At 44.2% G+C, this 144,179-nt stretch overlaps 1 protein-coding gene and 1 pseudogene across 4 annotated transcripts; one reads left to right on the top strand and one right to left on the bottom strand.

The window, feature by feature from the left end:
* Nucleotides 1–34,217: 34,217 nt before the first annotated feature.
* On the bottom strand, nucleotides 34,218–129,082 carry TBX15 (T-box transcription factor 15). Of its 4 annotated transcripts, XM_054711442.1 has the most exons (9): nucleotides 128,797–128,812; nucleotides 106,787–106,907; nucleotides 77,119–77,332; nucleotides 72,667–72,768; nucleotides 70,822–70,993; nucleotides 69,549–69,716; nucleotides 61,403–61,467; nucleotides 47,684–47,781; nucleotides 34,218–36,604 (listed from the first exon to the last, which is right to left on the bottom strand). In XM_054711442.1, the coding sequence occupies exons 2-9, from the start codon at nucleotides 106,815–106,817 to the stop codon at nucleotides 35,820–35,822; spliced, it is 1,635 nt and encodes a 544-aa protein (XP_054567417.1). In that variant the 5' UTR covers nucleotides 106,818–106,907; nucleotides 128,797–128,812; the 3' UTR covers nucleotides 34,218–35,819. The 4 variants fall into 4 exon arrangements, with proteins under 4 accessions (XP_054567417.1, XP_008145466.1, XP_054567419.1 ...); XM_008147244.3 differs by lacking the exon at nucleotides 106,787–106,907 and having other exon boundaries at nucleotides 128,797–129,082; XM_054711444.1 differs by lacking the exons at nucleotides 106,787–106,907; nucleotides 128,797–128,812 and adding an exon at nucleotides 124,731–124,749.
* Nucleotides 52,008–52,259, top strand: LOC129148002 (ATP synthase subunit f, mitochondrial-like; annotated as a pseudogene).
* Nucleotides 129,083–144,179: the final 15,097 nt, after the last annotated feature.

The following is a 144,179-nucleotide window of genomic DNA, read 5'->3' as shown; positions in this document are numbered from 1 at the left end:
TTGATGGATAAATACACTAATGAAAGAGGTAAATTCATAACCAAGCAAATGGTCGTACTCAAAGACTTGAATAATAGACGTGCTTTTATTTTATAACTAGAGGCCCAGTGCACGAAATTCATGCATGGAGTGGGGGGGTCCCTCAGCCTGGCCTGTGCCCTCTCGCAATCTGGGACATCCCTCTTGCAATCTGGGACTGCTCACCCCTAACTGCTCGCCTGCCTGCCTGCTCACCCCTAACCTCTCACCTGCCTGCCTGCCTGTTCGGTTCACGTCATAGCAACTGGTTGTTCTAGTCATTCTGCCATACCGGTTGCGTAGGCTTTTATATATATATATAAATGAAGTAATGTATATAAGGTGTTTGGGGGGGAAGTAGTATATATTAAAATGTTTTATCCACCTAATGCAAATTCAGGAAGCACTAAGGGGCAGCAGCTAATGAGATGCCGCTGAAATATTGCCATAGGTGTCCTTTACTTATCTAACCCTCTGAGTATTACTTGAAGTTTCTCCCCACCCTGACCCTGCACAGTGCTTGGCCATATCCACAACTGGGGTTAACTAAATTGGCCAACAGTACGATATATTGAAGTGAATAAAACAGCCATCAGGCAGGACAACAGTTAATGCAGCCAACACTCAGTGATTTGTGTCACCAGTGTAGGGTGTGTTAGGAATGGGTGAGGCTGAGGTGGGGAGCTCAGCTGAATAAAATCCACATATGCTAGGGATCCATTAACTTGTCTCTAAGTTACTTCTCCCAACAAACCTATACAAGAGTTGTTGGTAAGGAGCCAGATGGGCTGATGGAAGTTCCACACCCACTTCTTCCCAAATTCAGGTCTCTGGCTGAGGTGCTAATTAATGAGCAGTAAAAAGGCCAGAAGGTAATGAGGAGGAGGGGGAAAGAGAGCCTGGATTATCCATGACCTGTATAATCAGTCCCTGAAGATATGGTTTAACTAGATTTTCAGAATATCCTTCCACCCTAGAGAAATTCAGAAGAGATGGTAAAGTACCAGAACTTGAGACATGGCCTCATTAAGAGTTGTGCAAACATTGACACAACTTCATAAAAGGTGATTGGCAGGGGACTGAGGATGGGTATTGAGTGCATGTTAATGGGAGCTCTCTGGCTGTGGACCTTCTTATAGTTCATTCAGTCACAAAAACTAATATGACATATTTAGGCAAAGGTTTCTGGGAACTATGTCCCTTCACCACTCCCATGGCTTAATTATATGGTCTTCCTCTTGAGAGAAGCAAAGTACAGCATTCAAAGTGGTAAAGTCAGGTCTCAAAGGAGACAAAGGCATTTGTAGGATGTGCAGATTTCCATGATGTAAATACTGGATTTCAAACTACCAGTGTGATGTCACTGACGGCAGAGTTGGGACAAGGTAGGCAGAATCAATAGTCACAAACTAGTATGAGCTAGCATAAGTCACTGAAGTTGACCTGGGGCTAGAAGTCGACTTTGTCTGTGATGTAGTGCTATGTGCAGTCTCTGGGGTGTCCTGGGATGAGTCTGAGGCCACCATTGCCCAGCCCCTTCACAGTGCCGTGATTTGCAGCAGCTCCCTTTGGATCAGGACTGGAGGCAATACCACCACTAGGGTGTTTGGATATTTTTTGGCTCACATTCATCTTGGAAACAGTGGCACCAAGACTCAGGTTCCAACACCTTGACCAGAAACCTGGACAGTAGGTCACAGCAGAGGAAAGTCTTTGGACTTGGCCCAGTAAAGTACAGTTGATCCTTGAGCCACACAGGCTTGAACTGTGCAGGTCCACTTATACACAAATTTTTTTTAAATAAATACTTTAAAAAAGAAATGTGTTTTCTCTTATGATTTTCTTAACATTTTCTTTTCTCCAGCTTATTTCATTGAAGGGTACAGTATGTATTACATATAAAATACCAAATATATTTTAGTCAACTGATTATATTATCAATAAGGCTGACTGTCTGATCAATAGTAAGCTATTACTAGTTAAGTTCTTGGGAGAGTTGACAGTTATACACAAATTTTCAACTATGTGGGGGGTCAGTGCTCCTAACCCCTTCGTAGTTCAAGGGTCAACTGTCCTTCACAGCAGGAGTTCAATGACAAGGGATGCTGTGAGGAAATCAAGACAGCCTGACCCAGGGCATTGAAACATGTCTACATGTTATGCCGGTGGACCCACTTTAAGAAAAGCCAAGATATGGAACTCAAAATTCACTTAAAGATAAACCAGGACTTAATGAATCTTTTTACAAATCTTTCTCTAGAAAACTATTAAGAATAGGGTTCTTGTTAACTAAGGAGATAAAAGACCTATACTCAGAAAACTACAGGACACTGAAAAAAGAGATAGAGGAAGACATAAACAGATGGAAAAACATACCGTGTTCATGAATTGGTAGAATCAACATCATTAAAATGTCTATACTACCCAAAGCAATCTATAGATTCAATGCACTCCCCATTAAAATACCAATGGCATTTTCACACACCTAGAACGAACTCTCCAAAAAATTCATCTGGAATGAAAAAAGACCCCGAATAGCTGCAGCAATCCTGAGAAAGAAGAACAAAGTAGGAGGGATCTCAGTACCAGATATCAAGCTGTATTACAAAGCCACTGTTCTCAAAACTTCCTGGTACTGGCACAAGAACAGACATATAGACCAATGGAATAGATAAGAGAACCCAGAAATCGACCCAAACCAATATGCTCAATATTTGACAAAGGAGGCAAGAGCATACAATGGAGTCAAGACAGTCTCTTCAATAAATGGTGATGGGAAAATTGGACAGATACATGCAAAAAAATGAAACTAGACCACCGATTTACCCCATACACAAAAATAAAAACTCAAATGGATAAAGGACTTAAACGTAGACAGGAAACCGTAAAAATCTTAGAGGAATCCAAAGGCAGCAAAATCTCTGACATATGCCGAAGCAATTTTTTCACTGATACAGCTCCTAGGGCAATGGAAACTAAAGAGAAAAACAAATGGGACTACATCAAAATAAAAAGCTTCTGTACAGAAAAAGAAGCCATCAACAAAACAACAAGAAAGCCCACTGCATGGGAGAACATACTTGCCAATGTTATCACCGATAAGGGTTTAATCTCCAACATTTACAGGGAACTCATACAACTTAACAAAAGGAAGATAACAACCCAATCAAAAAATGGGCAAGAGACCTAAATAGATATTTTTTGAAAGAAAACATAAGGAAGACCAAGAGACATATGAAAACATGCTCGAAGTCACTAATCCCCTGAGATGTGCAAATCAAAATGATAATGCGGTACCAACTCATACCTGTCAGAATGACTATCATCAACAAATCAACAAACAATTGCTGGCAAGGATGTGAAGAAAAAGGAACCCTCATGCACTGCTGGTGGGAATGCAGACTGATGCAGCCACTGTGGAAAACAGTATGGAGTTTCCTCAAAAAATTAAAAATGGAACTCCCATTTGACCCAGTGATCCCACTTCTAGGAATATATCCCAAGAAACTAGAAGCACCAATCAGAAAGGATATATACACCCCTATGTTCATAGCAGCACAATTTACCATAGCTAAGATTTGGAAACAGCCTAAGTGTCCATCAGCAGATGAGTGGATTAAAAAACTATGGCACATCTACACAATGGAACACTACACTGTGGTAAAAAAGAAGGAATTCTTACCATTTTCAACAGCATGGATAGAACTGGAGAGCATTATGCTAAGCGAAATAAGCCAGTCAGAGAAAGATAAATATCACATGATCTCACTCATTTGTGGAATATAATGAACAACATAAACTGATGGAAAAAAAATAGATCCAGAGACAGAGAAGCATCGATCAGACTGTCAGACCTCAGAGGGAAGGTAGAGGAGGGTGGGGGTAAGGGGGAAAGATCAACCAAATGACTTGTATGCATGCATATAACCCTAACCAATGGACACAGACACCAGAGGGTAAGGGCATGAATGGGGGAGGGGACAATGGGGGGAGGATAAGGACACATATGTAATACCTTAATCAATACAGGAAAAAAATTAAAGAATAGGGTTATTGGATGCGTCCCATTCTCTGCTACTGTTAAAAATATGCTTGATTCACAAAAACTATATCCATGAACCTTTCATTGAATCTATCTACCTTTTGCATAAAAATCAATGTCACTATATTTAAGTGAATTTAAATTAAATGATTTTGGTTAATGTTCTGTTTGAATAATATTTTGATCTGGGGCTCACTAGTTTTTATAACTATAAGGGTCAGTTTTAGTTCAAACTGATTCATTAGGAGTGTTTTTACTTCTTTGGTGTGCATGTATGTGTTTGAGTGTTTTTATTCTCATTATTATTATTGTAGGAGAGGCTTCAGTGCAGTTCAAAGTTCAGAAAGAGATTCATAGGTAGTTTCTGGTGCAGTTTGGTAGGTCAGCCAGGGGTTCCTGATCTAGTTCATGCCCATGTATTTGTGCATGTTGTGTACATGGATGTGTGAATATCAGGTCTGTGCATGTGCACAGATAAGCATATCTTGATTTTTATCTAAGTTCATTTTATTCTGTCACTAAGCACTGTGCTTGATTGTTGAAAGCGACCTCTGGGTGCACAGGAAAGTGTTAAAGCTTCATAGAGAGAAAAACAGTTCCCTGTGGCTGAGGAGGAAGGCCACCAGGGATGAATGCCTCCTGGATGGCTGCCTCCTGGGACAGCACTCACCCCACAGACCGGTGCCCAGGCAGTGTCCCATTAACTGCTGCTATGCCCCCAACTCTGACCTCTGCCTGGGCCCCCATTTCTGCCTAGAAGAGGGAAGACAGGACAATAACCTCTATCAAATGTATCCATTCAGTAGATAGTTGAATATTTTATGAGCCATACTCTATTCTGGGCTCTAAAATCTAACAGTAGACAAGACAGACACATTTCCTGCTGTCATAGAGCTCACAAGTGTTCCTCATTGAGACACAGGCCTCTTGAATTACAATAATTTTCAGCAATGGGGCAAGTGAGGCTACATATATTTGAAAGACAAGGTTTGATAATATTTGGGATATACAATTTAAATCTTGCCTCTCTTTTGTCTGAAGTCCATTAAAGGCCACCTTACCTAGTATTCACTATTAAGTGAAATGCATTCAAAATGAAGGGATCCTGAAATGCAGGTGATCCTTGGGAGGGTGTAGGTCTATGTCCCTTTCATGTCAAATATTATAACTTGCCTTCAAGTGTAAGTATGTTTTAAAATTTGTTAATATGCTGAATAGATAGCATAGTGGATTTGGAGAGAAAAGTGACTTTCACTGTATTACAAACCTATTCCTCATTTCATTATTCAAAAATGAGCCTTTACTCTGAATCAGGCTCTTGTGTCTCAGACTTTATTATAAATGTTTTCACATTCATTACCTGAAATAGTCCATAAAATTATCCTGTGATGTAGACACAGCAATTATTAAATTATTTTGTGCCTGCCTGTCATAGTCCTGAGTATCAAGGGTTAAAGAGTTCAAAATGCTCTTCTCAATATTGCATAGCTAAGAAGTAGTGCAGGCAACTACTAGGCATGGATTAAGAACACAGATTCTGAAGTTCTAATACTTGGGATCAAAACAGGCCTCTGCTGTGTAACCTCAGGCATGTAGCAACATCTCTGTGTCTTAGTTTCCTCACTGAGAAGTGGAGAAAATAATAATTCCTAGTTCATAAGGCTGTTGTGAGAATTAAACCAAGTAGTGCAAATTAAACACTTGTAACAGTGTCTACAGCTAGGGAAATGCTTGCTAAGCATTTACCATTTCACCAAACTTAGACTTATGGTGCCAATACCTCTACCTGCTGCTTCTGTCCACACCTCCTGTCTGATTGGGTTTTGCTCAGGGTTTTTACTCCCTCAGATCAGAAGCATTTATATCTCAAACCCTCAAATTCCCCTGGAAACTCTGACTAGTCTAATCAAAACCATTATGGCAAAAGCCAGTTACCATGAACCAATACAGTCTACTAGTTTTCCACTTTCCATAAGAAAAAAAGTTATATTTTTCAAATCCATCCATCTTCCCTCATGGAAATTAAACCTGGAATTCTGATGAGCATGATATTCTTGACATTGAGGCACTAATTATTTTCTTTAGATAGCAGAGGTTAAAATTTTGTCTCTAAGAACTGATGCATGCTTTAGTATCCATACAGGCAAGGATCCCTTGAGAAATTTTTAAAAGAAGGTTTAGTTTACTTTAGTTCAGTTGCAGAGAGCTTCTGTGATTTTCGTTTTCACACACTGACCCCTCAGCCAGTCGTCATTCAGTCAGCACGCATTTCCTGAGCGCTTACTTTACGCTGAGCGCAGTGATAAACAGTGCAGATTCAACGATAAGTGAGAAGTGGTTCCTGACATCGTGCCCAAAGGGAAATTGGAGGGGCAGCTGCCCTCTAACTAGGTATCCACATGTTCCTGCAAGTTACCTTGTTTGAAGAAATCTGATTTGGAAATTTGAAAATTGCATGCTGAGCTCACTTCCTTTGGTGCCTGAAGTAAGTTAACTGTGCCAAGAAACTAATCAACCTTCTAGGTGCAGTGACCTCCATGGCAAACGCAAGAAAATATTGGACCAATTCTACCTATAATGTCACAGAACTGGGGGAAACCCTGAAGCCTCATGTCAGAATGGAGAGATGCTTTGGCCAGGTGGGGAACCCCATGACTTTGGCAGAATGTCTTGCAGTAGGATTCCTGGGCCCAAGATCCATTCTTTTGGCAAAATAGCAACTTCCTGCTTTAAAGTAAATAGGCTTAAAGGGCTTAAGGAAATGGTTCTGAGCGATGCTTGGCTAGCCAAAAGTTCTTACAAAATAACATCTCGATAAGTTAAGTGTGAAACAATCAGAAACAGATGGATTGTTTCCCACAGAATACCCAGGATTTAACAATTACAAAAAAAAAAAAAAAAAGTTTTAAAAATGGAAACCGTGTTTGGCAATTGTCCAAGTAAGAACCCTTGAAGGAGGATTTGGGAAGTCCTGCCAAACACCTTCCTCTGTCAGGGCCTTCATTTTCTAGCCCACTACAACTGTGGAGCCTAAATGAAGTTAAGTTGGTATGCTTCTGCAGCCTTCTCCCAACATGAACCATGAAAAATGCAGTCAAATGCCCTTTTGTTGTGTGCCATTTTCCGGTGTGCCCCACGGACCAATGGTTTTACAAGATTAAAGTCCCCATGCCCTTGCCCATACCATCCCCTCTGCCAAGGAGGCCCTTCACTGCCAAATGAAATTCCTCATGTCTCTCAAGGCCCACCTTCAGTGCTTTGGAGACATTTTCTTTGACTATCTTTCAACCAGGTCTATCACACAGGCTGACAACTACACTTGTATTGAGTGGCTCCCGAGAGTTGTCACCGAAGAGAAATCCTAGTTGTCCACAAACCAAAGAAAAAGCAGAGGCCAGTGAGCACCTCTGAGAACTAAGTCTGTACTCCAGTACTCCCCACTGCACAACTCCAGGGGACATTGTTAATTAACATTGTATTCTATGACAGTGGCACCTTCTATAGCAAAATAAAATGTGCAGGATGCCTCCTGGGCAAAAAGGCAGCCCTGCTGTACTAGTTCATAGCGCAGCCTCCTCACACTTAGCCATGTGCATTGATGGCCATGCTACCTACAGACAGTAGAGACAGGACCACACATTGTGGTCTGAAGTGGAGAAAAAAGTAGGACCCAGTTTCCATAGGAGAAACCAAGATATGGAATGGTCTATACACATTGGTCCAGATGTGATGTAGCTCAGTGTTTCCCAAAGTATATTCTGTGGGATGTTTGAGGTGTTACACAAAAATAACATTCTCTGGTGATAGAGCATCAGCCCTCGGACTGAAGGGTCCCAGGTTCGATTCCAGTTGAGGGCATGTACCTCAGTTGCAGGCTTGATCCCAGCACCTCAGTTGCAGGCTTGATTGGTTGCGAGAAGGCAACCAATTTGATGTGTCTCTCTAACATTGATATTTCTCTCTGTCTCTCCCCCTCCCTTCCATTCTCTCTAAAAATCAATGGGAAAATATTCTCCAGTGAGGATTAACAACAACAATATATATATAAAAACCCCAGTGGCCCTAACGCCGTAACGATCAAAGATGGGTCACTAGTAGGCTGCTTGCGCAGCGAGGTGCACGTGGGTGGGCAGGGCTGCAAGCACGGCAGGATGGCAGGCAGATGGGCAGGGTGCGCGCTGGTGGGCAGGGCCACGCAATTTCACACACTGTGCCTCTAGTGTATATGTATGTGTGTGTGTGTATGTATGTATATATACATATACATATACATATACATATATATTGTTAAGCATCATATGGCTCTCTTTTTTTAAACAAGTATAATTGACATACCATATCCTACTGTATTGGTATCAGGTGTAAATCATAGTGATTCATTATTTATATACATTACAAAATGATCACCATTGGCACCTCACAAAGTCATTAAAATATTACTGACTATATTCCCTATGCTGTACATTATATCACCGTGATTTATTTAATTATAACTGGAAGTTTGTACCTCTTAATCCCTTTTACCTATTTCACCTGCTCCTCAACCTCTCCTCCCTCTGGTAGCTACCAGTTTGTTTCCTGTATCTATGGGTCATCTCTGTTTTATTTATTTGTTTTGTTTTTCAGATTCCATATATAAGTGAAATCATATGATATTAGTCTTTATCTGACTTACTTAATTTAGTTTAATACCCTCTAGGTCTATCCATGTTGTCATAAATGGCAAGATTTCATTCTTTTTTTATATAACTCTGTAATATTCCATCTTTGTGTAATATATCACATCTTTTTATTCATTCATCTATCAATGGACACTTTGATTGCTTCCATATCTTGGCTATTGTAAATAGTGCTGCAGTGAGCATAGGGTGCACATACCTCTTTGAATTAGTGTTTTCATTTCCTTTAGATAAATACCCAGAAGTGGAATTGTTGGATCAGATGGTAGTTCCATTTTTAATTTTTTTTTGAGGAATCCCCATATTGCTTTCCATAATGGTAGTACCAATTTACATTCCTACCCAAGGGTGTACAAGGGTTCCCTTTTCTTCATATACCCACCAATACCTTCTTTTTCTTTGATAACAGGTATGAGGTGATATTTCATTGCAGTTTTGATTTGCATTTCCCTGATGATTAGTGATATTGAGCATCTTTTCATGTGCCTCTTGGCCATTCTTTATGTCTTCTTTGAAAAAAAAAGTCTATTAATTTTGTCTGCCGGTTTTTTTAATAGAGTTGTTTGTATTTTTATGTTAACTTGTGTAAGTTCTTTATAAATGTTGAATATTAACCTCTTATCAGATGTATAATTTGCAAATGTCTTCTCCCACTCAGTAGATTGCCTTTTCATTTTTTTTGATGGTTTCCTTTGCTGTGCAAAAACTTTTTATTTTGATGTAATCACATTTGTTTATTTTTGCTTTTGTTGTCCTTGCCTGGGGAGATGTATCCCCCAGAAATATTACTTAGGATGATGTAAAAAAATTTGCTGCCCATGTTTTCTTCTAGGATTTTTATCATTTCTAGTCATATATTTTAATCTCTTTTGAGTTTATTTTTTAATATGTGTTAGAAAGTGCTCCAGTTTTATGTTTTGCATGCTCTGTCCAGTTTTCCCAACACTATTTATTAAAGACACTGTCTTTTCCTTATATTCTTGCCTCTTTTCTCAGATATTAATTGGCCATATACACTGAGTGGCCAGATTATTATGATCTCTGAACGCATAATAATCTGACCACTCTGTGTGTGTGTGCGTGTGTGTGTGTCTTTGTGTGTTTGTGTGTGTGTGTGTGTGTGTGTGTGTGTGTATTAGAGGCCCAGTGCATGAATTCGTGCATGGGTGGGGTCCGGCCAGCCTGGCCAGGGGAAGGGGACATGGGGGACATGGGCAGTTGGCCAGCCTGCCTGCTGGCCGAACTTCTGGTTGAGGGGACAATTTGCATATTAGCCTTTTATTATATCAATTTGCATATTAGCCTTTTATTATGCATTCAGAGATAATAATCTGGCCACTCAGTGTATGTTAGAGATTACTTCTGGCCTCCTTACTCTATTCCATTGATCAGTTTTTGTGCCAGGACCATACTGCTTTGGTTACTGTAGCTTTGTAGTACAGTTTGAAATCAGGAAGTATGATACCTCCAGCTTTGTTCTTTTTTCATAAGATAGCTTTGGCTATTCAGGGTCTTTTGTGCTTCCATACAAATTTTAGGATTTTTGTTGTTGTTGTTCTTGTTCTATGAAAAATGTCATTGGTATTTTATGGGGATAGTATTGAAACTGTATATTGCTTCAGGTATTATGGACATTTTAATAATTATTATTCCAATCCATGAGCATGGTATAGCTATCCATTTAGTTATGTTGTCTTAAATTTCTCAGTGTCCTATCGTTTTCAAAGTACAAGACTTTCACCTCATTTTGGCTTTTAGAGAAACATATAAAACAAGAAAAAAAATATGTTTTCCTGCCTTTTTACAATATCCTACCCCAATTTCACTGCCTCACTTCGATCCCATAATAGTTACTCTGCATCAGTTATCCTTAATGTGAGGTCCATGTATGGGTTACAGGAGGTTTGTGAGTGCCCTGAAATTGTGTGCAAAATTGTATTCATGTATGTATTATCAGGAGAGGCTTGTCAGATTTGGGGAGGAGTTCAAGATTCCAAAGCAAGGCAAATTCTTTACAAAGCCCCTCTTCAATACCCTGGTACAATGCAGTTAGGGGAGGGGGCTTCTTATATGCCCAGGTAAATAAGCATGCAGAAACAAACTCAAGAACATAAATGTCTATCTTAATATTACCATACCTTGGTCTGTAACAAGGTGAGTGATGTTCCTAATTTGGCCCAGAGTCCTTTTCCAGGCAGGATGTGAAATTTCTACTTTGAAAGGCCTGTTTTGGCATTTAACTTCATGATGAAAATTCTGGTTTCCAAGGCCCTCACCTCACCCTCTGCCATTCCACCATCAGGCTGACTGGCAAGGGCATGGATGGCAAATCTATTGAGGAGGCTCCAGATGCCTTCAGGCATCTCAGAAATGGACTTCATTGTACAGGAAAAGGATCCAAGAAAAAATGAGGGAGTTCAAAAGATCAGGATGCATTTTCATTGATCTTGGACTTGTAAGGGCTACACCATCAATCACAGTCATTTAAAAATTCGTATTAATGGCCCAGAGTGCTGGGGCTCCCATATGGTTTGTCTTTGTAACATTTGGTTTGGGCATCTCTTTGGAATCAGCATGAAAATCTGTCAGTGTCAGACTCAGACCCATGTTTGCTATCTCACTCCTGGGCATCGGTGTAAGGGAGAAATGGAAGAATGTGTCCTTAAATATATGCTTCTGGACGATGAATATCTGGGAAGGAACCAGAAGACTGAGAATCCTTTGTCTCTGGGAGAAAGCAGAGAGCTGAAGCGAGGTTCAGCCAAGCCAAGGTCCTAGAACATAGTGAGGAAGCAGCATGTCTGGAAAGGAATTTTGCCTCATCCCATCTATCCCAGATGTGCTGGTGGTACCAGGGGCAGGGCTAGACCTGATGCTCCCTGGTAGAGGAGCAGTGGATATTTGAGGAGCTTGTGTTTAGGACAAAGATCTGCTATCTAGTGAGGAGCTTGCTGAGGTAAAACATATTCAGGACTGGAAATTAGAAGACTTGGGTTCTAACTCTGGCTCTCATTAACCACTACAGTGGCCATTAGCAGAAATACTACTCAACCATACGATGAAATACTGCCATTTGCAACAGTGTGGGTGATTCTTGAGAATATCATGCTAAATAAGCAAAATAAGTCAGGTGAAAAACAACAAGAACCATATGATTTCACTCATGTGTGGGATATAAAACAGAAAGCAACAAATGATCAAACAAGACAAACAAAAACTCATAGAAACAGATAACAGTATGGTGGTTACCAGAGGGAAGGGGAATGGAGGAGATAGAAGAAAGAAAGTAAAGGAGGTCAAATATTTGGTGGTGGCAGGAGACTTGACTTTGGATGGCAAGCACACAATGTAATATGCAGATGATGTATTATAGAATTGGACACTTAAAACATTTTATTAACCAGTGTCACCCCAATAAATAAAATAAAATAATTTATAAAATTTTACTTAAAAAGGAATGCTTTAAAAAAAATGCTAACCCACTCTGAGACTCAGTTTCCCTATCTCTGCAATGGAAATATAGGCTCCTACACTTCCAAATGCACAAGATAGCTGTGAAGATCATATAGGTAGTTGTGAAAGTGCTTTTAAAATTACAAATAATTGCCTGGCTGGTGTAGCTCAGTTGGTTGGACATCATCCAGTGCACCAAAAGGTTGCTGGTTCCATTCCCAGCCAAGGCACATGCCCAGATTGTGGGTTTGATCCCCAGAAGGGGGCATGGAGGAGGCAGCCAATCAATTTTTGCTCTAACATCAATGTTTCTTTCTCCCTCTCCCGCCTCTCTAAAAATAAATAAAAATACAAATAATAAGCCTTTATTACAGGCAGCTGCTTTATCTTGTCTTTTGTCTATAGCAATGATTGAAAGAAACAGAAAAATCATTGTGAATGCTGGAGGGTCTGGGATCCCTCAGCCTCTAGCACAGGAAGAGACAGTGGACTCCTGCAAAATCCTCCCTGCTAAACTCCTGCCCCTAGAATGTCCCTTTCAATCCAGTCTTTCCACTGGGTTATTCATTTAAAAGAGTCATTTTAAAAAATAATAATAATAATTTAATAATGTCACTGACTCTGTGCTTAAAAACTTTCCAAAAGAATATATTTCAATGATGAATTGATGAATGGCCCAGAACTTGCCAGCTTCTGTTCCATGGAGAGAGGAGGTAGGAATGGTCTTCTGCTAGACTCCCTCTGGTTGAGGCCCCAGGATTGGAGTCAAGCAAAATAAACAGAAGATCTTAGTTGATGAAAGATTTGAAAAATTATCTGATGTGGGAGGAGGAAATGGGCACTATGCTACCTGAAATATGTGCAGCCATTTAGAGGAAACCCAGGCCATGTAAGCCAACTGTGAACCAGGCCCAATCGGCTGGGCAAAGAGCAGCAACTTCTGTGAGACCAGGTTCCAATGGCCCATCAGTGAGACGAGACCCAGAGGAAGCCTGAATTAGAAACACTTGCTGTTTCTCATTAGACCTAAGAAAGTTATTTATTTTGTGTTTCCTAGACTGTTTTATTTGGCAGATCCTGGGTGAAATGGCATCCTCTTTTCCCAGGGTCCTTGAAGCTGCTTGTTTGTTTTTGCAATTGGCCATTTTACAAGGAATGGTCACAGGCACTCACATGGAGGGCTGATGTCACTTGTGACCACATTATTTCACTGAAATACAGGGCTTGGATAGGGTCAGCTGAGCGGCAAAAGGCCAGGTCCAAGGAGGGCAATGCATTTCCCACCTTCATTACTGATGGCTACTGTTTTGCAGCTCTGCCAGGCTGCCTTCCAAAGTCCTCCTCCCTCACTGTACATTGAGAATCTCTAAGCCCACTGAATTTGCTATTGATGCTTCCTACATCCTTGTCAAGAGTCTCCATCAATTCTACCTCCTCCCTAAAAATCCCAATGCACCAGAGCCATGCCATTCAGACTGTTCTGGGAGAAGCTAAGCCTAGAACCTGACCAGATGTCCCCAGTTGACCTAAGACAGTTCTAGTTTATACTTGTGCTGATGTAATAGTGCCACTTTTTCTCTCAAAATTGACCTGGCTTGAATGACAAGTCATAAAGACACTTCATTACAAAGTCTGTTTTCTAAAGAAGTTCTTTTGAATGATTGTAGCAAAAGATGCCCAGAGTAATAAGTTGCCTTAGGCAGTAAGTTTGCATTTCCCACACATCTTTTCATAGTCACAGTTTATGTTAGCAAATTAAGGGCTCTGAGAAGTTCCTGAATAAAGCTGTCTGTTTAACTTTGTTTAACCCAATGCCCCCAATCATTAAACCACAGCTCTGAATTTTACTAAACACCTATTAACAGTTTATTGGAAAATGCTTCTCTGAAGTGTTAGAAATGCAGTGTGAGAGTCCTCTCAGATACCTAATTTCAATGAGCTCCCTCGGGGAGAAACTGAACTGAAAATCAGACAATGTGATCTGACACAGTCTAAAAATAAGGTAAGAGATTTGAAATCAGGACAGATCTAAACAAAGTTGAGCCTTCTGTACACAGTCCTGCCTAATTTTCTCTCATGGTCAGCCACAGGACAGATTTTTAGCCCCTCATGAGAAACTTAATGAGATTGGTGCCACTAATGTAGTCCAACCTGAAATTCTTCAGGGGAATTATGAGGTATCGTTGCTTCTTCCCCCAGTCTCGCCTCTTCTACTGCACAGAAATCAGCCACAAAGAGGCCAAGTGATCAGACACAAAGGGAGCTCACACTTCTTCCAGAGGCCTCCCTCTGTGGGGTCATAGCAGCCTCCTCTCTGATTCACAGGGTAGATGTATAAATGACTAGATCTTGCCTACCCACCTTGTAATTGTTGCCATGGAAACAAACCCCTGAGGGTACATCTAACAAATCTGGTGTCTTAAAGAGCTAAAGCCTTATCCCATTGTGCATTGACCAGCACCTAAGGGACCGCTAAGCCAGAATAAGAGAAAGTGGGATTAGGAAACAATTTGGTTCTGTGGAAGGATGCTGGGAAAGAATCTTTGGATGGGCTGATTAATTCATTCACTACTTATTCATTAATCACTTAATTAAAATTTACTATGGTTTGGACACTGCGGCCCTCAAGCTTATGGAGACCAGGAAGAACAATTCCAGTTCTTTAGATACTCACGGACTAATTGGGACAATAACATGTAAATGAATGATGATTATATGATGACTATATGTGAGTTATAGAGACCTCAGAGAATGAAGCAAGCAATTGACATTTTTGAGCAACATCCTAAAGAAGTAGCTGTTCTTCATATGAACAACGTAGACAGGGGCATTCCAGGCCAATTGCATGATATCCACAAGAGTAAACAAGTGTAAAACAGTATGGTGTTAGCACAAAGAACAAATGGGGAAGTGGTGAGAGATGAGGCTAGTGCTAGATTGCCCAAACGCAGAGGGATGGACAACTGAGGCCCTCGCCATTTAATAACTAAGATTCATGACTATTTTCCTACAGGCTGTCACCAGCTTTTATGCCACAAAATGATAGAGTAGCTCTTATTAACCATGTCAAAAGCTCAAAGTGGAAGGTCAAACCCAAACAGGAGAGGACAATGCTGATGGATTTCCCGCCCAATTTAAGAGGATCCGTATGCTCACTGAAAACTAACCGCACCAAAGAACAGAATAGTGTGCATATACTGTATATCCTGCACTGCCTAGAAGGAGGCTCATGTGGGTTTTTCCTGACAAATGGATGCCTGATCCAACCCATGATGCTCCCAGCCACAGGAGAAATTATACCGATGTTTTGCCTACCTTAAAATGTCATAATTATACTACATCCAGAGACCCTTAATGAGGCTGCTTGAATCTAAAGCCCCAAACCATGGTGCTACCGGTCTGCAGAGGGAGTGTGAGTTTCTGCCAGGCCCAAAAGAGAATTTGCCCCATATTTTAAGAAAGCAGCACTGCCCTCAAGAAAGCAAGCTGCCTCAAAAACTGAGCCCAGAACTAACTAAGCAGGTGGGGCTCTATAGAGCTCAGTGGGGAAGGGAGCCAGATCTGTGCTTTTCCATGAGCTTAAACTTGGAGCAGAAGCCCCTGGATGTCTTTAGGAGAAACCTAGACATCCAGCACCAGAAACACTGGAGCTGGTAAGGAACTGCTACAGACACATCTTGCCCTCTATCCCATGCTTTCTCATAAACATTATCGAATCCCTTTGGCTCAGAAGTCTCTATTTTGTTTGACATGTGTGGTGGCTTCTCCCAAAGATAGCCAAAGGTAATTTCTGTGACATTCCCCAGATTTCCATAGCTCATAGGAAATTTTGTGTACATTATCTCTCTGAAAAATTAACTTCTTGATTTATTCTCCTCAAAAATTTTCTACAGTCTTAATTTGATTACCCCTGTATTGACAATTCTGTTAGCAGGGCTGGCTTCATTGGTCCCACACTTGGCTTAATTAGTTCTCTGCTGTGCATCTTGAAATTCTCAATAAATTTTTCTGATCCTCAGCTTCCTCTTCTGCAACATAGTAGTACTGCCTGCCACAGTAGAGTTGATGTGATAATTATGTAAAGTAATATATGTAGCAGTGTCTGGCACATAGTAGACACTGAATAGGTGTTTCTCCTCTTTTGGCTCTTCTCTCTTTCCCCTAACTCGCCTAATTTGTAAGATATAAGAATGAAAACTGAGAATTTTAAATTATCTGCCAGGTGTGTTATTCTGGGTCCTCTGAAAAGCAGAACTCAACTCAGATTAAATGCGCAAAGATTTTATTAAGGGAAATGCCTGCGTGGGTAAAAGGGAGGGAGCCAGAAAAAAAAAAAAAAAAAGATGGACGAGCCATCAGACCAAGTGGTCCTCAGATCAGGAGCAAGTCTGACTCTGAGTGAAAGGGAGAGTGAGAGAAAATGGGATGAAAGTGTCCTAGAGTCCTGTGCTATCTAAGGAAGAAGCACAGGCAAGCCCTCCAGCCAGTTAGCTGTCAACTGAGTCCCACATTTCCCAGGAATGGTCTCATATCATAGTCATGCTCAGTTAGTAGCTAGAGCAGCCCATGGGAAGCATGGCCTAGGTGCAAACAAGGCTGTGGATTTCAGGGCAAAGCATGTAAGCCCTTGGCCAATTATTCTCTTCGTATTTGGAAAGCTCTGAGATTCATTTTCATGACCACCACATCGAACTTCACTTTGCGTTGGTGCCAAAGCCAGATCCTCTCTTGACTCTTACCTGCAAGGAATTCAGTTAGTCCAACATCTTCCTGGAATGTGAAGGAACTTGTTCTTGAGCCATTGTTTTGTCAAAGAGCATTCAGCTTTCTGTTGGAATTGGCAGTTCTGCCTGGCCCTGGCCCTGAGGGTCTGTCTGCTAAAGATGTCCTGTCTCTCAAGGAAGTAAATCATTGCCATAGAATGCTTCTCTCACTGCTGAACTCAGGTCTCGGGTTTGGAGCCTCAGAGAGGAGACTCATTCAGTCATGAAGATATGACTCCATACATTACGGTCATTCTGGGGAAATTGTTTCAAGGTTAAGTATCTTTTGGCTGTAATGGTACATGAATTTTTTTCTTTATTGATTAAGGTATCCTATCTTCTAAAAGAGTAATATGCAAATTGACCATCACTCCAACACACAACATGGCTGTCCCCATGTGGTCAAAGATGGCTTCCCCCATGTGGACACAAGATGGCCACCACAAGATGGCCAGCAGGGGAGGGAAGTTGGGAGGGACCAGGCCTGCAGGGGAGGGCAGTTAGGGTCAAACAGGCTGGCAAGGGAGCAGTTAGGCATCAATCAGGCTGGCAGGGGAATGGTTAGGGGGTGATCAGGCTGGCAGGCAGAAGCGGTTAGGGGCAATCAGGAAGGCAGGCAGGCGAGCAGTTGGGAGCCAGCAGTCCTGGATTGTGAGAGGGCTGTCCGACTGCCCGTTTAGGCCCGATCTCAGCATGAGCTAAACGGGCAGTCGGACATCTCTCAAGGGGTCCCAGATTGGAGAGAGTGCAGGCTGGGCTGAGGTACACACACACCCCCATGCACGAATTTCGTGCACCAGGTCTCTAGTTACATATGTGTCCTTACCCCCCCTGTTGACCCCCCATCCTCCCCCACTCATGCCCTCACCCCCCCCCCACTCCGGTGTCTGTGTCCATTGGTTAGGCTTATATGCATGCATACAAGTCATTTGGTTGATCTCTTCCCCTTACCCCCACCCTCCCCTACCTTCCCTCTGAGGTTTGACAGTCTGATCAATGCTTCTCTGTCTCTGGATCTGTTTTTGTTCATCAGTTTATGTTGTTCATTATAGTCCACAAATGAGTGAGATCATGTGATATTTATCTTTCTCTGACTGGCTTATTTCGCTTAGCATAATGCTCTCCAGTTCTATCCATGCTGTTACAAATGGTAAGAATTCCTTCTTTTTTACCACAGCGTAGTATTCCATTGTGTAGATGTGCCATAGTTTTTTAATCCACTCATCTGTTGGTGGACACTAAGGCTGTTTCCAAATCTTAGCTATGGTAAATTATGCTGCTATGAACATAGAGGTGCATATATCCTTTCTGATTGGTGTTTCTAGTTTCTTGGGATATATTCCTAGAAGTGGGATCAGTGGGTCAAATGGGAGTTCCATTTTTAGTTTATTGAGGAAACTTCATACTGTTTTCCACAGTGGCTGCATCAGTCTGCATTCCCACCAGCAGTGCTGCACAAGGGTTCCTTTTTCTCCACATCCTCGCCACTTGTCATTTGTTGATTTGTTGATGATAGCCATTCTGACAGGTGTGAGTTGGTACCGCATTGTCATTTTGATTTGCATCTCTTGGATGATTAGTGACTTTGAGCATGTTTTCATATGTCTCTTGGCCTTCCTTATGTCCTCTTTCGAAAAGTATCTATTTAGGTCCGTTGCCCATTTTTTGATTGGGTTGTTTATCTTCCTTTTTTTAAGTTGCATGAGTTCCCTGTAAATGTTTGAGATTAAACCCTTATCAGTGATAACATTGGCAAATACGTTCTCCCATGCAGTGGGCTTTCTAGTTGTTTTGTACATGAAATATTTTTTAAAGAAATGGAGGGAAAATAGAAAGAAAGAAGGAGATGGGAGTGAGGGAGGAGGAAAGCAATTTCTTACTTACAAAGAAAGTTCACATACACTCAATGTTGACCCATTACTCTGAGACAGTGGTCGGCAAACTGCGGCTCTTGAGCCACATGCGGCTCTTTGGCCCCTTGAGTGTTCTAACGCCACTTCTTCAAAATAGACTCGCCCAGGCCGAAAACCGACTTTTGCGCGTGAGCCACGAAGTTTCAATCGCACTGTACGTGCATGCCCGCACGTGGTATTTTGTGGAAGAGCCACACTCAAGGGGCCAGAGAGCCGCATGTGACTCGTGAGCCGTGGTTTGCCGACCACTGCTCTGAGAAGTATGTGAAGATAGGTTGGGTGACCTTATTATTCCCATTCTAAATATGTGGGAACTGAGATTCAGAAAGGTTAACTCTTGCCCAGATTTCCATAGCTCAGGAAAGGCAGAGCTGGAACTCCAGCCCATGCCTCTGCCTACCTCCAGTAAGACTGGCTCTACATAACACCAATAAAATTCTTCAAATGAATCATAGAAAATGTTAGTCATTTCAGCAAATTGTTATTCTGGCAGTTCAGTACCCTCCCCCAGATTTCTTAGGGCTCTAGAGCCCAGGATATATGATCACTACCACCACCCATGGGAAGAAGGGAAGATCACAAAACGACACAGTCAGACTTAATCAAGAGCAAGCAGATGGTGGGCTAAGGAAAAAAGGAAGGAAGGAGAGAATTGAGGTCTAGTTCTAATTAGCATGAATCCAAATAAAGGATGTTTCCAAAGTAATTCAGTTTTACTTTACTGTTTTCACCTAAGTGGAGTTTTAGTAGGAATCCTTAAAAGATTTGCCTAAGGAACAGAAATTATTTGTATGTTTCTCATTCACTCAAATGGCCCTAACTCAGATGGTCCTAAAAGTTAGTTTTTAATGCCAGGGCCTTAATCTTAGTTTGCATTTTTAGTACATACTAAGAAAGATGGTCTAAACCAATTAGCGGAGGGAAAATACAAGAATATGGGGAATTTGCTATTAACTCACGAATAAAAAATGAAAACCATTTGCCCATTTATAAACATTGATTTATTTGCCTAAAAAGGAACATGCATAATAAGTTAGGCTTATTCACTAAAAACATATAAAGTGAGGTAAGATTTAGTTGAGTTGAAAATTGTAGGATAAAACCAAATTTCTTTTAAAAATATGATCTTATTAATTCTTAATATGTAATTCAAAGCAGCTTTCTTATATCCTACCTAGTTCCTCTTTACCACCACCCCCACAACTTCACACATGCACACCCTGCTCAGTTCATGTAAATTGAAGAAATTTTACTGTGTTTGCATGGTAAATTTGTAGAAACATGTTTCCATCCAAGATGCCAAATGAGAAAGTGGAGGCCCATGGCAAAAATATTAAATAGGCAGAGTGTCTTTTTTCCCCCACCTCATAAAATTATAGAACCAAAGCTTCTACCCAATTTGGGAGTTCTTTCAAAGATACTCCTTCTGTCTCCACGGGAACTCTCCAGGGACAAAGAGCTCTTAGAAGCAATGCCAGCATCATGGCTTTATGGAATAACTTCAACTTTTAGAAAATAATTTCCTTTACTTCAAGTTCAAATCAGCGCTTCAACTATTTGAAGATATTTATCTGGGCATCCATTTGTCTTTTTCTTTCCAAGTTTTACGTAAACAATTCTGCAAACTCACATCTATAAAGAGGTTGGTCCCATCTCTTTGAAACATGTAACTTGTCATTATTCTTTAAGTATAATACATAGATCCAAACTGTGTCACCCTGAATCTATCTTTCCCATTTTTAAGATGGTGGTGGTGGTGGGGTGGGGCGGAGGGGGGTGTGTGTGTTAATAGTAGTATCTACCTCACAGGTGTGTGTTGAATATTAAAAGAAATAATCCAGGCTGTGAGTGCTCACCAGTATCTGTGTTCTGTTCATCCTCTCGGACACACAGTACATGTTCCTGTCTTCATTGAAGTCAGCGGAGGCTGAGTTCTGGGCAATGAAAGATGGGCAGAAGTGATACGTGCCACTTTCAGATCTATTCTCTTCCCACAATAGTGTTCTTGTATGACATTTCTTCTCTTTTTTCACCTGTCTACTGAAATGGGGATAATTACAGAGACCTAGAGGAAGAGGGAATCAAAAGACAGAACTGAGTCTGTATGACTGCATCTCCTTATCCCTCTCCCCTGACCCACACGTAGCCAAGAATAAAATTTTATATATTAAGTCACTGAGATTTTAAAGTTATTTCAGCCATTAGCCTAATACTGCTATGTATGTTAAACTAATTCATTTGTGTAAAAACACAGTGCCAGGTATAGAGAAAGTACTTGATAAATATTAGCACCTTTTCCACTAACAGCACCTCTATCACTACAACTACTGTAATTACTCCTACTGCAGACATAGTCTGACTGGAGTCCAATTTGTTATCTCACTTTATCTCACTTCAGCTTGAAATTAAATCCACCATTTTGGGAGTCACAATATACTTAAATTAAAATTTCATTCAACAACTCCAAACAGAAAGAGAAAATCGGATCTTTTTTTACATGTGCTTCTTTCAATATAATTCTCCTTTTTGTACTTTCAAGAACTGAACATTCTAAAATTAAAACGTAAATAAGCACCTCTGGTGAGTTTGCTGGTTTCCATCATTGGCCCGTTTTTAAGATTAGCAATATATTTTTGGATCTTGATTCCTCCTTCAGTGTATTATTTACTCTCTAAGCTTTGATATGAATTTGTCTGACATGCAATCTATTTTCATCCTAATTGTTGATAAGGATAAGGCCAAGTAGAGAATCCTGTGTCATAGCCCAGGGCCAGGGGGCTCCCTTGAGAATTGAGAGTGGTCTACTTATGGACAGTATTTGAGTTATATAAGCCTGGACTTTGTTGCATTCAACCCAACTTTCACAATCTCATCAACAAAATACCTTGAAATCTTTGTCAAATGTCACACCAGTGGTGTGGTTAGCTAATCCAAAGTGTTCTCCTAATTAATTAGTTCAGTGATACAGACAAAAAGTTAAAATGGGATTTGATTAGAATAACTTTTTTCTTAACAATCCTGGGCTGACACCTTGTAATCACTGTTGGCTGTTCTAAACCATCTGTTGCTTTTTCTAAACCATTTGCTGTCTTTCTCTCAAACCATCTGCTTATTAATATATTCCAGAATGTTGCCAGGGTTTGACACCAAGTCTCATATTTAAACTCTCTTCCTTTCAACTCCTCTTTCAAAATAATGACATCTTCCCTTCTTCACTTTTTCTAGGACCTTTCTCAATATTTGTGATTTCTTAATCATTACCAAGGATAGTGTCCTCAACTCCTCTATAAATTCTTCTGGTACTCAGGGTCTGATTCATCTAGATCTAAAGAACTGAACTTATTGAAGTCTGAAGTTCTCTCCTCGAGTCACAGAAAGCACTTGCAGCTACCAAATACTGTAACCATGACTACAAATAATCCCAGAGATAGGTCAGGAAACCTAATCTTATTTATGGAGCACTTCCAGGCTGGGAAACCTGCGTGTCCACTCAGCTATGTGCTGAGGGTCTGCTATGTGCCAGGCGTTTAACACACATAACTCATTTAATCCTAACCATGAAAACTGAGGTTCAGGGAAGAAAGTTGACCAAGGTTACACAACTAGAGTCAGGCTGAGTCATGACTCAAACCTAAGTCTGTCCAAGTCCAAAATCCAGGTATTGCCTGCCCATTGAGCCATACCTACCTTGTTATTAGGACTCTCATTCTGTCTTCTCACCTACATTGGCCTTCAATTCTTTTTTAATTATATCTGCTCTACACTTTACAGTAGTAAGACACTTCTCCTTGGTGAAGAAAATGGGAACTGAGGTACTTTCCTTCCTCTCATGTCTGTTGATATTAACAAATCTTTTTAAAATTTTTCCCGAGAGATACCCAAAGCCCAGACTTTTATGTAAAATCTCACAATTTTTAAATACTGGTAAATTATATTTTAAATCTTTAATACTTTACTAACAACATACCAGCAGTTTGAAACCCCTGGCCTAAAATCTAAAATCTGAATCCCCACTCTTCTTGTCACAGAAAGTACTTGTAGTTACCACATGCTGTAACCATGACTACAGATAATCCCAGAGATAGGTCAGGAAACTTTATCTTATTTATGGAGCACCTCCAGGCTGGGAAACCTGCGTGTCCACTCAGCTATGTGCTAGAGTCACCCTTTTTTTGTCACAGATATTAATTTACCACAAGACTGCTCTTGTCAGGTCCCCAGAATCTCCAGGTCAAATTCCTGGCCCATCCCAAGATTCCAGGCACTCACCGGTGATCTTATTTATGGTGTCACTTACTAATGGTGCTGAGATTAAGAACCTGGTGAAACAGATGCCAGGCAAGCTGTTGCTAAAATTGTCTGTGTGGTTAGAAGCGGAAAGCCCACCCCTGCCCTCCGCATCTGTGGAAGTGAGGCAGAGGTTATTGGAGCCAGCACCCACTGTGTCACGGTCAGGTCTGCTGAAGCCCACAAGATGATCCATTTGGGGATAGCAGGGCTGGTGGCAGCTGTTGAGTAAGCTTTGCTCATTTGAGCATTATAAGGGAGCTGAAGGATCTTTGATAAGTTGCTAAGAGCCAAGTCTATCTTTGGAAACCAACATAATTTTCCAACAGATTTAACCCATAAAGGCTAGAGCTAGAGTAAGCTAAGATTTAACGCCTACAAATGCTCAAAATGTATATTTAAAATTTTTATTTCAACATCACTTGGCTTGGCATAATAGATAGATAGATAGATAGATAGATAGATAGATAGAACCTAAATGTTTATTTGTAGAAAACTGGATAAAAAGTATAGCACATCTATGAAACAGATATAGCCAGCTATGGTATAAATGGAATTACTTTTTAAAAGCTGTCTATAGAATAAAATGTATTTATTATCACTTTTTGGTTAAAAACTTGTAAAGGAAATAAATAGAAGGAAATAAAATTCTATGTGAATGTATGTGTAAATGTAAGTAGATATTATAGGTATGTGGGGTTAAAAAGCTAGAAAAAGAATCTGGAAAGACACATACCAAACAACAATAGTATGCCAGGAAAAAATTTTATTTTTATTGAATATGTTTTGTTACAACAAGTAAGAAGTCATTTTATAAATTTAAAAAAGTGAATGTGTAAAATATTTAATCCCTATCAGATAAAGTTAACTCATAATTAATTTAGCATCTATTGTGAGTCCAATACTGTGCTATATCCCATCAAGAAAATAAAAGAAAAACTCCTCCTATCTTTGAGTATTATAATCCACATATGTATATACGTATAGATATATGTATAGAGAGATATATACATACTAGAGGCCCAGTGCATAGATTTGTGCACCGGTAGGGTCCCTCGGCCTGGCCTGCGGGGATAGGGCCAAAATCGGCTCTCTGACATCCCCCAAGGGGTCCTGGATTGCGAGAGGGCAGTTCTTGGGTGACGCACCCCAGAATTGGGCTCCCTCCTTTCTGGTTCTGGGTGCATCACCCGAGAACTGCAGCTGCCAAGTCACTGCAGCTTAGAAGCTCCTGCATTGAGCATCTTCCCCTGGTGGTCAGTGCACATCATAGCTACTGGTAGGGCAGTCGAACAGTTGGATGGTCACTTAGGCTTTTATATATAGAGATATACAGGGTAGGGAAAAAGTAGGATTACAGTTTTGAGGACACAAAACAGATTTTTTGTATTTTTTTTTAATATATTTTATTGATTTTTTACAGAGAGGAAGGGAGAGGGATAGAGAGTTAGAAACATCGATGAGAGAGAAACATCGATCAGCTGCCTCCTGCACACTCCCCACTGGGTATGTGCCCGCAACCAAGGTACATGCCCTTGACTGGAATCGAACCTGGGACCCTTGAATCCGCAGGCTGACGCTCTATCCACTGAGCCAAACCAGTCAGGGCTTTTTGTATTTATTAATTATTGTATTATTTTCCATATGAACAACTGTAAACCTACTTTTGCCCCATCCTGTATTTATGCTCGCATAGTAGATATATATACTTTTTCATATCGTTTAACTCAAGTGATCCACTCCTTCCCCTTTCATAAGTAAGAAAGCTATAATTATTCCTATTTTATAGATGAAGGAAACTGAGGTTCAAAGAAGATGAATGACATCAAAGGAAAGGACTGGGTTCTGGTTCTAATCTTGGGATCTTCACTATCAAATGCTTTGAGGGTAAATGTCTTCTTTGGGTTTCATATTTGCTGAAGTGTCACGGCTGTGAAGAAGAAAGAATATTTCAACACAGCCTAATTAAGAAGCATTCAGAAGTGCTTAGGCAAAGATGAGATACCCAACTATCCAGTTTGACTTTCTACACAAGTAATATTTGTTAGGTAATTGCTGATCTTGCTTTGCACTTATTTCTTTAAGCAGAATCTATTCCAAAGATTGACCAAAGATCATGGACACAACCCAGCTATTTTTCATAGAGCATCAGAGGAGACAGAGACACTAGAAATCATCTCTTTGATATCTGTATTTTAAGGACAGGAAACTGTAGTCCAGAAAGGCCTGAAGACTGTATTGTAATATAGCCATCTGGAACTTGGCAGGGCTGAAACTTGAATCTACTATCATTTTGGCCCATGTGTGGTATGCTCATTCTCATGAAAGATCCAGAGAGACATCTAACATTCCTAGGTAACCCTGTTTACCAGGCAGGTGTTTCCACTAATTGCAATCTGACCTAGGCAAGATTCTACTGGTTCAGAGTTCCTCAGATCAGCTTTAATGGAACAGGCAGTCGTGCCATTCATGTCTTTTTTGAAACAGCTTTTGCTAACTTGTTATTTTATATCAGGAAGACAGGTGGACAAACACCATCACAACTAGCATTTATCAAGTGCCTATTAAACAGCCCTTATTGAGTGGGACTTTTGATGACATACTCTTTTAACAATCTAGGAGGTGGATTATGATCTCCATTTTACAGCTAATAAACGATAGAATCAAAGGCTCAAATCCAAGCCTTTTATAAACATATCTAGGGCTTCCTGTGTGGTGCCTTCCATAGTGAATGTAGCAGGAAAACCACTGGATATGGCCCAAAGACTGTAGCTTCTTTAGAAGCAAAACATACTAATAAAATATCTGTTTCCACAGGAGAGTCTATGGAAATCAAATAAGAGTGAATTTCACTCTGTCATCTCCTGACCTATAAAAGTGAGTTAGAAGACCAGATTCTTGGAGAGTCACTGCCTCCAGGCTCTGCAAAAGTCTCTGCTCATTTCTCTTGTTCCTGATTTCTGGATCTTGTCTTCAGGCCAGCTTCCTGCTCTCTGCTGATCACAGCAACACTCCATTCTGTGCTTGGGCACTCTGTGAATCTGTGGTCCCTTGGAATAGACAATAGGTCTTAGGCTTAAATATCCTCCTCTGAGTTTCTGGAGGTGGGCATTCAGGAGAGCTGAAACCAAAATAGATGCTCCTCATTTGAGTCAAAGGGTTACTCTACCATTCTCTGATCTCCTTCTTAATGTCTCCTATTTCTGATCATGTCTACTGTTAGATGTGGTGAGAGAATAAGGATGGTCTTGTGTTCAACAGCAGGTCCCATTGGAGCTTGTGTTCCTGTGGTACAACTCTTTGCAAAGCAACATTTTCCCTGAGAAAATGAGCTAGAATGAATACATCCCTACTACTGATTCTTTTTTCATTATTTCTCTAAACAGAAAGCACTATGTCATTGAAAGTATAAAATGCACCTAAAAAAATATTCTTCAGTAAAACCCAGTAGAAATCAAGGTGTGACATCCCCAAGAACCGCCAAGTCACAAAAGAGCTAGTCATGCTGGAGGCCAAGTTAAATAACTCATAATTTTTGATCTCTGGGTTTGCTAGCACTCTTGAGTGTGGGCTTATGAAATGCCTGAACAGGCAAGACGGCCCCTGTTGAATCTTGCTTGACTTGGCCCTGGCCTGGGTAACCCTTCTGCAATTTGGCTTTCCCTACACATCTCACACCTTCCCACAGTGACCTTTTCACTCTGTGCTTGGCTTTTCTGTGGTGGGTTAAGTGCCTGCACACATTCTCATCATCAGGTTCCTGGTGTGACGATGACGTGGTCATGCATGGTTTTGCTCTCCAGATATGCAAGAGGGTTGGAGTTCTGCTTGGGTTCCTGTAATTCTTTCTGGAATAATTATGGATAAAAATGATATGGCAAGATGACGTATGCCCTCCATGTCTCCATGACACTGCCTCTTGGATCTCCTTGAGCTAGCCAGTACATATTTAAAAAAATAAAACTGAGCTTACACATATCTAATGGCACCTAGTCCCTTGTACTCTTAAACATTAGACCATGTACTGTTATTTCCTAACATTCCAGAGCCATGTCCTCTTATAGGAAGTTTCCCAGAATTCCAGTCATACTGCATTGTGTGGCAGTGGAGTTTTGCATTTTCCTGGAGCATTACTACAGACCAGCCTGTTCTTCAGCTTATCCTGTGTCTGTGTTAAGCAGACTTGCTTTTTACCATCATTATCTCCAGGAAGTCTTCCTTAAATTCTGGATTTACCCAACTACTTCTTTTCTTTACTCCCATAGCATCCATGTTTATTTGTATCATAGAATTTCCTCACTACAATAATCGTTTTTGTTTCTGCTGTCTCCATAGTAGACTGTGGGGTCCTAAATGATATGGACCATCTTTTATTTATCTACATATTACCAACACCTAGTACTCTGTCCTGCACAAAATATATGTTCAGTACATGTTCATGAGTCATTGTTGAAGGTTTGGTTGAATGAGTTTGGGGTAATATTATTTCCAGGCCTGTGGATTAATTCTATTCCAGAAACTCTTTTTGTTGCCAGTATTACTTTGTCATGAGATATTAAGTATGGCTTGTGTTGACACTCAAGTAGAAGAACACACAACTAGATGAAGTTGTCACCACAGAAAGACTAAGTAGTTTAACACTCAAAGGGTAATTACCAGCTCTGTGGAGGGCCACATGGAGTGGGATGACTGATATCCCCCTTGCTTTCACCTTGTAACAGACAAGAAATTTAGCAGCTACTTTGGATTGGCCTTTGGTTTGGTCTGTAGCTCAATATTATCTAATTGATCTTAAGTCCTCCCAAAAGGCTTTGCTGAACTTCATGGACAATATCAAACCATCTGATATGGCATATGGACCCCTCACCCTCTGTATCAATTTTCCAGCCATACCCGCAATACACAAGCATGTTCTATCTTAGATACAGATTGGGTGTCCCAGAGATAATCTTGGCTAATTTCAACACTGTCAGTTAGCTTGAGGATATCTCTGCTCAGTTACATAATAAAGGGTGTGTGTCCCTGGGTGATGAGGAGTCTTGCATCATGGTGGTTTAAGTAGAAAATGAAGTCTTTCCCATTCTGGATCTTCTGGCTTTTTCACTGATTATTTTACTGAGGCCTCAGTCTTCTCTGACTGAGGAAGGCTTTCCCTGGCCCAAGAAAATGAGCCCATGTTAGGGTGATGCTTAGAGAGTTTTAATGAAAAGATGTATATAAGCCCACATTGCAAAGACGCAAAACCAGCACTTAGGAAAAAGACTATTATTAATGAAGCATGAAACTCTCCTCCGACTCTGGAAATGGGACCTGGAACCTGTGGTAGTTTGCCTAAGTGTTTCTGGAAACCATTTCTAGATGAAAGGATTGATGAACTAGTTTCCATTCTTCCTCTGCTACCTGAATAGAGAGGTGTACCGTACGTACTATGTGTTGAAGATAGTGGATCTGGGAAGGAAACTGGTTCCCAGAGTCACTGCTTTGAGAAGAGCCACCTAACCAGGAAGCCATATTGGACTGCGAGATGGGTGAGAAATAAACATTAATATGTTAATATTTGGGAGTTAATCTATTATATCATCTAAAGACAACTTAGGAAAGCTTTACCTTTGCATGAGTAGAGGAAGGTGTGCAGTGTGGAAATATGGGGAGAACTCCAAGAATCCTCTTCATGGAGTCAAGAAAATTCTCCTAGATTGGGGAATTGCTGGAAGGTTGACTTGGCAATTCTCTGGCAGTTCGCTTTGTCTGTTTCAGCTTTACTGGGTGAAAACACTAAAAAAGACTCAAAACCTCTTTGCTTTTCTATGCCTCTGCAGGACCTGCAATAAAGTCTAATAGAGGCAGAAAGTGTGAGAAGGAAGCATCTGAAGTGGGAAAGGCCATTAGACTGGCCCATAAAAGATGAGTGCTCTGCGCAGTAAAATGAGCTAAGAAGGAAAGCATGATGAGTGTTTTCTCAGCCTTAAGTAGCAAGGTCCCCTTTCACCATCCCACATGGCACTGCATGCCTGCCTGGGGAAAGCAAAGGGCTGTATGCAGAGCTCTCATAGAGGGTTCCAGTCGACCTATCCCTGAGGCCCTAGCCGGGGGAGGGGTATGTGTGGCAGTGTTGCAGGGGATGTAGCATGACTCCGCCATCACCTCCCAGCCCCCACTGGTCCTTCCCAGGGTAAATGTCCCCAGTGAGATACAGTGGAATCCTGAATTGCTTAAATTACAAAGTTAGGACTCTCACATAGGAAAAACAGAATCCAGAGTCATGGTATCAGGAACAGCAGGGAGAACATTTGACTGAAGAAATTTGAGATTTGACTTAAGAGAGTGAACATGCTCTCCCCCAACCCCACCGCCATATTTTATTGTCCCATATGGAGAATACTTTTCTTAAATATGCTGCTTCCGACCCTTGCACCCTCCTTTCTCCTCAGTTTATGCAGTTTTGATGAATTCTTCAAAGGAAAACTCAAGTTCAACCTTCTCTATGAAAACTTCTCTATTGTAGTCCCTATAAATCTCCCTTTTTGAAGAACATAGTGGTGGAAAGGCCTGGGTTGGAGCCCTGTTTGTCACTTGCAAGCTCTATGATTTTGTGCACATTACTAACTTCCATGAGTTTCAGTTTCCCCATTGTTAACGTAAAAAACCATTAAAACCTGTAAAGAATTTTTGTGAGTTTATTTGAGCCAAACTGTCGACATATGCTGGGAAGCAGAACCTCAATGAATTGAGATAATGCTCCGGAGAATGGCAGGTTACATCTGTATTTATACATTGCAATCAAAGGAAAGGGATGTAGGTGAGTTACATGAAATCCATTGGTGATAGACTAGAGAGGCGTGGGAAAGCAAAGTAGGGAAATCCCTGGGATTGGATAAAAAGTAAAATGATAGACACATACTTAGGTGGGTACAGGAACATTTAACATAATGAATGAATTTGTGGTATCTGTCCTTGCACCCAGCACATTAGGTTGTGCCCAAAGGGGTCCAGAAAAAGGGAAGTTAAAGTTACCTAGACATTTCAAAGGGTATGTTATTATATATGCAAAAAGACAGATAGGCTCAGTTAAGGTAAAGGTTGACCTTGTCAGTGAAGATACCGGCCTAGGATGTGACTACCCACCATAACTGCTTTTAGTTAAAGTTTAATTTCAGATCATCCTTTGTGGTTACTTTAGGTCTCTGAGTTTGCAAGACTGCCATGCAGGCCTTCCCTGAGTTTGTCAGGTTAGCATGTGGCCCCTTTCGTCCATACCATCTATAAAATAGGGATTGAAATACAATTTCTACAAGGTAGTTGCAAGGATTATAGGATAACTTTGCATAATGTGTAACATGTAATAAACACTCAATAAAAATTTGTTCCTTTCTAAAACTGTGCCTCATATACAGACATGCTTCAGAGATATTGCAGATTTGGTTCCAGACCACTACTATAAAGTCAGTATCGCAATAAAGTGAGTCATATGATTTTTGAGGGGTTTCCCTGTGTGTATAAAAGTCATGTCTATACTATACTGTAGTCCATTAGCTGTGCAATAGCATTTTGTCTAAAAAATAATATACATAACTTAATTAAAAATACTTTTTTGCTAAAAAAGCTAAACATCACCTGGGCCTCCAGCAAGTCATAATTTTTTGCTGGTGGTGGGTCTTGCCTCCATATTGATGAAAACTCAACATCTGCAAATGCAGTAGAGCAGAGTACTGTAAGAGGAGATATGCCTGCATGGCCATTAGCAGCAATTTAATCCTTTTATTCACTCTTTCATATGCTTACATCTTTACTCCTCTTAACCAGGCTGACAACTTCTTCAAGGTAGAAATTTTTTACATCCCCATACAACATAGAATAATCCTGAGAATATTATAGAATACCAAGTTGTACTTAATATTTTTCTTATTATTTGTCGCTCATTAGTAATTTGATTGTTACTAATTGGTTTTCTGAGCATCAGTTTTAACCTTTTAATGAAGTCAGAAGGAATGACTCTCATCCTTCTGCCAAGGGAGTCATGAAAATAGGACTTTATTGGGGCCATGAAGAAGATAGACTGAGATCTGAGGCATCTCTAAATGGCCCCAGTCCCAGAAGGTCAGCAGCAGGGCTTTTGTAAATAAGTGTCAGTGCCCCAAAGCCCTTGGGAGGACAGAAATGCCCAGCCCCATCTGACGCAAAGCTAGCAGAACCCATCTTCCCATGAGGTCATGCCACTCTCAGCATAAGTTGGAGTATGCAGATTTTAAGGTAATGTCTGCATTGGTAGAAAACCCTGTCTAAATAAGCCTTTATCCTTACTCCCCAATCAGTCTCTCTCATCCTACTATTTTTAAATTCCTCAAAATTATTTTTGCAATCTAAAAGTATACTATTCATTTGTTTGCTAGAGACAGGAATTCCCCCTTATCTAGAAGGATACCTTACAAGATCCCCAGTGGATGCCTGAAGCAGGGGATGGTACTAAACCCTGTATATACTTTGACTTACAGTGAAGTTATGTCCAGATGAAATCAGATCTCCAACTGACAGTCATAAGCAGATAAGCTTGGTGAACATGTATCTTTGAGGTGCGTTTCCTTGGGAAGACCTCTCTCCTTTAGTTTATTAAATGCGAATTGGTACAGCAGAGCCTCTGAAATCCTCAGAGTGCTCAATAATGACCAAGACATTTGGCACCAACCAAACAGCTCTTCCCTTCAGTCTCGGCCCTCGATTTTCTCACAAATGACCAAGTATTACATAAAAGAGGATATTAGTCTACAGGCTGAAAGAAGTTTCTGAATGTCTCCTTTTCTTAAATTACTAGGTTTGAATTGAGAAGCTGTCATTTATCCTCCAAAACTTATTTCACTGACTTTTAAAATATTATTTCATTCCTAGCCTGTCATTCCTTCTATAAAAATTCTGAGCATCCTTCAAAGCTGAATCAAGTTCTTCCCAGTGTCACCTTTTTACACTGAGCATCTTCTCTGAGTTTGCAGGGAGCATCTTCTGTCTTTTGTCTCACATGTGCCTAGCTGCGTGAAAAGTGAACCCTTTCAGGAAAGAAACCAAGAAACCTTTTTTTATTCTACATTATGTGTAAGGATGCTGACAAGCTAGTATCTAAAGTAAGTTCACATTAATCTGTCAAAGAATACAGCATGACGAACAATAAATCCTTGTAAATTTAGTCCCGTTAATTTGGAGTGAATACAACCATTTTGCACTATCCTTGACAAGTGGGATTGGTTGATAAATTCAGCAATAAGAATAAATATGTATTGAGATTCTGTAAGAGGTCAGGAGCTGTCCTGGGCATTGAGGAACAAGACAGCTTTCCTCAAGAAACAGGAGCGAGGGAGGAGCAGCTTAAGTATAGAGGAATATCTTTCTATAGGCCTTTGTATATAATAGCATCTAGTAGCACTTTGTATGTAACCAATGTACCAATTACAATGAATTTTCACGATTGCATTGAAGAGAATTGGGTAGAGCATTTTCTTGAGTATTTATCCAGTTTTTGTTAAAAATAAATATTTTTATCCTCAGTTACAGATAGAAACATATGTCATGATTCAGATGTAACTGATTTGTATTGTTGTAATTCATCCAAATTACAGAAATTGTCTGTACCTAATACTCTTAAATAACTACTGAAATTTTTCTTACTATTAAATGAAAATCTGGAGATTTCTAGGTCAAGTTTGCTACTTGGCACATTATGATTATCTATTACCAAAATCCTCAAACACAGACCAGTGAACAGTATTTGGTGTGCTGCCACTAAGTCAGAAATAACCGTAAGCTTCATGGGCAGTTGTTCTAGATCTACCATTATGAAGCTGGGGGTTGACCCAAAGATTTCCAAATAGAAGAGTCTTTTTAAGTTTTGAGACATGTCATGCCCAGAGAGCCTACAAACCATGAGGCCCTCAGTCTGCCACTGTACCTGCTGTTCTGGCAATGGTCTGGTGGCTAATGGAATTAACCAGCATGCCACTCTTTGGAGCTATTTATAAAACCAAAGCGATGATTAACTAAGGTTTTTGCTGCCCCAATCCAAGCTTCATTTCTAGTTAATGTGTGTGACGGCCAGCAACCTGCCACCGCCCCCCAATCAAGCCCTGGTGAAATGGTCAGTGGGTTCCTAGTGTAACTGTCCACCAGGGAACAGTCGGGACAGGAGATTTCAGGTCCTGGCTCTGCTGCTTCCCATCCCCGTTTAAATACAGGCATGTCACAACCTTTATCATCCTGGTCTCCCATTTACAAAACAGTACTTCCTGCCTTTCCACATCTCTGGCTCTTGCAGAGTTCAAATGAGATATGGGAAAGTACTTACAAGTGGAAGAGCCCTAGGCACATTATTAGCGTCTTAGAAGTCATCATTTGGTGCATGACCACTCAAAATCATCCCTCCCATGTGGTGGTACATTCAAAGGAGAACATATATATTTACAATTAAACATTCCAAGTAAATCCAGCCACAGAGGCAGTCTTCGTTCAACCCCTTAGGCTATGTCTTCCTTCCTAATTGTTCCTCACAGGACTGCTGAAGCTCCAGGGGAATGACTTAGTGTTAATTGCACAGACCTTACAGTCAAAATTCTACCAGCTCAACCACTTACCACCTGAGGGCCTTGGTCAAGTACTTAAAACCTTTTAAAGCTTATTTCCAGGTATATAAAATGATGCTAAAAATAACAGCTACCTCGCAGAATTGTGGAAGGATTCCGTGTGATATTCATGTAATGTCTAGCACATGACTATGATGAGGGAGGCTCTTAGACTCATGAAGGCTTCTAGGGCTAATCTGAAAGTGCACGTCCCACTGAAATCAGACCTGGTTTCAGTTCTACCTCCCTCTCTGACAGACTCTCTGATTCGGTCGGGATAATTTGCTCAGTTTCTCTGGAGCTCACCTACTAACATAAAATGAGGGCAGTAATATTTTCCTCTTGGGATCTGAATAAAGGTCATGTAAAGTAGTGGAGATGAGAGTGCCGTGTTCATTGTAAAGCGCAGGGCATGTGCATAGGCTGCTGTTCACATTTTCCATAGAAACAAACACACAGAGAACAATGGCAAAGAGTTTATTTAGCGGCTTTCTGTGCTTGGCACTTAGAAACAAGAGTTCCGTGCATAAGGGCAAATTTTTATACACCTTTTCTTCATACATATTTTACATACCTTTTATTGCCCCCTTTTTTAATATTCATAATATTGAATTCCCCACTAGGCACATAAATACACTTATCTACAACACCTCAAAACCAAAAATCTTAATAATATCTGTATTATTTTACTTGGTATTATTTGCATTTCCACACCATTTAAAAAGTTTAGCTTGCACCAAACTCCACTTGTTTTTCTTATCATTAAAGGATTTGAAGGGGAAGGGAAAGATGAAGGCAAAAACCCAAAACATCAAAATGCAATGAACTATTTGATAAAAATGGAGATCTAAGGGCAGGTGGAAGGATGTAGACGGCCCATCTGCAATTCCCTGGGACATGACAGGATCTCTCCTGCCAGGTATCTGGATCTGACTTGCGAAGGCCAGGCCTCTTTTGTTGCTTCTGCGCTTGGTTTCATCTGCCAGGGTTATAACACTCTTCCATCTTCACACTTCCCCTACGTCCCTTCCCACGCCAGGCTACATGCTCCAGAACCCACACTTCCCACATGGTGCACCCTCTTCTGGATCACAATGGTCAGAGCTGTGGGATCAAGACTCATTCCTTGCACGGTCCCTCTCACCACTGCCCTTGACCAGGCACAGAGTCCCAGAGACACTCACTCCTCAACACCAGGATTCCTTCTATAACCTGCAGGGGGCCGGGGAAAACAAACCAAAACCAATTCCTTGGTGAATTGAAACTCTCATCACTGCTCACACTTCCTCTGTCAGTCTTGCTCTCAGCCTCTCTCTTGCCCTCTATTCTTTCTCTTTCTCTCTCTCTCCATCTTTTCACGGCACCACTGGGAACGTCACACTGAGTGAAGACAACCAAAGTTTAAAAACAATTTTCTTCAAGAAGCCAAGTCCAGCTGTAGTTCTGATGTTTTCCCACCTTCATCGATGGGAAGGGGTTCCAGGATACACGGTTCATTCCAGAAACAGGGACAGCTGCAGGGGAGAAAGGTGGGCAGTACTGCCAGCCGGGTCCATCTAGTGTTGTACACAGACAATTCTTGGCGAAAATACCCATTGCGGGCCTCCCTCCACAGAGTTCGCCCAGTTCTGAGTCTGTGTGCCATGTATATGTATGTGTGTATGAGTCTGTGTGAACATATGTGTGTATGAATGTATGTATGTATGTATGTATGGGTCATTCTGTATGTGTGTGTGGCTAACTTCATGGCTGCTAAACACTAGCATCTCCCTTAACATTATTATAAAATGATTATTCAGTTTCTTCAAAGAACACTCTGGAGTAGACAATGCTTTATAAAACTAAGCTTTGGGAAGGCAGGAGCATGGCCACTGGGTTGAAGATGATTCCATCACGAGTATACTTCAGTGGCTTCAATGTCTCTTGTCCTTGGGCATATGCTTTCCTCCTCCAGAAAAAAAATATATATGCAGTTCCTGTGTTTCAAGGGCCGTGGGCTCCCAAAGAGGAGGAGGTGCCCATGGTGGAGACTCTGGGGCCTTGGCTGGTGTTTGGACTGGCCTTTAAACCATGTGTACGGACATCTGGGAGGAGGAGCCTGGGACCGCCCCATACTGCCGGCCGTCACAGGTGTTAGCCCCCTGCTGGTTGTTGGGTGAAGGGCTGATCATGTGCATGCTGTGCTCCATCCCCGTGGGCAGGTACTGCCTCTCTCCGAAGGCCCCATTGGAAGGCGAAGAACAGAGTAAAGTGCTTTGCGAGGCGCTCAGTTTCTCTGGGCTGGCAGCCAGCCTAGGGGAAGCGGGGAAGTTGTATCCGTACAGATTGTAAGGGTTGTGGAGAGAGAAGGCATTGTAGGAGCTCTGCTGCATGTGGCCGCCCCCGAACATGTGTGGCGAGGAGGAAGTGGAGGCTGCATTGCCTGCCTGCATGACATACTGAAACTGGGAAGTGGGGAAGGACCCCAGCTGGCCACCATAGGCTTCCATCTTGCTGTTGCTAGGCAACGAGGGAGGAGTTGGTATTCCTGAGATCAGGGATGGAGTCCTCTGAGGCATGAAGGTTTCAGAGGGCTGAGTGGCTGCAGCAGCGCCACTCTGCAGCCTGTTGTAGCCACTGTCACTCAGCCCTGGGTAGCTCTGCAAGGCAGCCATGTTGCTTCGGGCACAGGGCGGGTAATCAGAGAGGTTCAGATTGCACAGCTGGCTCTCTCGGCAGCCCACGTTGAAAGTGTTGGGGGCCAGATGAAAAGTTGGAGGAGAACAGGATGGAGATAAAATATGAGAAGAAGCTGAAGGGGATGGTGTGCCAGTGCTGGAGGTGGTCGGGGAAGTGCCTGTGCTGCCCCCTGAAAAATAAAACATGAATTCCATTAAGATAGAGGCCTTTTAAGTTGAGTCTGTCTAGGCCAGATGCAAGCCATGCAAGAAGTGCCCTCAAATGTCCAAGATGGGCTGATTTTTACAGAACCATTTTCTCTTAGCTCAGCAGACTTGTGGTAAGTGATTCCACCTGTGTGTGTGTGTGTGTGTGTGTGTGTGTGTGTGTGTGTGTGTGTCCTCTCCAAGAGACAGAAAAGAATACCAAACTCTTGTTTCTCTGTGAAGTAAGTCTTGCTCTTTAGAAAAATAATGACTTCTAATATTTACTTTGCCATTTCTTACCATCAACCTCACTTTCCAGTAAGACCTCTGGTAATCAGCACTGAAATCAACTAGCTCAACTTTTCCTATTCTCAGTGGAAATGCATTATATATGTATTTTAATCAGGCACTGTTGCTTGCTTCACCATATTTAATCTTCCAGCTAAAATTATAGGGTACCAAATCTCAGGATCTTAATCTCAGAGGAAATGGAGTACTTGGGGTAAGGTGGGCCAAGTCAAGGTTGAGGCCTGGGAGGGCTGAGCATAGTGGCCCAGGTAGTGGGAACTGAGGTATGGGGTTGCAGTTCTGTCATATGAAATACGTTATGAGCACAATTGCAAGAGCTAGATTAAGCATAAAGCAAAGCTCACCAAAACGAAATCTCCTTTTATAAAAGCCTGCCCAGTTTCAGAGCCTGGAACAAATACTGCAAATGCCATCTTTGGGTTTGGGATATTTACCAGGACAAGAGCCAATCAGGTAATAAAGTCTAGAGATCTCTGTTCTACTCTCAGCTTCACAGCTTGGTTACACTCCCCGCTCCCCTCCGCGCCCCCTCCCCCCCATCTGACCCTAGGCATATCACTTTCCCCTCTAGGTTTCAATTTCCTTACCTAGAAGATGATAACTTGAGTTAGATCAGTGGTTCTCAAGGTAGGAGGAGCTTTAAAAATTTCTTAAGTTCCAGAATCCCACCTCAAACCAACTAAATGAGAATTTCTGAGCATGGGACCTCCATATCCATATGGTCTTAAAGCTCCTCAGTTGATTCTGATGGGCAGCCCCAGTTGAGAACCAATGATACAAACCAAATTCCTTATTTCAAAGTACCCGAATAGTGATTGCTAAACTTGAGTATGCTTGAGAATCATGGAGGGCTTGAAACCCAGATCACTGACACGTACCCCCCCCCCCCCCCCCCCCGGGGTTCCTGATTCTCTAGGTCTGAGGCAGGACCTGAGGATTTGCATTTCCAGTAAGTTCTCAGGTGATATTGATGCTGCTGGTCTAGGGAGCACATATTGGGTTAGAAGGCCTCTTAGTCCCTTCCAACTCATAAAGTCCCTGGATCTGGATCTGAAAGGGCTCTTACGACATGTGGATATTAGAACTGGACTGGTGGCAGGTGCACCAACAGGCGAAGGGCTAATTCAACACAACCTACTTTGGCCTTCAGATAGTTTAAGAAAGCCAAAAAGGACCTTCTGGAGCCTCCTCTTTCCCAGGCCAGGGAGCAACAGTGCAGCATCCACTTCCTGTCTCCCCATTGGAAATTCAAAACATTGGTTTAGTTCTGGGGCTGTTGGACCTTTCCTTTGAATTCTCTAGAATGAGTGGCTGCTTTGTCTTCCATAGGGAATCTCCCATGGTGGAGCTCCTCCTTCAGGGCAAGGTTGGGAGTTTCCCAGAATGATAGAGAGCTATGATTCCCCAAAATCACCCACAACTCATGTTAGGGACTCTTAGAACCTGGGCTGCTATAAAAGGGTCAAGGACATTTTAAGTGGAAAGAAGCAGGAATAAGGATTTTATCAGTGAGGGAAATGTGAAGAAAACCAGCAAGATTCCATATATTGGGATGCAAAGAAACCACCCATAGGGTGCCAGAGAGGATGGTCCAGATTTGCACATAGAGAGGCAGATACCTCAAAGAGAAACCAAAAGTTCATTTTTAACAGGAAAAGAAAGGCCTCAGCCTACATATACAGAAATGGTAATAGTATTGGGTGTAAAAATACAAATTTAGCTCTTAATAGTTCTTTTCAGTTTCAGATTTTTACAGAGCAAACATAATATCTCTTCCTTGGTCAAAATACTAGTAATTTCCCCAATGAGCGTCTGAGGTAGAATTGGATTGTTATAAATAGCTGCTGATTTTTTTTTTTAATATATTTTATTGATTCTTCACAGAGAGGAAGGGAGAGGGGATAGAGAGCTAGAAACATCGATGAGAGAGAGAGACATCGACCAGCTGCCTCCTGCACACCCCCCACCGGGGGATGTGCCCGCAACCAATGTACGTGCCCTTGACCGGAATCGAACCCGGGACCTTCCAGTCCACAGTCCGACGCTCTATCCACTGAGCCAAACTGGTTTCGGCATAGCTGCTGATTTTAAAGTCATTTCAGGAAATTCACCTTCCTGGTTTCTTGGTTATGCCTTAAATTCCTTTAAGAGAGGTCACAAAGACTTTTATTCCGTAAATTGAGATAAGGCCAATATTGTAACTACTTCTGGAAGACATCAGCCAGCAGCTGACCATGGTAGGAAGAGCGCCAAGCCTGATTCCATCCACCCAGCTCATGCCTACGGGCGAGGTGGGCTACCTATTCATTCCTCTCACCTGTGAAGTGAGGGGCTTGAACTGATAGACTTCAGTTTGTTTTTCTCAAAATTATATTTGTATCTGAGGATTCAATTGATGACAAAGTGCAAATAGCCAACAACAAATCCTTTCCAGGAATCCTTTTAATAGAATGAAGGCATTCTGGAAGGGAAGACTGGGCAGAGTGAGAAAAAACCTCGGTGCATCTTGTGTTTGTACCTCTGAATACCTATCCTGCAGGGCCTTACAGGAAGCTTGGGAATTCGTGTTCTGTAAGCTTATAGTTCCTCTTGGAGGCATTTTCCTTATCTTTCACACTAAATGCTATGAGCTTCCGTGAAATAATTGCTACAGCACAAATGGAGAAACTCGACTCCAGCTGTAAAGAGAGTTGTGTTTTATGGGCTCTGTATCTGGTCTCCTCTCTTTGAAAGCCTGTCCTTGCTCTCCCAGATCTGGTGTTTATGCAGTCCCCCCACCCCCACCCCGGGAGAGCCCTGTGCAGGGCACTGCACTGTCCTGTTACAGGTAGGCTTCATCAGGCGCTGGCCCTCACCCTGCAGCAGGAAGTGTAGGATGGAGCAGATGACTTTTTACAACTCTAATGGTTTTTTTTGGGTGACCCGAGATGGAACGAATGGTACTGATTTAAGCCCTCAATTGGTTTCATTACAAAAAAAATAAGACGGGAACTATTAACAAGTTACAGGGATTTCTGCTGAGCAGATGAGAGGCACATGTTAAAAAGTTTGTAGTCAGCTTGCTTTGGCTTTTAAACGACACTCACTGGAAATGAGACTTGGTGGCCTGCTGAGCTTCAGGGGTGGGAGCCCCCCATATGAACTAGTGTTTGAAGAGGGGAGAGCAAACCTGTCCAAGAGGTCACGATGCTTCCATTGGCTTTGAATAAATGTTCTAATGCACTTAAACTACTCAATACAGATAGTAGTGAGTTTTCAAAGTCCAATAAAGAAGACTGGGGTAAGCATTTTGCAGAGAACCAAACCAAGATACTGAGAAGTCTTTACTGTTATGATCTAACAACTTGTCAGCTGTTAAACAAGATTGGGAGCGCCAGCCAAATGCTAAGTAAGCATAAGGAGGCAGGCCACCCTCCCTGTGCATTTCAACACTTGGCTGCCTAAGGCCTCTTATCGCAGAGAAGCTTGGGCAGAGTGGGAGGCCAGGCCACACTGATACAGAGGGGTCAGAACTGCCTCTCAGAGAAAAGCATGCTCCCTTCCTGCACCCTCATCCCCTCTCTACCTGCCAGGTCCAACTGCTCTAGGGTCTTGATTTAAACTTTACTTAATGATGAACATGGTCTATGGAGTCAAACAAACTCAGTTCCAATTCCAGATGTTTTTCTGGCTTAGCAAGTTAGCCACTCCACATAAATGGAATTATGAATCTCTACCTGGTTAGGGATGTTTTAAGAAATACATGGAGTGATATATATTACAAAGTACATATAGGCATTAAATATTTGTTTCCTTCTTCCCTTGTACGAGTGAAGGAATGAAGGAAAGAGAATGGAATCTTGGTGCATTTGGGTTCTGTTGGGATGGCTCACAGATGTTGGCCTCTGTCCGTGGAGCTGAGCCTCTCCACTGGTGAGCACTGTGTCATAGGTAGATGCCCCAATGTAACAGGCTAGAAGACAGAGCACTGGGCACATGACAGCTATGGACTCACCAGGGCCATATTCCCAACTCTGCTTCCTCTCTGAATATTGGCCCCTCCCCACTCACCTCTGCCCCTGTGGATACCAGATGCCCTATGTCTCCATCTCTTTTCAGATCAAGCAAAGCATCATTGAACACAAATAGATAGATAGATAGATAGATAGATAGATAGATAGATAGATAGATAGATACTTTCCCCGATGGATGACGACCACTGAGTTTACTCAGAGGACTTAATCTATTTCTAGAGGTGATTCATATATAATGGCCATGACATTTACTTTATAGCTGGAAGTCTGTACTTCTTAATCCCCTTCACCTTTTTAACCCATCCCCCCACCCCTCTTCCCTCTGACAACATCAGTTTGTTCTCTGTCTCTGTGAGTCTGTTTTGTTTTGTTAGTTCGGTTTCTTAGATTCCACATATAAGTGAACAGGGTTGTACAGCATAGGGAATATAGTCAGTAATAGTGTAATAACTATATACAGGGACAGATATTGACTAGATTTGTCATGGTGATCGCATTGTAAAGTATATAAATGTCGAATCACTATTTTGTACATCTGAAACTAATATAATGTTTTTAAAAACATAATGCCCATAATGAGTAACCAAAAACCCTCTGGCATTCCAAGACCAATCCTCCACCCACTCCACCTCCCTGCACCCTAGTTTGTTGACCAAAGTGAGGAGGTGTTCATTAACATTCAAACTCAACTTTAATTTGCTCCAATATTCAAGGCTAACAGCCAAAATAACCAAAAAGAATCCATGTGTAGCAGGGATTCCATTTGAAGACAATAGCTCAGAATATACTTGTGCATTATATGAAGACAGTTAAATTTGACCGTGAAAATCCCAAATAGCAAACCTGCTGACTTTTGCATCTTTAAATTGATCACTTCCAGACTGTAATATGGAGGCTTTCACATATAGCTTCCTTTTGGGTTCAATTTGTTGTGCTTCCCCATCCCCCCCCCCAAAAAAAAAAAACCTTAAAAATGGTAAAAACAAAACCCCATCTGAGCTAGTAAAGAATAAATTTCCATGTAATTACTTGGTTCCGTGAGCCAGGCACCCCTCTCATAGAACTTGCTGGCATCTGTCCCTGAGGAGTGCTGATTCACTATGTGTCCTTGAGTGGCTTTCTTTGAGGCTTTCAAACAGGTAAGAGGTAAAATGTCAGCACCCTGTGGACTGATTCCAGGGAATCCACCCAGTAGCCATAACGTTTAATGATCACAGCCCTGTTCATCCCAACCAAGGAATTACCCTTAGTGGAAATCAATACCCCTCTCAACGTGCAAAGGTGAAACATTAGTGCACTAATGGGAATTGTGTGGTTTCAGTCTAAAAAGACTCCGAGTGCATCCTTCTCCATAAAGTTTAAAGATATGCACAGGTCCAAACCTCTTCCCCTTAAAAACAGTGTTTTATATAGTTGCCCAGTTCTCATTCTTCACCCTGGTCCCTCTGTTTCTTCGATGGCCTATTTTATGCTTCCACATTCCCTAGGTGGACTGCCCCTATTTTTTTCACCTTCCATAAACTTGTTTGTTTCTCTGCTACTTGTTTTATTGCCTTCCTTGCTGCAGTGTACATCCGTTGTTATTGTAATTTAGAACTAATCTGCTTCTCTCCTGGCAATAGTACCTGGTTTCCCACTGAGAAACACCCCTCCTTCCACTCTCACCCATTTGCCCGGCCTCCTGGAAAAGCACAAGACTCAGAAAAGCACATGACTTGCATCTGGACAATCCATGCATCATGTCCCCCCACCACCACCCCGTCCCTGCCTCAGCAATTGGTTCAGGTGACTCAATTAGAGTCCATGAGACTCAGTGGGATTTTGTCTAGGAACGTTAGGAGAGAGGCACATGACCTTAAAAAATGTAGATCCAGGGATGCTGGCAGCTTAGTTACCACCCTGGGGGGCCTGAGAATAAAGTCAGGTGAGAAATGATGATACCTGGGAGTAGGGTGGTAGCAAGGGAAATTAAGATGTGGATGGATCTAAGAACTTGGTAATGTTTGGATATGGTGGGGGATTAATGGATGGTGGTGTCCTTCCTCCAGGAGAGGGCGCCAAATCTGTGAGGTAAATCATAGAATCACTTTGGACACACTGAGTATAAGGGACTTTTGAAACAAAATAGAAAATGTAACCAATAACTGGTTGTTTTAGTGATAATTAAAATGTGTTCTCCAATCCCTGTCATGATGCTCCTCATGAGCATTATTCCTTATCTCCGTGATAAATGAGATCTCCTCATGGGCATTATTCCTTATCTCAGTGATAAGTAAAATCTGCTATTTTTGAATCATTACAGTGATCACACAGTAGTTCAAAGGCTGCTACCCATTCAACTGTTCTCCTTTCTCAATCTCTTACTAGTATAAATTTACTCAGTAACTGATTCCTCTCACTGACCAACCTCTAATTAAAACAAATCCCCAAAACCAACAGAGACCTTCATAATCCTAACTTCAACTACCTGACAAACATTAAAACACCCAGTGGTGCTGAAATCTGTCTATTGGTGTCTGCTACCAGTTGAGGAGAGGGAGGGCTTCTGTCAACGGCACGTCTCCTCACTTCCACAGATGGAGACATATTGCAGCTCTGGTGTCACTGGTCCAGGAGGGTTCCTTTTAGCATAACAGTTGTCATATACCTAGAGACACTTCTCACAAAGGTACATTCAGTTTGGGCCATACAAATAGCTCCATCATATATGTCATTATAACATCATTAACAGAACAACATCTGACCATCATCGGGAAAACAGGGTTGGACTTGGTTATAACTGACCTGGGCTGTTATTTCTTTTCTTCTGTCTCTGTATTGTCTCAGTCAACTTCCCCAAGCATAACTTAGTTGGTTAGTTCATTTTGGCCCTGTCACTAGCAGTGTTCAACAAGAAGCCATTCCTGAAATAAAATTTCTACCCCCAGACTCTCCAAAAATATTAACTCCCTTGTTAATTCTACCTGAATATGTCTGAAGGTCAGACCAAGCACTTGACTTCATTAAAATGAAATAGGGACCTATTGAGAGTTATTGCATAAGCTGTTGAACAATAAGCCATCAAATGGAAGAGTAAACTAAATTTTTTAATAGAAAATTAAAGTTGTACTAAGGTAGAATAAGGAAAGATAATGTGGTCTGGTGGAAATTGTCCTGTCAAGTAGGAGATCCACTTTGGAGTTCTCAACTCAGTTCTTCCACCATGTAACTGCAGATATGGTACTAGACTGCTCTATGCCTCGGTTTCTTTTTGTGTAATGTAAAGGGCAGAGGACACTGAATCCCATGCATTCTTATAAGAGAAAACAATGAGGACGCTCATTCACTATGTTTTTAAAAACAGAAGGATTAGGTTTACAAACCTGTGGCTAATTCACCTAGGTGCTTTCCTTGAAATTTATCAAAAATGGATCTTAATAAAACATAATAAAAATGAAGCAAGCACAGGATGAATAAAGCATCCTTCACCTCATCCAGCAGTTAGGTTGATGTAGCAGCAGCAGCTCAAAACTGCCTTGGGCCATGTATGTGACATGCCAGAGAGTCATGTGTTTGAAGCAGTGAGGTAATATGGACACCTTGGTGAGTCAGTCATCATTTGGATGTTAGGTCCAGTGCCCACACTGTCAATATTCTCCTCTCTAAAAGGTAATTGCTACACAGTCGGTCTGCCACTGAAGTTCTTCCTAGAAGTTCACCACTCTCTACTTCCTCTAAGACATAAAAAGGGTTCAACACAGATGGCTCTGACTCTTTTCTTCATTTTATGAGTGATACTGTCCACAGTTACTGAAATTCTTACTTCTTAAAGGAAGAAGAAATGGGGATTTTTACTTTTACACCCTTTGTTAACGTCAAGAAACTAACATACTTTTTAATAATGAAAATCTGGATCAAGTTCAGTGTATGGTTAAAAAATGTATTTCAGTTAAATAGAGTCTTGGCTTTTCCTCCAGCCCATCACACTACCATATGTATCCAATAATTCAGGCTCATTCTCCCCCCCTACTGATGAAAAAGGGAGTCACTGAATAAGTGTGACATTTTACTTCAAAAGTTCAATTTCTCTTAAACCATTGTTTGCAAAGTATCAGCAATAAGTCTTTGTATCGATAAATTTTTAGTAGAAGCACCATGAAACCTGAGATGTTATATAACTAAACAACTCATGCAGTTTCCCATTGCTGCACCTGCCCAAAAAACCTATGCCTCAAAAGGGCCAAGAAAGCCTAAAAGAAGTATGACACCCTGGCCCTGGCCAGTGTGGTTCATTGTCCCATACTCTGAAAGGTCGCAGGTTCTATTCCCGGTTAGGGCACATACCCAGGTTGTGGGTTTGATCCCCAGTCGAAGTTTCTCTCCCCCCCCCCACCCTCTCTCTCTAAAATCAATAAAAGCATGCCCTTGGGTGAGAATTTTTTAAAAAGTGTAACACCCTGAATATTGACCTGCTTCTACCAAAACTTTATGGGGAGGAAGTCACTTCCATTTCTCTTTCACTTTTAAAAATAGAAATAGGAATTCTGGATTATTTGCCTCACCAGATGCCGATAAAGATGAATGGGCTCATCATGTTCTGAATAATCATTAGAAAAGCAACATCTCTTATCCCTGATTCATCTTCCTCTTTGGTATCCATATACAGAGACATAAGTTTGATGGTGATGATGATGGTGAGATGATGATGATGAGAGCTAGCATGTACTGAGTGCTTCCTGTCTTTTTAAATGCATTTCCTTAAGTCCTTACAAGAATCCTATCTAATAAAAGAGTAATATGCAAATTGACTGTCACTCCAACACACAAGATGGCTGCCCCCATGCGGACACAAGCTGGCCACCACAAGATGGCCAGCAGGTGAGGGCAGTTGGGGGCGATCAGGCCAGCTAGGGAGGGCAGGTGGGGGGCAATCAGGCCAGCAGAGGAGGGCAGTTGGGAGGGACCAGGCCTGCAAGGGAGGGCAGTTGGGGGCAATCTAGCCTGCAGGGGAGGGCAGTTAGGGGTGACCAGGCTGGCAGAGGAGGGAAGTTGGGGGCAACTGGGCCTGCAGGGAAGGGCAGTTGGGAGGGACCCAGACCTGCAGGGGAGGGCAGTTAGGGGCAATCAGGCTGGCAGGGGAGCAGTTAGACATCAATCAGGCTGGCAGGGGAGTGGTTAGGGGTGATCAGGCTGGCAGGCAGAAGCAGTTAGGGGCAATCAGGAAGGCAGGCAGGCGAGCAGTTGGGAGCCAACAGTCCTGGATTGTGAGAGGGATGTCTGACTTCCCGTTTAGGCCCGGTTCTGGTAGGATCTGGCCTAAATGGGCAGTCGGACATCCCTCAAGGGGTGCCAGATTGGAGAGGATGCAGGCTGGGCTGAGGGACACACACACCCCATGCATGAATTTTGTGTACCGGGCCTCTAGTTCTATTATATTCTCCCTTTTTCCAGATGAGAAAACTGTCAGAAAGGATGAGACACTTGACTATGTTTATAAGGCTAGGAAGGAACAGTGGGAAGAGCCTATCCCACACTGTCTGACTGCAGAGCCTATATTTTTAATCTCTGTTTTCATCATAAAACCTGAGACATTTCAGTGTTTTATGTCACAAACGCTTTTTAGTATATAAACTGCCAGGAGCTCCCCTGAGAGGGAATGTAATATAATGAACTGTCAAGTCCTAGAATGGCCTCCCATATCACAGAGCCACAGTTCAAAGATAGGATTCTGTGAACAGTGGCCTGTTGATGGAACAGAATAGGCTTAATCTGTCATTTTGATTGGTCACTTTTGAGCAAGAAAAGACTGGAGAGGGAGACTCATAAGGCATCTGACACGGTGGAAAGCTTTCATTCCGGTACCCAGTTGAATGGGTGTTGCTCCTGGGAGAGTCACTGACTAGATGGAGAAAAGGAGGTGAAATCAGCCCAAGAGCCATCTGTGCACATGGCCACAGGTTTATGAACCTGAGCTACGAGGGAAGGGTTATTCGAAACAGAGTGAAAAGCACAAAGCAGTGGGGAAGAGAATTCTACCTACCACATCAACTTGAGGGGCATGTCCCACATAAGCCAAGGAGAGAGCACAAGCTACAAATTTAGGCAGCCCTCTTCCTCACTTTCAAACCTGGAGTGATTTATTCCCATTGTCCAAAGCTAAGTTTGGGAGTTTTTTTAATACATTTTTATTGATTTTAGAGAAAGGGAGGAAGAGTGAGAAAGAGATAGACACATCAATGATGAGAGAGAATCATTGATAGGCTGCCTCCTATTCGCCCCAACTGGGGACTGAGCCTACAACCCAGGCATATGCTCTGACCAGGAATCAAACTCTGACCTCCTGGTTCATAGTTCAATGCTGAACCAATGAGCTACACCAGCCAAAGCTAAGTGTTTTCTCATCCACAAAACTAGAACAAGAGAACTGATAAGGCTGCCATGAGGAATAAGTGAAGTAATTATGGAGATCTCTTCCAATGCCAAGGGCTTCGTGAATGCTTAGTGATAGAAATTATTTCACCACCATCATAATCATGAATGTATAACCTTGCTTTGGGAAGGAGAGAGAATTTGGGGTGCCAGGTGAAATGCTGGAACTGGCCTGTTTATACAAGTGTTGATGCTCTAGTTTTTACAGAGCTACCAAATTATCTTCATTCTGGGAAAATCGGACTGGGCTTGAGGCCAGATGTGCTATATTAATTCAGCTCCCACCTCCTCCCTGGCCCTACCTCTGAGCAGAGGCCTTGCCCAGGGCTTTACCTTGCTGCTTTTGCATGGTGGTGAAATCCTCAAAGGTGAGTGTGCGTACAGGGGGTCTCCAGAACGCATAAGTCTCCATGATGGCTTCCAGTCCGGTTCTGCAGAGAGAAAAGCCAGCAAAGGAAGTCGTAAATAATCCCAAGAAACACTGACTTTTTACAGGTCCTGGGTGATTTGTCTGGCAGGTGGTATATACAGAAGCACTGAGAGACAACAGCACCAGTAAACTGATCAGGAAGAACACAAGGCACAAATGACACTGGGTGGCCAGAGGAAGAAGATAATTTGCAAGCAAGTTATAACTATAATGGAATTTCACCCTGACCTACCTTCAAAGGAAGTTTGGTCTGTATGAGAAAAGGAACAAGTTAAGGTCAGGGTCACGAATATCATGAGTAGAGTTGAGCAGAGAGTAGCTACTTTACCCTTCAGTAAATTCTATATCATTTATATGAGGTGTTGACAGACATCATTTTAACATAACTATCCAGGTTTTCTCAGACATTTTTTTTTGCTGATATTATCATCAAAACAGAGTATTAGATGGGGTTTCATTTAAAGCTTTGAACACAGCTTCTGATTATTGACTTTTCTTTAGAATTAACTGCTTCTATCTAAGTGGAGGAAAGGAAGTTCAGGGACTATGGAGGAGGGTAGAGAAATGGCATAAGTCACTGGAATATAACATGGTGTCCCTTCCTAAAAAAGACAAATTTTCCCTCTTGAGATGAAACTTATCTCCCTGGGTAATACATATTTCCAGAGTTCTCTTCTGTCTTGCATCCCAAGAGGAAAGTGAGAAGTTTTATTTTAAGTGAGGACAAATACCCTTTTCTTATAAATCACTATAAAATACCCTGAGGTTCTTCTCAGATGAGCTGCTGATAAACTGATTGGCTTTTTGTATTGGAACTTCCTCTCTGAACATGCCTTACTTGCACAGTTAGCTTTCTCGAGTCTTCTCTGGAATCTTGGAGGCTTTAAATACACCAATGTTGGCAAATCAAACTCTGTATTTTTAGAAGAGGTGGGGAGGAGAGGGTGTTGCATGGTGTTTATTAGCTGTTAATCTGCTAAAAGTAGGAATAGAAGACATCTCTACCTAGTCACCCTACATTAATGCTGAATACAGTACATGAAACTATTTGTGGAGAGAAAGAGTCCAAGCAATTAGGACGTTCAGAATACTAAGGGGATAAGCAGGTAAAGCCACATTGAGCCTTAATGAATTTAAGAAACAGGACAGGCTGGGTCTTACTGCCTTGTTTTGCAATGTTGTGGCCCATCAGAACATCTTAGGGTTCCCTTTGGTGGCATGGGAGGCTTACTGTAAGTGGCGACCTTTTTAATGTTTGACCTCCTATTTCATTCTTCATAAGAACATGCATCAATGATGGTAACAAAATATTAGCTCAAGAACAATGAACAGTTCCTTTTCATTTCATAATAAGGTGATAGAAGACTGTGAAGTACCAATACCACTCTGATGTATTTCCAATATTATTAAAGAAATAGAAAATTAACTAGTATTTTCATAACAGGCAGAAAACCTGTGGCAAATTTATTAATATTGTTATTTAAAGCAGTCAACTGTATATAAGATAGTGACCATTTAGCATTTATCCAAATCAAAATCCAACTGAAAGACTGAGTTCCAGAATCTCAGATTTAAAAATGGGAGGGATGTTGGGTGTCACCGTATGATACCATTTGGGTGGTTATCCAGCCTCAGTTGGAGTATTTCCCCAGGAAAATACTAAGTTTTTTATCAGATCTATTAGAATCTATTTATGTACTCAAAGTATATCTCTTCTTAGAAAAATTAATCATATTTGTTTACTGTATGCCACATCTTATTTGTCCTTAAACCCCATTAAGCTTCATTGGCTAAATCCAATTGTTAGAAAATATAGCTCTATATATCAGGATTTGGTGAAGTGCCAGGGCAAGATAAGTATTAAATAATTCACCTCTCTCACTACTAGCGTGTTTACTTGGGGATCCCATGGGTTTTTTTTATGTCCCAGTGCTTAGTGCAATGCCTGTTACTTGGCAAGATCTCAATGGTATGAGTCATTACTTCATGAACTTTAATGCACATTCATTTTCAAAGCCTAAAACTGAGGAAAACAACTTGATGTAAAATCAAGACTGAAGACAGAAGGAAACCTCCTAGTACTGGAGACTTGGGAGTCATTTCTACAACTGGTTGTGCCTTTCTTGTCTCAGGTTTCCTTTGGTTTCTTCCGTTCCGGTCATGGAATTTCTGACCTGCAACAGAGTCTGAGTCCCCTTAGCCAAGGCCAATAGTTCCCCCCTCATCTTCTCTTACAAGAGTCCTTGCCAACCACTTATTTACATCTTCAGCCATTTGGATGTCTTTTCAAAGTTTATCCTATGTAACTCATTGTTTACTTATTCATCATCAGTTTACCCTATTTTTTGAAAAATTTTACCTCAAGGTTCTTAAATGTGAATTCATTGTCTAACAAATATAAAAAAATGGTCTTAGGTAACCACATATTATTAACATGTTCCACATGGTGAGCCACTCTGGGTTTGTTGCACACCAAAGACTGATGTCATCTCTGAGGTTTCCAATTAGAGATGATCAACTTGGCAAGTGTCGCCCTCTTGCTTACTTTTCCCTGTTTGCTACAGTGACAACAGAGGCCATACCCAAACCCTCTTCGTTTAGTCCTTTGGCTGTAATCGCCTCTTTGATTTCCAGGCCTTGTCTCTTTAGACTTTTCAGTCTGCTCCTTGGCCAAACCAACAGAATGTGCTGAAGAGGAGGGAGGAGAGGAAAGAGAGGAAGCAAGCCAAAGAGCTCTTTTACAAATTGATTATGTCTTGAGATAACTGATTTGGAAAAATAGCCAGGCTGTAAAGAAATATTCTTCCAACCTTCTCATTAAAAAAAAAAAAAATGCTGGGGCCATCCCTTTGGAGTTCAGCAAATATTTGACAGTTATATAAATTACAACTACATTCATGAGCCTATTAGGTAGCACACCAATGCATGGTTTCTGCTTCTTGTCTTGAGCTGGAGAGCTGCTTTTTATGTTTCTTCTATTTATTTTCTCTGTAGTTCTGCCTTCTGACTCTTCCCCCATCCTATTTGCTGATAACAAAGGGAACATATGCTAGGAGTTGATAAAACCATTGGTTATCTCTCAATAGAAGACAGTCAAGAGCTAAGGGAAGTCTACTGATCAAGATCTTGAAGTCATAAACAAGTTATCCAACCAGGAAACAATTATTCTAAGTTAAGGAGATATTAAGGTAAAAAAGACACAAAATCTTTTACCCTTTAGATGTTTTCAACAAAAAGAGCACACATAAATGACTATTTCTGAACTGTGATAAATGCTACCTACACTGGAGTTACAGAGATGCCATGGAGCACTGAGCAAGAAGCACTTAATATGCCTGAAAACTCAAGGAAGAATCCATAAAAGGCCAGTTATTTAAGCTTCATGTTAAAGGGTACTCAACTGTTTTCTCCACAGACAAGACGCAGAAGAGCTTTCCTAGTAGAGTTAACAGTATATGCGAAGACTTGGAAGTATGAAAGAGAAGGCATGTTCTGGGAACTGAAAATAGTTCAGGATGACTGGGTGCAAGATGGGGGTAGAGGGATGTGGGAACCATAGATATTTATTCCATGTTAAGTGCTTGGATTTTATCTAATGGGTAGTACTGTGTCTTTGAGCTCCTTTTTCTTCCTGTTCCAACATTTGAAAATACACAAAACAAGAACATACTGTTCTTTCAGATCTCATTACTGTATCTCAACTTTCTAATCCTCCCTTGGTCCACCGAGGTGAGGTCAAACCTTCCACGCACGCTTCTCCTTTGCTGGATCTGGAATCAGCTCCAACACCTAGATAGATTCCTCAGAGTATTTATTGTGTGGGGATAGTCTTAAAAGACCTCCCAACTAGAGGTCTGTAAATTGACAAAACAAAACAAGCCAAAATTCAAAACTGGGCTTTAGATGCTACAAAAAGTATATCTACATGATGAATTGGTTGTCACTGATGTGCCTTATAATGATTTGGAAAAGCAGGTAGATGTCCAATGGACAAATGCTTGGAGTTGAGTTAAAAGTGTTTCTTACACAGTGATTCCAACTTGGGAACCCTGTCCCCTTTGAGTCTGAATAGGTAGCAATGGCAGTCCATAGGGAGTTTTCACGGCCTCAAGAAGTATAATAAAAAGCAATGAAAACACAAAGCAAGCTAACTAAAATATTAAGTTTCTTTGCATTTGACTGGAATGGTCTGACTTTACTTTGGTAATAGCGACCCTGGACTCCAAGATGGTGTCAATCATTCAATTGAAGGAGAAGAAACTAATGGATATCAAAATACAGGAACTGCCAAGCTGGATATTGATGCGGGATTCCACCCCTGAAGGCATTGCTGGAGTGTTTCAAAGAGGTTACTACCGGTATTACAACAGCTATGTCAATATGAAGAAAAGGAACATTGCTGAGCTTTCTATGGTACTGGCAGCTTAGGTATTTTTTAACTACTGCCATTCTTATAAGGAACTCAGATATGAGCACTGAGCAAGTGCCACTGCAGAGTGCCCAATGTGGACTCCACATTCCTGATCATGACCTTTGTCCAGCAACTCTGAATCCTTTCATATTGTAATGAACACCTAATAAAAGATGACTGGTTAAAAAAAATGGGTAATACTAAATCACACGAGGGGCCGATTAGCATCGTGATTAAGAGCATGCATTTTGGAGCCAGACTGCCTGGGTTCAGATTGCAGCCCTGCTGCTTATTCATGCCAGCTTGGCCACGTCACATAACCTCTTCATGCCTAAGTCTCCTATCTGTAAAATGGAGGTCATGATACTACTCTCTCCTAATTGCTAACTAATAAATGCAGATTGATTAGAGACAAAATATATCAAAAGGAGAGAAAACAATGAAAGCTTGAGCACCATTGGTCTAACTCAAGCAAAAGAAATCACTCCAACTGCTTAGGTTACAACCTGAAACAAGAGAAAACCTTCTTACTTCACTGGAATTCAAAACTGTGTCCGCCCTCTGGCTCTGGACTGAATGTGGAGGGATCTGTGTGTTACTTAATCCCATTTCTTATTCTCTCCTCCAAGAACCAAAAACGTGTCCCTCAAGCCTCTGTAGGCTTCATTATCTTGCAGATATTTCAGACTCCAATATGTTAGCCATTAAAAAGACGTCACTCTGTTAGATGACACCATCGCTGGGCAAGAGCCATCGATAATAAAACAGCTGCCAACCTTCCTTGGCAAATCCACATGGCCAAGAGGACAATGGTGGAAAAGGTTCATGATGGAGGAGGGGGAACAAATAACAAGGCAGAGAAAATTGTTAAATACCGTAAGCCAGGGGACATGATGAACAGCTCTGGCCCGGGTGACTAGGAGGAGTCTGGCAGGAGGCAGCTGCCAGAGTCCAGTGCTGGGCCAGCTACCTTGAACTGTAGATGCATCCATGCTGGCCAGAGAGGGAGTCCAGTACTGATTACTCCCATAGCTCAGCTAAATGTTACCCATGCCAGGGATAACAAAAGAGTATGCAAAATCTACGGAGGCTAGAAAGATTGCCAGGAAAGAGCAGGAGAAGATTGGCTGGAATAAATACAGCCAATGGCTCTAGGGAGGACAAATGAAAATACAGAAATTGAAAGTGAGACACTTGGAAAGTCATGCTGTCGAAAGTAGGCAAGTGGTTAGCTCGTTGGCTCTATGCTGGCTACGTGAGCCTTCGGGAGCGACAGGGGACTGGAGGTGGACAAGGGCGAAGTTGTCTGTTGACTGGCAAGCAGTGCCTAGCGAGGAGGGTGACATCATTCTCTGGATGCTGTCCCTGCTGGATTTGCAAATTCTAAAAGCTACTATCTTACTGTACTCAGTTTTGCCATCAGTAAAATAGGTAACACTGTACCAATACTGATCAACTCAGAGATAAAAGTAGATGACTTGGACCACAGATACTACATGAAATGATTACTATTACTTGTATATTTACAATTTGAATGACTGTAAATACAGTAGGTCCTCGGGTTACGTCAGAGATCCGTTCCTACCGTGCGATGTAACATGATTTTCGCTGTAAGTCAGAACCCACCTACATAAGCACCTACATCACTCACATGGAGCACATACACAGCAGTAAGGAAGTGAAACAGTAAAAAAAATTTAAAAGAAAGATAACAATTCCCGACCTTTACTTGTGGTAAATAAATAATAAAAAAACATAAAGCACATATGTACATATGTCGAAATGACAGAACTTTTTTTTTTAATAAATGGGAGATGGTGACGTAACCATGAAACGAGTCCAACGTAACCTGAGGACTGCCTATAAATGCATGAGATCAAACTGTATAAAAATGCTGATATTTTACCATAGTAAGTTTATATGTTCAGTTTAATAGGTAAGAGTGTAGACAAGATTTGAGATGCTTGATTATAATAGAGAACTCTACTAATCAGTTGTAACTCTACTAATCAGGAGATTCGCCCTGCACCCTTCCTCCCCTGACTCCCAAAGAAAAGCTGTTTCTTGTGGGATCTAAGCAAAGATGAACTGTCCTAGGGCTCATTTCTAGCTGACTTTTTCTTTTCCTGTCTGTGAACTTCAGCCACTCTAATTCCTCATGTCACATCTCTTTCTAGTTGCACACTCGACCTTGAGTGGGTGTTATGAAGAGGGGCTAGGCCTTGACAGGGGTTCCTGTCTATGCTCATGGAGATGGTTTCTCCCTCTATGAACATGGCCTTAGGATAGCGGCTGCTTAAGAGGGGGGCACGGGAAAATTGTTTACTCCCAAATATTTTCCTCACCACCAGTAGAGATTCCTTTCTTTGGCTTAAGTATGAGCCTCGTTAAGCATCCTCTTCCAGCAAACAAATACATCCACCCCTGTAATGCATTTAATGGCTCCATTTTTAGATCACCATCCCCTGAAACAATATGCGAAGGGACGTTAGGCACCCAGTCAGACTGCCACCTGCCAGTCACATTCCCAGCAAACAACAGTGCCGGCCAACAATTAGCTAGGATTCAAATTGCTTCCTACACCTCATCCTGCAGACCCTGTCACTTTTCAGTGAGGGGCAACCTATTAAAACGATTTGCTCATATAAACCAACCGCCCCATCATTCAGGGCCTGCCACCAGCTCCTTTCTGATGTGGAACTTGAGTGTCCTGGTTCAAGCCTCCAAGAGTGGACCCCTTAGAAAAAAAGATACCCTCCTGAAGTATTCCAACTCCCTGAACTACAGAAGGGCCACTCCACCTGGGACCTCTCGTGGTACCAACAGCAGAGCTGGGGCGCCAGGCCAGCTAGGAGCATGTGGAGGAAACCACGTCACATGAGAGAGCCCCCCTCTGCAGTTGTTGTAGACGCAATGAGCCTGGAAGTCAGGGTAAAGTACAAGGTCAAAGGCAGGATGGAGGCTGTTGACAGAGGAGGACCCAGAGTCGTGGACTTTATGGCACTTTTAAAGCAAGTTCATAGAACCTCTCAGTCCCCAGACAGATCAAAATTTCAATCTTCTCCTTTTTTATGTATGTGTTTGCTTTGGAGGAAGTCCCTGGGAATTACATGAAATTTCCCAAGCTGACTTGGGCTTTCTGGAAAATCTTGGCAGCCACCCTGACAACAACGAGGCTCTCACATCAGATGTGTGCCGAGAGCCCCAGGAGCCCTCTCTCCTCTGCTCCTCCAGCTGCCCCTTCCCAGCACAAGGTCTGTGGTTGCAATGCTCCCCCTAGCTGAGCATAGTGGGCTGTCCAGGCATGTGAACGGACGCACCTCCTGCGGCTGCTTCTGGACCGTGACACTCACAGCAAAGCCTCTTGCTTCTCTGCAGTTTCATGACCTTTGTCTTCTCTTTGGAGCAGGCTTCCCACTGGGGTGGCAAACCCCCAAAGATGTAATTTTACCTCTCAGTTTGCTACTGACCTTTCTCAACCAAACCTTACTGTGCTTGGGCTCAGCCCCTGGGACCCCTGCTTCCCTGAGGCTCACAGACTCTGAAACCTACTGGGTGTCCTCCTTTTCCAGGGAGCCAGGCAGCGCAGACCGGTCCCCACTATCCAGAGCCAGCTCAGCTGGCCTGAAGGGCAGGGGGTGGGAGGGGTGGCTAATCCACAATTAGGATAAATCAGTGTCTCACAGCAGCGGTCCATCGCAGATTGGAACCAAAATTGCCTTTACTCTTTCAAAATAAGCCTATTTATAAATTCATTCTCTCTTCCCTTCTTATTTGGTGTCCAAAGCTAGCTCCCCATCAGCCTTGGTTGGCGTAAGGCTTTCTTGCTCCAGAGTTCCTGGTTTTTCATTTCTCTGCCACTCCCTAGCTCTGTTTACTGTTTTGTACTAAACAAACAAGTATTATTTTACTCTGTATACATGGCACTATAGGAAGAAAATTTAAAAATAGAAAGCTGGAAAAGGTAGAGTCCTATTTCAAGGAGCTTACATTCCAGCAGGGGGCAGAGTCCTAGAACCCAGAGCACAAGACAACAGTCATCTCAGGCTGAAGGAATCTACCCCACTACCCCCAAACAGGAGGGTACTACTGTCTCCTCCCAGGAGGAGTTACCTCCCAGAGGTAATGCTGGAAATTGTGTCCTGGGGCTAGGTCTGATTAAAGGTAAGAATGTATTGACCCACTTCCCACCCAAAGCCAGATCTAGACCACATTATTTCTGAGGAATCTGGAAGGAGGAACAATAGAAGTAAGTAAAATCTCCCACCCATTGCAAAGACCATGTCTGAAAGTAAAATCAAGTAAAAACGTGAACACACACAAACGCACTCACATTCATGCACCCACATGAACACACACACGTGTGTCTTTCTGGTGGAGACTTCTCATCAGGGACCTGGTTACATGCAAATGAAAAAAAGGTGAAGCGTCATAAGCAGAGTTTGAAGGGTGATGACCTTCTCACACCAGAGAGTGAATGACGATTCCTAAAGAAGCAGGAACCATGACAGGCTCCAATGATGGTGACACCACAGGGCTGACACTGGACTCAGGCTCTTGTTGGGGTTCTGGAAGGCCCCGTGACTATCACCTCTTATCCTTATTTGAACTCAGAATAATTTCCAAGAAAGACCTAGGAGCCTGATGAAATGGAGATCAAAATACCAGTTTGACTGTTGGCAAAGGGGTCTGGAGACTATGGCATAGGCATAAAGGCTGAATGAGGGGGCTAGAACTCCACTGAAATAAGCTACTCCCCCAAACTGTGGGCCTCTTCTGCTGGGCTTACCATACAGTGGAAAGAGCCCAGAAGGCCCACTCTCTGCAGGCAAGCAGGTCCTGAAGGGTTCCTCCTCCCAGACTCAGCAATCAGATCAGTTACCTTGGTTCCCCATCAAGGGGAAGGAGGAAGCGATGGGGCGAGAAGCCAGAAGTATTTCTCCATGGATATCTCTTTACATTGAAAAAGGAAGAATGGGAAATAAGTATCCTCACCCTGGCTACCCTCAGCGGGCACTGCTGTCAGCCCAGACGCAGGACGATGTGCTGCAATGAGAGGCTTACTGGCCTAGAGACTGGCACGAGGCATCTTAAGATACTATCAGGCGGCTGTGTCCTCCTCATCCTTCCTCTGACACTTCTCCCTTCCTGGGCCTCTGTGTTGCGCTAGGAAGGATTGAGATCAACAAACCTGAACATGTTTTGGTTTGAGGTTTGGCAAATTCTGGGACTCCAAAGTATTCCACAAATGTTTTGTGTTCTGCAAAACCAAAAAACATTGGCCGAGCGCTTTTCCCCCTAATTTTTAAGCCCATGTGTTTTGAAAGGAAATGTAATCCGTATGTTTGGGGTACATTTATATGCAACTCGTCAAACCATGCTCATCTGTATGAGCCATTCAATGTCTAAAAGGCCTGGGGAGGATCACAGATTCATAAGAACACTCTGTTAGCAAGAGAAAGGCAACAGATGAGGCACCGGTTGGAAGGTGACAAACTGGGCTCTGATATTGGCACAAACCGCCAGAAGATTTACAGATAATCCTCTAGATCCTCGCCCATCAATCCGTCCCATCTGCACAATGGCATTAGTCATTCTCGCCCTCATCAGATCCTGCAGGCAGCTAGTGATCATTAAATTGTGATAATCGGATAATTTGGAGCTTTTCAAAGAGAAAATACAAGGGCCACAACAGTGTATTTTAGTCCAGCTTCCCAGAGTACTGGGAGACAAAGATGGTTTCTGCCTTTAATGAGCATCCTTGCCCCATCATGACACAGGTTTTCAGTGTCAGTGTCTCACAGTTTCACCTGCCAGCGAAGGTCAGCCTGACTTCCTGCCTCTGTTAGGGAGCACCTTGTTTACAGGGGTGCAGAAAGCAGATGACAAAGTCCTGGGGAAGCAGACAAAGAAGGGCAGAGTACTAGTCTATACAGGTTGTTTTATTGAGAAAATAGGAGGTCCTTCATCTTTAAATAGGTGAAGGTTTTTTGGAAAAAAATCTATTCTCCATACCTGTTGAACATAAAATAAGTTCAGTTTCAATCATTGGCCTCATAGAGCAGAAAGTGCATGGGTTTGGAAGTCAGGCAGACTTGGGTTTCAGTCCCTCCTCCAGCTTTACTGTGTGACATTAGGAAAGCTGCTTAAACTCTCTGAGCCTTGGTTTCCCTATTTGTAAAATACAGGTTGCTTTGAAGATTAGAAGGAATGTAAGTAAAAGGTCTGGAGCACAGTAAGCGCTTGATCACAGATAACTTCTATAATTACTAATATTACTTAAAACAGCGTGCAGGTTTTATTTTTTTGTGTTTTTTTAATATATTTTTATTGATTTCAGAGAGGAAGGGAAAGGAAGAGAGAGAAACATCAATGATGAGCGAGAATCATTGATCAGCTTCCTCCTGCATGCTCCCTTACTGGGGATCAAGCCCGCAACCCGGGCATGTGCCCTTGACTGGAATCGAACCTGGGACCCTTCAGTCCACAGGCTGATGCTCTAGCCACTGAACCAAACCAGCTAGGGCTTAATGGGGCTTAATGAGGTATTTCCAGGCTATGAGAAAAACCCTATATAATAAAAGCCTAATATGCTAAGTGTCCGGTCATCCATTCAACCAATCAAAGTGTAATATGCTAATGATGTTCTAAGGCCACTCAACTGCTCTCTATGACTTGAACTAACCACCAGGGGACAGATGCTCCGACCAGTAGGTTAGCTTGCTGCTGGGATCCAGCCGATTAGGACTGAGTGAGACAGGCCAGACACACACTGGAGCCCTCCCGCAGTCCCTCCCCGACTGAACCTCTCGCGTCCCTCTCCAGCCCCCATCATGCACCGGTGGGGTCCCTCGGCCTGGCCTGTGCCCTCTCACAATCTGGGTTGAGGGACCCCCTCCAAGTGCACGAATTTCGTGCACTGGGCCTCTAGTAAATAAATAAAGCATGGAAACGGGCAAGTGAAGACTATAGTTCTGCTTTCCTAGAGTCCTTACAAAGAAGAGCAGTTCCCCAGGCAGGATAGGCAGTTACTGAACAGTAGACATTAACCAGCCATAAGAGCAGACACAGGCCAGGGCCCCATGGTGAGTCAAGGTCCCTTCCAGCCCACTGAGGAGGCAGAGGGACCTCAGGACTTGAACTGAGATGTCATCACAACTTCATAACCAGTGGCAAATGCTTCAAGGTGCATGGCCTTATTCTTAAGTCCATTAAAATGTGGCTCCAACCCCACAGCCCAGCTCTAACGCTGGTCAGTACAGCCTATCTATTCAGATTCTCCGTCCAGGTCATGCCTCTGACAAATAAGGATTCCACTAGGAAAGTATAGCAAAGAAAAAAATAAGAAGAAGAAGAAAAGCTCTGGAGCTCCAAGAAGAAAATAAACACAATAAATGCCACTGGTGAGACAAGAGTAAAAAAAAAAAAAAAAAAGGAAAGTACTTGAATAACTAAAGACAGTAGGGTTGGTTGGGCCCTGGGCAAATACAGTTGTATCTAGAGCAGAAATTCTTAACTGCTGTTCACAGATCTTTTCGAGAATATGAAGGAAGCTGTAGACCTCTCCCTGGAAAAATGCACACCTGATCATCCGCACACGATATTACTTACAATATCTGGAAATGCACAGAACCCATGACGTCCATCCCTGGACTCCAAGTTAAAGATCTCCAATACCCTAGGCTTCTTTCTGAAGGGCCAGCTTCTATTTTGGGCTCCAATCACTAACAAGGTCCTCAATATGCCCAGAGAGCCAGCCCAGGAAGGGAGGCAACAGGAAGCAGCTCCCAGGCACCTTCTGTGACCTGAACATGGACTAGAAACGCATTGTGAGGAAAAGGACCATCTCTCTGAACTGAAAGGAATAGGGATTCGTTCTTCATTGGCTACATTTTGAAAACAAAGGCTTTTGTCTTATTTTAAACAAAGAGCCCTTGAGCAGGAAGGCATCTGGCCTGGAGTCCATATGCCTGAGTTCTCACGTAGCTGTATCACTAACTAGTTGCCTGACCTAAAACATATTACTCAATTTTGGCATCTGCAAACTGGAAATTTAAGTGGCTTTTACTTTATTCAATAGATGGGACCTTAAAAAATTCTGAGGTAAATAAAATTATATAGAAATCTAAAAGCTTTTACATATATGATAAGTGTCTCATAAAAAAGAAAACTTTCATAAATCATTTTGTAAAGGAAATAATCAGTGACTGTGCTATCTATGTAGTTCATGGAGTGATTAAATATAAAATTAGTTCATCTGAAAACTCTTGCAGAGAAAATAGCAAAGATAACTCCTAACAATTTATGTCATTCCGATGTAAAGAAATGTCCCCAATTTGGAAAATGTTTTAACACTAAAGTGAATAGTGATCACAAAGCCTACACACTTTATGAGACATGCATGTCACATTTGCTGTTTCAGTGTGGTTTGTGTAAAGTGAAATTTTCTGATCGAATAACAGATCAATCTGGTTTCCCTGGCAATTTCAATTCTCTCTTAACTCTGTGGATAACAGATTTTCATTTTAGAAAGGAGGTATTTAGAGAGAAGAAAGAATTAACTAGAAAAACACCATAGTCTCCAAGGCCATTTACAACAGGAGCAAATAGTTCTATAAACGTCAACAGTTCCTAAGAGTTTCACTATATAACAACCTAATCAATGGTGATGTTAGGGCACCCAGAGAGGTGCTGCTCTATAAACTCTCTTTATTAAAGCAGAAACATCTCAGGTTTTCATATTAATCATTTCAGAAAAATGGTTAATTTTTTAACAACGTTTTACCTCTTAAAAGTAATAATTGTGTGAAAAATTTTATTTGTCCACAATTCCTTATTTTCTGATAATGAAAAATAGATGAGATATCACTGTAGGTTCTCTAGCCACATATAAATGCTTAACAGAAAAAGTCATCTGTTGATTATAATAAATCACCATAAAATTTGTTTTAAGTGCCTGAATTACCAAGTATGATGTAGAGGAGGAAACACCATGAGGGACTTGATCTGGTAATTTAATTTAGAGTGTTTTACCAACCAATCTGGATAATTCAGCCTTTAAAGGGCAGCTTTTTCACTCTTGGATCAGCTATCTATTTGTCTTTGCACAGAGACATGCAAGTGTTTTCCAAAAAGCAGGAGCCAATGGGGTGTGGTTGGAATAACGTCACATATAAAAGAAGTGTCAATGAGTCTCTTTCCCAATTCTTACCTGTTTCTTCCAGAATCTCTGAATCCTTTAGCAAAAGGGTTTCGGTCAATTTTTAATCTGGTGATCTGGAAACAAACAAAGAAGCATGAATTGTATTTTCATTAATGGACTTCCTTTTTGGTTGCTCCTAGAAAAATAACAAAAGTCATTCTGTTAATAACAGCTAGTGTTTTTATTTCATTTCCTTTTAGTTGGAGCTTTAAATGAAGTTGATATAGGACTAGGGCCTGGCACACAGATGTCTGACCCACCTGACCCTCTTCTCCCTAAAAAACAAGGTTTTCCCAGTATGACTCCATAAACTCTTTTCCATTCACCTTTGTTGCCCCAAAATGGTGATAAAGGTATTGAAATGGAAAACTGGGTCCATGGTACATGATACACAGGAGGCCCCTAAAAAGTGGTTATTGAATGAGTGAGTAAATGAATAAGTGAGCAAGTGAATGAATAATGAATGAATGCATTCAGCCAAGCCAATCAGGAGGAATCACCAAGACAACCTGCCTCATCTGAAGGATCCAAATAATTGGCTGCATTACCCATTTTACTTAAGTTGTGTCTTCTAGCCACTAGGGATTGTTCCTTTGATGACCTGAAATGGTCTCATAAAAGACACAAGAAGTAGCTATTCTTTTGTCAGGCTGAACCCAAAGGAAAATCTAAAAACATGCGACTTGAGGGGGCAGAATACAACATATCTTATTCAATCTGCAAGGCTTACAAGAGAATCAGAAGAAATAGAGGCAGTTTAATAAGGCTGAGCACACCCAGCAAAACAACCATGTGACCCAGCTTGAACAAGTCCTTAGGAGCTATCTGGTCAATCTCCACTCAGTGCATCAGCTCCTCTCTATTATATCCTATCCTAGTTCTGTCAGTTTCTGTGGTGGTTGTATGTGTTGTCCTCGTGCCTCTAGACTAGAACAAGCCTGACCAAAAAATCGTATATGTGCTCTAGTGTTTCTGCTTTCAGCCTTGGTCATGGGACATATTTCGATACCTTCATGTCTGAACCAGATGTGAATGACTCTCTACATTCAAGTAATAGAGACTTAGGGGTGGGGGCTGGGGAGCTCAGAAAAGGAGGGAAGGCATGCTCAATGGAAAGTCATTCTAGAAATAAGGGAATCTCATTATTTGATATCATCTTTTTCTGATAATTGCAGAACTTATCACTGGGATGGTTCAAATTCTTTCCAATGTTGCAAATCTACTCAAGACCCTCTTCCATCAGAGCAGAGTTTCTCAAAGCCACAGTCTTTAAAGGTCTTTAAAATGCAATGTGAGATTCTGATGAAAAAACTTGAAAGTACCTGTTATTTTCCCCCCTCAACGTTCCTTGCCTCTAGAATGACATACTAATAATGTAGCACTAAAAATACAGCAAAGGCAATTTTACATGTATTTTAAAGACCAGAGCAGGAGCCTGGCGCTTTAGCTTTCCAACGTCCACTGTCTGCCCTGTGAATACTGAATTGAGTTTAAAGACTGTCACTGCATTCTGTTCTTGACTTAAAATCAGTTATTTCTTCCTCCATAATCCACAGCAATAAACCACACACCATATTTTCTTTTCAAGTCAGGGTTATAATATTTTATTTTCTCTTTCAAGTTGGCTTATCCTGTCCGACCCATTTATGATAGGGGTTTATGATATATGATTGTGCTGCTGTGTTTCGGGGACCTCCACAGACCTTTGTAAATATAACGACATTCTATTTCATGGGCCTGGTAGAAACGGTTGAAAACCTGTTTCCCACAATTCACTGGATCTCAGGCCAAGGGGCCTGTATAGAAGTTTAATAGACAAATGCCACCAAATGTTAGGGAAAACAACATCTCTGTACTTGTTTCAAAGTTTTTAATGTGAGATTCAGAGAACTTCATGGAGAGTGTGGTTGTGCTACTCATTACTGATTTATTATCAAGTGCCTTTTGTGTGCAAAGCACTGTGACAGAATGGTGGCGCAGGTGGCAGAATGGTGGACAGTCAGTACATGGCTGTTACTGTCTTTTCTTCCAACCCAAGGAGCTTATAATCTAGGGAAGAAGACATGTGCACTAATAATTACAATGTAAAACAGAAAGTGATTGCATTTTCCATAAAGCCAGAGTGTTGTGAGTGCTTAGAGAATGTAGGGATTATTCCAAGTTGAAATGCTCTGAGGTCTTACTTAGGAGATAGCATGTGGGATGCATTTGAGTAGTTCATTTTCAACCCTACTCCATCATAACATTGATCAATTAGACCCTAATATGGTTGTCTGTCTGTATCACCCCACCTTAGACCAGATCTCCATCATCTATTGACTAAACTACTCTAACCTTCAGATTGATCTTCCTTCTTCCACTCTTGTCCCTGTCCAATCTCTTCTCTAAACAGCAAAAAAAGTGATCTTTGTTAGCATGTAACTGGATCATGTCATTCTCTTCAGTGACTCCCACTGTACTCCATGCCTGGCCCCACCCACACTCCTCTATCCCTGGTTCACAGGCTCGAGCCCACTGAGCTACTTTCAGTGTTGGAATGTGCCAAACATTTCCTGCTCAGGCCCCTCACACTCTATCTCCAGACAAAAAATGCTCCTTTCTGTATTCTTCACATAAGCTACTTCCTCCTCCTCCTCCTCCTTCTAAGTCTCACTCTAAATGTCACCTCATGAGAGAGGTCTTCCTTGATCACTCCTCCAAAATAGCATGCTGCTTCTCTCTTTTTTAAAATATATTTTTATTGATTTCGGAGAGGAAGGGAGAGGGAGAAACATCAATGATGAGAGAGAAAATCACTGATTGGCTGCCTCCTCCATGCCCCCCACTGGGGATTGAGCCCACAACCTGGGCATGTGCCCTTGACCAGAATCGAACCTGGGGGTCCACAAGCAGATGCTCTATCCACTGAGCCAAACTGGCTAGGGCCTGCTATTCTCTTTAACTGCACCCTCTTTAATTCAGTCTTTACTCTTAACATAGTTGGCAATTACTAGTATACATTTATTTATTTTTTACATATTTCTCCCCCTGCTCTACGGATAGGAACCCTATCTATTTTATATACCATTTTATTAAACAGGATCTAATATGACATGCTATTCATGCTCAGTAAAATATTTGTTCAATGAGTGAATATGAGAGGGAGGAAGGAGGGAGGGAGGGGAGGAGGGAGGGGGAAGGAGGGAGGGGGAGGGAGTGATGGTGTGGGAAACAGGGATCACCAGTCCCAAAGCCATAACAAGCCTTAAAAACTACAGAGCAAACAGTTCCCTCAATCCTGTTTGCTTTCACTGTAGGCATTACAGACAAAAGTCTTAAATGTTCTTCCAGTGAGAACAAGATCTATTAGTAGCTTCCCGTGCAGCCAAAGCTACTCTACAGGAGTTATATGCAAACTCGGTCCAATGATAATGAGGAGACATGGAAAATACAGAGGTTATGGAAGCATTTTTGTTCACTGATTTTATTTCCATAACCTTACACTGATTGGTGCAGTCTGAGTTATTGAAGGCTGTGGCACATGAGGGAGTGGTTGCTGGCCTGCCACCATTCATTTTAATCATTTTCACTGACTTTTTTTGCCTAGTAACATAGAGGCTGTTAATAAATGAGATATACCTCACAATGCACAGTGCAGACATAAATAACACAACCTACAAAGTAAATTAAATCTTGGGTATGGTTTTTACAGGATAGGGCCTGCCCTTATTAACACTCTCTTAGTTATGCTTATTTTTATCATACTGCTTGAAGGGTATTCCATTGGGATTTTTTTTAAACCTTAGCCTGTATGAAATAGAAAATTCTACACTGATTTGATTGGAAAGTTACGGTAAAACTGGCTCACTAGTTTAATATATAATGAGTGACTCAGAAATCCTATTGGATTTGCTTACACAAACCTGGCTGTGGTTGCAGACTTCCTGGTTCCTGTAGCCAATTCTCATCAAGAAATAAGACTGTGTTACCTGAGGAGAATGGGGCTGTATCTTTTTGGAAATCTAGTTTCCTGTTTGGGAAAAATAAAAAGCCCTCAAGATTCAGCAGGCTTTTCCCCCTAGAGAAGACAGATTCTGTAATGGAAATTTCCTGCTAATTCCATGAGGACATGTTGGCATCAGCCTCTTCCAAGAAAACACATAAAGTGTGGAGTCACCTTTATTCCAACCTCTACCACCTTATTCTCCACGATGAGATTCTGGGCATGGGGTACCTTCATCTCTGCCACAGGCTGGCCAAGTTGGCATGCTGAGAGCAAATAGCAGTAATAATAACTTCAGTATGCTAGCAGCCCCAGGAGTCTATGGGTCAGTCCGAGAGGGGGGAAGGAAGAAATAGGAAAAGGGGAAAGAAAAGCATAAGATATTTCATGAAATAGAAACTCTTTCTTCACACTTCACTACTATTTATATCCAAAAAAGCAGAACCACAGATATATAAAGAAACTGGTAGTAGAATGGTGTTAACTAATCATTCAGCAATTTTCCAAGGAAATATTCAGAGCTCTGCATTATGGGACAGACACAGATGTCTTAGAATTATGGAGATGGAATTGTCCATCTTAATTAGTGGTTTCTGGGCTTAAAAATTTCATAGGCCAATTCTAATTCCCCCTTCCAATATTTGAGAGATCAACATTGATATTCCAATTTTTTATTCTACCAAGTGAAGGGACTTAATGTCTACTATCTCTTGCCATCATTATTTCAAAAACTTAATGACATTCTAGCATCAAAAAAGTTAAAAGGACAAAATAAAAATTGTAGAGTCTATTAAAATGAATGTTTACATGTATGAAAAGTCTCTATACTCTCTCTTATTTTTCTCACCTTTCAATGGACCATAAAAACCTTCTCCATTGGCTGAGTACATAGAAGCACTGATTCAGACCAAACCACCAATTTGCAAATGAGAATACCGAGGTGAAGGGATTCGTCAAAGGCAGTGCAATCCATCCGCTGCACAGCTGGATGTAGTACTCAAGTCTCTTAACTATCAACCTGGTTTTTTCTACCATGTCGCACAGTTTTTTGTAGCACATTCAACCTTTTTTTTAAAGTGCTTAAAATATTGAGAGGAAGACTGAACAAACACACACAGGTCAGCAAGTGAGATACACTCACTAACACTTTCAAGAGGGAAAGCTCATTTGCAGCTGAAAAAGTAAGGAAGGTGGTGGGAGATAATATTTGCACCAAACTTGAAGAATAGAAGGACTCTAGACAGATAAAGATGAAGGGGGGTGCACATTTCTGCAAAGACAAGAAGATAGGCAAAAGTAAGGCAGCTACAAAGTACAAATAGTAAAATTCTAACTAGATTGCTGAACTCTTGTGGATGCTTAATGAGGATTAATTAAAAGTAAGCTTAGAAATGTAGTTGGTAATTGGCCACAGAGGACCTTAATTGAAAGACTTGGGATCCTGGACTTTGTTCCCAAGGCACTGAGGAGTCATTGGCAATTTCTGACACAGAAATGATGCAGTGAGAGCTGTGCTTTTGGAAGATCCATCCGGCAATGAGACATTGAGCTTGCAGTCCAGGTGACTCTGCCGAGTGCTATCACAACACCCCAAGGTTGAGAGAAAAGGGGCAGGTCCAGAACAAGGGCAGAAGCAATGAGATTAAAAAGAAGAAAATATTGCATCAATAGAAGCATCAGAGTTTAGTGGTAGATTGGATGTGGGAGAGTCAGGCGTCCAGCCTGGGTGACAAGATGGAAGTCAATAGAAAGCATTGTTAACAAATGAATAGTGCAGGTCAACAAAACAACATGTTCCCACCTCTCAAGGATAGACTTGCTAAAACTACACTGGTCTGGAATGTTGTGAGGGTTTAAACAAGTTTACAAACGTGAACATTCATAATTTTTAATACTTGAAAATCACGTCTATTGCTTCGGCTTGATAGCGATAAATTGTTCCCAATTCTCATTAAAAAGCATGCAGGGGAAAAGGAGGGAGAAATTATAAATTCAGAGCTAACAGAAACCTTAGAAAGCATAGGCCAACTGCTCATTATCTTGAAGAAGAAATTGAAGCCCAGAAAGACACAGAGCCCAGTGACACAGGTAACTAGTGGAAAATTTAGGACTAAAGCTCAGGTCTCCAAATGTCCAGCCCATTGTTTTCTGTGGACAAGACTCCTTCCTTGGGAAACTGGGTAACATTTCATTTGAATTCTGCTCTCTCTTCTACTTTCCTCATTGTGTTACTGCAAACAAGCTCCTGAGAACAATGAACCTACCACTGTTTTTTTTCTTCTTCACTCTGATAGGCTTCCTAACCATTCCCTTAAAAAGAAATATAAGGACTAAACAATTTGGCCATTAAATATTAATTGTTCTCATTCTGGAAGGTTGAGGGCAATAAAAACACAGTAATAGGTGCATATAGCTCACAAAAGAGAGCAGGTTATGCTACCCAGCATCTTCAAGACAGGTCTGAAAATTATTGTTTGCTCACAGCTCTGACTTACAGGATGCAGACCGTAAGATTCCTGGGGGAAAGAGCTGGGGTTAGTTTGCTTTATTGTAAGTCACTGCATTATATTAAATCATATCTATGCAGCCAATGGGAATGTTAAACAATCGTGCTTGTTGATTTATCCAGGGACTGGAGGCTTGTTAAACAGGCAAAAGCTGTTATCTTGACTTCAAAATAGGCAGAATTGAGTATGACTCATCTGTTTTGAATGTCAGCACATCATGAATTCACCAACATGACACGAGAACAGAGAGATCAAAGTAGTTACCTATTGATTATAATATCTTCAAGAGTCAAGGCAGCTCTTCCAATTCCCAACAATCCCCTTTCTCCTTAATGAGCAAGTTATTCCTTTTAAATTCTCATTTGAGAATATGTTTTTTATTGATTGGAGAGAGAGAGGAAGGGTGGAGGAGAAAGAGAGAGAGAGACAGACAGACAGACAGGCAGACATTGATTCGTTGCCTCCATAACACACCCCGACTGGAGATTGAACCTGAAACCTGAGCATGTGCCTTGACCAGAAATTGAGCTGCTGTCTTTCAGTGCATGAGATGATGCTCCAAACTACTGAGCCACACTGGTCAGGGCTGAGCAATTCTTTAAAATGGCCGCTACTTCCCATGTTCCTTCATGTCTATGGACCCAGTCATTTAGCAATGTCTGACTGCTATTAATTGGATGCCAGATTTGTGTCAGTGACTTTAGACATGTTACCTCTTCTAGTCCTTGTAGCTCTGTGACGCTAGAACATCTTCAGACCAGGAAACACAGGTTAAAAGGGGTAAGAAAGGTGTTCAGGGGCATACAGTTCATCAGTAGAAAAGTCATAAATCAAACCAGATATGTCTGCTGTCAAATCTCATTATCTTAATTATGGTTTCCCACCCCTTCCAAACCACTACAGCCCCTAACCCAGTCCAGATATAGACAAAATATGTATACAGTGAGAATGTACTCTGACACAGGACAGTGCCTATGAGAGAAGTTTGAGGAAGAGAAAGGGATTTCAGGTACCCATGTTCAGTTTCCTTTCATTGTCACAGTGATCTGTGGCTTTCTAAGTTCAGCCTGAGTTACAATAGTGACCCTCCTGGTCTCCAGAACTGATCTCAATGAGTTCATTCATCAGTATCCACTAAATATTTATGGAATTAATGGACATACTACTGACATTAAAACATACAGGTCTTAGGGTGTAGCTTGTGATCACAGGTAAGTAAATTTCATCTGAAAGTGTAAGTGAAGCCATGGGTCTTAAATGGAATTTTAGACACCTGTTGCCTCTAGTGTAGCCAGGTGCTGGGATACATGGAAAAGTGCAGATAAGAGGAAAGGAATGGATCAAACCTCAGAACTTGCAAATGAGAAACACTTGCCAGGATGTGGTAGAGATTATGAACATGGGTTACATGTACAGAGAGACATGAAGATGACTTAGGTTTGCTCCTCCTGAGCAAAGATCTGGTCTCTGATCTAAATCGAGACCATGCCAGCTGCTCCTAGGCATTCCTGCCTTGTCATCACGGGTGCCTTATGTGCCCTGCAAGCCTGCTGTCTCTCATTCCATGCTCAGTGCCATGTGGAAGGGCAAAGCCTTTCTTACCAAAAGCCTGAATAAGCTCCTTTAAAAAGAGATACCGCCAGAAACTCTCAAGGCAGCCTCTTACCTGCTGGTTCTGATAGGCTGTGACCGTAGTGAACACGGTCTCAGGAAAGTTGAACGTTTTCACTCCATCCCCAACAGGAACAGGTTTGGTGGGTGAAAGGTCGCTGCTGAAATCCTTGCGAATCACATGAACTCGAGGCTGGTATTTGTGCATGGAGTGCAGAATGATCTGGAATGAGAAGGAGAAACATTAAGACAGGGTTGGCTCTAAGGTCCCTACATCTTTTCAAGCTCTCATGCAAATAAAATCACGGAGTAGAAGCATTTTAGAAAGAGTACATATTGGGAGTGGGATGTACAGGAAACCAGAAATCAGGGGGCGGGATGTACAAGAAACCAGAAGTCGGTATACCTGACCACCACAGGCAGGACTAAGTGATTAGAGAGCATCATATGGAACCATATAGCAAATTATCCCGATCATGGGCGGTGGATGCAATACGTTTGCTTTAACTGGGTAAATGCTGAATGATGCTCTGGTACCAGTAGACGTCACTCCGCTAAAAGGTCCCAGACCTCTGCCACATGACGGTGGTTCCCTCCTGCTTCAAATTTGCAACATGGGCTCATGCTGTCTTTATATTCTACAAGCTGTTATTTGCACTTTGTTACTGAATTTATAGACATTCTCTTATGTCACGTGAGAGTGAGTAGTGTGTAAGTACATTCTCCCTTCCTCAGAAAATTGTCATTTCCTTCAAGATGTGAGCCATGGTTTTAGCTTCTTCAGTCTTCCCATAGCACCCAATATGGATCATGTCATTCAGTGAAAATTCAGTATATGTTTTACTGCAGAAGGTAAATTGATAGCATCAGGTGATCTAATTATACTTGGAAAGCCTCAAGGCCTATAATTCTCTTAGAAATTCAGCCAGAATTTATAAATTCTTCCCTCGACAATCAGCCAAAACTGTCACTTCAGTTGTTTCCCTGTGCATTGTTATGAATGTTGTGATTTCTTTCACCATTTTTTTATTTGTCCTGTGTTTCTGTCTCTGAATTCTCCCCTGACTAGACTGTGAGTACCTGGAGCACAAGACTTCTGTATGATAAACACAACCTGATGCATAGCAGACGTTTGCTAAATGTTAGATTTGTAATAAATGAAATGTCACAGGAATAAAAAAAATGTTATGCTTATTTTCTTAAGATGACTTAGAGTGGCATGGAGATTCTTATTTTACCTGTTTGTAAAAGCCTGGGGCTAGTGGGCTCTAAAGCAAAAAGGGGAACAGCAGGGAGGAGGAAGAGGGAGATGGGGTTCTTTGACTCACATGTCCTTGATCATCCAGTTCATTGTTGGTCAGCTTGAGTTTGTCGAAACTGACCACCTGTCTCATCCAAGTGTCTCCGGAAGCTAGAGAATCAGGGTGTATATAAACTCTTGGTGGCACAGGGGAATCAGCGTTGCCAGCCACCATCCACTTGGAGCTATGATACACGTATCTGAGAGAGGGAGAGAGGAGAATTCAGAGAGGTATGCAGAGAGGGAATAGAAGGTTCAGAAAGCAAGTAGGGACAGGAGAGAGTAGCAAAGAGATGACAAGAATGGAGAAGTAGTACACAAAGGAGAAAAAGAGAAGGAAAGATAAGGGGAAATGGAGAATGAGATGGGGTGGGGTGGGGGAGAGCAAAAAGGTGTTGTGGTTAATGATCAAAGCTGCAGCCCTCACAAGAAAAACATTCTCACAGTCCTTTTTCTTTCTTCTCCTTCTCCTTGCTTTGCACCCCTGTGTGCACACAGGCATCCTGAACCCACGTGCCTAGCTATGGAAAAGGTATTTTACTGCAACCTTTCACCTTCCAAATGCAAACCATATAATCTGTTGGCCACTTGTTCAGGATTTGGTTCCTTATTAAAAACATCTTCCATATCGTCCTATAAAACACAGCCATGTGCATAGACCCTCCAAGCAGCTCACTTGTTAACCATTTCCTTGCCAGAGATCTCGATTTTGAGGCATTTCTAGGAAAATGGAGGGCCTCTGCCTTAGTGCCACCATCCCCAGAAACAACACCAAGTCTTCCCAGTGTTTTCTTTGATGAACTCCATCTTGAACGTCATCATCTCCCACATTATTTTCCCACAAAGCCACTGGAAATGAGATGCTGTTGGTAGCAAAGGAGGTCAGTTTTCCAGACTTTGCCAATTGCCCTGTAGTTCTGAAGGCTGCTCTCCATGGATCTGACGCTTCCTGTTTCTTAGTAAAGGAGCTTGTGGGCCCTGGGACCTGGCAAACAGAGGCACTGAGTCCTAATCTCAACTCCCAAGATCCTCTAAAAAGATCAGAAGCCTTTCCCTTCTTAAGCCCTGCACTCAAGACCACTTCTCTGTGGGACAGCTCTGTCACCCACCACACTAGTCCTGGTCTTCGCCACTCATCTCTCTCCTGCAAATTCATGGATTTAGGGCCAAGTTCTCAGGCATTTCAAAAATCAGCCATGATTCACTGATTGGATTGAGATCTCAAGAGATCAATTAAGCCCCAACTTGTTTCAGACAAGAACTCCATGTGAGCCATCCAAAAGCCATGGAGACTATGTTGGCTTTTCATGATTTTGAAGGAAAAATATTTAGCAAACTCACTCACAACCCATATCAATGAATTATAACTCTAACTAGATGTTCTTCTTAAGGTCTCACCCAATTCTTCTATTCTTTTCCTTCACCATCCACAGGGTGATCTTTCAAATATATGATTGAATGTACTGTATAGGTCTACTTCTCTTTCCCCTCTTCAAAATCAATCATTTTACCTCCGCATTTCATAAACCAAATCATTCAATATGTTAATTGCTTTCAATGTTAACAGAAGTAATTTTAGACTTAATTTCATTGGATTTTTGCTACCCTGGCAGACTATAAACAATCCCACTCTCTCCAGAGATGCAGTGGGGATGAATTCCAGACCCAGCCATTACTGAGTCCTGATTTCCTGCCTCTAGTGACTCCTTCCTGCCTGGTGTTCTGCCACAGGCCATTGGCATATTCTCCATCCTTATTCCCTGTACAGAGCATTATACAGTGCACTATTAAAATACTTCATCAAATGAGTTTAAAGAATAGTTCTAGAATTTTAGTGATACCCACAATTCCACATTTCAGAGTCATTAATTACCTGTATCTTTTATTGTCCACAGGCACAATGTCCATTGCTATGTAGTACTGCTGGTGTGGATCCAGACCAGTGATTTTCACTCTCATGGCAGGAAACATCCTCCTATGAAGGGGAATAAAGTAGGAAGCAGAGCAATCAGAGGGGAAGAAGCAGCAGACGTAAAAGCTCAGAAAGTCTCTTCTCATTAAGCACTTTAAGAATGCCAAAGTTCAGTGTCCTCTAATTCTCAAAGTTAGCTTATTTTTTTTTCACTTACAGAATTATCACTATAAAATATGCTGAGGACTTATATTGCTTAAATAGTGCCTCTTCTTAACTTACATTGACCTATTTGATGATTCATATACACAAAGGGCACATACATAACTGTAATTAGATAAATGGATGATGTGTATGAATCCACACATACATTTCTTATTAGGCTATAACATTCTTGAATATACTTATACTCATATGCTTACCATACTTGAATAATTTATAATCATCTTACTCTCCAAATAGCTTATCACAGCTGTTGTTGCTGATCATAAAATATTTCTGATTGGCTGAGTCTATTTGAAAGTGACCACTCTAAAAATAATGTCTTAAGAAAAAAAGGAAGGTGCTACCATTCCCAAACAAAGGGCCACCAAAGTGTTTTTTTAATGGGTAAAATGTAGAAAAATTTCTGCAAGTTCTCAGGCTGTCAACATGTGTGTCATGAGAAAGACCCTGTGGAATAGGGAGCAAATACCAAATGAATTCTAGTGGCCTCTGGGCAATACCTTGTTTCTACCACAATGGCTTGTTAAACTTGCCAAAGCAAGCGAGGTCAGGATATGGCACTTTACAACTACTCTCATAATTGAAGAGGGAGCAACCCAAAGAGGTATTGTGTTTCAACGAGTCTAGAATAAAATTCACCATTCTTCTTTAGCCATAAGAAAGAAGAAAAACATCAAGCTCTTTTTGTATGTCATTCATTTAGGAGCCAGACATAAAAAGTGCTCGGTTCAAAAAGTTGGATTGCCTGAATGTTCTGTAGGGTACTTGTACACAAAATGCTACATTAAGTTTAACCATCTGGGGCCATTTAGTTGAGCTGGGCAGAGCACAGTGCTAATGAGGTCAAGGTCACAGGTTTGATCCACATACAGCCTAATTGGCTTTGCTTCATTTCACGGCCAAAGACCATACTTTGGCCCCAGACAGCCATCTTGCAAATGTGCACTGGTTGTTTATATGAGGGGCTTTCTAGTCACACATTCCAACAAAAGCAACTCAAAAAGCAAATGTCTTCCGTATGAGGTCAGTGACATCATAATCATATTTGGGGAAAGCATAAGAGAGACCATAGTCTTTATAACAGGGATGATGGCTAATTCTTAAGTATTTTCAAAGAATATGTAATTAACTGTTCCTTCTTTCCCACTTTATAATTTTTCAGAAGCTTCTATTGGTATATTTAGATTTTCTCCCTCTGCCCTCACAAGTTTAATTAAGAAGCCCTATGTTTTAGTATTATAGTGCACTAATGAAATTTGATGGTGGGCTACTCATAATGACTAAATCTAACATTTGTTAAGCACCTTGATCCACACTAATTCCAAAAATTTGAGAACCTTGGTTATAGATTTAAATATAGATTAGTAATTGCCTTTTTAATAACAATGACTTAGAATTGTCCTATATGTATAAGTGGCTGAAGAGCATCTTGCCAGAGATAGAGAGGAAGTCCTCTAACTTGCTATCTGTGATAAGAAAATGTGGTTCCTTTCAGCCACCTATAGAGATTTGTTACATTGAAAAAGATTAACTTATTTTCTGGTGATTTCAAGAAAAGGGATTAGGTGTTTTCAAACTGATTAACTGTTTTATCAGGAACATTTTATATGACCTAAAGTAGAAAAGCTACCTGTCACCCTAGCTGATTTGGCTCCGTGGATAGAGCATCTGCCTGCAGACTGAAGGGTCCTGGGTTCGATTCCAGTCAAGGGCACATGCCCGGGTTGCAGATTCAATCCCCAGTAAGGGGCTTGAGAAGGCAGCCAATCAATGATGAATGAGCTGGGTGCCTTTGGTAAGTCCTTTAACCCCATCCCTTCTAACACAAATGAAAGGAACTAGGTCATCTCCAAAGTGCCCTCTTGCTTCAAAACTCTATGACTATATTTTAGTTCGCTTCTTAAAAATATATCAAAAGTTGCTTTTTCTTTTTGTTAGCATTTTAGCACAGAATACCAAGTGAAGTCAGAATACCCTAGAGAAAAAATAATTTTTCAGGTTTACAAAGTGAGATGTGTTTGGTTTTATTTTTATGACTAAATTTAGGCCAATTCTTTTGTCTTCTAAGGCCATTAGGCCCTACACGTACCTCTGTCCATGGTGCTGATTACACAGATTATGTTGCTATATTCAAAGACAAAGCTTTGTAGACAACAGTGTTTCTGAATAACAGGATTACAGTTTAGGTGTGAGGAGTAGATGGTAACTAAGCCCCCCTGAGCAGGAAAAATAAAAGAGAGTCATACATAACTAACATTAACTAAGAAAATGGAAATTGAAATGAAAATTGAAAAGGAGACTACATAGGAAGAGGAAAAGGAAGTGAAAAGGAAGAAAACAACTGTGGGAATGGGGAGGGAGGAAACAACAGAAGAGAAAGCCTTCTTTGAAACACCTGAGGCAATGTGATACAGAAGCAATGAATGTAATTTCTAAACCTAAATAAAGGGGTACGACTAAAGAACAAACTGTCTGTCTGTCCTGTGGTTATCCACATAGATTCAGGAATCAAAGTCAATCTGTGAAGGTAGAAATATGGAAAAGAAAACACTGCAGAAGAAATCACAAAAGGAGGTCACAGAAGAGTTGTCGATGAACTTCGCAGATGAACTGAATTCAATGAAGTGCAGGAAACAAGGGTATGATACTGAGAACAAAAATGGCCAAAATACACAGACCCAATAGTAGAAAGTGAAAATCCAAGACAAAAACTGGAAAATCTTACAGACAAAAAAAAAGTAATTTTCCCTCTCTCTCCAAACCAAGCCTCTTGCTCAAAACTAAGAAAAAGAATAAACACTTTTTCCTTGAATTGTTCTATTTCCTTCTACACCATAACATCTCAAAATGTAGAACTGAAACCCAAGCAACAAAAAGGAGATGGTATGGAAAGTAATTCTCCTTCAAAGTTGTGCCTCCTAAGAAGCGTTTTAATAGTTTTATTCACTGCTAAAACTTAGAGAAGGAAAACAATTCTAGAAGAGAAAGAAAATGAACAATATTTCAGGTTCGTTTTAACCTCATGTTTTTGTGGTGGTTTATTATACTTGGAGGTTTCTCTATACTCATTGAAGTTAACTGAACCCAATCAAAATGTTCTTTTACTTTAAATGTCCATGTTCATGAAGACAGCTTTTGATCAATGAGGTAGGTCTTTTTGGTCTCCAGGATGTGAGACTGCATAGAATGGCTTGGAAAATATGAAAGCAGCATTGTTGTTTTTATTTCAGTTGAAGTATCCCTATGTACTCAAGAAGTGTAGCCCCAGTTTATCTTTATTTAAATCATTTTCATTTTGAACCCAAGGGGCAAGAACTACAACCATTTCTTAACAGTGCAGAGTTATAAATAGTTGAGACCATTGTTTTAGAGCCAGACAGAGTTGTGTAGAATTCTGGAGCTGCCCATTATTGCCCATGTGGCTGTAGTCAAGTTAGTCAATCTCTTTGGGCCTTCACATCCTCATCCATATTTTGAATTATCATATCTGACCTCATAGAATTTCCATGAATTTTAAATAATGTAGTGTACATTGAGTATCCAGCGCAAATAGATAACTAACAAAACTGTGTCCTTCAAGAAAATTGAAAGATACCAATGAAGGAGTAGCTTAGTGTATTTTAAAGAGAAATTGTGTTTTAAAAACTTTTATTATCCTACATAAATATTTGCAAGAGTTTCCACCAGTATGCATGAAAGTTTTGTAATACTTTCAATAAATACAGTGGATCGACAGCAGGGCTCAGAAGATAAACCAAACCCAATTCGTACCAAAACCAAAATTCTTACAAAAACATCTGGCTGCTTTAAAGGCCTTAGAAGATGCAAGCTGTTGCTTGGGGAGCAAACTTGTTCTGTTGAGAACGATGGGTGGTGAAGAAACACTTGCTTTGGCAGTCGGTTTGGCTGTTACGTACCATGGATCTCCAATATTAACTGAAACGTGTAGGCAGAAATGTTTGTGAGGCTAGAGGTGATTTAGGTTTCTGTGGCCCTTGGAGAAAAATGGCAAAGTCACAGAAAACACAAGATCGCTTCACCAAGATGTCCAGATGCAAAAACATGAGTGCACATGACTTTGGCTTCACCAGTGCTACCTACCACCAATAAATGAAAAAAAGAAATGGAACAGCTCCTACTTTGACCTCCATCCTTTAAATGTAGCCATTCAAAGGAACATGTCCTTACCTGCCCGCTTTGGTGATGATCATCTCCGTCCCAATGTCATGGAACCGCTTCCAAAGGTCAGCGCACTGCAGCTCCACCTGGATCTCCTCCATGGAAGCCATGGCAGCAGGCACAGGGCCTGCAGCACCCGGGCCCAGGTCAGCGTGCGTGTCAAAGGAGCAGGAAGTCCGCTCAGCCAGCACCTCCGAGTCTGAACCAGTGCTCTGCTCAGAATCTGCAAAACACACCATCAAGCCTTGGGTGAGAAACTGCTGGACACCCTCAACACCCCGACCCTGAAAGACGGAGGTGGGGAGAGCGGCAGAGTGGAGAGGGGGAGAGGTGAACAAAGGGAGACTTGAAGCTGGGAAGCTCCAGAGCACAGCACTCAGGGTATTTTATTATTTTTTTTATGGTTTGTTTTTGTGATTTACGACCTTCTTTCAGGTTTCAGGTTTCCAACATGACATCTGGCATTTTAGTAAGTTTTAGCAACAGCTGAAGAAAATTGGTCCACAACAGGCAATATAAAGAATACTAATGTCACCATGTTGAAGGGCTTGAAGCCAAGCTGGGGCAACAGAGTACATAAAGGCCACATTTTAGTAATAGTAATAATAATAACAGCAACAACAACAACAGACTCTAGCTCCAAACCTAGATTGGTCTCGTGTACTTCAGGGGGGCGGAGGGAGTGGGGAGTTCAATGCTAACAACAACATGTTCTTGAATTCCATCCTACTTGGCATCACTGCCCATCAGTCAATAACTTTTAAACACAGCAATTCTCCTTCCCCTCTCCCCCCGCCTCCTGTATATATCCTGGTCATCAAAAGTAATGAAATGTTGTTGGGGATCTTTAGAAGCACTTTGTCCTATATCCAAGTATATGGCCTTTTCTAAGAGTTCAATCAGGCCATTTTGGATGAGAAAGAAAAAAAAAAATCCGTTGTGAGGCAAGGATGTAAGCATATGGAAAAAGTTACCCAAGAAGGCGGCTGAAACAAAGGGAATAAATGAGCTCAGGAGACACCTTGATTGGTTTCTGAAGTATGGGCAGAGGAGAGTGGTGATCCAAACAGGAAGGTAGGATTGAGAGCAACCAAATAAAAAGCTGTCATGCTGAGCCAGATGGTCCTTTCCTTGTGTGTCTTCCATACCCATGGGGGAGGAAGGGGTGGCAAGGAGACTAATGGAGAAGGACCGTGTCAGATTTACCAGAGAATTTTCTGTAATTTTTTAACTTTTACTTTCAGGGGCCCAGTGCCAAGAACTGTATCTCGTAAGAATTTTTAAGCTCAGATTAGCTAGGACAATTTTCTTAGGTCAAATGATACTTCAAGCCAAACCTAAGAAGCTGTTTCTCTAAGCCAACCTTAGCATCTGATTGCTTCCCCCGGAAATAGGTACATACATAAAGGTTGGAAACAGCGGTGTGTTACCCTGGCACCTGACTTTGCAATGCTGTCAGAGGTTATGATCTTTTGAGCATCAGTCCTTGACACCAGCAGGGTGGGGGAAGGATGGCACAGAATGCCAGGCCACCTTGCTGCCATGTTCACTTACCTGTAGCAGGTTCTAGGCTTGGGAACAACCCAGCCCATGATACCTTTAATTTCCATTTCCTGTAGCCCTGGTGTGTTCCTCTCTCAAACCCAGGCAGCATTTCTGGCAGGAATATCCCACAGCTTTGCCAAAGGCCACAGGGAACAAAGTGCCACCTCTCTGCGTCCTCCCCAGTTCCTCACCCTTCACTGCTGAAGGCATTTGGGGGGCTGCAGAACTGTACCAAGCTCCTAAATCACACAAAAGTCTCTGCCCATGATCTTTAGTGTATCCACAATCACAAGTCCAGTCACCATCTTTACAAAAAAAAAAAATTATGACTTAGTTTTACATGGCTAAGCATATAATTTTATACCCTGGACTTAACAGGAGCTACTAATTTTGGTCCCCTTCAAGCACAGAAAAGTGAAGCTACTTATCTAAGACGAGAGCTGCTGTGGAGTGACAAATCTCTTTCCTAGCCCGGTCCTATATGCCTTTCAGTAGCAGAGCCCTTATGTCATCACATACTCGGCCAAACACAGTCATTCTGATCCTCTGAGACGTGGATTCCCAAATCCCATTTTGTTTCTGTAATTTGCCAAGAGTTCCTCACTTACCATGAACATTGTAAATTTTTCAAAAACTTCTCGGCAAGTTTTATTTTTTATTTTTTTAATTTTTTTTAAATATATTTTATTGATTTTTTACAGAGAGGAAGGGAGAGGGATAGAGAGCTAGAACCATCGATGAGAGAGAAACATCGACCAGCTGCCTCCTGCACACCCCCCACCGGGGATGTGCCCGCAACCAATGTACATGCCCCTGACCGGAATCGAACCTGGGACCCTTCAGTCCGCAGACCGACGCTCTATCCACTGAGCCAAACCGGTTTCGGCAAGTTTTTTTTTTTTTTTTAAATAGTCTTGTCTTACCTTTGTTATGAAATCTCCTTGCCATAAGGGCTACTATAATTATGAAAAAGTTGGAAATAGACATCTTAAGTAGGGCCCAGCAGAAAACTTGGACATTTGATTTCTCTGATGTGTGTTTAGGAAAGGGGAGAGGAGGGAACAATATCACTGCACTAAGTGATAAATATTTAATGGTAGCCAAATTGAGGTTGGGATTGAAACAGGGACTATGGCTGGAGAGTTAGGAAATAAGAGGCTCTACTCTTAACTCACCGTGTCATCTGGAATAAAATGGGTGCTCAAATGTGACATTAAATGGATGAATGGATAATCTTGGACAAGTTACTTAGCCACAATGGACCTATTTCCTCATCATGCCGTTAGAAGGAATGAAGTGAAAACTTTTCTAATCTCTTCTACCTCTGATGACTTGAAGAATTAAGAATCTTCTCTAATGTAACTTTTAGAGGCAATCTCAGATAGAAGCATCAAATTTAAAACTGTTTGGACCAGATAAGTTTAATGAGGAAAAAGACTGGGGGCCCAAGTTTGCATCATCACAGGAGTTAAAGACTTGAATGGGTATTCTGTTTATAGTTTCAATCAAATCAATCAATAAGCACCTATCAGCATGTGGCCTTATATGAGGTACCATGTAGATAATTTGAAACAGAATTCCAGACCTTGAGAAGTTTCCCAGTTAATGTTGATTAACTATGTGTTTATTGAGTGCTTACTATGTGCCCAGTACTGTGCTAGATTCTGGGAAATATCGAAGTACATAATGGGGCTCCTCTTAAAGGTACTTGTAGTACAAGTGGAAACTGGGCACATCCACAAATAATTAGAGACAAGGCCAAATGCTGTCACACAGTTTTTCACACCATTATATACCGTCTGGTGTGTTATAGGAATCCAGAAAAGAGAGGGGTCTGAGAACAGTCCTGGGGAACCCATGGTTACTGGCAAAGAAACGGACAAGTCTACGGAGGCATAGGTCCTATTTGCCCATGAAGAGGATTTCCAAAGACATTCATTTGTTTCCCTGGAAGTATTTGGTGCTCCTAGATTCTCCATCCCCACAAAATAGAACCCAAGTGACTGTTATATACAGAATACAGACACTGGCCCACACTTGCAATAACATGAAGGCACTATGTAATTTTTCATTTTCAGTTGTTTCTTACAAGTCATAATTTGGAAATAAAATTAATGTCATATTTTATATATATACACAGGGTATCCCCAAAAAATGTATACATTACTTTAACAGCTGATAGCTCAATTTTGAAAATGAAATGTATTTTAATAAATACTTCCTTTATAATTATTCAATGTGTGTATATACATTTTTTGGGACACTATATGTATAAATTTCTAGAGTATTTAGGGCTACCTGTGATATAAGCTACCTATAATATCCTTAAAATAGTAATCTCAGAGTCAAGATCTACAGCTTAGGTAAAAATAAAGTTTACTTATTTTTAAAATACATTTCTAAATCATAGTCATGTAAAATAGGCTAATCAGATCAATTATTTCAGCTATTAATCAGAATGTATACTCGAGTTACCTAAGTCATGAACATAAGAAATGCATAACAGGTTATTTCAATCAAATCAGACCTTCCATTCAGAAATATAATCAGTCCCTTGAAGATCAGAAAATACCTCTGTGTTTTCAAGTTCTTTTATCCTTGGCAATTTGTGACTTCCTGCCTTCAAAAAATAACCATTAGAATCTCATTTGAATGACCTGGAAAGACTTCTTGGCTATGAGATGTCTCCTGTGCATAGTGCTTTAGCAAGGGGAATTTCAGTAAATCAGGAGCATAAATGATAACATCGCACATAACTAAGGAAGTTAGAGAAAACTTAGGGGACCTGCACTGAGTCAGTTAAAAGTCACTGAAGAACATTGTGTGACTCATAGGGTCAAATCAACATATCTATTCCATCGAAAAAATCCTTAAAGAAATTCTAACCATCAGTTCATAGTGTTACTCACTTTCTATCTCTACCTATCTCGTTTGGATAAAATGGATACTCAATTCCCACAGAAAGTGGGGGTTAGCTTAGAGCAAGTTCAATTCTCAATTTATGCAAAATACTAGCAATTATGAAATAGTTTCTTAATTTATATGTTGTACATTATCTAATATGCCTTTCCATGTGATGAGATAGCCATGGCATATATTTTTATGTCCATTTTGTTAATGAGAAAATTGAGTCTAAGAAAAATAGAAAACAATATGACCTAGAAGGTAGGTCTCTCCTGAATGAATGATGTTTGATATGATAGCCTGTCTCCTGAATGAATGATGTATGATATGATAGCCTGGTGTCATTGTTGGAGATGGGTGTTGGAAGACTACTATAGTCAGATAAGAGAAGTAAGAGCCATGGCTGATTTGGCTCAGTGGATAGAATGTCGGCCTTGGGACTGAAGGGTCCCAGGTTTGATTCTGGTTAGGGGCACATACCTGGGTTGTGGGCTCAATCCCCAGCAGAGGGTGTGCAAGAGGCAGCCAATCAATGATTCTCTCTCGTCATTGATGTTTCTATCTCTCCTTTTCCCTCTCTGAAATCAATAAAAATATATTTAGAAAAAAAAGAGATGTAGATAAGAGATGCACATCTGAGATTAGATGCACAGTGCCACTTCCATAATACTGCACCTCAGCTGTCATATTTTACCCCAAGGAAGAAAATAGTTTGAAACAAAGGAGAAAGACCCCACCCATATGATAAACAATCGTGGTGGTTTTGTTTGGGGTGTTTTCCTGCCAATAACTGGGACACAACTGTATTGAGTGGTAATTCCTATCTGATATTGGTAGGGCAACCATTCCTTGGTCTACTTCCTAAGCCCCGAAGTTTCTAAACCCAACACTCTCACAGCCATCTCTGGGCTCCCCTTCATACCAGGGCAGACATCAGAAGCTTATAACCCGGGCAGTACTCTCTGTACCAGGCTCAAAGTAAACTATTTCCAGAGGACCTCTGCAGTGGAAATTGGTTCTGGGATGTCAGATTTTATCAGGGAGCTTGGAGAAATCTGGTGATGAAAATTTTCAGAGTAATTCTAAATAGGGCAGAAGCAGAGCATTTGGCATTGACCTGAGTACGGACTGAGCCCAAATTTGATACCCAGTCCAGAGTTTCAAGCGAATGAACTATAACCCAGGTTGGATTAAAATAAAATTATGATGATAGCAAACACTCAAATGAGCCCATTAGATGATTAGTAATGGAATGAAGTCTCTAAGCAATCCATGTCCTCCGAGTTCTATTTGGGAGAAAGGGGGAGGTAACCTGAAGCCTGCAGTTTTCATGCCAATAAGCCAATTAAGGAGAGTAAGAGCACATATCTCTCCACCCGACAACCAGCACCTCTCTTGGTGGTACACAGAACCAGAGGTGAGGACCCAAAGTCATCCCTGAGATCTAAGCCTTTTAAAGAGGCTCTGCAAAGAAGTGGCAGCAGTAATTTTTATATCTATTTCTTGTCGATCAAAGGCCCAATGTCCATCAAAGGTTCAGCCTTAAAGGGCTCCAGCATGCTTTGAAGGTGGAAGCAAAAAAAGGGTTAGAAGTAGCAGGCACTACACTAGATAGTTATCTCTATCTTACACAATTTTTCACAGAAAACCCTAGAAAGTAGGCATGATTGCTGCTATGGAGACACGGAGGCTTGGCAAGATGAAGGGGCTTTTCTCACATTACATAACTGGGAGGAGTCAGAGTGGGACCTAAGTTAATCTGACATTAGAGGTGATGCTCTGGCCACCAGACACTGTTGCCCATTTTCAGAACCAGACCTGCAAAACTGTGTGCTTCCCGATCTGAACTTGGCAATGCAGACCTCGTATTCAGGCTCAGCCAGAAGATAGCTCTATGGAAACTAAAATATTGTCAGTTCTTTTGGGAGAGGAGAATATTCAAACCCAAGGTCATATGGGACTTCATCTTTCTCAGTAGCATGGTAGTTATGTTCATGAATCTTTTAGGTATCGTCTCAAACTTAACATTATTTAATAAGTACATTGGTAAAGGTCCTCTTTGTTGTATTTTTTAAAATATATTTTATTGATTTTTTACAGAGAGGAAGGGAGAGAGATAGAGAGTTAGGAACATCGATCAGCTGCCTCCTGCACACTCCCTACTGGGGATGTGCCCACAACCAAGTTACATGCCCTTGACCAGAATCGAACCTGGGACCTTTCAGTTCGCAGGCTGATGCTCTAACCACTGACCCAAACCAGTTTTGGCATCTTTGTTGTATTTTATTTCCTGTCCCCGTACCCTCTGGGTAAAACATCCAAATGCGACAGACCACTGAAGGTCACAGTCAACATCAATCACTCTTTTGCTTTATCCTAGACCAGTGGTTCTCAACCTTTCTAATGCCGCGACCCTTTAATACAGTTCCTCATGTTGTGGTGACCCCCAACCATAAAATTATTTTCGTTGCTACTTCACAACTGTAATTTTGCTACTGTTATGAATCGTAATGTAAATATCTGTGCTTTCCGATGGTCTTAGGCGACCCTGCTAGCGGTTCTCAACCACTGTCCTAGACCATAAGCAACATAACATTAGAAGGTACAAAATAACATTGGAAGATGTCTGGACTTGAAGAAATGTGTAATGACCGCATTGCAAGACATAAAAGGCAGCTGAAATAGTTCTTGTGCAAAATTTGGTTTATTTAGGTTTAACTCGGGTCAGAGTTCAGGCCCCAAAGTTGTTGATTTTAAATGGATATATATTCTTGAAGAGAATTCATCTGATAATAATGTAACTGTAAGCACTTTATAAATAGTAATATATCAAATTAACATATAACATTATATGCCAATAACCAAGTTAATCGGGAAGACCAAGAAAAAATAAGGATACCTACATGTACTGGATTTTCTAGAATGGTCCTAATTCAAATATTTTATGTCTTTCTCCCCATGAAATTAAAATTCTTCTTTGTTGTTGTTGTTTTTTTTGTTAATCATCACCCGATGATATTTTTCCATTGATTTTTAGGGAGAGTGGAAGTGATAGGGAAAGACAGAGAGAAACATCAATGTGAGAGAAACACATCAATTGGTTGCCTCCTGCACGAGCCTTGACCAGGGCCCAGGCTGGGGAGGACCCTGCAACCAAGGTACATGCCCTTGACCACAATTAAACCCAGGACCGTTTGGTCCACAGGCCGACGCTCTATCCACTGAGCCAAATCTGCTAGAGCTAAAATTCTTAAGACCAACTTTTGGTTCAGAAAATGTCCCTGATGAAAGCACAGACAATGCATAGATAGAATAATCAATAATTGGTCACAAGCCATATGGCAATATTCAATCTAAATACCTCTTGCATCAGAGGTCCTCAAAAGTTGATCCTGATTGGGTAGTCTTCAAGATTTACCAGTCAATGTTAGGCCAGCAGCTGTCAACATAGGCCCCTCCTGAGGCTCTTGGCATTTTTTTTTTCTGGGAGAAGTGACACATTCACTCATCCCCAAGCCAGCGCTTGTTTGCTCTTTGCAACCACAACTACTTGCAACCTCCCAACACCACCACCAACAGACATGTGCCACGTTGGTTGTTCTTTAAACGTCCATGAAGTGAGAGGAAGCCTTCCCCAAAAGGCCCTAGAAGAACTTGCCTTATCCCTTGTTAGGATATTCTCACCATGCACCGATGAATAAACAAGTTCATGCTAACAACCTACAAGGGAAGAACGAAGCCGCCAATTTCTAAGCAACAAGTGTAATTTAACAATGACTTCTGGAGACAGTCCCCTTTGGAGGTGGAAATTGCAAACATGCAAGTAGGACATTTGAGTATAGCCAGGAATATGCCATGCCTTTCAAATTATGCTTGGGAGACCACCAGCTACTCGAGGTTTAAAATCCACTCAAACCTGACTGAACAAAAAAGAAAGAGCTCATAGACACAGAAAACTGTGGTGAGTGCAGAGGGGAAAGGGGGAAGATGGAAGAGGATAGATGGAGGATAAATGGTGAGGGGAAAGTAATAATAATAAAAAAAATTAAGTCCACCCAACCTATCAAGCCAAACCCAGAGAAATCACTCAGGAGACAGGACAGGTCAATAAATAAGCTAATAAAATTAAAAGTCAAAATCCAGCCTGTCACATAGCATGTTGAGAACTGAGTTCTAAAGCTCACCTCCTCTTTTTTCAACTGTCTAATCTTGAACAAGTCACCTAACCTTTTTAAGCCTTAGTTTTATCATTTGTAAAAAAAAAATGAAATTATTATTTCCACTTGGTGAAATTTTATGAATCGCTAACATAGTGTGTGCATGTAAACATTTATCAATAGTAGAAGGAATATATAAATGCTAATTTCCATGTATTTTATTATGTAAGAGCAGTATCAACCAAATGCTGTGGGAAAAGCACCTCTTCCAGCCCAGGGGTCTTTTCTGGGCCTAATGAAGAGATGTCTGCAAGATGAAAAGGCAGAGCTGGCGAAAGGAGAAGGATCTTCTGGGAAAAGGGAATTTTATGGAAAAGGCATGGCAGTAAAGTCTAGCAGATTAGAGAACAGCAAGTAATTCAGACACACCTGTGTTATTCCTCTTGTATCCTCAGCACCAGTGACAAGGTCTGGTACCTATTATGCACTCAATAAAATGTTGTTTTAGTTGAATGAATGAGTGAGTGAGTGAATGAATGAATGAATGAATTGCTGTATATGTAACCAAGTAAGAGAAGAGGTGTATCCAGAGAAGGGCTGGGAGGAAGGGTAAGCTGAGCCAGATGTAGAACCTGGAATGCCAGTCTTCTGATCTTCTTTAGGAGACCAGTATATCCCTAATAATGAGGTGTCTTCATTGAATGCCATGTTCCCAATGAAATCTCAGAAATGTCATCTCCACACACAATCTGAACTATTGGAAACTAGCTTTTCCTTCCACAACTATGAGTTGTGTTAAAACTTTCAGGGGCATCAGATGAGTTCAGTGGCATCAAATCTTTCAGGGGCATCAAATGAATTCCGTGAATTTAGTCACTTCTATGAGTAAGAGTCAAGGTCAATCATCTAGAAAATTCTCAGTAACTCAGATAGGTGCCTGTGGTCCTGAGGATAAAATAGGGGAAGAAACAATCTCTTTCCCCAAGTGCTGGAGCTAGTGAAGCTGTTGGGGGTGGCAGGAAGGATGGCGGAGATGTCCTTCCCTTTGAGAACAGAATGACTCTCGCACAGACAGCTGCTGCACCCTCTATACCCCTGGTGTTCCTACTGCCTGCAGTGAAGTGGGGTTTCCAGAGAAGCCACCTGGAAGGGGAAAGAGCACAGTCCTCTAGAATCGCACACACCCAGCCATGACCTTGGGCAAGCAATTTAACCTATCTGAGCCAATCTCCTCATCAAAACAGAGATGCTTATGGCTCACACATAGTAGAAGTATTTTAAATGTTAGTTCCTTCCATCATTTGTAAAAGGAGGTGACCACAAGGGTTAGATCTTTCCTGGTCATTTCTCTGACCATATCTGAGAGGAAAAAAGAAGGTTTGTGTTCTTTCAAATGGAGAAAAGCAAAAAGCAAATCCTAATAAAGAAAAAATTTAATGTAGAACAGGAAGCGATCAATCGCTTGGTGAAGGAAAGATTCCAGGGCCTCAAGCAAAAACTATCAAAATTAAACGGTGTTAGAAGGAGAAATTTCAGAAAGGCAGGATGTAAAGCAAAGAAACAGCAAACATGCAGCTGAGAGAGCCTGTTTCTGTGTGGGTCTACTTCAGTGGGTCTACTTCTCCTGGCTCAAGTTGACTGCCACACTATTTGAGAAGGAACGTGACTAGAATCTGAAAGAAGAGAGAACAGGTGGTCCATTGAAAAATTATATATGTTGGACCTTCAGTAAGGAAATGGGGCCTTTAACAGAGAAGGAGAGAGATCAACCTTAGCAGAAGAGGCAGCCCTAGATTCCATGAGAGGTGGGAATACGGAAAGACAGCTGGGAGACCGCAGGGTCCCCTGACTCCAAATTGGCAACCTTGTCAAGAGAACTCACCCTGTGGCTGGGGATGAGAAAAGTACACACTGAGGAGGCAGAAAAGGTCTAGTGCCTAAGGGGGTCTCCAGAGTAATGAGAGTGAGGCTGACCGAGACTTGGGCATGATAACCCTTTTTGACAAGTGAGATCACTGAGACTTAGCCAAGGTAACAAACGTGCCCAGCAACACTCACCCAAGAAGCAACACTCAAGCAGCATCAGAGAGAAGAGAAGAACCATGCATGGTCTTACTCCAAGGCTTGAACTCACTCACCACCCCACACTACCTACAGAAACCCTAAAATCAAATGCTTTGACAACAGAAAGAGATCCACTTTGGGGGCATGGGGCAAGCATTGAGAGTGAAACAAATACCCTGGATTAATTGTATTTGTAGTAGTGTCTTTATATTTACATCTCACCAACTCCAGCTTGGGACACCTGCAAAACTTAGAACCCCACCCTCACATCCCACGTCATAGACACACACACACACACACACACACACACACACACACACACACACACACCAGCAAAATCCTGTCTCTCGAGTCTCTCCTGTCCTCCTGTCTCCTTTTTTCCTCTAAAGCCCTCCCCAGAAGAGAATGAGTTGTTAAAGGAAGCTAACCCCAGGGTAGATCTTTGGTGATGGCCAAAAAGAAGAGGGTGGAGCAAGGTAAGGAAGTGCCTAACGCTGTCTTCTGTGTACTAAAGACCGATTTGGGAATCCCCAAGTCAACAGACTATTCCTACCTCCCCATTCCTGACTCCTTGAGTCATCTTGATCAGCTCACTTCATTGCACTCATTCCTCATCCACCGCCTTGGCCATACAAAGCATGCCTCTTTTTTCCCAGGCCTACCTACCTTGAAGGGTCAGAATGACCATTGAAGAGACAGTGTCCTCCAAGTGTGCCAGCAATTCAGAAACTGACCACTTCTAAAATAGCTGAAGTGTGGCTGGGTGTCCGTTGCCTTCTGAAGGAACAGTGGTGTTGCCGAAGCAGCAGGATCTCCTTGCCAAAGCGGCTCCTGCCTGCCTCCCCATAAGGCTCTGCACTGCCTGTCCCTGTCCCGGCCCAGGAAGACTTCGAGCCCAGGGGCTGTGGCATTTAAGTGCTGTCAGAGTTCCCACTCCGGTCCCTGTAGTGGTGCCAGTTCAGCATCTGTCATGATGACCCAGCCTGAACTGTATTTAGAAGCTTCGGGCATGGCACCATGTCCCAGCCCATCTCAGAGTGACAGGAGATTTCCTGAGCACCTGGGCTTGTGATTCAAATGCTCCTCCTCCCTCCAGGGAATGGGGGTCACAATGACTTTCCTAATGGTCTGTTTTCTTCTCAGAAAGGTACCTGTCTGTCAGAGACCTCTCTCATAGTGTCAGTCTCCATCAATGCCATTCTATGATATTTGAAAAATACTTGCTTTCTGTAAAGCTTGCAAGACATGGTGGAATCAGTAGGAAATAATGGGGAAAGTCAACCAGAAAATGGGTTTAGTGTTCTCTGTTCATGGACTATTCTTACAAAGATCAGTTTCCCTGAAATTACGTCCTGGGAGTTCAGAATCTACCAGAATTTGCCAGTAAACAGAGCCTGCCTATGACTCTTGGCTTCTAGTGGGACAGTGAAAAATAATTGGCGTCATCTTGGCAGCCCCTGTGCCAGCCTTGGAAATAGCCAACTGGAGTCCAAAAAAAAAACAACCAACCTGTAAGTGATTCCTGGTTAGTGGTAAAATAAAATAAAATCTCACTCATTTACATTTTCATGTAACGTCCACCCGGCAGGCAGACTGATAACTGCATGACACTCAATAAGTGGGCTCCCAGTTTTGAGGGTCACTGCGCACACAGTGGTCTAGGTCCCCCACTCTCAGCCCCAGTGTTCCTGATCAGAGTTCCATGGAGATACCCCTTCATATAAAAGACATCAGTGTTTGGCCTCACCCCGTTTCTGGGCAAGGACCCAACATTCAGAGAATGTGGTTTTAGGATCATGGCATCTAATCCATTCAAGGATTATTTTCTCCCCTACTGCTCAGATGCGTGTGTTAATCATCGCCTCCCTTTGTTCTGTAATAAATTCAGCCCTGCTAATTCCAAACCTCTATGCATCACTGAAGTTTAAAGATGGCGTTTTGACAGGTCACATATTTAGAATCAATAGACCACCAACCAGTCAAAAATCTTAAGTAGTTTTAAGAACATGTGGAAGTAATTTTTTTCCAAGAATTCACAAGTCTGGAGGATGAGATCTTATTGATGGCGTGTGGGCTGTGGAATATATTAAAGTATTACTTTATATGCCATACTCTACATGTAATCAAAATGGACTTAACAGTAAAGGCACATTTTCCTTATTATATCAAATATTGCTCATGTTATCAGATACAAATTACAGTGGAGTACACATTATATAGCATCTTTCAAAGAACCAGTAAAAGACTAAGAAAAATTATAAGTGAATGTACGATGACTACATATGTAAAAGTAAATGTTATAGGCTAGGGAATTTCATAGACATCAGAATATTTTATAATAGAACATTTTCCTTTGCAATCATCTCACCTGCATGCAATGAACCTTTTTGTAAAGAAAAAAATTCTATAAAATTTTCATTTCCCATTTTTTAAACAAAGAGCTTATTCACCTAAAGTCAGTGGATGGGCTTAGGGAGTTTGTAAGTGACCTAATATCTTAAGTCACGTTTGTAGGAGCTTGCATTTTTCTGGGAAGAGGATGGCATTTATGGGATTCACAAAGGAGTCTAAGACCTGAAAAGATGACTGCTGGCAGCCTCGGTTTTCCTCACGTGGGACAAACATCCACTTGCCAAGCTCTCTCCTGTCATAGAAAGCCTTTCCCCTCAGCCAGCTATTTCCAATGGGAGAGATATCCCAAAGAATATGACATAGACTATAGAGTTGCAGCTTAATAAACATCTATCCTTTGTCTCTTTTACAAAGACAGAGTGTTTGTGTTTCTCTGTGAGTGTGAAATGGCCCGGTGGGACCGCCCCAACTTTCTCTGTGTGCTTCCAAGTCCCTTTTACCTTTATTTTAGCCACATATACATGTATGCATATATGGGTTTGTTTTTTACTATATGCCATATCAAATCACTTTGGGAAGTAGGGAATTATTAGAAATATTAATGGTTATTAATAAATTTATTAATATATACAAATTAATAGAAGTTATCTTTATGTGAATGAAAATGAGACTGCATTAACTCTCCCAGACTCTCCCCCTCCATCCCCCTGCCTCTCAGAAAAACTTCTGTGGCACAGGAACCCGGGGCTCCCAGGCTGTTTTTCCCCACAACCACGGCCTGTTTGCTATGGGGGACATACAGTTCATCTACTGAGTTCAGGCCCTTCACCTGGGAGGTAGTCTCGTCCCTGGCCCCCACACCTCAAAAGAAGTCCTTCTCCCCCCACCCCTGCCCCAGGGCCTCCAGGACAGCTCCTCAGGGAAAGCTGGGTACAGTGAGAAGGTGACGCTGCCCCTGCCTGCTGCCCAATGCCTGCAGCGGGACTGCCAAGACTTTCCTAAAGGCCACAGCCACCAAGCTGCCGGGCGAGAACACCTTGGTGAGCTCAGTTTGTTTGCTCCCAAGATCCTCCCTGTCCTCACAATCTATTTTTACCACGCTGTGACGCCGAAGACTACTGTCAAAATCATTAGAGTAAACTCTCCATTCTCTATCATTCTATGGGGAAAAGAACCCTGGATTCAGAATCAGAAGGTAGGAGGAGTTTGAGCCTTGGTGCTGAACTTTATCTGACCTTGAGGAAGCCTTCCCATCCAGCTGAGTCCCGGTAAATGCGTCTGTGGAAAGCGGTTAAGGAATCCAACTGCTTACCCAACTCAGTGAGTCTTCAGCAGGGTGAAATTACGGAGATGAAAGCACTTGGAAAACTGTGAGTGCCTTAGAAATGTACATTATCAGCACTACATTTAATCATCTCCCCACAGAGTTCTCCCCAGGGCTCTAAACATCACGCTAAACCCACACTCACTTCACAGCACCCACTAAAGACAGGAAACTGAGACTCAGGAAGCTGTGAAGTGAGAAGACCTGCTTTCTGGGCCTGACGTCTCTTCTCTCGCTCATCCACACCTCCCCGTGCTGCTCACTTCATCTACTGAGTGTCCCGAAGATGAAGGTTATAATCCCTGGCTCCCATGAGGCAAAGATCCAGACAAAATAGTCAACCAGCATCTCGTTCCATGACCTATGACTCCGCTTGGATGTGACCAAGGTCACGGGTGCAGTGGGAACTAGCACCTGGGTCTGCTGACCAATTAGATGCCATCCTATCATTGCTGCCATGGCCTCAGAACCACAGCACCTGCCCTGCCCCCAGTGACAACCTGTGGTACAAAGATCCTGAATTATCAATGAGAAATCACAGGACAATGAGGGTCTCACACATGCTAAGTGCATTTTACTGCATTCTGATTCTCTGTTAATCAAATTACGTAGCATCTTTTCACTGATCAAGCTAAACAGCCCATTCCCTAATGGGGCAGGCGAGTTCATTCTTCAAATGGCCAGATTTCAGTCCACTCCAGGAGGTCTGCCCCATCACACACCCCTCAACATGGAGACATGGAGGTTACTAAGCTGTAGGATAGTGATTGTAGTAGCCAAATCACTTCAATCTTTACCAGTGACAGGAGGCTCTGCTCAATTCCATGGCAAAGTGCTGTGTGCATAGCCCCTGGGAGTCCCTGGCCTCTGCTCCCTACATGTGAAATAAAGGCCAGTCCCAGTGAAACCTCCAATTTTCCAAGTTATTCAGCTTCCCCAGGATCCAATGTTCCTGTCTCTTCTCTCTCGTCCTCCATGTAGCTCTTCTCTCAAAACCTAGCTCACACCTTAGCCCCACAGAGCCGCTGCTGTGGCAGGATTCAACCATGCTTACAACTTCCTTTAAACTCTACAAGGACAGGCTAATGAAAGATGTTGCCGCTGATTCTCATTTGTTAAAAGGACCTTCTGAAGCAGCCTGCTTCTTGCCTCAGAGGAAGTGACTTCCCCTGCTTTCCCAGAGACCCTCCCCTGGTTTGGGGCGGGGATTACACATCTGGATTCAGTTCTCACAAAACTGCTGTCCCTGGAGATAGATGTTCTGCTAACTCGGCCTTTAGAAGAAAGAATGTGGCGTGTTTCTTGTCATGCTCCTAAGCCAAACTACCTGTGAAGGGCTTCCTTTGTGCCATTATTTACAATTTAATTAGAAGCCAGTATGGTCCATGATAAAATACATCCTCTTAGGCAAGAATGGTGAGTGAGTTTTAACATATATGTCAACTCTGGTCATTGGATGGTGGCAGTTGAGAGCACAAAATTAAAGAGTATGAAGACCGATCCAAGCTTAGAGAGGAGAGTACGGGATTGATTAGTGATGTCTGCCATGGGCACAGGATGAGGGGATAGCACCCCACATATTATATACTCACTATCTTTTTCCAAGGGTTTGTACTAAAATGCTGCCATGCATGAATAGCCACCTGTCCCTCTTACCTGTTTTAAGGTGACAAAAGCTATTGTGTCGTTTATATTTTGTGTTATTCTTTTCAGATGGGGCAGGTTTTCCAGAGGCAGCAGGCGGGCCACTGATCTCTGTCCTGTAGCAATAGGTCACCATGTTAGCAAACTTCCTCCACTCTGACACGTCTGTGGATCTAATGGAGAACTAATGTCTTCATCAGTATCTGTGCTATTTCACACTTCATTTCCTTCCTCCACTCTTGGATGAAAACCATCCGGTCCTGGTGATTTACTTCATGGGAGTTTCTTTCAAGTTAGTTCCTTTCTCTAGCATGCCACGCAAGCATTTCCAGGGCTCCAGCTGGGGAGCACCCAGCCTTGAAACATCAGTGTGCTATCAAGTCATTCAAGAAAGCAAAAGGCCTTGGCAGGGACCTGGTGGGGAGGCCCTAAGCTGAGGCCTTTGAGTCTGAGCACAACAGAAGCAGGTGCTACCTTTTCTGCCTCTCCTTCCTCAAAGTCTAGAAATGTCCAAGTTCCAGCTATCGGAAGGGTAACAAAATAATGGGGAAGAAGTTTAATCTCCCATCAGTAGGAGGCACTGTCCCCAGTTTGTGTTGGTATTCTAAATTCTTAGCCAAGTCCTCCATCGAGTTCTGTGCTGTGCCATACACGGGTCGTTGCCAAAGAGCAAGTGCACAGAATGAGAAGCCGGGACGTGTCTCTGCTGAGGAACAGTAGTGAGCTGTGCTGGTCTGCTTCTCCCTGCTGGAGAAAGGCCCTGGAGGGGTTTTCACTCACAATAACATCAGTCATTGGCTCCTAGCCCGGGGCAGGAGATGTGTGGAATCCCAGGCCCTGGTCCTCCCTCTGCCTGGCAGGGTCTCCAAATGGCTCCTGAACTCTCCTTGGCTGTCATTAAAGTTCACCTGCTGCAGCCACAGGGGCCATTTCTGCTTCACCTCTTGGCCTTGGCTGGGGATTGGGGGAGAAGGGGCGGAGGGGGAGCTGAAGGGCACTATTGACCTGCTCCCATCCCTGCCAGTTTGCAGCAGTCACTCCGAAGGTCAACAGTCTGATGTCCCCTTCCCTACACCCACCTCGCTGCTTCTCCAGACCAATGGCCCCTACAAAGTTCCCTCTCTCGCCCGTGCCATCCCTACCACGGGTGTGAGAGGACCCTGTCCCACCCTGTAAATCTAGCAGTGCCTTCAGCTTACAAGAATGTAGCACTGGAGTGGAAGATGATGTGAGTATACATCAAACAGTGTAATTTTTAAAATAATTTCTGTGCTCAAAAGCCAACCATATCTTCAGATTGAGACCAAGACTCTGCATTCTCAATTATTTTCAGTGTGAGTTCTCTCCCTACCCAGGGACCTCACTGAGAGGCCCACTCTTTCTATAAGACTTTTTACAATCCTGGAGCCAACCATCAGTTCCAGGTGTTTAATCCCTCCGTCTCCTGGGCAACCTGCCCTAACATAGCCTTAAACACCCACCAATGTCCAGACTGGGCATTCTCATGAAGTATTGCTGAACTTCCCCAGTGGACTAGCCAAAGGAAGCTCAGCAAAAGAATTAGAGCTACTCTTTGCTCTAGGAAACCTGACAAAGACTTTTTTTTTCTGGGCTAAGAACCTGCACTAGAGCCCATAAAAGAAGTCAAGTACTTCTTTTACTTGAAATTCTGCTGTCTCAGAAACCAAGCGCAGGAAACCACCAAGAAAAAAGCCCTCAGCACTTGAAGGAATGGTGCATCCTATATTTAGATCTAAGCTCAGCTCGGGCCTCTTAAAGCAGTGTAGAAATTGAGAAAGCAGCTACGAAAGGAGGCAGGAGGAAAGGGGGGTAGTTTTAAAAATATATTACCCAAATTCTGACATTTTTTCTATATTGCCATGGATTTGTTTCTGGGCTGGAGACGGCTGAAAATATTCTCTATAAGACTTTACTTTGTGATAAAATTCATTAAGGCCACTGATTCTAATTATAAAATACATTTTAAAATGCACTTTCATTATTTCACAGTTCACATAAGATTTCAGATGGGAATGGAAAATACACAAGAAAGGCTGTGTGCCTATAATATGTATAATGTTACATATATGGGAACTATATCTGAAACCAATGTCCTCCTAACCCAGCACTAATATTTGACACGCAGGGTGTTTCAAGTTTCTTTTCTTTCTTTTTTCTTCCTTTCCTTCTTTCAAGTTTATTGGTCTTGATTCTCAAGAAAGTCAACAATTTTCCTCTTTACTGCATGAAAATATTTAGTGAATATTTTCTTGCTCTCCCCACACACAAAGGTAGATAATATTTCAGTAGAGTTGATTTCATTCCAAATAAACATTCTAAAATAAACAGGGCCAAAGAGTCGTCCTTATTTAGAACGGGAGCAGACTTCACAGAAATACTGTTAGCTGTCTATAGTGGCCCTTGCCCACCCTTCTAAGCTCTCATAACCAGGAAGCCCAAATAAAGCCCAGTGTCCTATCCCTCAAGAACTGTCACATGACAGCCAGCTAATGACAGAGAAATACTGATCTTCATGGAGACGCATGGAAAAGCCTCAGTCTGATCAGCTACTTTCCAGTATAGGGTCAAAGCCTTCTTTTTCTGCAGCCTGCAATCAAATCAAACTCTAATCTGAAGACTAAATGTCACAAATCAACAGAGTCAATGAATCTTTGGGGACTAGAGAAAGCTAAGGAGTTCCCCTACTTGGCTTGCCAAGGCAAGGATCAAAGGAATCAAAGAGAGCTTGGAGTGGGTGCAATATCACAGCCCTGGAACAGAGGTCAGGTATGTGGCCTTTTCCCGGCTTCCAATGATATTGAATACAACAGATAAATTAAGATCAAGGCACACGGCAGTTCTAAAAGCACCAGTCTGTCCCCAGCAGATCCCAGGGGAGAGCCGTCATCCACCACGGGACGGATCTTGTCGTCACTTGGAGGAACGCCTGTTAACATGGGGATGGATTACACACAACAATGTCTAATCCAAAGCCCTACAACTTGCTCACGGAAGGGAACAAACTCATCGAGAGCATTCACTTGGCCACAGAAGAGACCCTAATGCAGCACAGGACAAAGTCAACAAAACTCACTGTGCCCCGGCTCCTGATGAAGCATACGTGTGCAGAGAGGTGATTACCCAAAATAGCAAGAGAGCTCAAGTGCTTACAGGAAAATCCAACCCCTTAACTTAAGGCGAGCTTGGCCTACCAGCAAATCTGAAAGACAGGAAATATTTCTGGGCTTAATAACTCAAGCCAATATTCATTTCAGGTTGGGGGATTTCCCTAATCCAACTGTTGGTTTTTAAAAGTGATGCTCACGAACATCCCAGTTGGGAGCACCACATGATCCAACAGGTCCAGTACAGCCTTCAAGCTCCACCAGCACCTTCTCCTGCCCCTCCCATTAAGAGGACAGAATTCCAGCACCTCCTTGGTTGGAAGAATTACTCAAAACCAAGCTGCAGGTATCATCAGGCCCAAGAGGAAGGCCCAATATAACATCAAGTCTGAAGAATGGAAGCCATCTTTCCAGAAGACGTCTTCATGGGCAGCACAGCATTCGCCAACACTGTCATTTTAGTTTTGCCAGGAAGACCGCTCTTGCCCTAAGTTTTCCTACAACTCAACACTGGAAGTCATCTAAACCAGCAGTCAGCAACCAGTGGTCCGTGAGGTCCGAAAGGTTAGCAACCGCTGATCTAGACTATGGTTTTATTTTTATTTAAAAGAGACTTTGCAATATATAGGAGCCCCCTTCTTTTAAAAAGGCCATCTGCTTTTTAAATAAGGAATAATGTGGTTTAAAAAAATGTTTAGGAAAAGTGAGGTCTGGATCTGCTATAGTGATTTTGCTTCTACGAGTGAAAGTCTAGAGCCACCCCAGGGCCATAACGTTAAGCAAACACCACAGACGCTTTGTATTTATACAAATTAACAAATCTCATCATCTATCTCCCATCTCGCACATCCCAAAGCAGACAGGGTTGTTACAGGGAGCCAATCAATCACTGAGTACATAACAGTGGAGGGGTGGGTGCTAATTTGTACAATGCAGGGCCCTGCTTCCAAGGCATTTACAACTTAGTCTGTAGACACCATGAAAATATAAAATTGCTGGGCCAGAAAAAAATCCTGGCATGCTTTTCTGCTAGGTGATACTCTTTCTGTGAGGCCCAGGAAACACAGCTCACGCAGCAATTTTACAAAAAGCAAGAGCTCCCTGCTCTAGGACCCATCAGGGAGTGAAAAAAGACAGAGAATCTCTTAATGTTATGCTCTCCTGTTTCTCCACAACCCTGTTCTAGGCTGCAAGGAATGCTCAGGTATGGAAATTTAGTGAGACTCAAGGCTTGGTAACAGCAGCTCATTCTTCCTGATGTGCGTCCCATTAGCTATAGAGCTCAGGTGTGAAAAGGTGGCCTAGAAAAGAGTTTCTCTTTCCAGGCAAGGTAAATGTGCACAGAGTTCATCCTAGGTCTGCAAAGACCTCCTGTCCTGACAGTTATAAGCTGTGGGGTCTTGCTTGTCTTCTCTGTCCCATCCATAACCTCCTCCTTAGAATTGGTAGACTTACTGTTGGCACCGTAAAACATGGTGATGATTTACATGCTTTCGTGTGGTATTTGCCATGGCTTAGTAGATGCTCTTTTTGTGTTCCCTACTAGTATATAAAACTTCATGAGAGCAGGGACCATGTTTGTTTGTTTTTTAATATTTTTATTGATTTCAAGAAAAAGGGAGATGGGGAGAGAGAGAGAAACATGAATGATGAGAAAGAATCATTGATCAGCTGCCTCTTGCACACCCCACACTGAGGATCAGGCCAGCAACCTGGGCATGTGCCCTGACCTGGAATCGAACTGTGACCTCCTGGTTCATAGGTCAAAGCTCAACCACTTAGCCACAGCGTCCGAGTACAGGGACCATGTTTTATGCTCTACAGAATTAACAAAGTCTAAGCTCAGAGCACTAGAAAGAAGCATATTGAATTAACTAGGGTGCTTATTGCAATTCTTAACAAATGTATCCAAATAAATCAATCACCTAAATCAAAATCATAAGGCATTGCACCTGTATGAATCACACCCAGGCTTGAAATGTCAAACCAAAGGAGAACAGGGGATTCAAAGAAAGCTAACAGATGACCCCTTTGCACTGGAAATGCTGATGACATCACACAGAGAATGTGCTGCAAAGTACAGTGAACACAACAAATAACAACCAGTTTGGACTCCACATCCAAACTCCATCCTCTGCTACAATAACCTCCCCCAGAAGGAAAATAATTAATTAAAATGTAATCATATTGTTTTCGCCCTGGGGCAGAAAAAATGCAAGACCAGCCTGGAACATCTTGTTGCATCAGAAAGTAAGAAAATGCTCAAGTATTGGGAACATGTCAGAAGTTAATCGGAATGATATGAGTATCAAAATAAATAATGATAAGAACAGATTATAATCCATTAAATAAACTAGATCTGAGTCCATGAGTCCATGGGTTCACTTAAATAGATACATAGATAAATAAAGAGATACATAAATACTTTAATTAATTAACTAATAAAAAATAAAAGCTCTTCCTTAAAATAGAGGGTCAACTAATAAATATAGAAGGGATGATGAAGATGAAAATATTATCGTCAATGGACTTCCAGTCTCTGGTCCAGCATGTAAGGAGCAGACGTCATCACTCCATCTTAGCAACAAGTAAAAACCCAAACAAACTGGAAAATAAACAACTCTTCTCAGATGTGTCAGAGAAATGAGATCACAGAGCAAATAACTTCCTCAAAAATTGAAGAGACGATCCTGAGAATCATGACTTACTGGAGAACAAACCCATGAGCACAGACCTCCACAGGCACCAGAGCCAGGTAGGAAAACCTGACCTGAAACTGATGAATTGCTGAGGCTCCACATGGACAAATCTGAGAGTTAAAAACTCTAGGGGACACAGTCATAGTGGGGCTCCAGACTTCTATGAGTTTTTTTTAATCCTCACCCGAGGATATGTTTTTATAGATTTTGAGAAAGAGAGGAAGGGAAGGAGAGAAACATCAATGTGAGAGAGAAACATCGACTGGTTGCTTCCTGTAAGCAAGATATATATACCCACACACATAAGCATTTATGTGTGTATACTTATTTATGTATGCTTATGTGTATATATACATGCATAAGTATATATATCAGCAACATATAAGCATACACACACACATAAAGCAAATAAAGCAAAATATAAACAATAAGTGAAACTAGTACAGGGTATACAGACAGAAGTTCCTTGTACAGTTCCTATAACTTTTTTATAAACACTATATTATATCAAAACCAAAAGTTAAAAAAATGTTTAAATTTTTTTAATATATTTTATTGATTTTTTACAGAGAGGAAGAGAGAGGGATAGAGAGTTAGAAACATCGATGATAGAGAAACATCGATCAGCTGCCTCTTGCACACCCCCCACTGGGGATGTGCCCACAACCAAGGTACATGCCCCTGACCGGAATCAAACCTGGGACCTTTCAGTCCACAGACCGACGCTCTATCCACTGAGCCAAACCGGTTTCGACGAAAATGTTTAATTTTGAGAAAATATTAAAAAGACTGAAAATATCACTACAATATCAGAGAGCTGAAGAGACATCAGATGAAATCTGCTGGCACACCCAAACTACAGAAGTCCTAACAAAAGTCTACTTAACAAAGCTGAAGTCTCCAATGGATTCTCTGCTTCCTGCCTATCTCCATTCAAATGAGAAATTTAGGAAATTAGACTCGATTATGGAATATTATATTTGACTAATTACTGCAGTGTTGGATGAAATGCAAAATACTGTGAAACAGTAAAAATAATTAAGTGTTGAAAATGCAACCAAATACTTGACAAAAATCAAGCCAGGAAAAGGAAATAAAGGATTTGGTCAGCATTGGACCAATCCAATGAGAAGTCAGACCTTGATCCTTTAGCTCATGGTGATGCCTTGGCCCAATGCTCCAACCCCAGACCCCAGGAGGTGGGGTTTCACAAGGGCAGGTCCAGGATTAATGTGAAGTGAGTGAGGCACTGGCCTTAGAGTGCAAAATTTAAGGAGGCAACAAAAATTTCGAGAGAAAATATTAAAGACAGTGTTATGTACTGAATGTCTGTGTCTCCGCCCCCACCGCCCCCCATGTGATATTATTTGGAAACTAGAGGCCCGATGCATGAAATTTGTGCAAGGGGCTCTGCCCTCGTAGCCCCAGCTTCGTCCTGAAGGTCATCCGAAGGACGTTTGGAAGATCTAATTAGCACATTACGCTTTTATTATTATAGATGGGGCCTCTGGGATAGATAATTAGGGATAAATGAGGTCATGAGGATGGGGCCCTCCTGATGGGATTAGTGTCCCTATAAGAAGAGACACTTGAGAATTAATTCTCTCACCTTCATCCCCACTATATGAGGACACAGTGAGAAGGCAGTCTTCTGAAAGCTGAAAAAAGAGATCTCACCAGAAACCAACTCTGCTGGACCTTGATCTTGGACTTCCCAGCCTCCAACTGTGCTAAATAAGTTTCTACTGTTGAAGCCACCCAGTCTATCATATTCTTCTATGGCAGCCCAAGCCCACTCATACAGACAATATCAGTATTGCTAACGTTTCCTTTAGCCTCAGGTGCCAGTATCACTCTACATTGCTTATATGTTAACCATAGTTTTTTTACATTAACTTTTTTTTTAAATACTGCCCTAAAACCAATGTGTCTCTCTCACATCGATATTTCTCTTTCTCTCTCCCCTCCCTTCCACTCTCAAATAAATACTAAAAAATAAAAATAATGCCCTAAAATATTACCTATCTTGATTAGTAAGGAAGTTTTGCCTCACTCTAGTCCTGGCCCTGCCCTAGGAAACACAGTCTAAGGCTTACTCTCTGTTCCCACCACAACATCCTCACATATCACCACCAGCCCACACTCCCACAGCGAAGTAGCCACATTCCATGGTTTCTGGTCTGCATTTTAGCAATGTCTTGCCTCGTTAGGCAACTCCACCTGGCCAGCCCTGCCTCTTCTGCTTTCAATGGCCTGGTTCCAAAGAAGGAAAATATTAAACAGATGTCTTTACCCTGGGAGGGGCAAAGAGAGAGATCAGAATAGTGAGATGGCAAATTGATAAAGGATGGTAGATCATGGTTAGTGTCCCAGTATTATCAATACTATTTCATGAGAAGTCTGACTCTGAGAGATGATGCCTTACCAGACAGCAAAGAGTGTAACATCTTCCATTATATATGTAGTGGGAAATTAAACGCAGGTTCTGGTAACTTTCCTGGAGGGAGAAGGTCAGAATAAGGAAGAAAGGGGAGGTGGAATAGAGAAAGAAAGGTCAGTGATTATGTGCCTACTCTGCACCTCGACCCGTGCTAGGTGCTCCTTCCCACATGGCCGCACCGAACCCTCCCACCTCAGCGCCGGGCTATGGAGGGTACACTCTGCTCCATACCCAAAAGCTTTCAGGCTAATAAGAGTATGTATTTACCGACATCTGCAAGAGAGACCATCCGCTCTCCCTGTTGGAAGGCAGAAAGCTATGGTCTGCCAGGTGTGCAAGGCCTTTTGCATCAGAACATGAAATGTACAAAATGTCTCGGGCTGGTGTCTGAGAGATGATCCTTGATATTGCCGGTGCCTGACCTCTGTCAGCACTGCAGGGGCTCCTCTCTCTGTAGCTGCAAAAACCTCACCATCCCTGCCAAGCTGAGCTGACACCTCCCTGGAGCTGCCTGCGTGCAGCACCTATTTCATTCCTATTGCATTTACCCGTTTCCCCAAATCTTAACACTCTGTGCACTAGCAAAATACTGAGCTTTGTTCTCCAGAACGGTGTCCGTCCTGCTCCAGTCTCCCGGGTCATTAGTGAGGGATAGAGAATGAACTCAGTTCAGTGTGCAAGGAGAGCTACCTGTAGACCAAATGAGAAAGAGATGAAATCTGACTTCGAAACCAGAATAAGCACAACTATCTGCAGCAAATTCAACACATCCAAAAACACTCTGATTATAATTTGAGTTGGGAGCCAATGCCGCCTCCTGTCCAGACACCTGGACTACATTGCCTTGGGGTGGAGCAGAGAACGCATGCTTCCTGTGGCTTCCCAGCGAGGAGAAGCCCGTGGGGAAAACAGCTTCCCTGTGTCTTCCTGCACCCCGAGAAAAGCTCTAGCAACTCAGAGATTGGCAAGACAACTGCAGAGAGAGAAAGGAAAACAAGGATGAGAAAGAGAAAGTGGAATAAGGGAGATGGATGTCTGGCAGGAGCTGATAGGTTAGGGAGAGGCACACAGGATGTGGGGGGGACTCCTCAGCTATTTCTGCTTCTGCTTTGGGCAGTCTGTCCATCTTGCTGTGTTTACAGGCCCAGCATGACTTTCCACCCAAGTACACTCGCTGGGCTTGCCCTGGAAAACATGCCACCTTCCACAGTTCAGGTTCCATGGGCTCACACCAGGAAGCTCTGCTTTCAAGAGCCCAATGCATTGTTGCCATCGGATGGAAACAACAGTGCAAATCAGACCTAGAGAACATCTGTAGCTCGTCACTGCACTTGCCACCAGCCCCCCTGTCTAACCTTGGAAGTGACCAGCTTGAGTGACCAGATTCAATGACTGGGCATGTCTGGGCTTTGGTGTCCATAGCTGCCAGGTTCCCAGGACCCCAGAAGAGGGAGCCGGTCCCAGGAAACACCCAAGTCTGGGCTTTGGTGAGCAGGAGCCATATTGGAGAATGAAGGGAAGGGCTGAGGGAATGCATGTCAGGGCAGGAAGCACAGGGTTGTCATTTATAGGACATGACACAGCCTCGCAAGCAGGCTAGCGTGTGAGCCGGCAGACTTCCCCTCAGCATCATGCCTTCGTGTTCTCAAGCTAAGCGGGTGTGAGGAAATATAGAGACAAGTGGCCACTCTGACTCAGTCAGACAGAATTTTTGCTACTCGTTGCTTTGAAGTCAGGATGAGAGGAAGGAGGGCAGGAACCAGGGTCTGGTCAACCCAGCAGTGACTCGTGGTGCAATTTAATCATCCTGGGCTTGGCCCAACCCATGCTCTTGGTGTGAGGGGGGGACAATTTATTACTGCTGTGGTCATGGACACTGGGCAGCCATAGCCAGAGACCCACAGACAGGAGTAGAAGGAGAGGCTGGGAGCAGAAGGGGAGTGGCAGAGGTACTGGGCTGTGGGACAGCAGTGAAGGGGTGACCACACAGGGACTGGACATTCACACCAGGTCTTCCTTCATCCAGGCCCTGCTTCCGGGAAACCTGGTGGGAATCAGGAGACTAAAAATGACTTCCTGGCTCCTTCCTCACCCAGGCTGGGCCAGGTGTCCTTGCCCTGTGCTCCCCCAGGCTGTGCATACCTTGTCGGGACACTCATCACCCTGTATTTCCTTTTCCTGTTTGCAAATCTGTCTTATTGAGAGCAGGGATTCTTTTTATTCACCTCTCTGTCTGCCTAGGTCAGTGATGGGCAACCTTTTGAGCTTGGTGTGTCAAACTTCGCCAAAAAACTGAGCATAACTCGGGTAGTGTGTCACTTTGAGGAAAAAACATTATTTCGCAAATGTTTCATCCTCAGGAGCAGCAAATGTTTCATCCTCAGCATGCAGCTGCCTCAGCGGCCGCGTGTCATCAGAAATGGCTACACGTGTCAGTGCTGACACACGTGTCATAGGTTCGCCATCACTGGCCTAGGTTAATGCTTGTGGAATGAGTGAGTGAACTACTGCCATGATAAAGTGTGAGTCATTCCTTCCACTGAAATGGAGGGGGTACTGCTGTGTTGGAGAGCAGTCCTTGTTTTCACAACACTGGTTGGGATGAGGTGGCCATCTTTGCTGGAGCAAAGGAGCATTACTCAGGGCATGTTTGTCACAGCTGCACAACCTATCCTGACTAAACTGTGATCTCCTGCCCTGGCCAGTGTGGCTCAGTTGGTTGGAGTGTCATCATATGCACCAAAAAGGTGGTGGTTTCAATTCCTGGTCAGGGCACATATTCAGATTTCAGGTTTGATCCCTGGTCTGGTACATGCTAGAGACAGCAAATTGATGTTTCTCTCTTTCTCTTTTTTCTCTCTCTCTCTCTCTTTCTCTCTCTCTCTCTCTCATCAGTTTAAAAAAATAAATGATCTCTGATCTCCCCCTTATCTTTCCCATTCCACACCCTGTCATCTCAGTTACTACTGTCACATGAATCTTCCTGAGGCATAGCCCTAATGACAAAACACCTACTAATATTAATTAATCACAAGCCATGGATGACTTTTATGCCATTCTTATAAGAGATTAGGAAACTGAAGTCAAGGGAAGTTAAGCAGCCTGCCCCAATTTTCAGAGCCAGTAAGGGGCAAAGTCACAATTCAAACCTAGCCTAAGCCCATGACCACTATTCTCGAAATCTTACGGGGGCTCACACACCTATCTACTCACTTATTTTTTGTGCCTAGATTTTAAAAACCTTAGGGAAGAGCTCATGCCCTACTCATCTACATACTCTTAAGTGTTCAGTGAGTAGTTACTGGATTTCATTGAATGAACTATTTGTCTTAGGTTTGTTGTAAAAAAAAGCATGAGTATCGCAATCAAATCAGCAACGTGATTATAACTGCTCTCAGCCAGCCATTCTTTGGAGAAAGGTGGGAACAAACCTCCTCTAGGTCCCCCTCTAGGCCTTTCCAGCAGTTCCAATTCTTTCCTACTACAGGAAGGGATAAACACCCTTCATATATTTCCTCTCACCCCCAACTGCAAGGAAAACAGTACACTAATTAGTTGTAACAGGGTGTTCATTTCACACAGTTCTCAGCAGGTTGCCCTGCTGTTCTTTGAAATGGTCTGGAAACAGCCTTGATTTTAAACATCTGAAGATAATTGAACCAAAGTTGCGCCCAGAAACCCTGAGTGACATGCCTTTTATTCTCTCCCTCACTAACAAGAAATGTTTGCTGCCATATCTTATTTACTCAATACCTTGAAAGCCTCGGGCACTGATGACTTGCACCCCGGGATCCTAAAAGAATTAAGTTAAAGTAGATTGGTAATAAATGGAGAAGCATGGAAGCCTGAGAGATTAAATAAAACCCTATGCCTGTTTACAGGGAAGAATTGCCCTGCAGACCTATAAACTTGAGCTCTGTACCTGCAAAGCATAGGGAAGTGGAGGCAGAGCTGAAGAGGACTTATGACAAGACCACTTTTGCAAGCATTTTTCAAAGACAAAGGCATTAGTTAGCAAAGGTGGAAACATTTTCTAATATATTGATGGCAAGTGGGTAGGAAAATAGGTTGTTATACCCTGTGGGTGGAAGTGTAAATTGAACAACCTTTTTTGGGGGGAAACTTGGAACATCCATCATAATTTTAAGTGATCTAACTTCCACTACAACTCTACTTCCAGAATTTATTCTATAAATGTTATCACAAACGTGTCCAAACGTAATCATGGAGCTTTATTTATAGAAGCAAATGGTTAAAAACAACCTACAGGTCTGTTAAAATAGGTTCAATGAAAATTATGACAAATCCACACAATGGAATATTTGGTTCTTTTAAAACAGCAGGAAGGAGGAACCTATAAGTATGTTTATTTAACAATCTCCAGTATAACAGTTTGAAATTGAAGTCATAAAGTCCAGAGTACTGTTTACTGGTATTATGCCACAATTTGTGTTTTTAATTTTAATGTTTATATACATACATAGTGATTCATATACATCATTCATACAATGACTCAGGGATGATAACTAGGAGACAATGAGTGGGAGATTACTTTTTAATGGATGCTTTTCAGCGATTTTCTTGGTGCTATTTGAACTGTTTAGAAGTGTACCAATTATCTGAGTTTTTAAAAAATTGTAAGTAAAAGAGGAGACAAACAACTGTCAGAGCCTATTAGAGGGCAGACTCTTGCACATCAATATGATCATCTGAGACTTAGAGGTGGGCCTGGTACTTTAAGGAAGAACCCATCTTGGGATTCAGGGAAAATCTGTAAACGAACTTGCCAAGCAGCGGTTTAACAGGTGTAGAGGTAACCAGAGGCCCATGCCCGGAAGGAGGTACCTAAGGAGTACTATCACTCAGCAAGGATTTAGCTAACAGTGCAGGGCAGTGCTCCTGGGCCTGCTGGGCAGAGCTGGGGGAACACACAACAGACATTCTGGGCCCAGAACCACTGTCTCCTCAAAAAGAGTAAAGGAAACCTTCCACATTCCTACCACCTGCCTGTGGCCCAGCCCTCAGCTAGATCCTTCAAGAACTAAAGGAAAACCACTGCACAGCCAGAGGCCCTCAGAATCTAGAACAGTATTCTGGCCTGGCTGGTGTGGCTCAGTGGTTGAGCGTCGACCTATGAACTAGGAGGTCACGGTTCAATTCCCAGTCAGGGCACATGTCCAGGTTGTGGGCTTGATCCCCAGTCGGGGGTGTACAGGAGGCGCCAATCAGTTATGCACTCTCATCATTGATGTTTCTATCTCTCTCTTCCTCTCTGAAATCAATAAAAATATATTTAAAAAATAAAGAAAGAATACAGTATTCTGCCTTCCTCCAGCACATCCTCCAACCTCCCACCACATTATTTGCCCAGGGTAAGGGAAGTGGGGTGTACTGAGACATGGGAAGTCCACAAGTGCTCATACCTGGCTGTGATCTTGAGCCATTTGTCTTCATTTGTTTTTCCACTTCTAAAATAAGATGACTGTTGGCTCCATTTTGTGTGGTTTTGAGAGAAGAATGGGATTTTCAACATGATATTCCATCCTAAGGCACACAGTGCTTTGAAAAAATAAACGGCTATACAAATGTAAAATATTAACAGTATATACAGGTGAACTCTTCAGCAATTTGACTAAATTGTCCAGTCAGTTGGTTCAGTCAAAACAGTAATACTGAGAGTCCAGCACAAACCCAAACATCAATTAAATCATTAATTACCACACACATTTATTGAGCACTCATTAAAAGCAAGGGGTGGTGTGAGGATTGAAAATACAAAGAGAAGACAGACTCTTGCCCTATAGAGAATGCCAGGTCCGGTCTAGACAAAGGGACACATGAACATCATTACTACAGTACTCTATTAGGGGTACAAGCAAAATGCCAAATGCTTACTAAACTGTACATTTCTTTGTAAGGAAATCTTCGAGTGATTAGTAGTAATCTTTTGTAATAGCATATTAGTCAATATATTCATTTAGTGTTGTTTTGATTTAGTCAACCCTTTTATTGAACAATTTCAAATCTAAAGGACCCAAAATGGCCTCATTATTGGTGGTCATTTCAAATTTCACAGTGGTATGAACACTGGTAGTTAAATAAATGGCCTGTACATGGCAGCATTATTAGGCAGTATTTCAGTTAAGATAACTTCAAATATTATGTTCACCAGTATGGAGCTCGGGTTTTATTCCTCCATGTGCCAGACAAACATAAGCTGTATTCCATCCAAACAGCAGCTCTCCACCAATTTGGTGGATCACAACCATCCATGAAGTGAAAGAAAGGGACAAGTACAGGTAAAATAGACAAAACAGTGGTTTAAAGCCATGTAGGCAAAAGAAAAGGTTAACCAAATGTTTCACTTTTAAACTTGTGTTTTGTTCAACTTGGTGTTTCATTTAGGTCTAAATATCATTCTGAGTCGCAAATGTTAGGCAGAGCTCCCTGAGTTAACCTGCATAAAATTAAATTTCATTCTAATTTAATTCACTTCCAGAATGGTATTCTGTTGCGAATGGGAAAACCCTGGAGGAGTTTCATTTTCCGTGACCTCTGTAAAATAACAAGTTGTATTTGCTACAACCAGAGAAACATCCTGAGCCTCACTTGCCTAGAGAGCCAGGAATCAGATATTACTTACTGCCCCCACCTTATTTCAGTTGCCACAAGTCATTCCTATTAAAGCAAAAAAGTAATTTTCTGGCCTTGCTACAGTAAGGAATGTTCTCAGTTGTGGCATTTATTTAGGTGCTGGTAGAACTATTATAATAAATTTTTAAAATACAGGCTCCAGAGCACTCTTATCATATGCCAATCATGGACTAACTCGTCCCTTGTCTCCTAGAACTTTCTAAGGAAAAGACAGCAATGTAGAATAGTGGTTTCCAAACCTGATTGCCCCTCAAAATAATCTGAGTACTTTTCTAAAGCACAGACTTCACCTCCTCCTCTCTGTCCAGGCCTCCAGGTTGGGACCCCAGAATCCATACCGGTAAAGTACTGTTCAGGTACATTGGGCAGTCAACCTAGTATATAGGTATATCTTGTTTGGTGTGAGGCATCCTTTAAAAAAAAACTGCCCTGGCCAGTGCAGCTTAGTTAATTGGGCATCATCCCATGCCCCAAAAAGTTTCCGGTTCGATTCCTGATTAGGGCACATGCCCAGGTTGCAGGCTTGATCCCCGGTAGGGGGGTGCAGAAGTCAGCCAATTGATCCCCCCCCTCCTTCTCCCTCTCCCTTCCTCTAAAAAATCAATTAAAAAAAAAAAAGCATATCAGAGGAGAAAGGTTGGTGGCATAACAGCTTCTGAACAAATCAGGAAATTTGCATGATTGACTAAGATGATATCAAGGAATTAGTATTAATCATGTTATATATAACTAGAGGCCCAGTGCACGAAATTCATGCATGGGGGCAAGGGGGTGTCCCTCAGCGCAGCCTGCAGCTTCTCCAATCTGGTACCCCTTGAGGGATGTCCAACTGCCCGTTTAGACCCGATCCCAGACTGCTGGCTCCCAACCGCTCACCTGCCTGCCTGCCTGATTGCCCCTAACCGCTTCTGCCTGCCAGCCTGATCACCCCCTAACCACTCCCCTGTCAGCCTGATTAACGCCTAACTGCTCCCCTGCCAGCCCGATTGCCCCTAACTGCCCTCCCCTGCTGGCCTGGTCATCCCTAACTGCCCTCTCCTGCCAACCTGGTTGCCCCTAACTGCCCTCCCCTGCAGGCCTGGTCCCCCCCAACTGCCCTCCCCTGCTGGCTTGGTCACCCCCAACTGCCCTCCCCTGCAGGCCTGATCACCCCCAACTGCCCTCACTGCCAGCCTGGTCACTCCCAAATGCCCTCCCCTGCTGGCCATCTTGTGGCGGCCATCTTTGACCACAAGGGAGTGGCCATCTTGTGTGTTCGAGTGATGGTCAATTTGCATATTACTCTTTTATTAGATAGAATGATGGCATTGTATGTAGGTCAGAAAATGACCCTAAGTACATGACCCTAAGTACTCAGTGGTGAAATGACGTAAAGTTTGAGGTTTGCTTTAAAGTGCTCCAGAGAGAGACAGACAGACAGAGAGATGCCACATGCAGCAAAAATATAGATGGTATTGAAGGTGGATGATGGGGCTCATCAGGGTTCATGGTGTTTTCATGTTGAAAATTTTTCATAATGAAATGTTTTTTAATTGAAAGAGAACAGCAGTAATAACTGGAGCCTGTCTCTGCCATTCAAGGCTATTTTGCACTGCCTCTGAAAGATAGCTGATTGGAAGGCTGTGTTCTCCTCCATTTACATGAGAAACAAGGATGCAGAGAGGGTAGATGATTGCACTGTATTGCCAGTTACCTGATACTTGCAGCCTCTGACATTTTCCCTTGTAGGACTTTCCATTCAGTATTCTACTGCAAATGGAATCAGGGCCCTTTCCCGAGCCATGACTTAAGCAATGTCTTAGAAGTTGACCTCTGTAAAGTATTTTGAATTTTTCTTTAAGAAGTTCCCTGAAACTAGGCACTTTGGTTTTCAATTAGAATTACATTGAATTGGTGAGCTTGGCAATGTAGAAGGTGAAATTCAAGCCATCAAGTGTACAAAACAAGTCTGCTTTCAAGTCCCAACACAAATACAGAATCTGGTACAGGAAGCTGTAACTTCATCTTAGTAAATTTGGTATGTGAAACTCTGGCATTGACAAAGTGATAGGAATTAGTCTTCATTTTATCAACGGTTTTGTTTTGTTTTTTCTCTAATAGCATTTCATGCTGGAACACCCCAAAACAGCAAATACTCTTTGTACTATGAGAAGTAAGTTTAGTGCCCAAAGAGTCAATATACATATTTGATGAAAATCTGTATACTCCAAAAAGTGAAATATAGTCTGGCTGGCATGGCTCGGTGGTTGAGCATCGACCTGTGAACCAGGAGGTCACAGTTCACATACCTGGGTTGCGGGCTCGATCCCCAATAGGGAGCATGCAGGAGGCAGCCAATCAATGATTCTCTCTCATCATTGGTGTTTCCATCTCTTTCTCCCTCTCCCTCCCTTTCTGAAATCAATAAAAATATTTTTTTAAAAAAAACTGAGGTATAGCAGCACCTACCTAAATGTCAACAGTCCCACCACTGGTTAAAATTAAGTATAAATTTATTGACATAGGCTACTCAGATATCAGAAGTGGTGGTAAGAATATTTGGCACTTGTAGGTAAGCAGGATGGTTTGTTTACCTACTGCCCGTTAGGAAGGATAAACCTGAATGTTCTGATCATGGAAATTTGTTTGGGGGCTGGCGGTTCATACTTCCCATCTATAGAGAAGCATGTGATGTGGGTGTTGGATTGCAGTCTGCAATGAACACAGGCCCTGAGCCAGGCACAGGGAGCTTCCCTGTTTGATCAGATTAAGACACCAGGCTTCAAATTCAATCTTAGGTGCTTCCAGATTTTTTGAAAAGTATAAATGTGGGTAGGATTAGGAAGTTCTTTTTATTTCCCTAAGACAAAATGGCCCAAATGTCACACTCACTACAGCAGGGACTGTTAGCAAGATCTGGGTTAAGCTGTCTTGCAAGTAATGAACGGCCACAGGCATGGTGGTCAGAACATCTCTTTTCCCAGAGCATGTGCACTGTGTTCCTTAGCATCCTGGGCAAATATGCATTCTCCCTGTACCTAGTGCAGCTCAATGGAGAGGTCTCTCCCAGAATCCTGCAGCTCAAGTTCATCCCACGCTCTCCTTCCCTCAATAGGGCTCACATCTTTGTGAAACAGAAAAGAAGGGAGCTCAATCTGTGTGATTAATACAGGGAGCACGAGATTATTAATTCTGACCTTCTGGAACCTGTGATTGGGTATGTGGCCCTGCTGGGTCTATGGCAACCAGAGTTTTCCAGATTTGCTCTAAAGTCAAGGCAGTAGCCCAATAGGACTGGAGGAGGAGTGAGTCAGGTTGGTGAAGTTTTTTCTCCTGCTTGAGAGAAATGCTTATCCAGAGCTGCTCCAGTATCCCTGATATCTGAACTTTTATATTGAATATGGATCAGAACAATTAAATCAGATGACATTCGGCTGCAAAATATTTATAAGCAAATAGCTTAACCTTCTTGCATTTTGGTATAAAGCTGTGAACTTCATAACTTTGTAAAGCAAGATATAAAGCAAATACAATAGGAAGCTACTTGTACTAATTGTTTAAAAAGACGTAGGGGTCCAAAAACTCATCTTGAAGAAGTATCCTCATGATTCAGGATCAAAGATCATCACCAGAGAAAGAGACTCAGAGTCACCTGGTCATTTACTCTCATAGTACCTACAACTTGAAGCTCAAGACATCAACTCGCCCCAGTCTGTCAGCCTCCATGTAGGTCTATCTCCACTTTGCTGTGTTTGCAATTTAGCAATGGGTTGGAGGCCACCATCCCTGCAGAATCCATAATGGCACTGGATGGGTCCCAGCCATCAGCCACCACTATGGACATGGTAGCTGAGAGCCCACACAAAGACAAGTTTAGAGAGCCTTTTCCTCCAAAGCAAGGTCCAGCCACACAGAGCAGGAAGCAGGCAGGTCAGAAGACAAAGGACACAAGGAAATAGCAAAGTAAGGCTCTTCTTCTCCTTGACCATCTGAGCCAGACCCAGGACAGTACTAGGGATCTCATAAGTAATTTGATGGATACCAAAAAGTACCTGGCACTTTGTATATCTGTCCCTGACTTGTCACCGTGACTGTGCTGACTGTGAATGCATTCCCATAGAGGAGCTGTCTCACCTCCCTCAGCCCTCCATGTTGCTCAAAGATTACCTGTGTTTCAGAGGGCTTTGTCCTGACAACATGTTTTCTCCCCCATCATGGGGCTGAGCCCAGAGTTGGGAACCCCCACCCACATCAGTTTACGCACATATTTCCCACTGCTCATGGGAAGGCAAGAAGAATTTCATTCTGCTTCAGCTTAACCCAACTCTATGTTCTTAGGCAACCTCGGGCAATCTGTCTTTCATTTAGAGATATTTTTACACTTCTGTTTAACTCTGGGGATTTTCAAACTGCCTTTACTCTATTTCTTTTTCTTCCTTGCTGGGCAGAAAACAGAGGCTGTCATGAACATAAGACCTGAAACAAATAGGGAAAGATGCGGTACAGTTATTCTCACAGACTCATTGTATTTCTAAATGCTAATACCTTGACATAAGAGAGCTCTGAAATAGACTCCAGGCAGAGAACATTCAGCAATTTCTAGCTACAAAAATGCCTTGTCAGTAGTATAATTTGATATCCTTTCCTTCTTACTAAAACCCACTGGTCTATCTCCATTAGAGATAGAGACTTGAGAGTATGAAGATATCAATTGACACATCCAAGATCACACCTAGAAGCAACTGGCAGACACCTCCTTCCGGGCCTCCAGGACCATCTTGAAGCCAAATCACCTGTAAAGTGGCTGTAGTGGCTACAAAACCCATCGCTAACTTCTGACAGCTACCAGTTGAGTTCAACAAATGTTCACGGAGCGCTAACAGGGATTCTGAGATGAGTAAGACACAGTGCTCTCCAGGGCTCCCCTATCTCACCAACTTACAAAACAAATGCACCCTCCAAAAAGCCTTCATTGTTTAATGTAAGAAAGGTACAATGTACTATACTTGCATAGGCTTCTACTTTACCTATTTTTCTGTGACCAATTTTAAAAATGTAGAAAAGGTCAATCAGAAGCATTGTGTGAGCATGTCTGGGTGTGTTCATGTGCACAAAGAGAGCCACAGAACAGAGTCAGCCAAAGCCACTTTCTCCTGGGCTACAGGCATCCATTGTCCAAGAGCCTAAAGGTTAATGCCAACCCAGTGGGACAACTAGAAGAGAACAGGTGTGTGTCCTTCCACAGAAAGAAAGGACTAACGTGGAATTACTGGACTGCTGGTAATATGAAGCCTGTGGGGATTCTATGAAGCTAAGGGCAGGACAGGAGCCTTGCTCAGAAATAGTCTAATCAGGCTACGTAGGGAAGACTTCATCTCAAGAGGAGCTTTCTGATGGTGGTCGCCATTGGAAGACCCCTGTGTTTTTACCATCTTGGCTACACCTTTGAGCGTTACAGATTACCCAGCTGAGACTCCCTTGTGACTATAAAATCACAGAAGCACACTAGCACCATTTTGAAAGGAAACCCTAGGTAGACCCCAAAAGAAGATCTCCTTCCAGCAGGCTCCAAGTGAAAATAAAGTTGGTGACAACTGAGGACTTCCTTCCATCGTGGCAATACCCAAACTATATGTGAGCTCTGCATAGACATATGCAGTTTTCTTCTGAAGTCATCACACGTTTGAATCTGTACATCCTGTCAGTTAATATTTATACCAAATCGCCCTTTTTCATCTTGGAATATTTCTGTCACATTAGGTGCTTAAATTGGGTCTTGAAAATAGGCTAAACTTTCTTCAGAAGGAACTTAAGGGAGGAAAAGGAGAAAGTGCTCCGGACAGAAGAGGAGCAGGAGCAACTGCATGGAGGATGATAAAAAGTCAGCCTGTGTCCAAAGGAAATGAAAACAGGATCTTGAAAATGTATCCACACTCCTGTGTTTATTACATATTATTCAAAATAGCCAAGACATGAAAACTACCTAAGTGTTCATCAATGAATAAATGGGTAAAGAAGATGTGAGATAGACACACACACACACACACACACACACAGGAATATTATTCAGCCATGAAAAAGAAGGAAATCCTATCATTTGTGAGAACATGGATTGACCTCAAAGGTATTATGCTAAGTGAAATAAGTCTGACAGAAAAAGACAGATACTGTGTGCTATCACTTACATATGGAATCTCAAAAGCTGAAATAGAAATTGAGTAGGATTGTGATTGCCATGGGCTGGGAGTGGGAAAATGGAAGATGTTGATCCAAGGATACTAACTTGCAGTTAGAAGCTAAATGAGTTCTGGTGGTCTAACCCACAGCATTGTGATTACAGTCAACAATACTTTAAAGTTGCCAAGAGACTATATTTTAAATGTCTCACCGTAAGATATGGTAATCATATGGCAAAATATAAGTGTACCAAATCAACACGTTGTACACCTTAAACTTATACAATGTACATGTCAATTATAAACAGAGACTGTGTGCTATAAATAGGGCATCAGTGGCTAAGCTAAGAAGGGTAGTTTGGGACCATCCTATGTCTGACACTGATCAAACAGTTTCTCATAAGAACACTGAAGAGTTTCTGAGTTTTCTCACTTTACCAAAAGTCTAATGATGAGCAAGGTAGACAGGGCTAATACTGAGCACTTTCTATGTGCCTGGCACCATGCCACGCATTTTGCACTTAATTCTCACCATAGCCTGGAAGCGGGTATCGTTTCTCTTGTTTCACATGTACACGACTGAGGCACAGAATTAAGTCACTTGCCCAAGGTCACAGCCAGAACTATGTGCTTGGGTCAGGCCTCCCTGACCCGGACCCCAAGTTTTCTGTTGTCTTAGCTTCCCACACCAGCCATTCTGCTTCTAGGATATGAAGGACCGTATCATACTCATTCCCTAGCACAGGCCATCCAGTGCGGTAGAGAGTTGGTACTCAGCCGACAAGATGGACAGAAAAGGCCTCAAAGTTCAGGAAAGTGGGTGGGTGAAAACGTCTCAAAAGTCTACCTAAACACATGCCCCCAAACTGGCCCAGCAATAAAGCCAGATCTGTCATTCTCAACATTCGCCAGCAATGAGCCACACAGCTGTGGAGGCCTAACAGTTTGGGCAGGAAAACAGGCAAAGAAAAAGGAGAATGTATTCAAGCCCCAAGCAAAAAAATGTTAACATCCGGAACCAATTCGCCCACGCAGGCTGGGGAACCGTTACACCCAGCCCTTCATAACATGCCTGAGGCCTCTGCCTCAGCCCTCCCCTCTCTCTCTCTCTCTCTCTCTCTCTCTCTCTCTCTCTCTCTCTCTCTCTCCTCCCCTCCCTCCCTCTCTCTCCCTCTCTTTCTCGGGCTTGGTATACCATTTGCTGGCCCCTATACCAGTTAAGTGGTCCTATGTTCCTATGTCTTCAGGAAGCACATCCTGCAGTCCCTACCAGGCCATCAGAATATCACAGATATGTGTCAAATCTCTGGGTAACTCGCTCTTGCAACAGTTGAGATCCAACACTCCCAGGATTACTGCTGGTCATGCAACTAGTGCTCTGAACACCGGAGGGAAAACAAACGGCCGAGGCCTGGCTGGTTTCCTATCTTGCAGAATCTACACTTTTCATAGGACGGACCTCCTGGGTAAGATCCAGTAAATCACCGAAATTGCAGCATTCACCTTATCCTCTGCCACACTCTATATTTCAAGAGTTTGGCTCCACCTGGGTTCTTTGGGAAAGGAAATGGGCCCGGAGATTCATATGCTTCTGTTGCTACAAGAGCTTATCAAATCCCATCAATCGTTGCCTGCACAGAGTGGGGTGGGCAATAGGAGAAAGCAAAGATTTAAAACAGACATGGATTTTACGTCTTTCTCTCTTTCGTTATAAAAGCCACTTTCTATCACTGGGCACAACAGACAGGAATATGATAGACCTTACAGTCCAACAGCCAAGAAATGCATTAATGATGAAGTCCGCCCACCAAAAGCGGAGGGTGTAGTTTTTCTCCAAATCCCTGTTGGAGACACCAGACTTCCTAAGAGGATGCTTAGTGGGAGTGGGAGGAAAAGTGATGGAGAAACAGTGAACAGGTGGACCAAGAAGCCCTGAAAACCAATGTTAAGTTCCCTGAAACGCACTGCCTGGCTCACATTCACTTTTACCACGTCAGAGGAGCAAAGGGGTGTCAGTGTTTGACGGCATGAGAGATTTCTGCAAATAAATGATCCCATACCAAACAAGGCCGCTCTAAATAGAGCTGTTACAAAATAAATGACTCAGAGCAGTCACTCAGAGGTTAAAGTTAAAGCCACAACTCTGAGAGCGGGTGTACTTGCTGTGGATCCTCGAGGCGGTTTCTTAATCCTTGGGCATTAAAAAGAAGCCACTGTGGAAATCAGAATCTCTTCCTTTGTAAATTCAATCCATGGCAAAGGGATTTCAGCTGTGATTGCTGAGTTTGAAAAAAATCAACCATACTTAGAAATGCACGAATTTCTCGTCACTGCAACTGATACATTTCTAAGCTGTTCCATTTTGAATCAATTACCAATCAGATTCTTTCCATCCCTTTGTGAATGGGGAAGGCAATGGGTAAAACAGAGCTCACTGCATTTCACTGCACAGGGAGATTTAGGATGAGGGGGTTTTAGATCAGTATGTAGCCACCGCATTTCAGACACTGAGATTTCTGTGCATTACAGTCAGAGAAAAAGCAAGTCATGTTGGGAAGGCTGTGCATGTGCCAATCCAAAGCCATGGCTTAGAAACTCAACCCTACATCACTGTCACAGAAGCTTCTGCTAGCTGGTGGAGAAGAAGGCACCTGAGGACTGGACAGACTAATAACAATAGGAGCCTGGCCCACGTGGTTGAGCGTCAACCTATGAACCAGGAGGTCATGGTTCCATTCCATCAGGGCACATGCCCAGGTTACTGGCTCAGTCCCCAGTGTGGGGCGCACAGGAGGCAGCCGATCAGTGATTCTCTCATCAGTGACATTTCTCTCTCTCTCTCCCTCTCCTTCTCTGAAATCAATAAAAATATATATTTTTAAAATAACAGTAGGAAATGAAGATAGAGACCAGAAACTATAACCAGCTCTCTCACATTTATGACTTAACAATTTCTGTTTGGAAGGGCAGAATGAACAGCAAGCATAAAGTTCCACGTACAAAAGTTCAAAGTTCTCCATAGAGTACTGAAAAGCCATCTGCAGGGGGAGGCAATATAGCCTAGTGGTTAAGGACATTGACTCTGGAGTCACAGGGACCTGGGTTTAAATTCTGGCCAGTCCACTTCAACTGGATTGGAGCTGTGTGTCTGTGGGCAAGTTATTTAGTCTGTTTGAGCCTCAGTTTCCTACTCTGTGAAATGGGGAAACAATGACCTTGCTTTGAGGACTATTGGGGGGGATGCAATGAGAGAATGTGAATAAAAACATCAGTGCAGTGTCTGGTACAGCTTGCACCCTCGATCCATGAAAGTTCTTTCGGAGGGCATTGTGGGCACTCTGTGAGATAAGATGATGCTGGGGAGGTAGAGAAACATCAGTCCTGAAAATAAAGTGGGGGGCAGGGAGGCTGTTTTGAACACTGAGGCCTGGATTCCAGCTAACGCCGAGCAGCTCCCTGCTCCTCTGGAGGGTCAGGCAGGGGCTGAGCACTGCTGATGACGTGCCCTGGGCTCCCTGAATGGGGGAGGCTTCAATAGGACCCTTCCTCTGTTCCTCTCCCCCTGGGAATGCACCTTTGCCCTCCACGGCCAGAAATCAATTTAAATAAAATCTAGGGTGTAACTGGTTTTATTTTTTTTTTTAATAGTAAATGATCAAATCCAGGCTTCTGTTTTCTCGAAGAAAACTATGCAAAACTGTGTGGTCAGATGTGAATTCTAATGCAATGGCTGGGGCTTCTGCTGTTTCCCTAAAAAGACTTCCCAACCTCTTCTTCCCAGATAGTCAGCTTAATCAGAGGTTTCCCTTACACTTAGGGGAGAAAAACAAAAAAACTGAACCAAGCAACACCCACATATCCTTTACTGTAGCCCCAACTAATTGATACAACTGGCTCATCTTGCCCAGAATCCTAGGGTCCATAAGGCCTTAAACAAATGAATCTTCCTTATTTCCTAAACCTAACCTTTTGGGGATTTCTGGGCTTCAGATAGAAATATGTTTCATAAAGAAACATGAGTGTGTTATTTTACTTCCCTGCATTCAGAAAGGCTCTTCTGCCTTCTGCCAGAGCCAAGTTGGGGAGCTGGTAAAGCTGGGGCTCCCCAGCCCCGCCTTCTGCCCACCCCCTCTTCCTACCTTATATCAGAGGCTGATCCCCACCCTTGGAAGCCCTCTTTTCCTCCTTCAGGTGCTCCCTCAGGTACTGACTTTTTGCCTCAGTGAAACCCTGAATAGCAGCAGCTCTCAACTCAGTATTTCACCTGATTAGCACGTGTACTCAGATTCTGTGTTCTGTTTCTAACCATAGGCTATACACCAGGTGTGAGCCCACTCCCAGTGCAACATCTCCTTGAAAGCAAACGACTGGAGGAACGGGCGGTGCCACTAGACATGAAATCTGCAACAGCTTCTTATCCAGGTTAGTCACTGAGGTGAGTAATCACTGTCAGTTCGACTGTGGAGGAATAATAGGCACGGTGTGCAATCCTTTGTTCCTTCATGTACATTATCTCATTAATCCTCACGACCATGTTTTGATGAATACGTTTACTAGTACAATTTCACAGATGCAGAAATTGGGCTTGGGAGAGATTTAGAAACTTGCTCAAGGTCATACAACTAGCACGTGTTGGAACCCAGACTCAGACACAGGCAGTCTAACCCCAAGAACCTGAGCCTGAACCACTATCCTATATCACTCATTCATGCATCATGCCAAATAGAAATGAGCATTTTGGAATTTTATGTATTATAGATAAGTAATGATATTTGGTATATGTGGGTGTATGTATGGAATTATATATTATTTGAAATATATAATTGTTGCATATTAGTATTTAGGATATATGTTATATATTATAAATATACATTTTGAATATGTATACATATATATAACAGCACTATATATAATTAGCACTGTATATATATATATATATATGTATATATATAATGTATATAAATAAAACAGTACACTGGCTGGCACATAGTGTTCAATATATGTTACTAGTTATCATTATTTTTGTTGTATTATCCTTATATTTTTATTATTTATTAAGTGTTTGCTCTGTAGCAGCCACTTGTGGTAGGCTCTGGAGATAAAAAGGCAGTAAGACAAGGTCCCTGCCCCACAGCCGTCATAGGGCAGTAGAGAGATTGGACGACCAGTCATTCCACAAGCTCCGTGCTGACAGGGTCCTGCACAGGGGTGGGGGCTGCGGAGAACGGGGGGCGTCCACTGAGGGTGGGGAGCTGTCACCGGAATTTGAAGCCCCGCTGTAGAAGTCGGTGAGGAAATAAAGTCCCACAAGATAAAAACATGAGAAACCCTCCTAAGTGAGTGCTGGGCCCAGTTTTTTTGTCTGACCCTGCCTTCAAGTTCAGCAGCTATGAATAGAGGTCTTGAATGCTAAGCTGTCTTCTGATCTATCTTGTTGACAAGCGTTTTGCCTGTTACTAAGTCATCCTTTTAGCATTCTTACTCTCTGCCAGATCAAGATCTCGGCTTAGCAGACTAGACATGGAAAATAGTTATGAGGGCTTTCCATTAGGCTCAAATAGTAATAAGGGGCAACTGATTTTTTTTTTGGGGGGGGTGGGATTCCACCAATTCAATTTACCCATGATGAAGTTGCTTTTCTCAGTCTTCACTTTTCAAATCCACAGAATTTTTCCAGCCTTTTTTGGGAATGGCACAAAAAAATGGTGAGAGCATAAAATAACGCACATTTCCTTTAAATTCACAAATGCCATAGAATTCTTTTGGCAAGAAGGTCCTGGGCGTTCACACAAGCAACAACAGGTTACATTAAACACAAAGGACTCAGAATCACCGATCCAGGACTTCTGAACATGTGATATTAATCTAAAAACTTTTCAAGAGCTTTATGAAAGCTCTTAATTCGAGCTGTAAAAATCTTTTTTTTTTTTTTGGCTTTGTATTGCTGCACTGTTACTTTCTACAACCGCAGCAAAGCTTTCCTCATTGCAACAAAGTAAAGATGAGCCAAGTGATGGCCAAGGTGCATTAGAAGAAAATGGTAATTTTTTTAAAAGATTAACAGAATCACGGATTCTTATAGCTGAAGGGGCCTCAGGTGCCATTTGAGCCTCTCACCCTCATTTCACAAACCAGGCATTGAGGCCCCATCAGTGGCTATGCAGCAACTTTAAAACATTTTTTTTCCAACATTTACACGTCTGCCTTTAAAACAAACATCCCTGGTTCCAGTATCAGTGGCTAAGCCAGCACTACAATCTAAGTCTAATTTAAGCAGGGCTAGCCCTCTTCCTACCAGGATACGTGGATATAACCTAGAATATGAAAGCTTTGTAGTATAGTGAAGTCTCATAGATACACGCGCATGAGCAATCATGGTTTCTGAAATGTTTTAGAATTCAGTATTCCTTTACTAGCTGGCTTATACTATTTGTTTTTTAACTAAACCTTCTCTTTCTAAATTGTGCATAGACGTATATAGCCCTTCCCCAGCTCGCCACAAAAAAATAAAATGAAAGAAAGAAATCAAATTATTAGGCTTCTGAGCTAAGGAAGTTTTGTCAAACCCAGAGAAAACTCTGCAGTGTTCACAGTCACTTACTGGCACAAATGCCTGACCCTCCCCACTGTGAAAACCAAGTAGTGCTTTTTAGAAGCCCTGAGCCACCCAAGTCCCCGAACCCCAAGGTTACAATTCTGACGTGACTGACTTTTGGAAGCAAGGATGGCTGGAGTCTGGACTCCCTCTCTGCTAATACTCAGCCAGTCCCGCCTGCTTCTTCCAGAACTAGCCATTTCTCAGTCTGCTTTGCAAGGTTGAGTGGTTTCTTTCTTTCTTTTCTTTAAGACGTGAATTACTTCATTGTTTTTCATCTCCTTAAGAACGTGGAGGGCAACTGTTGGCTATCCCTTTGTCTCAGCGGCAATGCGGGTCTCTGGGCACGGGGGGCGCCTCCGCCTCTCCTGGTCCTAAGCACCCGGGGAACCTCTGACTTTCCTTTCTAACGCCGGCTAGGATGTTTACTGACCCTAGAATTACCCATTTGGAAATGGTTAGGGATTAAAAGTTCTTCAAGCCCAGGGATTCTTGGTTCCTAATTGCTAATGTTTGAAGTCAGTCTGATTCCTCGAAAATTTGTTCAGCCTGATGAAAGCAAAAATTCAAACTCCCCTCTGGCGCGAGGTGCAGGGCCCGTGGGTTCCGCTTGGTGTTCGGTTGGTTTGAGGGTTTTTTCCCCCTGATCTTTTTTTGTGGGGGAGGAGGAATGGGGGTCAAGGCCTTCCCAATGACTGCCGAGTCCCCGCATTTCTCCAGAGCTGAGAAAGGTACCCACCATTGCCTTGTGCGGGGCAGGAGCGCGGGGCCAGTGCGCACTGAGGCCAGCCACAACTCCCGCCGCCAGACCCGGGCGCGGGCAGCCGGTCGCCCTGACTCGTGAAGGTCCCCTGAGCTACCCGCTGTCCCCAGCACGGTTTCACGGGACACGACGTAATCCGGATTCCTTCTCCTTGGAAATGTCGCTGACGCTTTTTTGAGAGTGGGGGGAAATATGGGCGTTTTCAATGTGTACATAGGAGGCTGGGGGAAGGGAACAGGATGTCGAGGTGGGGGGACATAGGTGGGGGACGAAGAAAGGCGGGCTAACTGCTTTCCGAGCCCCGTTCTGGCAATACACTCTAGGCTGTGGGACTGTAAAAAGAAGGCAGCAGAAGTTTCGAATAATTTCGATTCACCCGGTGAACTAGGCGCTAAAACTCCAAGGCAGGCAGGCTGGGTGTATGGTAATGACCTCCAGTCATCCCTTCCGAGGGAGCTCTAATGTTATTTCTAGTATGTTGGTTTTTAAAAGGAGACTATATTAGGCTATTACGTGCGCAATCCAGAATTAGGGGATTGTTTTTTTAATCCGCTAAAGTGTGTGACAATTTGGAAACAGCCCATTAGAGCCTCAGCAACTATATTTTTGCATATGTCACCTACGTTCTAAAATTATTTTCCCCGAATCACAGTGTTTTACTGGTTACTTCTATTAACCATTATTATTATTATCCGAGTTTCTCTCAGTGAGTTAATTGCTCGGCAGAATGCATCCAAAATGAAGATGGCATTTTACACAAAATTAAGTGCCAATGAAGGTAGGAAAACTCCCACTCACCCTTTTCTTTTAAATTGCATCTGTATGAGTCTTGTTTTCTCCCAATAACTAGAATTTTCAAATTTGGGATTCTCTCTAGAAATGACAAAAATGTTTGGCCTCCAAATTTTATGTGTTCCTAATTTTTTAAACTGGCTCCAAACACACACACACATACACACACACACACACACACACACACACACACACACACGGCAGTTTCTTTTCTCTGAAATATTGTCTACGTCCCATTCAGAACTTGGTGTTCCCACATAAATCTGTGCATAAACGGCTAAATTTGTGTACAGACACTTTAATACACTTTATACTCCTATGTATGATTTCAAGACCTATTTTCACACCAGTATCAAAAGCTCGTCATCAGTTTGTAGTCAGCAAAATGTCCTGTCTCAAAGTGAAGCCATTAATGGCAATGAATAAATGTTGATTTGTCGTCACCAGTCTCTTGAATTCCCCACCTCTTTTCATTTCACCTCCGGTCCTCCCTACTGAGTCTCATTTTCCACCCTGACACTTAGAGCCAGGGCCTCACTTAAATTAACTAATGATTATCCTTGCCCGAAGCAGTGTAAACAGACCCTAATTGATAAATTTGCTAATTGCCCTTCCCAGTGCAGACCCCTGAGTATCCCAGTCATGCACGTATAAAACTCAAAGCTCACTAGAAACCAGGAAAGGCAAAACAAAAATAAACCACATGGAGGAGAGAAAGAAGGGGGGAAAGAGTCCACATTCCACCAGTTCCCTACTTTTCTCTGTGGAAAAGTATCCCCAAAAGGTCAAGACTCGAAAACCACTTAAAATATTCTCTCCTGCTGAACATCTTCGTCTTTTGGGGGCTAAGAAAGCAATAACCAGCTACACCCCAGAATAATCATTGGATGGATGTCTGTATTTCCAGAAAGTGAAATGCCAGTCTGCTCTTTATCCCTGTGGAATATGCACAGTTCAGCCTTGCTTTTAAACACACACACACACACACACACACACACACACACACACACCCTGCAGTCACCTAGAGAAGGAACTTACAGATTTAAGAAGTGCTGCAATCATTTCCCTCCCTAGTACGAGAAATAAATTTTTATCAGAGTCCATAATCAGGATCTCAAAAAGGGTTCTCGTCTTCTTAACGTTTTTGGCAATAGAGAGAACGATTGTGACAGACCTGGACTATTTCACTCAATAATGCTAGCAATGCCCTTGGAGAGGCTTGGATGAACAAAATGTTTCAGTCTTTGGAGCCAAAACGTACTTGTCCTTCTCTCCTTGTGGCCCAATATGAAGGAGTAATAATGAGGGACTTGCTTCCATTAAGCTCTAGTCCACACACGCAAAGGAAATCATACAAATCAACAGGGGAATACAAACCACCAGTCCCATCATTTAATTCTGGCTCCCAGGTTAGGCATCTCAAACCATTCTTCACTCACTCATGTTTGGGTTGTGCTAACTAAAGAGGCTTTAAACCAATTTTAATAATTAAAAACGTTTATGATACCATTTGAAGTAATTGGTATGCGGGGTGGGGGGCAGGAAAACAGTGGGTACGCGTCAGTATAATTTCAGTCCGAACTGCACTATAAGAAATTGAATTCCCCCTTCCATCTGCATGAGCATCACCTCGTGAACTTTTCTTTCTGGGAGTTTTACCTATAAAATCAGGAAACCCAAAGTGGCCAACTCTGAACCAAAAAAAAAAAAAATGTTTAATGAGAAATAGTGTTGGGTGGGCGGTGGAGTCACGAATTCAGAATTGCTGTGTTCCTAGCCTGTGGGCTGATCTGTCTAGGACAGCATTTGTCCCCTATTAGGCCTCTGCTCTTGGACGGGTCTCCCAGGAGCCAGGTGGGTGTCAGTGGGGGGCCAGGGGCTACCCTGGCCAAGAATCCAGAAGACTTCCCCCCACACTCCCTTATTAACCTCAGACCTTTCACACCCATCACAAGGATTTCTGAACACCTCTGGGGAAAGAGGAGGATGTAAGGAGGTGCAAACCACAGCACACTCCACCTTCTTTCCATTGCAGTCCAAATTCTGGGCACCAGGGTTCTCCCCATTCCCTGTCCTCCCCACCGGTCTCCCACAGTTTGCTCCGTCTGGGGGATGGAAGAAGTTAGAATTATCTCCTTATTCCTAGTGACTTCTGTTGTGCCACTGCGCCAAGGCCGCACTGTTACACAAGACCGGCTTCATAACCCTCCCCACGCCTGCAAGCCATTGGGGGTGCCCTCCAGGGCCCGCACATCCAGAGGGCGTCTGATTTAGCCACCATCCCACGGGCGCACGAAAAAATTATTTGGCCATCATCTCAAGCAAATCACCATCCTCGCCGGCCTAGGAAGAATTCAGATCTTGCCTACCCCCCGCCCCCCCATTCCCCTTCACGCAAGGTTACTTACCAAAGGACAACCACCGAGAAAGGCCGCTTGGACCAAGCAGGAGGGGCCTTGGGCACGTTGGGGGCGCAGGCGGGGCACCCCTGAGGCCTTCACGGGTGCCGGGGCGCGCGCACCATCCGGGAACTGTACCCCAGGCAGACCCTTGCGCGGCTCACCTCGCGCGCTGCGCACCCTTGCACTTTGGTCCCAGCCAGACCTGGCTGGTGCTCGCCCCGCCTGAGCACAGTCTCCCCACTGGCTTCGGACTTTCCGCTGGTCCCTTTCTCTGCCTTATTTAAATGTCAGTAACGGGTCCGTGTTTCCCTGCTGGGCGTCAGGGGTGGGTAGAGGGGTGGTGTCAGAATTAAAATATTGGAGCTCTACTCTGAGCAAACAAGCCATAAACTGGCATATTAATGCTCAGAGGCAGTTGATAATTCCAGAGAATAAAATGCCCTGGGGCACCGCGAGGGCTTTTCTTGTCCCGGTTCACTAGGGTTGTGTAGACGGGTGCGCAGGGGAAAGCGAGCGCGGGCGCCTGTCGTGGGTGCAAGTGCACGAAGTGCCGCTACCCGCGTGTTCCCGGGTGTGCGGTTCCGTGCGCCCACCCGCATGTTTCGCCACCTCCTAAGACCGCCAGACGCTGCGGCTTCAAGACTCAAGTCTGCGGGCTCGGTAGCGGGAGATGCCGAAATGCCCCCGCAGAAGGTTTAAATTATTTCGCTCCGCGGGAGACCGGGCCTCGGTGCACAGGGCTACGGATTTGGGCGGGAAAGGCCCAAACTCAAGCAAGGGAGCCGGGGTTGCGGTAAGAGCGCCGTTGGCGCCGTCACGTGCCTGGAACACACTTCCAAGGCCACCGAGCCCGAGCAGCTGTTCCCGGAGAAAGTTTCCTCCGTTGCCCGCTGGGGGACGGACGGAAGCGGGGGAGCGAGCGGGCTCAAGAGCCACGCTCCTCCAAGATGGGTTCTGAGACCCTCCCCAGTCCTCCGCGGCCAAGGCCTGGCGGCTTCTCCCAAAGACGCGGAGCGCTGGCCCGGGTGTAATATTGAAAGCACCTCGCAGGCCCTTCTCCAAAGCCCTGAGGCCTCCGGGAGTTTTCGGGGCCACCAGGCTCGGTGGAAATTTTTGAAATACATACTGTGTGCCCTCTGACGTGTGGGTGCCCACAGTGCGCAGGCCGGGCCGGTCCCCCTCTGCCGCAGGTTGGCGCCTCGGGCTGCCGGCGCGCCGTGCCAACTAAAGCCAGCTCTGTCCGGCGCGGAAAGAAAAACGGGCTGCGAAAAGGCAAAGGCCGCGTCTTTGAATAAAAGCGGAACGTTAAATCTGCTCGTGAGTTACCTGAGGTTCCCGGGGTTTTGAGGCTCGGACAGGGAGGAGGGCAGGAGAGAAGGGTGTCAGTCAAAGAGCGGGGATGGAGAGATTGACAAATACAGTTGCGCTAAGCCATCGTCCTGTGGGTGTGCGCGCATGCTCTCGACCCAGTGTTTATCCTTCCCCAGCCCCGTGGCAATTTTGTTTTTCTTGTAGTTTTTTTGTTTTTGTTTTTGTTTTCTGTTCCAGACTTTTATCAAGGCAGACGGGCGAGCCACGCAGCAGGTCCAAACGCCCTCCCCTGGGTCTTAATTGGGAAAAGAGGTAAAACAGAATTGTGAGGCCCGGCTGGGCGGAGGCATGGCCCTGGGCACAATGGAATCACAAGGGCCGCATCTCTCACCTCCACCACCGTACACACACTTTTAAATGAGGCCCTGTGTGCGGCTGTTAGGGCGCTGAATGAGACAAACAAGAAAAAAAGGACCGGCAGGGGACCCCAGACCCTGGCCCTGCCTTCTGCTTCCATCCCAACGCGCTGGAGCCCGCACGGCTCAGCCTCCTCAGCTCCCCTGCCTGCTGAGTCTCCAGGCCACCGCGCCCTTTTCCTGAGAGATCTCTTCTCACCCTATGTCCGGCTGCTACGAAAACCTTGGCCATTGCGGGACTCCACGCTGGAGATTTCTAAGGGTTTTGAGATCTCCAGTTTGGAGTCCCCCCAGCCCACGATGTGCCCAGGACCCGCCCGTAGGCCGCTCACTCGGCAGAAAGCCCGCGAGTGCTCTCGGTTTCCGGCTGCTTCCTCCTCCTGGACCTTTGCCCCACAGACACATTTCGTTTTTTTCTAACCCAAAGGCCATATTTTTTTTCTTTTTTAAAAAAAGTGATAAAGGTAATGAGAACGGATCCACTGGACTCTGTTATGTCAAGTTCAGGGTGAGGTCCTCACCACCTACTCACTCCCAGCTCCAGCGAGGGAACAGCATTCTGGATACCAGGTCCTCGCGTTCATGGCCCTGGACTGGCATCTCCTTGCCCAAGCCCTCACTGTTTTCTCCTGGCTTATGGCTGAGAAGACCAGACGAAAGAAAACTTCCTGCTGAGTCCGATTATGACCCTGCATGTTGGTCCCTTTTTAACATGCAGACTGAGGCCGGCTCCTGGGGCCTGCCACCTAGAGAAAAGTGCAGGGGCCGGGGGTGGAGGAGGACAGGGCGTCTGCCACGAGCAATTAAATAACATATGCCTTTGCTGCCGGTGGGAAAGTAAAGTAAATCCACCCTCCAAATCGTCCGTTGTCAGAAGGCCTGAAAGAACTTCCACTAAACTATGTGAAGGCCCGAGCAAGATTTTAACAACAAATAAATGCGGTGAGGAAATAGTGTGGCCAGAGACGGGAACACATTAGCCGAGAATTTCTTTCTGGATCGCCCACTCAGTTATCCGAGTGGGCAGGCACCCGCATCCAGATACAGGGGGAAACTGGAGCGGATGAAATAAATCTCCTTTTAATTTTCTTTTCATCGACTAATAAAAATAATTCCCCAACACTAAACCCAAATACCATAACGGGCCGCAAGAACACGGAGAATTCATAAAACTCTGTCTCTGCAGGTCACCCGCTAATCGCGTTATTATTAGCCCCGGGAGCATGGAAATTGAACTGTCACTGCCGAAAGAGAAAATGGTAAGCGACAGCTGTCCCTCCTTGGGTCGGCCAGTTTTCCAGCCCCCAAGTTCCTGGGCCCGAGGCCTCCCCCATCCCTATGCAGGCCACCGCCTCCTCCTCCCCCCCGTGCTGGCCTGTGCGCTGACCCAGGTTCATTTCCCAGCCTTAGCTGGTCAGAAGGAGCACCTCCAGAAGAGTTTTAGAAGTCCTGGCTGGAAAGTTTCTGAAGTCGCTAACCCCAGCTGCGAGCCGGGTGTGTGTGTGTGTGTGTGTGTGTGTGTGTGTGTGTGTACAAGATTCCTCTGATAACAGCTGTTCCCCCGACTGTTTTGCACAGTTGAAATCTTGGCACTTAATATAAAACGTTAAGTCGTCTCCCCTCCCCATCCCACTCCCTATTCCGTTAAAATACTGACATCGACCTCCTCCTCGTGTCACACGCGATGTGTGCATATGGATCCGAGATACAAATCAATCGCACCGATGCCCTCCAATACACGGAGAAACGGACCCAGGGCGCAGGGTAAGGGGTCTAACATGCCTCTTTCGGTAAAAGTCAACGAAGTAGAAATATGACCATGCTCCCTTGTCACTGGAGGAGGGGAAATTCGACAACTTAAGCCCTAGAAAAATTGGTGGGGGAAGGGGGAGGGCTAGGGCCGAGGTTGAACGCTAACGGGGCATTTCCCCAAGAGGGGATGTCGGGCCAAGACCTCCGCGCTCGATCTCCCGAGCTCTCAGAAGTTAGGCTTAGCCCCCCTCCTTTCCCGTCCTTGCCGGCCATCGGCGCCCCTCCTCACCCCAGGGCCCTGCAAGCCCCTTCGCTTCGGGCACCAGGAACGCCGCGCCCCGCTCCCCGAGGAGAAGGGGATGCGAGCAAGGAGGCCTCCTTGCTTGAATTTGGCGACGAAATGCAAAGCTTAGGCCAGTTCTCCCAAATTGGTTCCGGCGAATTTGGGGCAGACTCAAGGCATTTGTGCTCAGAAACAGCCGCGCAGGAGCCGAGCAAGGCAGGGCAGGGCGTCCGCGGCCAGGGCCTCCCTCCTCACCACTCGGCCCGCCGGCGGGCCGCCCGCCTCCCGCGGTCTGGCCCTACGCACTCACCCGGGTGAGGCTCCAGGCCGTGTGCGGCCGCGTCCTCCGCGTCTCCGAGTGGGCCCGCGGGGCTCAGCGCCTCCATGGACAGGTCCAGCCCCTTCTCCTCCCAGTCTCGCAGTTTCCGTTTTTTATTTGAGCCGATCAAGGCTTCAACGGAGAAGGCATGTGCTCGCGAGCTCAGGGCGACTGCAGATCTTCTCCTTTCACTCATCTTAGCCGCCCGCACCCTGGCCCCCGCTCGCCCCCGCTACTGAGGGAGCAGCCCGCGCCCTCACGCTCCGAGCGCCCGCCGGGCCGGGCCCGGGAGAGGCGGCAGCTCCGCGGGTACTTGGCACCCTCCCCCTGCGCCCTCCCCCTCCTTCCGCCGCCGGCTGGGACCGGCGCCCCTAGCTGCCCCAGCGGCTAAGCACGAGCGCCCGGAGCGCCGCCCGCTCGCAGCATGAGCGCCCGCGTCCTGCTTCCCACCCACCCGGGCAGGCGCTCACAGGCTGTGGAGACTGGACTTCATCTTTTTTTTTATTCTCTCTCTCCCCTCCCTCTCCCTTCCTCTCCTCCCTCTCCCTCTTCCCCTCTCGGTCTTCCCGTCCTTCCTCTGATCCAAACTTCTGGGAAACTTTTTTTCTGAATTCCTCCCTTCCCAAGGAGCTGGGGGCAGGCTGTGCGCTCCTGTCCTTGGGGCGAGGGAGAGGGAGGGGGGAGGAAGAGAAAGACTGTGGGGGGGAAAAAGCAAGCCCCCGACCAATGGCGAGGAGGGAACAGGAGAAACCCTGAGAGCACGGGCCAATGAGCAGAGGGGAGAGACTGAGGCTCGGGCCAGGGCTCAGCGCCCGTTGTCCCCGAGATGCTCCAGGGCTGACTTTAACTCCTGGCTTCCCAGTGTCCCGTGGGTTCCTCATGGGGGGGAGAAGGGGAGCTGAAGGTCGAGGTCAGATTTGTGCTGTTACAAACGCCTGCCAGCCTCCAGTCCGTACCTTTTCCTCCCAAATCTGCTAGGTTTCAAAGATGCTGCAAGCCCAGAGTCATTTTCATTACAGATCTGTCATTTGGGGGCTCAGACAAAACGTCCACCTGACCAAAATGCCAGAAAACGACTCTAGTCATCTCGCGCTTGCCCCCAGATGCTTTTAGATTCGCTGGTTCCTGAGGATTTCGACACAAGGTTCTTATTTCCCGATTGAACTACTTCTAAACAACTCTGGTGAACGCAAAACGAAAGAAACAAACTATAACCCCCCGTTGCTAGCCAGAATCTTGTTGAAAGTCTAAGGACCGCTTCCTCCTTCCGTCTCTACCTGTTGGAGAAAGAGAGGTAGGCCCCTCAAAGCCGGAGGCCAGGTGGGGCGCCCGGCTTACCGCAAGCTCTGCAGACGGATCCCGACTGGGCCCGCACGCAACAAAGGCGCGCCTGGCCTTCGGCGCGGGACGCGGAGCCGAGCTGCGCCCGCTCAGGGCGCTTGTTCTGGAGAACCCACGGAGAGGGGCTGGACAAGTGCAGCCCGGGAACTTGGACAGAGGAGAAGGAACTTTTTCAAAATTCCCTTCAAATCCGATCATTCGGGAGCACGGCTCTCCCCGCCCTGCTGATCCTCCCACCACCCTTACCAAAAAAAAAATAAAAAAATTTCAGGGCAGTGCGGTCGCTAGGGATTTCTAAGGAACTTAAAGTCCAATTCTTCTGGCTATTCTGATTCCCACACCCCTTCCTCCTTTGCGCTACTGGTCCCGGGCCACAGGGAAAGCCCGAGCCCGGGCCAACGCAGAGCACGTTCAGAGGGGCCAGGAGTTGTTGATCTTACCAAGCTGGAAAAGGGTCTCGGGTTTCCCAGAGGACGGCCTCGCCACAGCCTGATGTCCCCGCGCCAAAGCCCTGGTGGAGACACTTCTGTGCCCCTGAGAAGGGGCAGGAAAGAGTCAGCTCCCTGGTGTGAGAATAACGGATCTCCAGGCCCAGCAGACGATTCCTGCCGACAGCCAGGCCTTGAGCAGGGTCTGAACCCGCAGGCCTAGGGCAGAGGAGCTCAGGCGTGCCATAGGCCCCCTGGAAGGAGCGCCCATTGATCCTCCCACCCTGGGGTGAGAAGGGGGGGCTTGTAAGTCCTCTGAAAAGCCACATTCCCCTCCTGACCACGGAGGGGCCGGGGAAATCTAGTCCTTGCTATTGTATTTGGAAGTGCTCTGGAGCTGGAGGCAACAACCTAGTGTCCTGAATGTACTTGGCCTTTTCACAGGAGAGCAAAACAGGCCACTTTTGGAGCCCCCTCATCCCAGATGAGAATCAGCCAGCAGGGCAGCAAATGCAGAAAGAATAATGGAAAAACCACCGGATGAGTGTGATTCAGCCAGGCTTGGCCTCCCGGGCCTTCCAGGAGCCTGCGTCTCTGACTTGCTCTTAAAAACACTGGACTGTAGAAGCTGGGTGCTGAGCCCCTCAGTGTCTCCCGCCTCGCTGCTGCTGCCTCGCAAACTCCCCAGGAGCTGGGGTGGCTCGGCACAGTGTCTCCCGCTTCAGTCACCACCTGGCATTGCTTCCAGGAGCCGCTGCCTAAAGTGACGGAGCATTCACCACCCCTGGGCTTCAGGGAGACGACACAGTCCAAGAGCTCTCAGTTATGTTCCCCTGAGGCTCTGACCACTCTTTGGGTTCCCGGTTCTGGTGTCACCACTGGTGGCTGGAGTTTGCCCAGTGGGACCAGGCCCAGTGGGGTAGCCACAGGGCTAGCCTGTGTTCTCCCATCACCTGCCCCCCCTTCCTTCAAAGCATTCGCTCAGCAGAGTGTTCAGAAAGAGCCCCTGCATCCTTCAGGTTACATAGGTTGTCCCACCCCATTCTGTATACACTCATGTCCTTAAGAGTAGGTTAGGCCATGAAAACAAATCAGATGGTAATGAAGCCAGGCTGCTTCGGAACAATCAGGAAAATAGGAGTTTTCCTCTAGGTAAATATGGAAGGGGCAGGGACATTTTCTTTTGTGACCATAGGGGTCAATCTAAGTTTTTTCCCAGGGGCATACACTCCTTGACGTGTGACCTGTGCTGATGGGGAAGAGTCTGGAGAAAGATTAAGCAGGATGGTTTAATGCAGTGGTCGGCAAACTCATTAGTCAACAGAGCCAAATAGCAACAGTACAACGATTGAAATTTCTTTTGAGAGCCAAATTTTTTAAACTTAAACTTCTTCTAACGCCACTTCTTCAAAATAGACTTGCCCAGGCCGTGGTATTTTGTGGAAGAGCCACACTCAAGGGGCCAAAGAGCCGCATGTGGCTCGCGAGCCGCAGTTTGCCGACCACGGGTAATGCCTGTGACTTGGGTGTTTACATTTATGTGAATGGGGAGAAGAAAAAGAGGGTTAGGGAATTACATGTAAAAATCTGGGAGTAATGGATGCATTTTCCTTCCACGAATTGCATCAAAGGGCTTTCAGATTCTCCTCTGGTTACCCAAGTTTCTCGATCCTTTAACTCTTAGGATAAGAGTAGGGGGTTCCCCATGTATGAGGCTATGTTCCAAGGCAATCCTCGAGTTTCCCAACCACAGGTTCCAACTTAGGGCCCTGGGTAGAGTCTGTAGGTGGTAAATCCAGTTCAGGTCTATTTCAGGTCTGAAGCTCATTGACAAGGGCCAAGCAGGAGGCCACACCCTACCCCCTGCAGGGGCCCCAAAGAGGATAATTAATTACTGAAAAGTCTAGGGGGGATCTGGGAGGGGGGAGGGGAAGATGAACTCACTGACCACCTGTGGGGTTGGGGGCAGGGGGGCGAGATAGATAGCCAGAACTAGCCTTATAGGAGGAAAACCAAGAAAGGAAGGACAGCACAGTGCTCACCTAAAACGGGCACTGTCCTATACTTTGGAATGTTTTCAAAGAAACCAGACAGAATTCTCCGGCTTAGGGACAAGAGTCCGGAGCCCGACCCCCTCCAAATGCTTTGTATTTCTCTCCACCCTGAACATCCCCCGAAATCCCACCACTGCTAATGCCTCAAGGTGAGCCACCAGACGCTGTGCTTTTGCAGTTTTGAGTGAGTAATTGACAACAAAGTTTAAAAATAGTTGGCCAGCAGGCCATGTTAGGCTGCCCTTAAACACGTGGGCAGGGAGCTTGGGAATTACAATGAATTCAACCTGACGGGGCAGGTATAAAACATTAAGAGGACTATAGTGTGCGAGGAAACCACACGACTCCAAGACAAGTGGAGCCTGGCAGCCAGGTCCCATTCAGCTCTACACTGTGACCTTAGGTAAGTCACTTAATGGCTTGTGCCTCAGTTTCCCTGTCGGCAGGGTGAAGGGGCCCTAAATACTTTACAGGCAAGCAAAGCAGGCAAGATAATGGGTGGGAGGCTGGACACACCCAGGATCTTATTATTGTGATTGAATCTTCCGGGAATGTGAGGCCAAGTACCCACTTTTCACTTCTTTTCCCAAATCGGCACCCAGTTATGGGGTGGCTTAACTGTCCTGGAGCCTTCAGGTGGGCTCAAGAGGGAGCTGATTTCTAGAAACATCTGCCCAGTGCTAGTTCCACAGAGATGGCACGGGCCCACTTTTGCAGATGGCATCTCCAGTGGAGGGGAGCTGCGGGTCCGTGAGTCGTTGACTATTCAACTACCCCCTCACACTTTTCAAAAATAAAAGTCCGTGGGGGCAAAAGGGTCATTAATGATGTTTTTTTGTTTTCGAGAAATAAAATCTTTTGTTTTTATTTTAAACCAGCAGCGTGCCCTCCTCTCGGTCCTTCCAGATGTTTGCAATAAAATCGCAGGTTTTGCCTTTGGGACTGGAAATAAAATTTAACGGCCTTCACTCTGTAATTATTCTCTTAGCTCGCCCTTCATAAATTTATCTGCTTTCTATCGGCGTTGGGGTAGGGGGCAGCGAAAGGGGAGAAAGCCCCAATTTTATATTTGCGACTATAAAAAAGCGCCACCCGGTTTCCTCGCCTTCGGCGGGCCGCAGTGTAACCGGGAGAGCCTGGCCAGCGGGCAGCAACATTGCGCTATTGTTCGCTGACTTGGGTCTGTGCTGAAGCTGGGCCCTCCACAAAGGGGGCCTGTGCAGCCGGGAGGGGAGGAAATCCTGTTCCCCCTGGCCCCGCTGCTCTCCCCCCTGGGCAAATCTTGCCACCCGGCAGCCTGACCTTGGCCTTCAGTGTCTGCCTGCCCTGTTGGGAGCCAGCTCCAGCCCTGCCAGTCCGGCCCTGCCAGCTTTCGCCGGAAGCGAAACCTCCAGCCTGCACTGAGCCCACTGAGTGCAAGGGAGGAGCCTGGCTCTGGGCACCCAGATGCTAAGCAAAGGGCTCCAGGCGAGGGGCCTTCCAGGAAGGCCCTCCGCCCCTCTCCTCCACCAGCTCGGCTGGGCTGGAAGGTGACAGGAATCCACACCCTCAGGAATTCAGGTTGCCTGGCAGCCCTAGGCAACTCAACCCAAAGTCAGCGGATTTTGGAAGCCACCAAAGTGCCCACCTCCCGAAATAAATGTGCGCACATCAGTAACTACTATGTACTTGTATAGTAAGCTTATAAGCACAGGGTTCAACATGTATTTTCCCCGATTGCACAAAGCCATGGTTATATCCATCCAGCTGCACACCCGTGCATGTACACACCATGTACAGCTGCACTTGTGTACACACACATACCTTTCTAGAATCAAACATGCACAGAGAAGCAACACATGCCTGGGTGCACACAGGCATATGGGGAAGCATCCTGGCCACACACTCAGCCTGCCCAAAGCCTGCAGAAATGTACACGAGTGAATTCCGCAGCCTGCTTCATAGCTCCCTGACTCCACAGCTCCCTCAGGGCTAACCCTGGCCCCTGAAGCTTAATCCATGTGGCTGTCCCCCCACCTCCTCTCTTTCATCTGCACGGAGCTACCTGTGAGGTGACAAAAGTGTCTTAGGTGACAAAAGCAGGGAGACATGCTAAACCCCCAGCTCTGAGACCTCACACCTTGGGAGAGCCATCCAGTGCCTGAGGGAGACCAGGTTGTTCTCTAAAGCCCGGGAGACGCAGCAGGGACTGGCAGACCGGACAGACAGCGGGAAATACTGGCACCAAGCCGAGCAGCGAGCAGGGGTGGGTCTCCTTGTTTGTAAGCACATGTAGCCCCTTCCACCCTCCAGCCAGCAGGCTGCCGGCCAGAAAGCCGAACTCCTGGGGCCAGACATCTCCTCGGCAGAGCACTCTTTCCAGTCCCTTTGACGCCTGGAGTACCAGGTCCTCCAAGTTTGTCCCCTGAACCTGACTCCATCTCCCCCTTCCTGCTGGGTTTGCAGCTGCTTGATTAAGCAAGGTTAAGAGTTCCCTTTGGTTTTGAGAGAAAGGATTATCTAAAGTTTCTGGGGGTCAAGGGAAAGGAAGAGCCAGGCCTCAAAGTCTAACACAGCCAGCTGGCACCTAAACAGGGTACCTGAAGTTCGGGGGAGGGGGCTGGTAGGAGTTATGCAGGGGAGGCAGGGGAGAGGGCACTGCTGGCGGGACGGGGGGGGGGGGGGGGGGGGGGGGGGAGTCACGGGGACCACCAGCTAAAGTCAAATGATTTGAGGCATAGGGCCTTGATGTGATGACTTTTTTCTTTCCTTTTTTTTTTTTTTTGCCAGAAATGTTTAGATTTCACTTGTCACTAATAAAAATCGGCCACCCAGGAGCAAAATGCCCTCGGTAGAACTATGCCAGCTGGCCCGGCCCGGAGCCATTCCCTGCACACGAGAATAAGTAGGTTTTTACAGCCTCCTTATGGATCAATCGCTCCCTCTCCACGAGTGGAAACGAATTGTCCATTATACAAGGAGAGTGGAAACCACGGACCAGCTCCAAGGAGGGCCTTCGGAATAAATCCCTGGTGTGTGGAGGTCAGGGTAGCTGGCCACTTGCCCTTGGACTGGGGAGGGAGGAACTGGCAAGGGCAGGTGAGCTAGTTCGTGGGAGGCTTTTGGTTAGTTTCAGTCAGTAACTCACAGGCCACCTTTCTGACCCTTAGGCAAAACCAAATCAAAGGAAGGGGGTGAAAAAGAATCCAGAACTCTTGGGTGAAGTGTGTGGCGTTTCCAATGACACCAAAACTAACGGGGTAGGAAGCTTACTAATGTGGGGAGCCCCGGATGGCTGGACAAATGAGCCCTCGAAATTGATTTTTATATATTAAAAAGCCATTGTATAATATATATTATATATTAAAAAGCCATTGTATAATATATATTATATATTAAAAAGCCATTATATAATATATATTATATATTAAATAATATATGTTATATATTATATATCAGCTTTCTATCTTGACCGGGGTTTTTCAGAGCAAAGACATATGTTGGGTTTCTGTGGAGAGGCCCACATCTCCCGAGTTCCAGGGCCCACTGCTGCAGAAGAGGTGGGGGAAGGGAGCAGCCCCACACTGGTCTCACTCAAACAGCTGCAGGAGGCATTGCGCTCTGGCCCACAGCCAGGCACCCCAGAAAGCTAGGGGCGAGGAAAGCTCTCTCTCCCTAATCAGGAAAAATACTCACTTAACTTCACATACTTTCCAAGGACTTCACAGGACAGTCAACAACTCCAGGCAAATGAAGGCATTCCCTCGGCCGAACAATGCGTGAATCCCCCTTCTCCTAATTCTCAGCAGTGTCTGCGGCACCGGGGCCTGGAAGGTTTGGGGCCGGCGCACCACGGTGGGCTGGAACTGTACCACGGACACATGCCCCCAGTATCGCTTTCCTTGGCCGCCTTCCCTGGAAATGAGAACGTTTGACCCATCTCAAAAGACAGCAGAAGGCGGTTCTAGCCAGAGGCCCCTGCTTCCAGGAGGATCGGAGAGAGAAAGGATAAGTGTTTCTTTTCACAACCTTCCTCTCCTGCCACCAAGGACCGTTCTGTATCTCCTCTTTTTGGTTGGCACCACTCACGAGGAGCTGATATTGTTCAGCCTATACTCTGTGCCAGGCCCCGTGCCAAGTGCTTTATACACCCTAACTCATTCCCCCCACTTCACGTTCTATGAACCAAGAACCAGTGTTAACCAGCCCCATTTTACACAGGAGAACACGGAGGTACAGAGGGGTTGTGTACTCGCTATGGGTCTCACAGCTCTTAATGCAGGTCGTCTAGCTCTAGAGCCAGAATTCTTCCTCCCTATGCCTCCAGTCGCTCTAGGCGCAAACCCACTCTCTCTGCCTACAAGTGACTGGCAGAGGGGCTGGGGTTGGGGAGTGGGCCCTGGTGGAATCGGCTAATACATGCGAAAACAGTTTGCCCCCATCTAAAACGCACACACGCAGGAGGCCTTCCCAGCGTGAGTGCCGCATCTTTGCAGCGGTTCCACGGCCTTTCCTCAGGGCGAGGTGTGGCCTGGCGCTCAGCAGGAAAGGCGGAAAGCTGCCAGCCACACTGGTTGCTTCTGGGGAGGGAACTGTCGTCCCTGGCGCGGGCTCAGTCAACTAAGATCAAGGCGAAAAACTCCATTGGGCTCCCGTGGCTCCCGGGCACCCGCCTCTAGCCGGCCGCTCCCCTCGGACTCGCCGGCCCCGGGCCCTCCCTCACGGCTTGGGCTGCTTCGTTGTAAAGCGTGGTTTTTCCGGGGCTCCGAACCTCTATTGATTCAACCCCAAACAATCTATTCCTGAATGTTTCCTGGTTTCTCTCCACCCCACCCTCCCCAAGCTGCCAGTCCTCCACACGACACGTGCGGGTTGGCAACTGAGCGATTCCATCCAGGTCGGTTGGCAGCACCTGTCCTTCTCCAGTGGTTTTTGTCCTCGAGGTCGCGGAAGGTAGTGCCGTGCAGGCCATTTCCGCCCTCGGACCCGGAGCTTCCTGAGGGCAGGGTGTGTCCATCAGGCCTGGGGGCCCTCTCCCGGCATCCCCTGATGCCTGCCCCGCCCCCCTAGGGCCCTCCAATGTCTTTACACTGAGTTGGGTTCCCAGGTCCTTCCTCTTGTAATCCCTAGTGCTACAGCTCGAATCCATTTGACATGCCACTAAAAAGCACTGACTTCCATCCGTGGGTCATTTACTTTTATTCCTCAGAATAGCTGAGGATTCCAAACTCAGATTTGTTGCAAAAGAGGGGGAAATACCCAGGTTCTGGGGAAGGGAGAACTCCGGAGCATCTAAGAAAAACCCCGGCGGGGGGGCTTTTGGGCTTAATTTGGTGGGAAGAGGGTGTAAAGCAGAGGTCCCGGCATCCAAGAAGAGCTTCTATCGAAGCCACAGACCAGCCTGGGAAGTGGGGCTGCACAGAGACCCAGACTTGTCATCGGTGTCCCCATTTCTTAAAGGGTGCACCTAGGCAGTGATGCCCCAAAGTCCTGCGCCACCTTCAGGCTCTGAGAGGCTCAAGTTGAGTTTGGTCCTCTCTCCTGTAGGGGTGGCTGCAGCCTCCTCCCTTCGCCCAGGTCGCAGGCCTAGCTCAGCCCTCCCACCCCCGAAGGCTGGCCTGGGAGTTGGGGCTGCAGGGCTAAGGCAGCTGAGAGACCCTGAAAGTGATGACATGCAAGACCTTCCCGCCTCCCTCTCCCTTCTCCCCATTCTGGTGTCTCCGTGGAATGCGGACAGCCTCTCCTCTGAGGCGCTTTCTGTCTCCCCTGATGGCAAACCCAGTCTCACGGCAGACTTGCTGCGCGCAGACACCACAGTGACGGCCTGCAGGGGGTGTTGCCCCAGGCTGGAGAGCCACGCTGCTCCTCAGTCTTTCTCACATTCTCACCAGTTACCTCCATCCATGTCCCGCCCCCTCGGTGCCACAGATGCATTTTTCCACCCAGCCAGCTGGCCACGTCTTCCCTCCTACCTGCCCTGGACATCCGCCTGCTGTCTTTCCATCTGCTTTTCCTGACTTACGTGTTACAATTGGAAGTTGAGCTCGCAAGTGTCTTTTGGGGAAGGCTGTGGGGAGAGATGGGGGAGAGGTGCTGTTAGGCAAAGAAGAGGAAAGGGCATGCTGGGAAGTCCACCGAGTCCCTCTCTAGGCTGGAGAATGTAAGGACCCGGGAAACATAAGAGGGAAAGGAAGGGAGCAAGAAAAAGACAGAGGTTAAGGAAGAAGTAAAGAAGAGAAAGGGACAATTAAAAAATAGGAAAGAAAACCAAGAGAAAGAAAAGTAGAAGAGACAGGGACTGTTCCAGTTCCTGAAACCCAGCCCCACTCCTGGTCTGGGCGTAAAATTGGGGTTCCCACTCTGAACCATCTTCCCGCAGTAGGATTGGGGTGAGTCAGAGCAGAGGTTTAGGGAGGAGGCCTGGAATGGGTCTTCTGAGCACGGCAGAGCCCCTGTGGCCCACCGCCTAGCGTTTGCAGCCCTCAGCTAAGGGTTCTTAGCACAAACCAAACTCCTGCAGAGAGAGACCCCAGTGGCCTCCATGGACCAGCTTACAGACCGACGGGCAGGGATGGGGGAGTCTTCTGCATCACTTGCTCAAGCACTGAGGTGTTGGATAGGACCCCGGGTCTGGGGAAAGATTCCGTTAGAGAACAGGAAAAAAGAGCATAGTTCTGAGGAGGAAGGGCTGAGGACCTCAGGGAATCAGAGACTCCGCTCAGGCCCTGGTGGGGCGGGCTTTGGGCCAGGGCGCCTAGGCAGAGGAGGGAGGGCCTTTCAGCTGGGTGTGAGGGTGGGAGGAGTTGGTGGAAAGTCTGGAGTTTGGCGCTTGAGGAGTTTAATATTCTCCCAAATTTTAATCCAATTTGAGGTTATTAGTCCAAATGCTGGGAAAGGTTACCGGTGGGTTTTATTTCAGTAAATCCCCTGGCTGCAAAGACCGATGGGAACGGGTGGATATAGCCCTCCCCCATCAAGTTTGCAGCTGCCCTCTCCCCTTTCCTGGAGGTGTGGTGGGAGGGGGGGGGAAGAGATGTAGCGAGTTCTCCACTTGAAGGCGGGAGGTGGTTTTTCTCTCTGAGCTCCTCCTCCCCTGTTTTCCAATTCAATTCACCGGACGTGGAGCCCAGTCTTAGCTTTTCCTACTGCACCCCCGCCCCCCACCCCCCCCCCCCCACCCCCCCACACACACACACCTCTCCCAGCATCTCCAGGTCAGGTACAAATAATGCCCAGCTTCCTGCCTGGGGTAAATCACAAGGACGGACGGTCCGCCAGGGGAGGGGAAGCAAAAGCCCAGCGAAGAGGAATGCGCTGCAAACCCGGGCGAACAGATGTGCCTGGCGCCCCCGGCCCACCCTTGGTCCGGCCCAGAAAGCTGCTCCTCAGCCCTGTGTCCGCGGAATTACATTATTTTCTCCCCGGTCCAATCATCGTTTTACAGAAAAAAAAAATTTTAAAGAAATATAAATTGCTGCTTTGCAAGATCAAAGTGCCGCTTTCTGGTGCATCTGGCTGAGCGGGAGATGGGGGAGGAGAGGGGGAGAGTGGTGCAGTCACAGTTACCCAACTTCAAAGTGTTCTCGAGAGTGAATTTTAGCCAGTGTATTTTAGATTCTCTTTCCCTCCAGCTTCGCGGGGGGCGTGGTGGGGGGAGCCTCGGTGCGCGCGCGGAGAAACCTGGCCTCGACCCCTAGGTGCCCGCGCGGGGCCAGAGCCTGAGGCTCCCGCTGAGACCCTCACTGCGGACGGTGCAGGGGGTGGGGTGGGGCGTGGTGAGTGAGGGTGGCTAATCAAGGACCGTCAAGTCACCAAATTCCCAAATAACCCGCGGAGACGCCCCCAGTCGCTATGCTCCTACTCCAGTGCCTGCCTGAGACGCCCTGCCAGCCTCCCCTGCGCCCAGGCTGCCAGGTCACTTCTGCTCCGCCCGCAGGGCTGGGGACTAGGCTAGGATTCCGATTATTCGGGGGACCCGGGTCAGTCCCAGGCTTCGGGTAGCGAGGCCCTGGAAGACGGGTTTGTGTTTGTGTGACAGCCCGCCGGCGGCCCTGCAGGCCTGGTGGCTGAGGCCGGCGCCCCCTCGGCCCCCACGCGCTTCGTGGAGCAAAGTTTGGGGCTGACAGCCACCGAGCCCGGAGCTCCGAGAGGGGCCGGGGCGCCAGCGCCCGCAGCCGCGAGGGGAGCGCCGCTAATTCGCAAGGTTTCGAGTTTTTTGCGGCCAAAGACGTGAATCCAGGTTGGGCCGGGTCCCGGGGAGGGGGCGGCCGCCCAGCACCCTCGCGGGCAGGCTGTCACGGAGCCCGGCGGCCGCCGCCTCCCGGGGCCGGGAGCGTGAGGGACCGCCACGTCCCTGCTGGGCGCCCTGCGCTCTGGGCGGGCCCGGGGGAGGGGGCTGAAGCCAGAAGGCCGGGCTGCTCCCACACCGTGGCAGCATCTCTTTTCCTGGAAAGACCCAGTGCTCACGTCAAGTCGCTTCCATTGCACTTGGTCTGAGTTGTCCCGATGGTTTGAACTTCAGGCTTCCTTGCCCGGGCAGGAAGGGTTAACTCGGCAGAGAGTGCGCCTGTTTCCTGCCCCGGATTCCGCGTCCTCCCCGGCCTCCCGCGGGCCGCTCCCAGGAGAGCTGGCACCCCTGAGCCGGACAGTGTGATTGCTCTCATTTCTAGAGGAGAAAACCGAGATCCCTAAAACGTCCTCGGCTGGTCCCAGGTTCCAGAGCAACACAGTGAGGACCCTTTACCCAGGTCACCGACACACTGTGTGCTCCCCACTCCCTTCGGGGTGATTCCGCCCTCCTCACTCGCCCTTCTCCCGCGCGTCGCACGAGGTCACGGCCCCGGCAGCCGGAGCGGGCGCTGCGCTCTCGAGGCGCGCGCCGGGCATCTCACCTCAGCCAGGCAGGTGCAGAGGGGGCGGGCGCGGCTGCCGTGGGTCGTCCGGCCGAAGGGCAGGAGAAGGCTGGCCGCCGCTTTCTGCTGCCCGGCCGGCGGCTGAGGGGGCAGAGAAAGGGGGGAGCAGGGTTGGGGAAGCCGCCGTCAGCGGGTCCCGGCCCCGCCTCCCCAACACAACGTCCAGGAAACCTCCGAACTTTCCATTGTTTGAGGAGCTTCGCTAAACAAATCGTCCCGATAACTGCGGGGCTGCGGGGAAGAGCGGATGACGGGGTTAGGGAGAAGAGCGGCCCGGCGGGCCCCGGAGGAGCCCAGTGCGGGAGCCTCCTCGCTGGGAAGCTGCCGGAGCCCCGCGCCTCGGGGAGCGCAGAGCGTAGCGCCCCGCGCCTGGGTGCTTCCTGGAGCTGCACCCTGCGCTCTGAGACCTCGGGTCCAGGCCCTGGCAAGAGGGCGGTCCAGGCCCTGGCATCTTGGGTTCCGGGTGGCACGGGGCGGGAGTCAGGCAGCTGCGGGCTCTTGGGAGCACGTGAGTTTCTTGGAAGACCTGGTGCCAGACGACCCGCTCCAAGCGCCAGGTTTCCTAATATTTGTCGCGATCCCCACCCTGCAGGGGGGGGGTGGTGGTGAAGCCTTCCCTTCCTTGTCTGCACAGAAGTTACACTCCTGCACCCCCAGATACTTGCTTTCCTATGGCTGCAAATTTCGTGCACCCCACTTTGCCTGGCACGCGCCTCCCTACACTGCCCTTCACCCCACCCCAACCTTAGAAGGGATTCTCGAGGCCTGGGAAGTGTCTGACGGAGAATCTTCTATTCTCACCACGTTGGGTAAATGCCGGGCAGCCTACTCTGGGAAAGCAACCGGGTGCTGGCGTGGACCCGACTCACTGGGGGAATGGAGTCTTGAGTCATGAGCTAACCTTGCACAGGTCTCCTGATTACCAGGCCGACATTTCCCATGAAATGAACTAGCGCGTTTGGGGCAGCCATAGGAGCTTTATGGTTCCTGGGACGGTCCTCTGCGGCGCCCATTTGGAGCACATCCTACACATGTGAGCATCTGCATTGGAGTCCCGCCACATGAGCCCCTGAACACCCGCACGCAGACCCACACCTTTCTGTCCCTCTAGCTACTTTTCCTTCTTGCCGGACTGGTTTCTGCTGGGTGATTAACGACCCCAGATAGTGTAAGGAATTCAGCTTCTCAAGCTCAGCATTTTCAATTCCTTAATTTGTCCCTCGGTGATCGTTAGCAATCACGGCTGTAGATCACCTGGGGGCGGGTGAGGTAGAGTGAACAGCTGATTCAACACCGTTGAGTTCAGGCTTGGTTTCATTTTTTTAAGGCGATTCAGAGAGCAGCCCCCGGAGAACTTAAAGAAGGCGTCAGTCAGCAGGCTGTGGAGGTCCCTGCATTAGACCAGCCTTTGGCTTGTCACCACTATCATTCTTTATAAACTGTAAAGCGCTAACAAATCACAGAGCTCCTCTGGGCCTCCGTCTCTGATGTAGGGTGAGAAAACAGAGCATCCCCGATGGGTGTCCTGTCCCCAATCCGAGGCCTCACGAGGAGAACTGTGCTCTGGGTCAAGCCTGTTCCTGGATCTCACCGAGCAGGGAGCTGCCCCAGAGGAAACCGGTTTGACATTAGCTGTCCAGGTTAGAAACAAGTTAGACGCCCCTCCACCTCAGAGGTGTTTGCTTCCCCAACCCTGCCCCCCTCCCACCCGACTCGGAGTCCTGATCACAATTCATCTCGTTTAAAGAGGGGATGTTGGCCCTTCCAGGGTTGGGGGTCTGGAGAGCGGGGTCTGAAACTTTCCAGGTTTGCCCCAAAGGTTCTTTGGCAGCTTTGGCCTTAGTGGAGCTTTTTTTTTTTTTTTAATATATTTTATTGATTTTTTACAGAGAGGAAGAGAGAGGGATAGAGAGTTAGAAACATCGATGAGAGAGAAACATCGACCAGCTGCCTCCTGCACACCCCACACCGGGGATGTGCCCGCAACCAATGTACATGCCCTTGACCGGAATCGAACCTGGGACCTTTCAGTCCGCAGACCGACGCTCTATCCACTGAGCCAAACCGGTTTCGGCCTTAGTGGAGCTTTTAAAGTTCCTTTCCTGCCCCCGCCCCCCGCCCCTCCTTCCTGGTGAGCAAGCAGCTGCCCTGGGGGTGAAGGCCATGGAGACACCTCTCTTCAGGGACCTGTGGACTCCCAAATGGGAGGGGGAGTGTGAAGGAGAGAGATGGGAGATGAAGAAGGGGAGAACAGAGGGCACGGGAGAAGGGAAAAGTCCTTGTTCTGGTTTTCCCGGGTTATGGCTGGGCAGACTCTGGCCAGAGGAATGAGTGGCAGGTGGGCTGCTCCTTCCAGATTGCTGTCCCTCAGAAAGGGTCTGGGGAGGCGGGAGGAACAGGTGTCCTCTAGGTGGCAGCAGGCTGGCTGGGGCACAGAGGAGGATCCTCCAAGTCCTTCAGAGGGGGGAGAACTTGGGGACCCACTGGATGGCAAGAGTGAGACCCACTGAGCTCCAAGGTCCTGGCACTCACTGGACTCTCTTCTCGGAGGTTTGTCATTGCTGACGTCAGACTCTATTGTGATTAAATATGTTTTTGTAAAAGAAAACTTCAGCTAGATTGGGAACAGTGACTTCTAGCCTTCCCGGAACTGGCCGTCC

Source organism: Eptesicus fuscus, chromosome 22 (assembly GCF_027574615.1).
Source record: "Eptesicus fuscus isolate TK198812 chromosome 22, DD_ASM_mEF_20220401, whole genome shotgun sequence".
Lineage (NCBI taxonomy): Eukaryota > Metazoa > Chordata > Mammalia > Chiroptera > Vespertilionidae > Eptesicus > Eptesicus fuscus.
Note: the sequence above shows the minus strand (reverse complement) of the source record. Positions and strands in the feature narration are given on the sequence as shown.

Excerpts from the sequence above, each read along its gene's own strand:
- TBX15 (XM_008147244.3), bottom strand. The coding sequence starts at position 129,001 with ATGAGTGAAAGGAGAAGATCTGCAGTCGCCCTGAGCTCGCGAGCACAT. Across the intron at positions 69,717-70,821 it reads AACTGGATGATCAAGGACAT|ATCATTCTGCACTCCATGCA; the intron begins GTGAGTCAAAGA and ends TTCTCATTCCAG. Across the intron at positions 47,782-61,402 it reads AGAGATTCTGGAAGAAACAG|AACCGGACTGGAAGCCATCA; the intron begins GTAAGAATTGGG and ends TTCTCTCTGCAG.